The 144,179-nt window shown below is 42.0% G+C and overlaps 1 protein-coding gene across 1 annotated transcript; it reads right to left on the minus strand.

Annotated features, from left to right (window-relative positions):
- Positions 1 to 11,717: 11,717 nt before the first annotated feature.
- On the minus strand, positions 11,718 to 64,874 carry LOC127432694 (glutamate receptor ionotropic, NMDA 3A-like). Its single transcript, XM_051684046.1, has 9 exons — positions 64,167 to 64,874; positions 57,883 to 58,484; positions 52,359 to 53,409; positions 52,086 to 52,231; positions 42,406 to 42,521; positions 42,135 to 42,286; positions 15,979 to 16,143; positions 15,782 to 15,852; positions 11,718 to 12,552 (listed from the first exon to the last, which is right to left on the minus strand). Exons 1-9 carry the CDS (start codon positions 64,872 to 64,874, stop codon positions 12,216 to 12,218), a joined length of 3,348 nt encoding a protein of 1,115 aa, XP_051540006.1. The 3' UTR covers positions 11,718 to 12,215.
- Between the last annotated feature and the right edge of the window lie 79,305 nt (positions 64,875 to 144,179).

The following is a 144,179-nucleotide window of genomic DNA, read 5'->3' on the forward strand; positions in this document are numbered from 1 at the left end:
GGTCTACCGCCGCGAACCAATCTTGATGCCGGACGCTAGCTAGTATGTGTCTTTGCGTCAGCATCTTGAACGGGAGTCTGTGTAAGGCCCGGTGCAGTACTCGCAGGTCCAAGATTGGCCGCAACCCACCGCCTTTTTTCGGTACAATGAAGTAGGGGCTGTAAAACCCCTTCTTCATCTCAGCTGGAGGGACAGGTTCCATCGCGTCCTTCCGTAGGAGGGTAGCGATCTCCACGCAAGGTAGCAGCGTTTCCGTCTTTCACCAAGGTGAAATGGACACCGCTGGACCTGGGCGGATGCCCGGCGAAGTGAATCGCGCAGCCGAGTCGGACGGTCCGGACCAGCCCTCGTGATGGACTGGAAAGCGCAAGCCATGCGTCCAAGTTCCGCGCAAGGGGGACCAAAGGGACAACGTCATCGGATGTTCCAGCAGGTGGGGCCTCGCGGCGGGGCGGAGCTCGAGGTGCCACACCACATCGTGGCCGTGCTGAGTCCGAGGACATCGAAGCACTTACCTGGCTCCTTGTGACCACCCCCGGAACAGCCTGGGATGGGGGAGGAAGAGATCTGTCCTCGTGACCCGTGGAGACTGTCACATCGGGGGCGGATTTGTGCCACAGCTGGGCGCTCAGGGCGGGAGACCGCCGCTGGAGCGCCAACCTGCCAAATGGAGTGGTGGACGGTGGTCGTGATGCCAGCCATACACACCGGATATGTGACCCAGGGAACAAGGAAACCACTCTTGCTGAGCTCTTGAGTACTGCAGCCACTTGAGCATGCAGCGCAATTAAATGCAAAAGGTAACAAAAAGATGAAGATCTGCTTACCAGCTCCAGAGCAGCGGGTTTCGTTGTCCCTGGGTCGCCCGTCTCAGGGGCGCTTCGAAGACATCCGTGGGTTCTTCGGTGCCAGCTGTTTGGTCGGCTTCCTGCGGTGGCTCCACGCCGGGGCCGGGCCAGAAGGGCGGATGAGTAGATGGGGTGCGGGATCTTGAGCCGCGCCGGGGCAGGATATGCCGGCCAGCATCCATCTACTGCTCTACCATCGAGAACTGCTCGGCAAAGTCCTCGACAGTGTCGCTGAGTAGGCCCGCCTGGTAAATGGGGGCAGCAAGGAATCGTGTCCTGTCGGCCTCACCCATCTCAACCAGGTTCAGCCAAAGGTGGTGCTCCTGGACCACTAGTGTGGCCATCGTCCGCCCGAGAGACCGCGCCGTGACCTCCGTCGCATGGAGAGCGAGGTCGGTCGCCGAGCGCAGTTCCTGCATCAATCCCGGGGCGGAACTACCCTCGTGCAGTTCCTTTAGCGCCTTGGCGGACTTGCAGGAGAGCCATGGCGTGCAGGGCGGAGACGGCTTGTCCAGTGGCACAGTAGGCTTCGACCGTCAGAGATGACGTAAACCTACAGGCCTTGGATGGGGGCTTTGGGCACCCGCGCCAAGTGGCGGCGCTCTGCGGGCATAAGTGCACCGCAAGCGCCTTTATCAACTGGGGGATTGCTGAATAACCCTCGGCCGCCCCACCATCGAGGGTAGCGAGAGCGGGGAAGCTGAAAAGATCGGGACCGGGCAGTAAAAAGTGCCTCCCGCGACCTTGACAGCTCTTCATGCACTTCCAGGAAGAAAGGAACGGGGCGGAGTGTGGCTTTGAGCGACGCCGCGAGCCCAGGAACCAATCACCGAGCCGCGAGGGTTCAGGGAAGAGCGGTGAAATCCACTCTAACCGACGCTCGCGGCTGTCCGGGAAAGCATGTCGTCATCTCCACGTCAGCCTGTGACTGGGCGATCGACCCCGAAGGGAGGAGCCCAGCTGAGGCTTCCGACTGGACGAGCCTGCTTTCCGATGCTGCGCTCGAGAGCTCATCACTTTCGCGGGCTCCAAATAAGAGGTCGAACTCGCAGTGAGACGAGCCGGCGGACTCACCCGGAAGCCCGCTCGGGGCAGACGAGCGTGCTGGGGAATGGGAGGTCCGCGGGGGGATACCCGGCGGAGGCGGTCCCATTGGGGTCCCCAAATTGCCCCCAGTGCTAGCCGCGCTGGCCTCAAACCCGTGGGTAAAAGGACCGAGGTGGGAGCATCTGGGGTGGCTCGCTTTCTTACGAAGGCGAGCTGCGACCGCAACGTTGCCATGGACATATTCTTGCAATGAGAACGTGACCATCCACGAACGCTGTCTCCGCGTGAGCAGTGCCCAGACACGAAAGACAGTGATCGTGACCGTTAGAAGGCGAGAGATAACGAGCACAACCATGATTAACACACAATCGGAAAAGCGTCTTTAAAAAGACGTTCCGTGTGTGCGCTCTTTTAGAGAAATATATACTCTTTTAGAGGGGAAAAATGCTCTTTCAGAAAATATACTCTCTAGTTTTCTGCCAAAGCGCCCAGGGGCGTTCTCTGCAGTGCACCAGTGCAGAGGAGGGAGAAGCCGCTGAAATGCGCCGTCAGATCCAGCAGGTGAATGAACAGTAGTATTCAGCTCAGCGAGCATGACCGTTCGGCTCCGAAGAGAAAATCTGAATGAGTGGTTGCATACCAGCTCCTTTTATACCCGTATGTTCGGGGGAGTGGCATGCAAATACCACTCGCCAATTTTCATTGGCCTTTTATCAAAGACTAGAGGTGTCTCGGGCTCCCAAGAGTGACCCCTAGTGTCACTACATCGACACAACGTCGAGTGAGTGACAGATAGGGAAACACATTTGCACATGGAACTACTTTCTTACACCATGGATCAGAATCTGCCGTTGCTGGTTCAAAACAAATGATGTGTCCATAAACTCAGCAAAAAAAGAAACGTCCTCTCACTTTCAACTGCTTTTATTTTCAGCAAACTTAACATGTGTAAATGTTTTTATGAACATAAAAAGATTCAACAACTAAGACAAGTTTCACAGACATTTGACTAACAGAAATGGAATAATGTGTCCCTGAACAAAGGGCCTTAATGGCCACCAGCTGCATTAAGTAATGCAGTGCATCTCCCCCTCATGGACTTCACCAGATTTGTTAGTTCTTGCTGTGAGATGTTACCCCATTCTTCCACCAAGGCACTAGCAAGTTCCCAGACATTTCTGGGGGGAATGGCCCTAGCCCTCACCCTCCGATCCAACAGGTCCCAGATGTGCTCAAAGGGATTGAGATTGGGGCTCTTCGCTAGCCATGGCAGAACACTGACATTCCTGTCTTGCAGGAAATCATGCACAGAACGAGCAGTATGGCTGGTGGCATTGTCATGCTGGAGGGTCATGTCAGGATGAGCCTGCAGGAAGGGTACCACATGAGGGAGGAGGATATCTTCCCTGTAACGCACAACATTGAGATTGCCTGCAATGACAACAAGCTCAGTCCGATGATGTTGTGACACACTGCCCCAGACCATGACGGACCTCCACCTCCAAATCGATCCCACTCCAGAGTACAGGCCTCAGTGTAACGCTCATTCCTTCGATGATAAAAGCGAGTTCGACCATCACCCCTGGTGAGACAAATCCGTGACTCTTCAGTGAAGGGCATTTTTTGCCAGTCCTGTCTGGTCCAGCGAAGGTGGGTTTGTGCCCATGGGCGACGTTGTTGCCGGTGATGCCTTACAACAGGACAATCTTAGCACTGATGGAGGGATTGTGCATTCCTGGTGTAACTCGGGCAGTTGTTGTTGCCATCCTGTACCTGTCCTGCAGGTGTGATATCCGAATGTACCAATCCTGTGCAGGTGTTGTTACTCATGGTCTGCCACTGCGAGGATATCAGCTGTCCTTCCTGTCTCCCTGTAGCACTGTCTTAGGCGTCTCACAGTACAGACATTGCAATTTATTCCCTGGTCACATCTGCAGTCCTCATGCCTCCGTGCAGCATGCCTAAGGCACGTTCACGCAGATGAACAGGGACCCTGGGCATCTTTCTTTTGGTGTTTTTCAGAGTCAGTTGAAAGGTCTTTTTAGTGTCCTAAGTTTCTATAACTGTGACCTTAATTGCCTACCATCTGTAAGCTGTTAGTGTCTCAACGACCGTTCCACAAGTGCATGTTCATTAATTGTTTATGGTTCATTGAACAAGCATGTAAAACATTGTTTAAACCCTTTACAATAAAGATCTGTAAAGTTATTTGGATTTTTTCAAAATTATCTTAAAATACAGTGTCCTGAAAAAGGGACGTTTCTTTTTTGCTTTGTTGCATATATATAAAACAGTATCCCCTGCTGAAATGTGTTATTTAGAACTGGTTTCATTAACAACCAGTAAAGCCCTACAACAATACTATTTATTAATATATATATATAGACGTGACTCTCGTGGAGAGTATGTCACGCGAGACTTCCGGCCAGGGAATATGACCGCGAATGGGTGGCGTCTACCAGTTACCGCGTATATCCGCTTGTACGATAGCTTAGGGACAAAGCTGGGCTTTAGCATTTAAGCTATCTATGAGCCAAAATGTGTGCCAGAATGTTTGTGAGGGGTCGCGTGCCTGCGTGTGTGTGTGTGTGTGTGTGTGGTTAGTACGAGATTATCAAGTGACAGCCCTGAAGCTGATTTCGCGATAGCAGGAGAGAAAACAGCTGTGCTCATCACTCAGAGACGCGGTTTTACGAGCGGGGCTCGTAAAAGTCCTGCGTTATTTGACTCTAATGGATGAACTCAGTTTCTGTCTCACCCGCGATGGCGAAATTGCACAATCCAATTTGGTTGGACCACAATACAGCAAAACAAATTTGTGATAATTAATACCCTGAGTATTAATAATGAGCGGACATGGTGATCCGTAAACTGTACAAGCAAAAACCTTGAAACACAAGAATAACACACTATAATATTCTATCTCTGCCCAGACGTAACCTCTTACTTGAATCGCATGAGGACACAGGTAGAATGTGTTTTCCTCCGTCCTTTAACTTTGACCCGGTTCCTTGAGGCTCGGGTGATGACAGGAGGCCGTTTCCTCGCTCTGTCGGCAGGCGGTACTGCTGTTGATTCTCGGCGGGCTGGCGGAGAACTCCGAAATGTCGACTTGATTGAAGATGGAAGAGAAATCTTTAATCTCTTCACTTCTGTAGGCAAATGGATGAAGATGCGAATTGTTCAGCGGTCTCCTTCGGATCCGTTAGAGTGTTTGGTTGAACACAGAGTAATCTCAACTCGTCCAGCGAGATGGAGATTGTATGGCTACAGTTTCAATTCGGACATTACTTCCTTATGCCACGAGGTTGCACCTGAGAGCAGCAAAAAGCTGCGTCTATATTCGGTGAACTAAGTCGCTGGAAGTGAATTCTGGAAGCATTTCAGAATTATTTGAACTCCTGATAATGTCATGTTTGAGGGACGTTCTGTTGTGTACCTCATCCAATAGGAGTTGAGAGATTGATCCTTTAGTGAGCAAGGCTTCATGGATTTGTAGTCTATTTTGGACTCCCTTTGTTTGATTTTGGTGCGATTTTTATCAGTATAATTTACGACATGGAATGTGTGGGGGCTGAGTTAGGTTTTACGACTGTTAGGCCTGCCTTTGTCTTCTGTCTGAATACATGAGGCCCAACACTGTCATCATTTAAAAATGATTAAACATTTCTTTGCTTTACATCAACCTGTTATTATACAAACTGCATTGTCATTAGATTTCTACATTTTTTGAGCCAAATCTCAAAATTGTCCTATGGTGTGACTGTCTCAAGCAAGGTTCAATAAATTCTAACTTTTATAAATTAAAAAGAAAAGCAAAAAAATGTTGATAAATACCACTGGCATAATTTTACAAGTGTCTATTTTAGTAAATGGCAATTAGTTTTTTTTCATCCATATATTTCTAAAAGCACAGGAAGTTGATACATTTTGTCACTGAAAACCACATCCTCTGGTGTGACACCATAATCCTCATTTTAAATCGGGCAATTCCACGGACAACTTTATTTAGTTTCTATAACCCCATTCAAGGTCATGTTTCTGAAGCCCCCTGTTAAGGCTAGGACATGTGCACATGGTAAGTTTTTGTCTCTAAATTGTTCAAATATTTAACTTGTTTCAAAGCTCTAAAAGTGTTTACATTTTGTTGTCCTTTGGTGTGACACCCCTAAATTATATATATATATATATATATATATATATATATATATATATATATATATATATATATATATATTTTTTTTTTTTTTATTTATTTTTTTTTACTAAAAACTATGTTAAACTGCATAATTATGGAAAATTGTGCAAATGTGCTAACTGCTAATGACATGTTAGCTAAGAATAGCAAGGTCATTAACTCACACAAAAGGCTGAAACATCCTTTGGTATGACAGAAAATGTTCTCTGGTGTGACACCACCTCATCTGTCACACCAGAGGACAAACATGTCACACAAGAGTACAAGGTCTATTAAAGAAGCATTTTAAATAATTAAATAAAATGTAACAAATTTTTTTTTTGTTTTTGTTTTTTTTGGACCATTTTCAGTGTTTTAATTGCAATAATTCAACTACTTTCTGCTGTTTTTGCAGAACATTTGTACTGTTATAGTGATGATATGATGTATGATGATACTGCTATTCAGTGTCATGAAAATAAATAGTTATAAAAGTTAATTAACAGAGGTTCGGGAGTAGCATGCCAATTTTAATCTGACAAATCACAGCCCGCAAGCAGGAGTATATAAGCCGCAGTTTACCTGCTTCCCATGAGAGATTTTCTTGGAATCCCGCCTCCTACCCATCTCCACCTATTTTCAAATATTCACTATTCATCTAAGGGTACGTTTACATGACAACGATATACTAAAAATGGAAAAGTTTTTCCTTTGCATTTTTGAAAAGTTTCGCGTACAGATGACAACATTGTCAAAACGATCCCCGTTCACACGGATCCGCGAAAACGACTAAAAATGCTGTATTATGCATGCCAGGCCAGTAGTTAGTGATGCCACTTTGTAAAGAAACACTACGCGCCTGCACACATAAGCATTCTTCCACAGAGTGGTGAATACAAACAATGAAGATGCCGATCGCTGGTCATAGTAGTGATGCAGTAAATCTACAATTTGCTGGAGAAGCATCAATAAACTCAAAATCTTGAGCAGCACAAACACAGTCCTTTGTCCGCCATTGTAGTTTTGAATGTCTCGCGCATTGTTTTGAAGTACTCGCGCACATGCCTATAGACTGAACACGTAATATGCGTGCGCATGACGTCCTCGTTTTCACAAATTTGCGTTTTGTATATTTACACGGAGACGGTAACGGCATCGTTTTCAAAAACGTGCACTTTGAAACCCATTTTCAAAAGTTTGCGTTTTCAGGCCCCAAAACGCCGTTGTCGTGTAAACGAACAGCCAAAACACATAAAAAGTTTTCCGTTTTTACTTGAAAACGTTGTTGTGTACACGGCCCCCAAGTAAGTAAAATCTGGGGAGGATTGTTGTAATCAGGACTCAAGTCGAGTCTCGAGCTCTGAGCCCTCCAATATCGGACAGCAGCCCAAATATGCTTTACTCTATTGAAGATTACATTTACATGCAAACTACTGAAGTATAAAATGTGGTCCTTCATTTTTGGATTCTTTCATTTTTGGACAGAAAGAATTGAGGGAGAAAAATTATTGGGAGAGAGAGAACACGAAAGTATAGAGAGAAAATTAACAGGGATCCACGCAGAAGGGAGGAGATCCTAAGAGAACGATGAAGAAAGTAAATAGTTTAAATGTTGCTTTGAAAAATCCAACAATTATATTAAAAAATTTCAATCATCTTTCATTCAGTTAAATAAAAATGCTTGAATGTAATACATCTTATTTCTCTTTAATCCAACAACTACCATTTCCGTCCTTTAGTGTGACATAATGTCCTATGGTGTGACACACATAAAAGAACCAAAAATTTATTTTTTAACTCAAAATATGTTTAAAAAAACTGTTGAATATTGCATTAGGGTAGATATAATCATCACTCATCTTAAACTGGTATAATTTTCAACATTTTTGAAAGGATGACAGCAAAATTAGGGGGGGGTGTTATTCATAATTTCATAATAAATAAAAAAACACCATATGAAAATAAGCGTCTAACAATGAAAATAAATCTCTCTCATGCTCTTTGTATATTACCTAACTTTTTTTATTCTTCATTTTTGTTATGTCATACCATAGGACACATTTACAGTGCAGTTCAGTGAAAATGTTCAAAAAACAGTGAAAGAATTGACAAAGTTAGTGACCCCTTATATTTTCTTAAATATCAGACTTTACACTACATAAATGGATGTATTTTTATTTTATTTTTCAAAAATTGTGCTTTACAAAAAAATAGTTTTTTACTGCATATTTGTCAACTACCCATATATACAGTATATATATATATATATATTAGGGATGTGCTGAATGACAAATTTCACTGACATTTAAACAAAAATTTTGGAGTCGACTAGTCTAAAAAGAAAGCAACCTTTAGAAAACAGTAAAAAAAAAAATTGTGTTTATGCAACCCATTTAAAATACTTCATCTATTCCAAATTTTCAGCTGAAAAGGTGCATTTATCTGCAACGTGCTCACCTTGCATTATCATCATTGTACATTAAATATAGAACACACGTTCACTTTTTGGGAATCCATGTTTATTTATTGAAAACAATTGAATGAATAGTGCAGGACCAATAGCGCAACCCTAATAGCCTGTTCTAAAAGTTAAAGTTACTTAACATATTAAAACATTCAGGACATTGTTGAAAATAATTAACAGACAGGCTAAGCCAAATTTACGAGAGAAAACAAATGCTCTGAAAAACTGCATGTATTTCACGACGTGCAGTCATGCATTAGCCATTGATCTAATATGACAGCTGTTAAAGAATGTTAACCCAAACGTTACGATGTAAGAAAAAAAAAGAAAGAAAAAAAAAAGCTATAGGATAGAAAAAAATAGGCCTGTGATGTAGCCTGCAATAAACCTAATGTATTCTAAACATGATGTGCACACAGAATAAAAGATAGTTACGCGTGTTAAGCAGTCGGCACCTCGTTGAAAATAGCCTACTTAATCAGCAGATTAAAAAAATGACATTCCTTGCCTAAAACAGCCATTTTCTAGGTTACATACTCAAAAGCATAAATTTTTTTATGAGCAAAATTAACACGTTGACATGGTCCGGTAAAAGTCGGGACTGCACTTGAAAAAGCCCACTCGGTGGGAAAATAACTTGCAAGCACACACAGATTTAAAGAAGACTCAAATGTGAAAACATCTGACTTTCAAACCAACGTTTCGGAAATCCGCTTCCTGCACCATCACCAAAGTGATTTCACAGCTACTTTGCAGAGTTTTTTTGTCTAGCGAAAGGACATTTTCCTGCGAGTGCCACGAGTGAGAGAGGGAAGAAGCATGCACAGCCTATGGTAAAATGAAATGTTGTATCTGCTTCAGATATCCTCTTTTTTAAATAATATTTGTTTTAATAATTATATTTAAAATGTGTAAAATTAATATGACAGTAATTTAAGTGCAGCCTCTGTAAAAATATAAAGCCAAACGTAAATGTGTAAAAATGTTGAACAGTTTAATGAGGAAAAATATTAACTGTCTAGCAATTTCAGTGTCGACTAGCAGCATCAGAATCAGAATGATGATGAATTTTTTGGTGAAAGGAGAAACAAGTGCCCACTGAACATTACAGTGAGACAGAATATAAAACAAGGTAATAGTGTAAATAGACATATAAATAATAGGACATATAACAGAATGTCGTATGTACATGTGCAAGTGGTAATGTATGTGCAAGGTAGGGGTATGTAAAGTTATTGAATTAAATATGTGAATTTTCATATGTACATGAGATATGTATTTACATTACTGCACTATGGGGGAGTCCTAAGACAGTTTAATTGTTCATGAGGAAAATGGCCTGAGGGTAAAAACTGTTCTTGTGCCTGGAGGGTAAAAACTGTTCTTGTGCCTGGATGTCCTGGAGCTCAGTGCTCTGTAGCGCCGGCCAGAGGGCAACAGTTCAAAGAGGGAGTGGGCAGGGTGTGTGGGGTCCAGAGTGATTCTACCTGCACGTTTCCTCACTCTGGAGACGTACTGGTCTTGCAGGGTGGGCAGGGGGGCACCAATAATCCTCTCAGCAGTCCTGACTGTCCTTTGTAGTTTCCTTCTGTCTGATTTGGTGGCTAAACCAAACCAAACAGTTATAGATGTACACAAGACAGACTCAATGATGGCTGAGTAGAACTGTGTCAGCAGCTTCTGTGGCAGGTTGAATTTCCTCAGCTGGCAAAGGAAGTACAACCTCTGCTGAGCCTTCTATGTGGGTGTCCCACTTCAAGTACTGAGAGATGGTAGAGCCCAGGAACCTGAATGACTCCACTGCTGCCACAGTGCTGTTCAGGATGGTGAGGGGGTGGAGTGCGGGCGGGATTTCTCCTCAAGTCCACCATCTACATTGTTTTGAGCATGTTCAGCTCAAGGTTGTTGTGACCACACCAGACAGCCAGCTGATCAACCTCCCATCTGTATGCAGATTTGTCACCATCGTGGATGAGGCAGATGACTGTGGGGTCGTCTGCAAACTTCAGGAGCTTGGCGGTGGGGTTTTTGCTGAGCAGTCATTCCTGTACAGGGAGAAGAGCAGTGGAGAGAGAATGCATCCCTGAGGAGCACCAGTGCTAATAGTGAGGGTCCTGGACGTGAGTTTCCCCAGTCTCACTAGCTGCTGCCTATCTGTCAGAAAGCTGGTGATCCATCGACCGATTGGGGTGGGCACAGAGAGCTGGGTCAGTTTGGTTGAGAGAAGATCAGGCATGATGGTATTGAAGGCTGAACTGAATTCCACAAATAGGATCCTTGCATAAGTCCCAGGTCTGTGGAGGTGTTGCAGGATATAATGCAGTCCCATATTGACAGCATCATCCACAGACATTTTTGCTCAGTAAGCAAACTGAAGGGGGTCCAGCAGGGGTTCAGTGATGTCCTTCAGGTAGGCCAAAACCAGTCTCACAAACGACTTCATGACCACAGATGTGAGAGCGACAGGTCTGTAGTCATAAGTCCTGTGATTTTGTGTTTTTTGGGGACCGGAATGATGGTGGAACGTTTGAAGCAGCAGGGAACTTCACAATGCTCCAGTGATCTGTTAAAGATCTGTGTGAAGTTGGGGGCCAGTTGGTCAGCATAGACTTTCAGAAAGGCAGGTGAAACACCATCTTGGCCTGAAGCTTTCCTAGTCTTTTGTTTCCGAAAGACCCGGCACACATCCTCCTCACAGATTATAAGTGCAGATTGAGTAGCAGGAGGGGGGTTCCAGGAGGTGTTAGTGTGTGCGTGAAGTGAAGTGTAGATCAGAGCAGGGGAGGGGAGGGGTATGAGACTGGGATTTTCAAACCTGCAGTAAAAGACATTCAGTTCATCAGCTATTAGTTGACTCTCTATAGAGCGAGGAGGAGGTGCCTTGTACTTGGTGATTCTTTTTAGGCCTTTCTACACAGATGCAGGATCGTTGGCTGAAAACTGGTTTTTCATATATATATATATATATATATATATATATATATATATATTATGCACATACTGTATATTTGGGCTGTCAATCACTTAAAATTTTAAATTGAATGAATTACATGGTATGCCGATTAAGTAATCAAATTAATTAATACTGTATATATAAGATTATTGTGAAACATTCAAATTAATTTAAAACAATTTGAAAGAAATTAAGCTCAAACAAATATATCTCAAAGTCTTTATTAATTGTTAGAAACAAACAAACCCACTCAAGGTGAACAGCATGTGTTCAAGTTGAAGACTTTCTTGTTACAACCCAAGAGAAGACAGTATGTCTTTCTTCCTAAAAAAAATGCTCTCAGCTCTGTGTATCAATATGCAGGAAACACTATCATACAGCACTCTTTGACACCTTAAATAAATGTCACTTTGACACATAAAATATCTCCCCTTGAGGCATTAACACACTGTCTTTCACGTCACCCCATAAAAACAGGGTATACACGAGTTAAACTTCTGGAATACAGAAATAAACACTGCTTACATCCAACTTCATTTTCCCCTCTGTCCTTTTTCAAGTTCAGTTTGATGAGGAATCAAAATCAAAATAAAAAAGGACTTCAAAAATGTTCAGAGAAAGTCATGTTCCCTTCGGAACTGCAATTAAAGGCTTGGACCTACTGGTTGATTATTTCAAACACAGCAACCCAAAAATACCAGCTATAGAAAGATTTCTTTTTAAACTTTAGGGCTCGGTTGGAGTCTTTGTCTTCTGATACTGCTCCAGCTCTTTTTTTTTCTTCATGGCGAGCTGTAGTTGTTTTTTGATGAGCTGGATCTGTGTTTCCAGGTCTGTCAGTTCCTGTACTATGGGGTTTTGAGCCAGACCCAGCAGATCTGCTTTCCCATTGGACATGGTCTGTAGAGGGAGTGGTCTCTTCTCCTGTGGGGGCAGGAGGTCTTTGCACTGTAAACATTCCAGATCATTCTGTTGCCCCTCTTGATTGGACATTTCCCGTCGATTGCAATTGGACATTCCCAAAGAGTTCAATGATGTTTGTTGATTGTTTCCAACACTGCAGCTTAATTGGGACAAGGAAGTTTGGACACTTTTAGTATGTAAACATTAATATTCAAATTATGCCATCTGATTGCTAATTATCTATCAAAATTGGTATTACATAGTAAAATAAATACAGTTTTTCTTACATATTTATGCTTTGGAAAACCCAACTTGGAAATTCCAAAGAGTTTGATCAAGACTATCTAATCTACCTAAGTACATCTAGTCATACTGTATCTAATTTGGAGCCATATCACCCTGTATCTCAAGACTGGTTGCCTACTGAAGCTAAGCAGGGCTGAGCCTGGTCAGTACCTGGATGGAAGACCTCCTGGGGAAACTAAGGTTGCTGCTGGAAGAGGTACATTTACATTTTTCATTTATGCAATTGGCAGATGCTTTTATCCAAAGCGACTTACAGTGCACTTATTACAGGGACAATTCCCCTGGAGCAACCTGGAGTTAAGTGCCTTGCTCAAGGACACAGTGGTGGTGGCTGTGGGGATCGAACCAGTTATGTGCTTTAGCCCACTAAGCCATCACCACTCCTATTGCAGGTATTAGGGAGTCCAGCAGGGGGTGCTCACCCTGCGGACTGTGTAGGCCCTAATGCCCCAGTATAGTGATGGGGACACTATACTGTAAAAAGGCACCGTCCTTTGGATGAGATGTTAAACCGAGGTCCTGACTCTCTGTGGTCATTAAAAATCCCAGGGCACTTCTCGAAAAGAGTAGGGGTGTAACCCCTGTGTCCTGGCCAAATTCCCTCCATTGGCCCTTATCAATCATGGCTTCCTAATAATCCCCATCCATTAATTGGCTCTATCACTCCACTCTCCCCTCTCCACCAATAGCTAGTGTGTGGTGAGCGTTCTAGCACACTATGGCTGCCGTCGCATCATCCAGGTGGATGCTGCACACTGGTGGTGGTTGAGGAGAGTCCCCTGTTCACTGTGTAAAATGCTTTGAGTGTAGTGTCAGAAAAGCGCTATATAAATGTAACGTTCATTCATTCATTCATTCATTCATAATTATCTAGTACAAAAGCAATGGCTTTTAGGCTGATTAGGTCAGAGGCAAAATCAGTTACCGGGCCAGTCTTGAAAACAGTGCAGATTGTGCCTGAAAAAATTAAGGAAAAAGTTGTGTATTACTAGTATTATAATTTATTGTTCATTTGAAAAGGTAATTGGTACCACTTTACAATAAGGTTTATTTGTTACCTTGTAAATTGTTACCAGGTTACTACTAAACTTTCAAGAATTGGTATTTTCCCACCACAGGTCCAAAGCACCATGACTGACATAAGGGGACGCATCGCTACCAATATTTAGATTAGTTGTGAACAAATATGGTTGTACCAATTCTCATTTAATTCCCAACAAATATGGGTTTATGAAATACTGATTCTTCACCCCCAATCCTAACTATGATGTTACAGCCTTACAAAATACCAGTAGTTAGTAAATATTACTAACCATTAAGCGCTATATTGTTTCAAACCGTCATAGTAAGTTTGGAATTGATATAATTAGATAGATAATAATAGATAACTGAGTATATCTTGGTAGTATTACCCGGTTTTAGTGTGCCTTGTAATAAATCACACATTATGATTGCAAAACATTGTTATAAAATAACATTTCTCATTCAGTGTCTAGTAACGGCCATAAAGGGTTAGTTCACCCAAAAATGAAAATTCTTTCATCATTTACTCACCCTCATACCATCCCAGGTGTGTATGGCTTTCTTTCTTCAGCAGAACACATTTGAAGAAAAATAGAAAAATATCTCAGCTCAGTAGGTCTTTAAAATGCAAGTGGGTGGTGATCAGACTTTTGAAGCTCCTAAAAGAACAGACAGTCATCATAAACATCATACATATGACTCTAGCAGTTAAATTAATGTCTTCTAAAGTGACACGATCGCTTTTGATGTGGAAAAGATAAATATTTAAGTACTTAACTATAAAACATTGCTTGCGGTCAGCAACAGTATGCGCGTGTGACGTAATCGCGTTGGCATGTTCACACGAGAAATGTAAGCGCAGCGTAGTTCTAGCGGGAAGACAAGCAGCTGTACATCATCGCACCATTAGCAAGGTAACTCCTAGCCAATCACATGTAAGCCATTGCTTTTTAAGTCTGCTCACATTCTATCACATTGCTGTCAGTTGTGCTAACACGGCAACCTCCACCACCCCACCACCATCAGTCAAGTCCCATCCTGCACAGGGGTAGGCTCCTCGCCCCTGCCTCCTATCTCCGGCAGGATATGACGGTTCCGAGTACAACATCTTCGGACTGCCAGATGGGGCTTATGCCAAAGAGAGACATTATATTTCTGTTCTATATTCATCAAATAAATGTCATCTTAAATTTCACTCAAGTCTGAAAGTCATCCTGATAGAACTGATGCACATGTGACACACCCGGAAGAGCAGCACTGTTTACAACTGAGTAGGAGGAACTCTTTACAGAAACTTCGCTAGTTTTGGTTTAGATCTGTATTTATATGTATCTGCTTGTTTACTCACAATGGTGCATTTGTGTGCTTATCCTGGATGTCTCAACCAAGAGGAAACGTAACAATACGTCCGTAACATGCCAATGCAAATACGTCACACGAGAGACCACGTGAACTCAGCGCTCTCTTATACTGATGCTGACCGGAAGCGATGGTTTATAGTTAAAAAGTACTTAAATATATATATATTTTTCATATCAAAAGCGATCGTAACACTTAGAAGATATTAATTTAACCGCTGGAGTCGTATGGATGAAGCTTATGCTGACTGTCTGTGATTTTTGAAGCTTCAAATGTCTGATCCCCCTCCATTTGGATTTTAAGGACCTACTGAGCCGAGATATTTTTCCTATTTGTCTTCAAATGTGTTCTGGTGGAGAAAGAATGTAATTCATAAATGGGATGGCATGAGGGTGAGTAAATGATGAGAGAATTTTTATGTTTGGGTGAACTATCCCTTAGTAAATATCATGGGATCACACCACACTATTTACAGTGTTCCTGTGCTTTGTGCACAAGTGGAAAATGTCACAACATAATGGGGTTGAATATAAAAATTTTTTTAATCAAATGATGTTTCTAAGTTCAGTATCCTGTTAATCATATCAGTATAAACTTGTGGTGGACACACACGCACATCACTCAAATGACAGTTTTCTTTGAATGATCTAACTTTAGTACTTTAATTTACTTCAGTGTGAATGCTTGTGAGAGCAGTTTACCTTTTCTCTGGCTCTGCGACAGTCTTTAATTTGTCTTCTTTGAATATTGGGTTAAGTGCTCGATGTAATCTCTAAAAGAACAAATCAAATTCAGTGTTATGTAAGAAAATTAGCATACAGTATGCTATAATATGTCACCCAGATTAAATGTGATTATGGTTAATAAAATTAGTACAGAACACTTCGAATCTACTCACTTGACTGGTGTGAAGCCAGTATGTATGGTGTGACGAGTACTGCATCCTGGGTATCACCCAGCGATGGACGATAAGTTCACCTAGTATAGTGAGTAGAGACAGGGTGACTCCAATGCATAGCATGACAAATAAACCTGAAAAGTGCTTTATCCCCATCTGTAGTGTCTGAAATAAACAACACAAAGTTTAGGTTAGAAAAGGGATAAGAAAACAGCACACTAAAACAGAGAGCTTTTAAAAACCCAATATAGTGTAAAACTGGAGTTACCTATCTGTCACTCACTCAACGTTGTGTCGATGTAGTGACACTAGGGGTCACTCTTGGGAGCCCGAAACACCTCTGGTCTTTGATAAAAGGCCAATGAAAATTTGCATACCACTCCCCCTGACATACGGATATAAAAAGAGCGGGTATGCAACCGCTCATTCAGATTTTCTCTTCAGAGCCAAATAGTCGATGTTCACTGAGCTGAATTCCAGGACTGTTCATTCACCTCTGCTGGATCTGACGGCGCATTTCAGCGGCTTCTCCCTCCTCTGCACTGATGCACTGTAGAGAACGCCCCTGGGTGCTTCGGCAGAAAAAAAAGAGTATATTTCTCTAAAACAGTGGCACACACGGAACGTCTTTTTAAAGACGCGTCTTTTTAAAGATGCCTTTCCATTTGTGTGTTATTCCTGTTTGCGGTCATTATCTCTCGCCTTCTGATGGTCACGATCACTGTCTTTCGTGTCTGGGTGTGACCCATGCGGAGACAGTGTTCGTGGATGGATCATGTACTCATTGCGAGAACATGACCATAGCAACGTTGCGGTCGTGGCTTGCCTTCGTAAGAAAGCAAGCCACCCCAGCGGCTCCCCGCCTCTACCTACGGGTATGAGGCCAGCACGGCTAGCACTGGGGGCGATTTGGGGACCCCAATGGGACCAACTCCACCGGAGAGCGGGCTTGTCCAGTCGGACGCGGAAGCCTCAGCTGGGCTCCCCCCCTCGGGTACAGTCACCCAGTCACAGGCTGACGCGGAAATGACGGACATGCTTTCCCGGGCATCCGTGAGCATCAGGCTAGAGTGGAACTCTTTGCTCTCCCCCGAACCCTCGCGGCTCGATGATTGGTTCCTGGGCTCACGGCGCCACTCACAGCCACGCCCCGCCCCAGTTCCTTTCTTCCTGGAAGTGCACAAGGAGCTGACAAGGTCGTGGGAGGCACCATTTACTGCCTGGTCCCAATCTTTCAGCTCCCCCGCCCTCACTACCCTCGATGGTGGGGCGGCCAAGGGCTATTTGGCGATTCCCCCGGTGGATAAGGCGCTCGCGGTGCACCTATGCCCGCAGAGCACCGCCATCTGGCGCGGGGACCCAAAGCTCCCTTCCAAGGCCTGTAGGTTTACGTTGTCCCTGACGGCAAAAGCCTACAGTGCCGTTGGACAAGCCGCCTCTGCCCTGCACACCATGGCTCTCCTGCAGGTCCACCAAGCCAAGGCGCTAAAGGAACTGCACAAGACAATATCGCAATTGATGTAGGAGCTGCGCTCGGCGACCGACCTCGCTCTCCGGGTGACGAAGGTCATGGCATGGTCTCTCGGGTGGGTGATGTCCACCTTGGTGGTCCAGGAGCGCCACCTTTGTCTCAACCTGGTCGAGATGGGAGAGGCCGACAAGGCACGGTTCCTTGATGCCCCCATTTCCCAGGTTGGCCTGTTCGGCAACACCGTCAAGGACTTTGCCCAACAGTTCTCGGCAGTGAAGCAGCAGACGGAGGCTATCCAGCACATCCTGCCCCGGCGTGGCTCAAGATCCCACACCCCGCCTGCTCGTCGCCAAGGGCGTCCACCTGCGGTGACTGCACCGGCTCCGCCGCAGCCCACCCCTGCGGCCCGGCCCCGGCGTGGAGCCCACAGCAGGAAGCAGACGCCACCCATCTCACGGCCGGCCGCCAAGAACCCGCGAAAGGCTTCAAAGTGCCCCTGAGACGGATGACCCAGGGACGACGAAACTCACTGCTTTAGAGCTGGTAAGCAGACCACTCCATCAACCGGTGGATGGCCAGGAGGAGAATCTTTTGTTGCCTTTTAATTTAATTTCGCCGCATGCCCAAGTGGCTGCAGTACCCAAGAGTTCAGCAAAAGAGCAGTTTCCTTGTTCCCTGAGTCACAAACCTGGTGTGCACGGCCGTCATCATGACCACTGTCCACCATTCCATTTTGGCAGGTTTGGCGCTCGAGCAGTGGTCTCCCCGCCCCTGCGCGCCCAGCTGTGGCACAAATCCGCCCCTGATGTGACAGTCTCCACGGGTCACGAGGACAGGCCTCTTCCTCCCCCGTCCTAGGCTGTTCCAGGGGTGGTCACAAGGAGCCAGGTAAGTGCTTCGATGTCCCTGAACTCAACACGGCCACAAAATGGCGTGGCACCTCAGGCTCCGCCCCTCTGCGAGGCCCCACCCACTGGTACGTCCGACGAGATCGTCCCCTTGGTCCCCCTCGCCCGGAGCTTGGACGTGTGGCTTGCGCTTTCCAACCCGTCGCGATGGCTGATCCGGACCGTCTGACTCGGCTACGCGATTCAGTTTGCCAGGTGTCCGCCCAGGTTCAGCGGCATCCACTTCACCTCAGTGAAGTTCGAGAACCTACCTTGCACGTGGAGATCGCTACCCTCCTATGGAAGGATGCGATAGAGCCTGTCCCTCCTGCTGAGATGAAGAAGGGGTTTTACAGCCCCTACTTCATTGTACCGAAAAAAGGCAGTGGGTTGCAGCTAATCTTGGACCTGAGAGTACTGAACCGGGCTTTACACAGACTCCTGTTCAAGATGCTGACGCAAAAACGTATTCTAGCGAGCGTCCGGCATCAAGATTGGTTTGCGACGGTAGACCTAAAGGACGCGTACTTCCTCGTCTCGATTCTACCTTGACACAGACCCTTCCTGTTGTTTGTATTCGAGGGTCAGGCGTATCAGTACTAGGTCCTCCCTTTCGGCCTGTCCTTGTCCCCTCGTGTCTTCACGAAGGTCGCAGAGGCAGCCCTTGCCCCGCTAAGGGAGGTGGGCATTCAAATTTCAACTATCTCGACAATTGGCTAATCCTAGCTCACTCTTGGGATGTGTTGTGTGCACACAGGGACCTGATGCGCTCGCACCTCAGCCGACTAGGGCTTCGGGTCCACTGGCTCATTGACGCCATAACAATGGCATATCACACCCAGGACATGCCGCCTCCGGCAGGGCTACGAGCCCATTCTACCAGGGGTGTAATGGCCTCCTGGGACTTGACCAGTGGCGCCTCTCTAACAGACATTTGCAGAGCAGCAGGCTGGGCAACACCCAACACCTTTGCGAGGTTCTACATTCTCCGGGTGGAACCGGTTTCGTCCCGTGTAGTGGCAGGCACAAGCAGGTAAGTCCGGGACAGCTGGCCAGGTGTATTGCTTGCGCATAGCGCCTTTAACCTCCCCTGAGCTGAAGACGTGCGCTGTTGACTCCCAGTAGTGTTCACAAAACTGTGTTCCCTGGATGATTTCCTCCGAGCCCTGTGGCAGACGAGTTCGTCGAGAAACTCGCTGCTGGCTCAGTACATGTGCTAACTAAGCCCTGTACTGTGGTAGGTGCTCCACATGTGTTGGTTCCCCATAGGTAACCCCATGCGACGTACATCTTCTGCTAATTTGTTTCCCTGTTGGTAAACTGCGTCTTCCTTGCACAGTCACCATGTTTGTAGAAACTCCTCCCCCGTAGGGTAGGACCTACCATGGGACTTCTCCACATGACATACTTTCGGCAAGACCATGTGACGTATTTCCACTCAAAATACCCCCCCCCCCCCCCCGAGTGGGGTGTGGTCTCTGTGGTGTCTTCCCCTTGGGAGGGACACCCCCCCCCGATGTAGACCTGGTGGCCCCAGTCAGTTAATTCCTTTTTTTGGGGGGAGAGAAAAAAAAAAAAGGAGGATAAGAGGCCACGACATAGCCTGTCTCTATCTTTTGGGCTGTCGACTTGTCCCCAAAGGGCCGTTCGACACTCATAACAGCGTTGGGGGTGGTTACGTGTCGGCCTGGTGCGCTGGCTATGAGGCACACAGTGGTCTGCCCATCACACACAGCCAGTTCACGTAACACAGTTCAGCCAGTTGTGGCATTTCGTATAGGGACCCCTAATGTCACTACATCAACACAACATCGAGTGAGTGACATATAGGGAACGTCCTGGTTACTTGTGTAACCTCCGTTACCTGATGGAGGGAACGAGACGTTGTGTCCCTCCTGCCACAATGCTGAACTACCCGCTGAAATGGCCGGGACCTTGTCTCGGCTCCTCAGCATAAAACCTGAATGAGTGGTTGCATACCAGCTCCTTTTATACCCGTATGTCCGGGGGAGTGGTATGCAAATACCACTCTCCAATTTTCATTGGCCTTTTACCAAAGACCAGAGATGTTTCGGGCTCCCAAGAGTGACCCCTAGTGTCACTACATCGACACAACGTCTTGTTCCCTCCATCAGGGAATGGAGGTTACGCAAGTAACCAGGACGTTTTGTGGCTTTCAGTCCATATCTGTTTTACTTATTTATGTCATCTATATGCAGGGGCAGACTAGGACTAAAAAGTGGCCATCGACTTTCTGGCCCAGAGTGACCCACTATACCCAGCCCGCAACAAACTGCACCATAACAAACCAGCTCATTGATTTCATTTTCTGGCTCAATTTCCAATTTTTGTGTTGAACCATGGGCTGAAGGAAAGGACACACAAAATTATCATTACCATCTGAGTTTTTGTGTCTGAATTCCAGAGGTGAATAGTAACAAAGTACAAATACTTCGTTACTGTACATAAGTACAGTTTTTAAATATTTGTAATTTACTTGAGTATAAATGGTTCTTTGGACTTTTACTTCACTACATTTTGAAGAGAAAATTAATATGTTTACTCCGCTAAATTTCTCCAGACCCTTTTGCTACTTTTGCGACTGAACACCGCAGAAAAGTTGTACATGCAAAAATGCATGTAGACCGGCAATAGTGATGACTGATTCGTGAAAGAATAATTTGAGTTGAATCTTTTAAATTTGATTCCTTTCAACCGATCAAAAAGATTAAAAAAAAAATCTGAATTATTCGTTTTGTGAATCACGAACCTGTATCAAAATCAGAAGTAAAGCGCACATCAGATAACGTGTTTTGCCAACTTAGCAAATTTGCAGACTCCTTTAGTGACTTAAAAAAAAAAAAAAAAGCACCTAGAGACAAATCTAGCGACTTTTTGGACAAACCTTAGCTACTTTCCATAGAAGAGAGTCGCCAGTACTGCCCCACGAGCGCGAGGGCTTGATTTTCCGCCACAGGCACACCTCTCTCTGCGTCTACTCTGTTCAGTGAGTGGCAGAGAGGAGTAGCACTTTCAGTTGACCGCACAGCAGCTGACATAGACGTGAATGAGCTGCTCATGTGCAAACAGTGTTGCCAAGGACTAATCACTAATCTTTATTGTTTGCTCCTCCTTTGTTTTAATTTAAACAATTTAATTGACCATTTAATTAGATTTTTATTCTTCTCACGTGCTTATCATTGACTTATCACTCACTTGTTCATTACCGTTTATGAACTCTCTGAATTCAGATAATTTATTTAGACAAGTCTGTATGTTTGTATGGTTTTATCCTGAGTGACAGCACACCACCTGGCCTGTATACGTACGTTGTGATGTCAATGTCATTGTCCAAATATTGATTGCCTACTTTTAAATCTTAAAAAAATAAATAAATAAATAAAAAAATAAAATCTTTGTATCTGGAGGATTAAAAGGTTTATCCACTAGGGGCAGAATAGGCCTAATCATCACTGACTGAATACGGAACATCCTTCTTGTGGTTTGTTACCCAGACGGAGGCTGTGCACTGTGTGGAAAAATAAGACGTTCTATTGCTTCTAACTTTCTCTCTGTGTGATCATTTTACATGTAAATATAGCTGAAATCACAGAAAAGCTGTTGCCTTTAACTTGCGTATGGTGATTTTGTCAGATGATGTCACAGTTATAAAATCAGGATTTTAGCAGTGCAGAGCAGCAGCTTGGAAAAGGCTTAGAAGTGACTGCTGGTTAACATGTAGTCTTAATGGGCCGTGTTTCAGTCACTATTTCACACTCGTTTCGTTGTCTGACAACAGAAAAAGAAAAATATGTAAATGAGAATAGCTTTATTGGGAATTAAAATACAGTATGTGAGCACAGAGAGTAGGAGAGAAGCAAACAGATGTAAAGGGCTGACACTAGGCAAATCAGTCTCCCACCTTTCCAGGAAACCTGTTCATATAAAAGTCAATCAAACAGTTTTACCTTTTACATTAAACCAAGGTGCAATGTGTGTGAATAATTACCAGCGCTCATGAAAATGTCTAACAATATTTATTTTATAAATTAGGTTGTTCTGGGTGGTTGCTAAAGTGTTCTCTTTGCTTTTTAGCACATTAATACTACAGTATGTTTTTACTAGGGTGTTCTGGATGGTTGCTGGGGCATGCTATGCAGTTGTCAAGGTGATCTGCTGTGTGTTTTAGAGCGTTGCTACAGTGTGCGGATGCCAGGTTGTTGCTATGCTGTTGCCAGGGTGTTCTTTGTGGTTGCTGGGTGGTTGCTTATTGGCCCAAATGAAAAGAGCCCAGTCTCTGAAGGAGGGAGCTGAGTCAAATTTAGTGACCAGAACGATGTCGTAATTATTTTTTTTATTTTTTTTTATTTTTTTTTATTATTATATGTCTAATCCACATAAGTTTAATACATAGCCAGTATAAACACTATTTCAGTTATGTTGTTATTTAAACTATGTTCAAGTCATCCTGGGAAGTTTGTACTTACAAGTTTAGAAGTTGTAATTTCGATGTAATGAGCGTTCAGGTGATTTAAGTTGGACAGAATGGTGTAGCGTCTGGACCAATCAGACACACAATTATTCATTATTTAATGAATAATCCAACAGACGTCTCAAGACCGTAACAAGCAAAGGTCCAAGTAGGCCCAAGCAGACTTCGAGATGTCTGCTCTCCCACTAATCATTATCAGCTCTTACTCCCCCTTTGCTGACACTGGTCCAGCAACTAGTGGACCTTAGAGACATTCCAGGTGGGGTAAGGTAGCCACATGCAAAAGCAAAGGAATGTGGAGAAAAAATTCACTCCCTCATAGGAAAGACACATAAAGCCCATAAAACAGACTTTTCTTCATTAATGTATAGACAAACTGTTCTATAAATGAACATGCATATCCTCAGGACATTGTGTATATGATTATTACTGTCTCGTATAGTGTCTTTTGTATTGTATACCGTTTTGTCAAATCAGATCAAATCACTTTATTGTCACACAGCCATATACACAAGTGCAATGGTGTGTGAAATTCTTGGGTGCAGTTCCGATCAACATAGCAGTCGTGACAGTGATGAGACCTATACCAATTTACAATAACATCAAATTAACACAACACAATTTAAACATCTGTTATACACATAATTACACTCAACAATATACAAATAATAACATACACTGTACAGTATACAATACGCTGTTTTTTTTTTTACTATATAGATACACATTATTCAATAAAAATAAAAATAAAAATATATATAAAAAAGTGTATATATATATATATATATATATATATATATAGAATGTACAGTATTGTACTGTATTGACATTCAGGCTGTCGGTTGATAGTCAGTTGTTAAGAGAGAACATAATATAATAATAATAATATAATTTATGACAGTCCGGTGTGAGATATAAGAGTAAGGGTAATAAAGTGCAGTGCTGATGTATTTTGATCGTGGGAGATCAAGAGTTCAGAAGTCTGATTGCTTGGGGAAAGAAGCTATCATGGAGTCGGCTGGTGCGGGTCCTGATGCTGCGATACCGCCTACCTGATGGTAGCAGTAAGAACAGCCCATGGCTCGGGTGGCTGGAGTCTCTGATGATCCTCCGAGCTTTTTTCACGCACCACCTTGTATATATTTCCTGGAGGGAGGGAAGCTCACCTCCGATGATGTGTCTGGCAGTTCGTGCATGCTTTATGACAGAACCACAAGATAATGCAAAATTAATGGTATCGTGCTTCCTATCAAATTAATCCTTGTGTGATGCCCTAAACATTGGTGTATAGCACTGCCTTATAGCGTGCATTGTATGCTTGTTATATTAATCAGAGCATAAAGGGGCACAAACTGCTAGCTTACTAGTCATGCAAATGAGTCAGCTTCCGAACAAAGGAACTTTTCCCGCTGGAAAATTGCACCTTTCTCATTGGTCAAGCCAAACTCGAGAGGAGTGACCTCCCTCAGGAGTTAAAGGGCTCTGTCGGAGTGACCTCCCTCTCTCTCTCTCTCTCTCTCTCTCTTCCCTCTTCTCTTTGTCCCTTCTGCTCATGGTTGCTGCTCTCGTGGGACCGGAAACACCCGGTCGCAGGCCAGCAGGCCTTAACACATCAAGCCATGTGTAACTTCCTCGACCATAACGGAGTCAAACTAACACCGCAAGTTCATCATCATTTCTTCATTCAACACGGAAGAAACTAATTGCAACTTCAACACCATCGACTCAAGGACTTGTTTACATATAAATTCGCTACAATGGGCCCATTTTGCAATTTTCATCTTTTTCACTTTCTGAAAAAGCAGAAAGATTTTTCAGCACCAGTGCAAATGACATGTACATGTATTCACATACACACTTCATATTAGGTATGTCTTATTTGATCATTCTTGTGTGGCCACTTAAACTGATGGGAAATGTTATACTGTAAGCCTGTCACCTCATATAAACTAGCTAAATAAGTCTTATTTGCTGTCAAGCTTTATTCTTCATCAATAGGACAACAGATACATTAAATCTAAACTGTACAGTCACCAATTTGCTAGATTCTTGCCATGCTTCTTAAATTGACATGCCCTCATCTTAGAAAATTGGCACTCATGTCCACTAATCTCAAAATATGATCATTCTGACCTGACTTGAATGCTTCTTTAAAGGGATAGTTCACTCAAAAATTTAAATTCTCTCATAATTTTCTCACCCTCATCTCATCCCAGATATGTCTGCAGAACACACAAATAATTATTATTATTTATTTATTTATTATTATTATTATTATTTTTTTTTTTAGAAGAATATCTCTGTTCTGTAGGTCCTTTCAATGTAAGTGAATGGTGGCCAGACATTTGAAGCTCTGAAAAGCAAATTAAGGGTGCATAAAAGTAATCCATTAGACTCCAGTAGTTTAATGAATGTCTTCTGAAGCAATCCAGTTGGTTTTGTGTGAGAACAGACCAAATATAACTCCTTTTTGACTCCTTTTTCACCACCAGTCAAATGAGTTGCCATGGGTTTAATTAGCTGTTCTGTTATTTATGCAATTTACTTGTAGTTTTGATACATTTAAAATCAGTTACTTTAATACTTTTACTTATGTAGTTTTCTCATGAGCTACTTTAACTTTTACTTGAGTCTGTTTTCATGAAGGTATCTTTACATTTACTTAAGTATGGCGAATGGATACTTTATACAACAATGACGAATTCCTTCCCTAGCTTATCTTTGACAAAACGTAACAAGCTCTATGCTTTACCAAGCGCTGTTCTAACATCCTTTATACAAAGTAAACCTTGACAACTCATATAGACACAAAGTGATATTTTCCATTAATTATTTTCTGCATTTCTGCCGAGCATCTTTAAAGGAAACACCCCGGCGTTGCTTAAATCTTAAATGCAGTTATATTTAACGTGTTATAGCTTTATTAAAGTTCAAATAATACGGAACCAGATCATGTAAATAACTACAAACTCCGAAACTGCCATTTCTCTGTGTGGTCAGCGCCTCTTCTATGAGTTGCGCGAATGTCCCGATCTAAGGGGGAGAGACTGAAACTGCACCTGGCTGAGGCACACTCTGTCGCGGGGATGCTCATCCCTTGAGCGTGCACACTTAATGCAGCTAGATTATAACGTGATGGCTTGCGACTTATTGAATCATAATATGTGTCACTGTGCATTTCTTATCGTGAAGAAAATTGGCAATACACAGCTTTATCAATAAGAGAGAGTTTATTTTTTTGAGAGTTAAAGATGGATTGAAGTGAACAGAAAGGTGAGAACAAGTTTTTGATTTGTTTTCGTTTTGGCTTGTTTTCCAATTTAAATATCTAAAACTACTTTAAAAAACTTACATTTTCTTTAGCAGCTATACTGCAGCTGAATTTTTTTTTTTTTATCTGAGAATGTTGAATATATATATATATATATATATATATATATATATATATATATATATATATATATATATATATATATAATGCATTCACCTGAGAAGCTGCATATAAGATATTTAGACTTGCTTTTATAGAATAGATCTTGAATATAAGTATATTTTGTCTTTACTGCACTCGCAGAAGTATAACCAAGTGAAAAAATACACTTATATACAAAATACACTTATATTTAAGATACATTCTCTTAAAGCAAGTCTAAATATCTTATATGTTGCTTCTCAAGTAAATGTATCTTGTTTTAAGGATTTTTAGACAATTTTAAATGGAAAACAAGACAAAAACACTTACTGAATTAAACTTAATAAAAAGTATTTTTTTCCTTTAATTCAGTGAATATCATTTAGAGGTATTTTTAAAGTATTACTTTTATTGTTAGTAAGCACGTTTACTACAACCTTTTAAGTTGGGGCACAAGCTGAATAATCAGTTAATAGCTAATGATTAATCATTGCAATAATCACAGAATATCTGAATAATCATTCTAATTATCGTTAGGTTAATCGAATATCAAAATAATCGTTAGTTGCAGCCCTAGTTGTGTGCATGAAGCACACATAGTTACAGTTTATATGACAATTAATCATCATATTTGTGAAAGACCTAAAACAAATTTTTCGTCAAAGCCCTAAAACAGGCAAGTAATCGCCATAATAGCAATTGTTTATTTGATAATTAATAATCAGCCAAATTTCATAATCGTAACAGCCCTAATTTTCATAATTAGGTTCCAACCTTGTGAATTGTTCAATAAAAATGTGTATGAAATTTCAAATTTAAAAAAGCTAAAATGTGATTAAAATGATAAGGCAAAATATAAAATAAAACATACAATATTGCATACTACAATATATTGTGTGAAGTCATGTATATAAAGAAGCCCCCTTTCTTGATTTGCTTAACCCTGTGATGGCCATGGTTGTAATATTACAATTATTTTGAGCTATCCTAAAAAAAAACATCTTTAAGTTTTTGTTTTTTTCAGACCACATTTAAATAATCAATGGGTCATGTTGGTCCGCCTCTGAATCCTATTGACCATTAAAATGTATAAAGGTGCCGGACCATCTGACCTGAAGCTCACTCAACCTGCAAACTTTCTCGGAGCAACATAACCAGTTTTGATTGGATTGAATAGCTCGATTCAAGATTAAAGTAAGTAAAATGCCTTAAATATTTTTTTAGTGATATTTCAATGTGTACAACATGTAGATATTTAGCTACTGTGAAATTTGTTTTTAAAAAAATATTTTGAGCTTATTATATTTGTGTTGCTATTTTACAACACTGGTTGAGTCAGGTAGCATTTTTTCATGGGTGGGGGGCACATTGCACTTCTCACATGTGCCCAAATGGAAAACTAATACTAATGGAGATATAATGTCTTTGGTTCCCTATCTGTCACTCACTCGACGTTGTGTCGATGTAGTGACACTAGGGTCACTCTTGGGAGCCCGAGACACCTCTGGTCTTTGATAAAAGGCCAATAAAAATTGGCGAGTGGTATTTGCATGCCACTCCCCCAGACATACGGGTATAAAAGGAGCTGGCGTGCAACCACTCATTCAGATTTTCTCTTCGGAGCCGAACGGTCGATGTTTACTGAGCTGACTGTTCATTCACCTCTGCTGGATCTGACGGCGCATTTCAGCGGCTTCTCCCTCCTCTGCACTGGTGCACTGCAGAGAACGCCCCTGGGCGCTTCGGCAGAAAAAGAGAGTATATTTTCCTAAAAGAGTATATTTCTCTAAAAGAGCGGCACACACGGAACGTCGTTTTAAAGACGCATCTTTTTAAAGATGCCTTTCCGTTTGTGTGTTATTCCTGGTTGTGGTCGTTACCTCTCAACTTCAGATGGTCACGATCGCTGTCTTTCTTGTCTGGGCGCGACCCACATGGAGACAGCATTTGTGGATGGTTCATGTTCTCACTGCGAGAACATGACCATGGCAATGTTGCGGTCGCGGCTTGCTTTCATAAGAAAGCAAGCCACCCTAGCGGCTCCCCGCCTCGGTCCTTCTACCTAGGGGTATGAGGCCAGCGCGGCTTATTCCTGGTTGTGGTCGTTACCTCTCAACTTCAGACGGTCACGATCGCTCTCTTTCTTGTCTGGGCACGACCCACATGGAGACAGCATTCGTGGATGGTCATGTTCTCACTGCGAGAACATGACCATGGCAATGTTGCGGTCGCGGCTTGCTTTCATAAGAAAGCAAGCCACCCCAGTGGCTCCCCGCCTCGGTCCTTCTACCTACGGGTATGAGGCCAGCGCGGCTAGCACTGGGGGCGATTTGGGGACCCTAATGGGACCACCTCCGCCAGGTATACCCCCGCGGACCTCCCATTCCCCAGCACGCTCGTCTGCCCCGATCCAGCTTCCGGATGAGTCCAACGGCTCGTCTCACAGCGAGTTCGGCCTCTTGTTCGGAGCCCGCAAAGCTGATGAGCTCTCGAGCACAGCATTGGAGAGCGGGTTTGTCCAGTCGGATGCAGAAGCCTCAGCTGGGCTCCCCCCTCTGGGGACGATTGCCCAGTCACAGGCTGATGCGGAAATGACGGACATGCTTTCCCGGGCAGCTGCAAGCGTCGGGCTAGAGTGGAACCCTCCACATTCCCCCGAACCCTCGCGGCTCGTTGATTTGTTCCTGGGCTCGCGGCACCGCTCAAAGCAGCCACGCCCCGCTCCAGTGCCTTTCTTCCCGGAAGTGCACTAGGAGCTTACAAAATCGTGGGAGGCACCTTTTACTGCCCGGTCCCGATTTCTCAGTTTCCCCGCCCTCAATACCCTCGATGGCAGGGCAGCCAGGGGCTATATGGCGATTCCCCCGATGGATAAGGCGCTCGCGGTGCACCTATGCCTGCAGAGCGCCGCCACCTGGCGCGGACGCCCAAAGCTCCCGTCCAAGCCCTGTAGGTTTACGTCATCCCTGACGGCCAAAGCCTACAGTGCTGCTGGACAAGCCACCTCTGCCCTGCACGCCATGGCTCTCCTGCAGGTCCACCAACCCAAGGCGCGAACTGCACGAGGGTAGTTCCGTTCCAGATCTGATGCAGGAACTGCGCTTGGCGACCGACCTCGCTCTCCGGGCGATGAAGGTCATGGCGCAGTTTCTCAGGTGGGCAATGTCCACATTAGTGGTCCAGGAGTGCCACCTTTGGCTCAACCTGATCGAGATGGATGAGGCCGACAAGACACGGTTCCTTGCTGCCCATATCTCCCAGGCTGGCCTATTCGGTAACACCATCGAGGACTTTGCCCAGCAGTTCTCGACGGTGAAGCAGCAGATGAAGGCTATCCGGCATATCCTGCCCCAGCGCGGCTCAAGATCCCATACCCCGTCTGCTCGTTGCCAAGGGAATCCCCCTGCGGTGACTGCACCGGCATGGAGACTACCGCAGGAAGCAGACACCACCTGTCTCACGGCCGGCCGCCAAGAAAACACGAAAGGCTTCAAAGAGCCCCTGAGACAGGTGACCCAGGGTCGATGAAACCCACTGCTTTGGAGCTGGTAGGAAGACCACTCCATCCCCAGGTGGAGGGCCGGGGGAGAATCTTTTGTTGCCTTTTCATTTGATTTTGCCACATGCCCAAGTGGCTGCGGTACCCAACAGTTCAGCAAAAGAGTGGTTTCCTCCTTCCCTGGGTCACATACCTGGTGTGCACGGCCATCATCACAACCACCATCCACCTTTTTACCCTTGCAGGATTGGCGCTCCAGCGGTGGTCTCCCTGCCCCTGCGCACCCAGCTGTGGCACAGGTCCGCCCCCGATGTGACAGCGAATACAGACCTCTTCCACCCCCATCCCAGGCTGTTCCAGGGGTGGTCACAAGGAGCCAGGTAAGTGCTTTGATGTCCCTAGACTCAGCACGGCCATGACATGGTGTGGCACCTCAAGCTCTGCCCCACCACGAGGCCCCACCTGCCGGTACGTCCGACGAGGTTGTCCCTTTGGTCCCCCTCGTGCGGAACTTGGATGCGTGGCTTGCACTTTCCAATCCGTCGCGATGGCTGATCCGGACCGTCTGACTCGGCTACGCAACTCAGTTCACCAGGCGTCCGCCCAGGTTCAGCGGAATCCACTTCACCTTGGTGAAGGACGAAAACACTGCTTCCTTGTGTGTGGAGATCGCCACCCTCCTACAGAAGGGTGCGATAGAACCTGTCCCTCTGGCCGAGATGAAGAAGGGGTTTTACAGCCCCTACTTCATCGTACCATAAAAAGGTGGTGGGTTGCAATCAATTTTGGACCTGCGAGTACTGAACCGGGCTTTACACAGACTCCCGTTCAAGATGCTGACGCAAAAATGCATTCTGGCGAGCGTCCGTCATCAAGATTAGTTCCCGGCGGTAGACCTGAAGGACGCGTACTTTCACGTCTCGATTCAACCTCGACACATACCTTTCCTCCGGTTTGCATTCGAGGGTCGGGCGTATCAGTACAAGGTCCTCCCTTTCGGTCTTTCCTTGTCCCCTCGCGTCTTCACAAAGGTCGTAGAGGCAGCTCTTGCCCCGTTAAGGGAGGTGAGCATTCACATTCTCAACTATCTCGACGATTGGCTAATCCTAACTCACACAGGGACTTAGTGCTCTCGCACCTCAGCGGATTAGGGCTTCGGGTCAACTGGGAAAAGAGCAAGCTCCTCCCGGTTCAGAGCATCTCTTTTCTCAGTTTGGAGTTGGATTCAGTCTCATTGACAGCGCGCCTCACGAACGAGCGCGCACAGTTGGTGCTGACCTGTTTGAAGGCATTCAAACATAAAGCAGTGGCATCCTCTGCGGTGGCCACCCCACTCGGGTTGATGCATATGAGACTGCTTAAGCACTGGCTTCAGACTCGAGTCCCGAGATGGGCATGGTGCTGCGGGACACATCGCGTGGTCATCACGCCGGTCTGTCACCGCCTCTTCAGCCCTTGGACCAACCTCACGTTTCTACGGGCAGGCGTTCCCCTAGAGCAGGTCTCCAGGCACGTTGTGGTCATGACAGACGCCTCCAAAATGGGCTGGGGTGCTGTTTGCAATGGGCACGCAGCCGCCGGCTTATGGACGGGCCTGCGGCTACGTTGGCACATCAACTGCCTCGAGTTGCTGGCAATTCTGCTCAGCCTGCGGAGGTTCCTGCCATTGATCCAGGGCAAGCACATGTTAGTTCAGACAGACAACACGGCAATAGTAGCATATGTCAACCGCCAAGGCGGTCTTCACTCTCATTGTATGTCACAACTCGCCCGCCGTCTCCTCCTCTGGAGTCAGCAGCACCTCAAGTCACTGCGAGCCACTCACATCCCGGGCGACCTCAACACTTCAGTGGACACGCTGTCACGGCAGGTTACCCTTAAGGGAGAGTGGAGACTCCACCCTCAGGTGGTCCAGCTGATCTGGAGTCGATTTGGACAGGCACATGTAGACATGTTCATCTCCCAAGAATCTTCCCACTGCCCGCTCTGGTACGCCCTGACCGAGGCACCTCTTGGCATAGACATGCTGGCACACAGCTGGCCCCCTGGCCTGCGCAAATATGCGTTTCCCCCAGTGAGCCTACTTGCACAGACTCTGTGCAAGGTCAGGGAGGACGAGGAGCAGGTCGTCCTGGTAGCACCCTACTGGCCCACCCAGACGTGGTTCTCGGACCTCACGCTCCTCGCGACAGCCCCCCCAGCGAATTCCCCTCAGGAAGGACCTTCTTTCTCAGGGACGGGGCACTATCTGGCACCCGCGACCAGACTTCTGGAATCTCCATGTCTGTCCCCTGGATGGGACGTGGAAGGTAGACACGATCACTCAGGCTAGGGCCCCCTCTGCGAGGCGCCTGTATGCCTTTAAGTGGCGTTTGTTCACTAAGTGGTGTTCTTCCCAACAGGAAGACCCCAGAGATGCGCAGTCGGATCGGTGCTTTCCTTCCTGCAGGAGAGGTTGGAAGGGCGGCTGTCCCCTTCCACCTTGAAGGTGTACATTGCTGCTATAGCAGCACACCACGACACAGTGGACGGTAAGTCCTTAGGGAAGCACGACCTGATCATCAGGTTCCTGAGAGGCGCCAAGAGGCTGAACCCCTCCAGACCACGCCTCGTTCCCTCGTGGGACCTCTCTGTAGTTCCTCAGGGTCTACAGAGAGCGCCCTTTGAGCCTTTGCAGTCAGCTGAGCTTAAGGCACTCTCCTTGAAGACTGCTCTCCTGTCTGCGCTCACTTCCATAAAGAGGGTAGGAGACCTGCAAGCGTTCTCTGTCAGCAAAACATGCCTGGAGTTTGGTCCAGGCTACTCTCACATGATTTTGAGACCACAACCAGGCTATGTGCCCAAGGTTCCCACGACCCCTTTTAGGGTCCAGGTGGTGAACCTGCGAGCGCTGCCCCAGGAGGAGGCAGACCCAGCCCTGTCGTTGCTGTGTCCGGTGTGTGCTTTACGCATCTATTTGGATCGCACACAGAGCTTTAGGATCTCTGAGCAGCTCTTTGTCTGCTTTTGTGCACAGCGGAAAAGAAGCGCTGTCTCCAAGCAGAGGATCGCCCACTGGCTCATTGACGCAATAGCTATGGCATATCACGCCCAGGACGTGCCGTCCCCGGTAGGGCTATGAGCCCATTCTACCAGGGGTGTAGCGGCCTCTTGGGCCCTGGCCAGGGGTGCCTCTCTAACAGACGGAGCAGCGGGCTGGGCAACACCCAACACTTTTGCAAGGTTCTACAACCTCCAGGTGGAATCGGTTTCGTCCCAGGTAGTGGCACACAATACAAGCGGATAAGCCCAGGATAGCCGGCCGGGTGTATTGCTTGCACTTAGCGCCTTTCACCTCCTCTGAGCTGAAGACGTGCGCCATTAATTCCCAGTAGTGTACACAAACTATGTTCCCTGGTTGACTTCCTCCGAGCCCTGTCGCAGTTGAATTTTCGGAGAGACTCGCTGCCAGCCCAGTACACGTGCTAACTAAGAGCCCTGTTCTGGGTAGGTGCTCCGCATGTGGCGGTTCCCTGTAAGGTAACCCAATACGATGTATATCTTCTGCTAATTCATTTCCCTGTTGGCAAACTGCATCTTCCTTGGGAAGAGCCCCGTCTGCCACAGTCTCCATGTTTGTAGTAACTCCTCCCCCGTTGGGTAGGATCTACCATGAGACTTCTCCACACCGACATAGTTCGGCAAGACCATGTGACGTATTTTCCACTTAAATATCCCCCCTCTCTCTGGGTGAGGTGTGGTCTCCACGGTGTCCTCCCCTTGTGAGGGACACCCCCTGACTAGACCTGGTCGGCCCAGTCGGATATTCCCCCTTTTTTAGGGAGTGGAAAAAAAGAAGGGGAAAGGAGGCCACGACTGGGCTAGCCTGTCTCTATCTTTTGGGTAGTCGACTTGTCCCCAAAGGGCCGTTCGACACTCATAACTATGTTGGGGGAGGTTACGTGTCGGCCTGGTGCGCTGGCTATGAGGCACACAGTTGTCTGCCTGTCACACACCGCCAGTTCACGTAACACAGTTCAGCCAGTTGCAACATTTCATATAGGGAACCCTAGTGTCACTACATCGATACAACGTCGAGTGAGTGACAGATAGGGAACATCATGGTTACTTGTGAAACCTCCATTCCCTGATGGAGGGATCGAGACGTTGTGTCCCTCCTGCCACAACGCTGAACTACCCGCTGAAATGACCGGACCTTGTCTCGGCTCCTCAGCATAAAACCTGAATGAGTGGTTGCACGCTAGCTCCTTTTATTCCCGTATGTCTGGGGGAGTGGCATGCAAATACCACTCGCCAATTTTTATTGGCCTTTTATCAAAGACCAGAGGTGTCTCGGGCTCCCAAGAGTGACCCCTAGTGTCACTACATCGACACAACGTCTCGTTCCCTCCATCAGGGAACGGAGGTTACACAAGTAACCATGACGTTATTCACTATAACTAAGTTCCAAATGTGTTTTCTTTGTTAACATTTTGAATTTAGACCTGAATTGAATAAATTACTACATTCTAGTTGTAAAAATTACATTGAACTGGCCCTGGGCTTTGATTGTTAGGCAGAAACAATTGGGCAGAAACAGGTTCTGGATGTTTTTGAATGTTTTAGAGGATAGTTGTTGCATAAATCTGGGGCTTGTGAGAATGTGTGTTTTCTTTGTTAAAATTGAGTTTAGTCCAGAATTGAATCAGTTAGTAAATAATTTCTGGTTGCAGTATTTTAAATTGTATCTTGTCAGTAACAAAAATACATTGAACTGGCCCTGGGCTTTGTTTGTTAATCAGAAACAGTTGGGCAGAAACAGGTTCTGGAATGATTGAGGTGATGGCTCCTGCATTGGAATGAATGATTTAGGTGATGGTTGTTGCATTGTCCTGGGACAGGTGGGAATATTCTAAATGGTTCTGATGGTTGTTGCATTGGAATTAATGATCTGGAATGATTTAGGAGTGAATAATGCAATATTTTGTGAATATTGTGTGAATAGTTTTTAAATAATTACTACTTTTCCAATTTCGGAATACCACCAGCAAGGAAAGGACCTGTGTATAGTGGTGCAGGATGTTCTTGCTATCATCCAAAATGGAGAGAGTGACCTTGAGTTGAATTCAGATGACAGTGATGCAAGTGATAGAGAAACAGATAAAGATGTCGGTGAAGTGGACAAAGAAAACCAACAACCCACTGAACCCACTGACTGCCCAGATGATGATTATGAGGACATTGAGCTACAACCAAAGAAACCGACCATGCCCCGTGACTGGTATCTCTGGCTGAAAAGGGATTTTGTCAGTCCCAATACTAATTTTTCTGGTCCATAAACAAAGAGTTGTTTGTCAGCAACTTGATAGTGCCAGAGACAGAAATGACAGACAAACTGTGGAAAAAAAGATCTTGGCTCGACTCATTCAGAGAGAATTGTCTGCAGGTTGTACCAGAAGAACACAACTCTGTGGATGAGATGATGATCCCTTTCAAGGGGAAATTCAGCAGCATAAAGCAGTATCTGCAAGGAAAGCCATACACGTGGGGTCTCAAATTATGTGTGAGAAGTGGAGTCTCTGGCATGGTCTGTGATTTTGAGGTGTACCAAGGCAGTGTCAATAGACATCGAGCCAAATCTGAACTTGGATTGTCAGGGGATGTTGTGATGACGCTTGCTTCTACGCTTCCAGAAGGGCAGAACTACAAAATCTATGCAGACAGCTATTTCACCTGCATCCAATTGGTAATTCATCTCCTTCGTTGTGGAATTCATTACTTGGAAACAGCCAGACAGGTATGCCTACCCAACTGTAACCTTGCAGATGAGAAGAGCTTGAAGAAGAGTGGGAGAGGAAGCTTTGACTTCAGAGTCGAGGGGAACCACAACATATGTGCTGTCAAATGGTTTGACAACAGGGCGGTGACACTTGTGTCATCCTTTGCTGGTCCAGAACCTGTGCAGAAAAGTAAATGCTGGGACAAAGCCACCAAAACCTACATTGAAGTTGAGAGGCTTTGCATTGTGGGAACTTACAACAAATTCATGGGAGGTATGGATTTATTGGATTAATTTGCTACCAAATATAAATTCCGCATAAAATCGAAACAGTGGTACCTGTACATCTTCTGGCACACCATTATTTTCGCTGTGATCAACGCCTGGCTCCTCTACAAGCGAGACTGCAAAGTGCTCAAGATTTTGCCAAAAGAGATGCTGAACAGTAGACAGTTTCAGGCAGAACTCGCAGATTCTCTTATCCTGGTGAGAATGCATTTCTGCTATTTACTGTTTGTAATATGTTTAATATTTCACTGTTTATAACATATCTGACTTGTATCTTAATGTATTTTTGACATCTTAATTGATTCTGTTCTAATACAAATCAGGTGAACACAACTCCAATTAAACCAAAGAGAGGGTGACCATCTTCAGCCGGAGGCAGCAGAGTAACACAGATGGTGACATCAAGGAACCATTTGAATGCTCACAAGAGACTGTCCTCAGATGGGAGTGAACCAAACACCACAAGGTGGACGTGCACAGGGACATGGTTGCACATTTACCAGTGAAGACAACAAGAGGACGCTGCAGACTCTGCAAAACTAGCTACACCAATACTCTATGCCGCAAGTGCAATGTTCATCTTTGTTTTTCGGAGGACAAGAACTGTCTTTAGGACTACCATACCTGAACTTTGGGACTAAGTCTAAGTTCAGTTTTGTAAAAACATTTTTTCCTGTTTTCCTATATTTTATTAATAAATAACAATTCATAAAAAATATGACTGTTGTGTGATTATTATTCATGATATATACAGTTATGGGGCTACATAAGCAATTAGCTGTGCAAACGAACACTTAGTTGTTCTGTATATTTGTTCAGACAATGCAAGTACAAATACAGGATTTCTGCTGCCCTTCCTGACCACTGTTGTAATATTACAACGTGTCATTAAAAAATTACTAAAATGTAACAACTTTTAAAAACCTTTTTTTCTGCATCAGAGGCCTCCTTCAAAAACATCTGAAAGGTAAAATTTTTTTTGCTCATTTATTTTAAAATTCGGCCTTCACAGGGTTAATATCTTTCTCAGTTGCACTACGCTTACATGTCATCAAAAGTCTGGCGAATTCTTTCTCCAACATGACCGTAGAGGGTTGAGTCTTTATAATTGCGTAGCAGCAGGCCGGCCCACATTGTCCAGCGGCCCACCGGAAAAGCTCCCAGTGCTCACGATGGCTAGTCTGCCCCTCTCTATAGGCCTATGCTCATTCTAAAGTATTTTGAAGATACAGATTGAAGGGTGAATTTGGGTCACAGCCAAAAAAAATATTGTCTTATATCTTCTAGATGATTTGACAAAGCAAAATTCTTTTGATAATTTTTTGTCATGAGGGTCTCTAAATGATACATGCAAAATGTACAAGTTGGACCAATGGTCTAGGAGGAGTTTGAATATCTAATATCTAGTAAATAGGGTACTGAGTAATGAAAATACTTTACCCCTGACAGATCTGTTCTTTTAAAACTGGCAATTTTGGTCATTTTCTCCACTTTTCCAAAGTGCTTGTGTACAAGCTTATTAATTTCATGCCCTAACCCAAACCCCATGTCTAAACCTAACCATAGTGTAGACTCTGTAAGGATGATTTAAAATGTAAAGAGTATGTTGTGTATGATGGAAGAAAGTAATTGTCATGTTTTAGAAGAAGATGAGGGAGAGTCACCTGATTGGCTTTTGTAAAAGTTGTACAAAGTCATTTAGCCAAATCATAAGAATTTGTACAATTTCTCTGTGAGAGTTTGTTGCATTTTTGTTAGTACAAACACGGCTCCTTTCAATGTAAATTATAGACTTATTATAGATTGTGCCTTATTCACAAAAGTCAGCGCTATTTACTTGGTGCAGTTAATGCTGTGCTATTACCACCTGTGGAAAATAGGCAGTAAACAAAAAATAATAATTTTAATTGAAATTTGTGTAATTTTTCTATTGGTCATAGCAGCAGCAATTCATCAAATGAAGACTGAATGATGGAGAAGAGTGTTATAACTGGGCATATATCCAGGCATTTAACACCCCATCCATTTGAGCACACTTTCAGCATTTTAAAGAGCTCATTCAGATGTCTGGACTGTAGTTTTGGAGCGTCGCTGTACAGTCCCAGTTAAGTATGCCAGATTGTTGTAGTCTGCTGCATCCTCCACAACCTAGCACTCAGAACTGACCCGCAAGATTTGGAATTACATTGTGCAAACTATGTTCAGCACAGATGTTTCTGCCTTTTTTGTGTAGTTACCAGATTAGCTAAATTCCTTCAGTGAAATAGGTGCTAAATTTTTTTTACAGTGTGAGCAAATAAACAATTTTACCAGTGGGTACAGTTCATTCTTAATTAATTCCCTCCTCAGTCTTTCTCTTCTTGGAAATTTCAAAGTTTGGATGGCCAGAAATTTCCTTCAGCTCAATTCCAACAAAACAGAGGTACTGATTATTGGACCAAAAACCTCTAAAATATTAGCCGCTACAATATAATTTGACTCTCAATGGATGTACTGTTACATCGTCTTCTACAGCGAAGAAGGTGTTATATTTGATACCAATCTATCCTTTAAAAATCTAATTTCCAGTGTTTGTAGAACAGCATTCTTCCACCTCCAAAATATTGCTAAGTTACGACACATGCTCTCTGTTGCTAATGCCGAAAAACTAATTCATGCGTTCATCAGCCACGGCCCGTGCAATTTAAGTCTAGGCCTTCAGTGCAATTCATGCCATTAAGAAAAAAAACACAGTTTCTCAATGAATAAGACACCGTATGCCTATCATACATTACGTGGCAGTCAAATAATAATACCAATTGAAATTTTAAAAACACGTCCATGCACTAAAGCCAGAACCAAGGAGGTCTAAAACCAAGAAAAAGCTCTCTAATAATATTTGTGAATTAAATTTTGCTTGCAATAAATTTTGATTTGTCAAGGTACACGGTTACTTTCCAAAACTTAATCTGACACTGAATGCTCAAGCAGCCTAATTTACACTTAGAAAACTCCTGATGTTGCTATAACAATGCAAAAAGCACTTAACAATTTGCTTGAAGTGAAAATCAGTCCTCCTTTCCTGTTTAATTAATCAATCGCACGATCATGCAGAACATTTCAGGTTTGGAAATCCATAAGGATCTCTTTCTCAGCGGCAATACCAGCAGTGATGACAGCCGACTCGTCAGCAAGATCTCACGCTCTTCGCATGATTGCATCACTCAAGGCCAGCTAGAAGGCCTGGACTGGGACATATCCTTAAGACCACACTCACAAGAACAAATAAATCAATCTGATTGGCTGATGAATCTGACAATCTGACTTTAGATGCCTATTCACTTACACTGTTGAGGGATTCTGCAGAAATTCTGAAGGCCTGAAGGGGTAGAGCTCAGACTCACGCGGCATGGCTTCGGGCATGGCTTCGGGCATGCAATTTGTGAAACAGTTGTCACACTTTGCTTGTAAGCATCGAGGAATAAATTCTGATTGGATAAATGTTTATAGTTTTTTGCTATTCGTTTGTAGATTAATTAGGAGTGGAAAGCGATTGAAAATACATACACTATATTGTCAAAAGTATTCGCTCACCCATCCAAATAATTGAATTCAGGTGTTCCAATCACTTCCATGGCCACAGGTATATAAAATGAAGCACCTAGGCATGCAGACTGCTTCTACAAACATTTGTGAAAGAATGGGCCGCTCTCAGGAGCTCAGTGAATTCCAGCGTGGTAATGTGATAGGATGCTACCTGTGCAACAAGTCCAGTCGTGAAATTTCCTCGCTACTAAATATTCCACAGTCAACTGTCAGTGGTATTACAACAAAGTGGAAGTGATTGGGAATGACAGCAACTCATCCACGAAGTGGTAGACCACGTAAAATGACAGAGCGGGGTCAGCGGATGCTGAGGCGCATAGTGCGCAGAGGTCGCCAACTTTCTGCAGAGTCAATCGCTACAGACCTCCAAAGTTCATGTGGCCTTCAGATTAGCTCAAGAACAGTGAATAGAGAGCTTCATGGAATGGGTTTCCATGGCCGAGCAGCTGCATCCAAGCCATACATCACCAAGTGCAATGCAAAGCGTCGGATGCAGTGGTGTAAAGCACGCCGCCACTGGACTCTAGAGCAGTGGAGACGCGTTCTCTGGAGTGACGAATCACGTTTCTCCATCTGGCAATCTGATGGACGAGTCTGGGTTTGGCAGTTGCCAGGAGAACGGTACTTGTCTGACTGCATTGTGCCAACTGTGAAGTTTTGGTGGCTGGGCTTGGCCCCTTAGTTCCAGTGAAAGAAACTCTGAATGCTTCAGCATACCAAGAGATTTTGGACAATTCCATGCTCCCAACATTGTGGGAACAGTTTGGGGATGGCCCCTTCCTGTTCCAACATGACTGCGCACTAGTGCACAACGCAAGGTCCATAAAGACATGGATGAGCGAGTTTGGTGTGGAAGAACTTGACTGGCCTGCACAGAGTCCTGACCTCAACCCAATAGAGCACCTTTGGGATGAATTAGAGTGAAGACTGCGAGCCAGGCCTTCTCGTCCAACATCAGTGTCTGACCTCACAAATGCGCTTCTGGAAGAATGGTCAAAAATTCCCATAAACACACTCCTAAACCTTGTGGAAAGCCTTCCCAGAAGAGTTGAAGCTGTTATAGCTGCAAAGGGTGGGCCGACGTCATATTAAACCCTATGGATTAAGAATGGGATGTCACTTAAGTTCATATGCGTCTAAAGGCAGATGAGCGAATACTTTTGGCAATATAGTGTATGCAAAAAGGTCAATGAGAATGAAAGGATGAAAAAATATTTATTTATTAGGCTCGTTACACCAGCAGAGAAGGCTTTTCTGGGCCTGAGAAATCACCACTGGTGTTCATGACCTCAAGACTAGATTATTGTAATGCTTTACCGGGAGGATCTCCTGCAAGTTCAGTAAATAAACTTCAATTGGTTCAAAATACAGCAGCCAGAGTGCTGTCTAGAACCAAAAAATATGATCATATTAGCCCCATTTTATCGTTGTTACATTGGCTACCTAATTAAATTAAAGTTAAATTTTGAATTAATAAAACTACATACAAAGCTTTAAATGGTATTATATTCCATCAAGTTCATTACGATCGCAAAATTCTGGCCTGTTAATAGTTCCTAGAATATCAAAATGCACAAAAGTGGGTAGATCCTTTTCCTATTTGACCCCTAAACTGTTTGGGATGCAGACACATTCAGTTTAAGTCTAGACTTAAGACTCATCTATTCAGCCAGGCATACATCTAATTTATCCATCAGCTCACAATCAGGCTGCTTTAGTAAGGGATGTTAGGTGGTTCGAGGGATCGAGCCCCATTCATTTAAATTGCCATTGGACCCATATGTAAGTTAGGTCTGCCGGAACCAGAAACATTTATCATAATCTATAACTCTGCAATAAACTGAATGTCATCTACACTAATATTATTCTATTTGTTTCCCTGTCTCAACCTTGGGATTCATTTCCCGAGGTTACCAGAGTCTGCCATATCCAGCTCTGGTCCTGCTTGGTGTCTGACTCCACTGCTACATGTTACTGAGCGATGACAACTAAATGCAGCTAAATGGACTTCAAGGACATTAGTCATTAATCTTATAGTTCATACAAAATCTTTGTTTAAACACTGGCCCTTAACAGTTACTTAGTTTACTAATTTTAAACCATGACTTGCACTGCACATAAATAACTAATATTGGCATTATATTCATGCTGTGTAGCCAGTGGGGAACTAGCCCCCAGAGTGAGTCTGGTTTCTCCCAAGGTTATTTTCACCAGTAACCAACATCTTATGGAGTTTTGTGTTCCTTCCTCGGCTTGCTCACTGGGGTTCTAAATACAATTATTATTTAATTATTTATTTGTATACACAATGTACAATCATATTTAATCAAACTACACAATGGTGACTCCACGACTTTATAGATATTACGGTTTCATTTTCTGTTAATGCATGATTTTCTGTAAAGCTGCTTTGAAATGATATGTGTTGTGAAAAGCGCTATACAAATAAAAATTATGACTTGAAATTTGACCAAAAATATTGGTGAAGTTTACATTTTTGTTCAAGAAAATGCCCTATAGAATAAGAATGTTCCTCCCCCTATTTTCACCTGCTTCTGACTGGCAATAGCAAGTAGCAAATCATGGTTTTCTGGGCTGTAACATACAGTACATCCTAAAGGATATTGGCTATTGCCAACTCCCTGTGTCAAGAGGAAATATGTGAACAAAGGACAGAAATGGCATTAGTCAAACCATTTCATTGGGGTCTTTAACAGTTTTACTGAGCAAACGGATCAGATTTGGATTTTAAAACATGGCTTACCTCAGTGACAGCAAAGCTTCTTTTACTGCAGGGCACCACCTTGTACCACTTATCATGTAGCATGTCCATAAATCCATCAGATTTGTACTGACTGACCAACTCAGAGATATTTGGAGTCAGATGAGAGTTCTGTTTAAGCCCAATACCATAGCCTATGGACAGAAGGGAAACAATCTAAAATTATTAACAGAGTATGTGCATAGTAGTTCATTCATTCAATAACACAGGAAAACAAAAACAATAAGTGGGTAAGAAGCAACAATTTACTTGCCTTCAATTGCAAAAGGCTTCCCCACCGTCAGCATCTTGCAGTCTGCATCAATAGACACTTCATAGTCTAAGAGAGCTTTGTCCATTATAAAAGCATCAAGCTTTTGTGGATCATCCCTGAAATAGCATGAGGCACTTTGCTATTATATGATGGCACACATTTTCTGCATTCAGAAGATTTTTTTATGGGGATGCATTATCATGAAGTAACAATCTGATCTTTTGACATAAAAATCTCTGAATCAGTTGAAATGCTCCAATGTCTCCAAGTCCTCCAAGCCCACTTAATCTGTACAAGCAAATATCCTCAATATGTGCTCAATTGTTATGAAAATGTCACAATGCAACACATCTTAATGGTCCTAATCATTATATTACGATTTTGGGGTGAAACCTGGACATTTCTTTTTAAGATTCACCTACACACACACTCAAGAAGGGAAAAAAAAAGTGGCATACACAAGCCCCAAGACCACATATATTACCTGCAGTCACATCCTTGTTTATCCTGTGCATTCAAAAAGTGTGTTATCTTGCAAAAATACATGCCAGATTTATTTGAGAGGAGAGACCTGGCCGACCATCATAGGAAAATATTGCAAATTTCATCAGCCGCTACTGAAATCTATTTATTCTGCCCTGCTTCAAGGAATTATACACTGGTGATATTTTTGGAGTGGTCTGATTTGAGGACTACATCAAATCTTGGAGGTTCTGGAAACTCAAAAAGGAGAGTTCCAGGTTTTTCATACAGGATATGGAAGAAGGCAAATCCATTCTAAATGTTCTTGTGGATGGCTTGTCACACACTCAAGTGATGTTGTCCAGAAACTCTTGGCATTCACTTACAGTTGCTTGTGTCATTCTTACTATGAAGAACATGTTCATGCCCCCTTTAAATATGTCTTAATGTAAAGGATAAAACTTAAAAACTTAAAAGGTGGACTCAGTAATTTTTCCCCATTAAAAAAGTTTCACTCCTAAAGAAATGAATTGTAATTTTGAAACATATTTATAAAATCATGAGCACTCACATGATATGAGGACTCTAGTCATATCAGTAACCTTATAAAAGCTGTTTTATTCTACATGGGGCAGGGGTGCCCTCATGGGGGCTGCCATTTTAGAATCACATAACCAGTTGGATACTACTAGTCTCAGTAACTGTCTTGTTATTGGACACTTTCAATCTTAGATTAAATTAGTAATGGCTGATTGTGAATTTCTACAATGGCATCTGTAACTGAAAACTATTGATTTTGAATGATGCTGCATCCACATCACTAGGTCTCACTATAAGTCCAAGATGACACAAATGAGTTTTGCCCTGGTACAGTGCAATAACTTGAAATGAAAAACTGGCAAAAAAAACAAAAAAAAGTAAATAAAAAATAACAAATCCAGGTGTTTCTTCATTTTTGATTTGTATTTGTTTCTATTCGCTGACATATTTTTTGGGAGTGAAATCAACAGCACAAACATAAGTAACTATTAGCATTGGGTTTCATGAATTGTGTGATGTCTTGTGGTGTTAGCTGGGTTGATACACTCTAAAACATTCCATCCTGTTTGATAAAATTACAGCAATTAGTAGAGGTCGACAAACATATCGGTTTTACCAATTAATCAAAAGTTGCTGTTTGGAACTAAACTGTTTATCTGCAAAAATCAACACTGATATTTACAGGTAATTTTGTTTGTCTGTTTCGTTGCTTGTTTGTTGTTTTATTTATCTGTGTTCGTCCGTGTCATGTGCTGAAAGATTCTACAGTTAATACTCCTTGGTACAGTACAATAAGTGCTCAGAAGAGGTTTTGTTGATATGTAATACAAGTTATTATATTATAATTAATTATAATTTCATGTTAATGTAAAAGTCTGTTTTTACATAATACTGGATTACTGGACAACTATGTCAAGTGATCAGTGATGATCAACTATAGAGGAATGATGATCTACAGTTGATGAATTACTACTCTTAGAGTATTTATTAGCCTATTTGGCAATGTTTACTTTCTATTGTTTATATTATAAAGCCGGTGTCACACTAGCAGAGTTTTCCAGCAATTTTCAGGTGTGAGCTTCATTTACATAATTGCCAATCACAATCTCTGTGAGACACGGAGCACACATTAGCCCTTGACTGTCAGGACTCCCTGCTGAGTGAATGGTTTCAGCAATGGGAAAAAAGGATCCAACTTGACAGAAAATAAATTGTTCTGTCGCCGGGGCAGGCTCTTGTATTCTTTTCAAGTTTTTACTGAAGAATTGACAAGGCTTCAAACTGATTTGAACTTTTTCATCTGTGATCGCAGTCTGCATATCATCACAAATGCTGATTGTAGTCCATAGTGATTCTGTCACCAAGCGTTTTTACACTTAAAATGACTAATGAAATCAGAAAGCGGAGGCACAACAGTCTGTTTTTAATAAAAAGTAGTTTCGTTACTCACTGAAAGCTGCAAATGGACATCCATGTTCTACGGCAAGCCTCGAGGGGATAAATACACAAAATCACACACTTTCACAAGGTAAACTTACACCATGAATCACATCCTAAATCACTCTATTACAATTGTTTATGCTCACATGGTACTCCTGTTGTTATTTCAGCGAGCTCCACGTGACATGGGTTATGTCCCTATCTTCTGATTGGCATCGTCAGCAGGTGGGTGTGTGTTTAAGACCAAGCCTATACAATCTAGAGGGGGTCCAATAGAATCCATGTAAAATCTTAAGTTGCATAAGGTGCACCCTTGCATCTCTAGATGTAGACTTGAAATTTTTTAGAATCCACACTCCCTCCTCCAATACCAAGTTTAAATCTTTCTCCCATAATCTCTAGAGGGAAGCCGAAGCTCCGTCCCCAAGACTCTGAATTAGCAGAGAGTAATACACTGATGCCTCATGACTTTTTCCAAAAGCAGTAATCACCACTCCCAGAGTATCTTCTGCTTTAGGGGGGCATATGCTACTCCCAAAAATAGTACAGTGCAGGTGGTGCAGCTGTAAATACCTAAAGAACTGAGACCTGGGAATCCCAAAATGTTGAACCATATTTTCAAAGGATCTCAACACTCCACTCTCATACAGGTCACAGAGCATATTAACCTCCCTCACAATCCACTCTGACCATCAGAAAGGGGACTTATTAATACATAAATTTGGGTTCAGCCATATGCTCGAGGCAACATTTATATGGACTTTTGTCCATACCAAGTGCAAATGCGAGATAACAGGGTGTAGCTTAACTTCACCGGTTAGTTTAATAGAAAGGCTTTGCAATAGCAAAATAGGGGCAAGAACATTCTATTCAGTACAAAACTAGGGAAGGGCTCTCTCAGGTGGAAGCGACCAATGAGCTGTAAGATTGTTCAAAAATTATCTGCATCACTTCCGGGAAAGTCAAAGAACTCTGCGAGAACAAATGTCATAAAACTCTCACACAGAGGAGCATCTCCACCTGAGAAAACACACCCCACTGATTGGGGACCATAAAACGCAAATCACACTCACATCTGCTCTCTCTCTCTCTCTCTCTCTCACCTTAGGTCACTTTAAGGACACTAAAAACTAAGTTATGACTTATCCTGTTCTGTAATGTAAAGGTTTTCTGATCATACATGTTTGGTATCATTCAAGAGGTCTCAGTGCAACTGGTAAAACAGTCTCATTCCCTTTCAGCAAAGTCAAATCACAAGTAAGATTTAAGAACCTAATAAAATACAGTATTCTATCCAGGGCATGCCCCTCCCAAGTCTCACACAGAGACCAGATGCTGTATGCAGATTAGGTGTATTCTTTGTAAACATCAAACAACCTACTCAAAGGTTGACTACAACTCCCTAAATTGTTAACCAAATCCTAAATAACATCAAACACACACATCTGAAATAACAATGGAATTGTTTGGTACTTAAGGAAGGATGGCAGAGAAGCTCGGAGAATCTGTAAATCAGATCTCCCATACTTCATCGTTTGCATGTAGTTTTTTTCTCTACCAGGTATTTCTTATTATTGATAAATGTTTGAAGGAATCTTTAAACCAGATCTCCCATGCTTCGTCGTTTGCATGTAGTTTTTTCACTACCAGGTAATTGCAATTTGTATTTCTTATGTTTGGTAAATGTTTGAATAGAATACAACTTTAATTATATTATTATGCTTGGTTCACTGATAGCTTTGAGTTTGATTTATTATTTTAATTGGATTGTTTGAATATATTACTATTACCTGGTAAATAAATTATTATTATGATTCATTCTGAAGGACTGTTTTCTAGTATATTTCTTGTTAACTACAAATCTATGGTCAGAGTTGGCTTAATTAAGCTACTTCAGAAGTAACCCATTAGTTAAGTATGTAAGAGGCTAAACGGTAAACCGAGAATCTATTATAGAACTTAGCCAAATAAGACTAAACGGATAAAGCCGAGAACCTATAAGGACTTACTTACTAATATCTGAAACTGATGAATTTGTAGTTAAAGGACCTGTGTCTGACCAGCACAAGACCCAAATAACATTGAAATAACAAATGCAGTCTAGAAGAGAGAATTACTAAAATTCAGAGCATAGATACATCAACGAGGTTTTTCATAATTGGAGTCAGATGAAATAAAGAAAATAATTAATGATAAGATTAATAAAAAACATGGAACTCAAATCAAATAATCAAAGTATTATTTAATGTTGCACACAATAAGACAGAACACACAGGAGACCTTCAGCCACGCCATTGGATACCATCCTTGGACCAGTGGGTGACTTCCCCCTTACAGAGCAAAATGTCTGAGACTGAATGCTAATAATAAAACAAAATCTTGGGAAGGCCTAGCCCAACTTTGTCAATCGGCCTAGGCAATTTACTAAAATGTAATGTTACCATTCCAAATGAAGGACTTTGCTATGCAATCAAATTGCTTGAAATAAGAGAGAGGGACATCTATAGGGAGATACAGTAGCAGGTAATTGAATTCTGGAATACAATTAATTTTAATAACATTAACCTTCCCAATCATAGATAAATGTAATGAAGCCCACCTGCCCACAATGATCGAAACCTTTTTATTAAAGGGTCAAAATTAACTTTAAAATCACACAAATTTGCTGGAAATAAAATACCCAAATACCTTAATGTCCTGTTTGGGCCACTGGAAGGCACCCGGCTGAAAAGCTGTTACCGGGCAGTACGCTATCAGAGCCAAAGCTTCGGATTTAGACCAATTCACTCTGTATCCTGAGAACTTAGAAAAGGAATTGATAATTCTGTGGAGGCAAGGCATAGATCTAGTAGGGTCGGAGACAAATAATAAAATATCATCTGCGTAAAGCAAAAGCATATGCGCCACGCCACCCGCCACTACCCCTGGAAAATCATCCTCCTTTCTTATCACGGCTGCTAATGTTTCCAGGGCAAGACAGAACATTAAGGGGAAAGTGGGCAACCCTGTCATATGCCCCTATCCAGAGTAAAATAATCTAATAACCTAATAATCTAAAATAATAAAAGTATTCCCGAACTTGTACATTACCAAAATCTTAAAAAGATAATCCCATTCTATCATATCAAACGCCTTTTTGGCATCAAGTGAGATTGCAGCGACCGAAGTCTGATCATTCGCCACTGAACACATGATATTGATGAAATGCCTAATGTTATCAGAAGAGTTACGGCCCCGAATAAACCCCACCTGATCTATATGTATAAGAGATGTCATAACTTTACTTAGTCGGTTAGCCAACATTTTTGACAATATTTTAACGTCTAGCTGGATCAGGGAAATTGGATGGTAACTCTTACAGTCACTTGGATCTTTGTCCTTTTTAAGAATCAGACTGATCCGGGCTTGTGTCATGGTTGGTGGAAGCTTTCCATTCTTCAATGATTCTGTATAAATGTCTAGCAGGAGTCAGTTCTGTAGCATAAGATCTAAAAAACTAAGCGGGAAAGCCATCTGGCCCCGGAGCCTTGCCTGTAGGCAAGGCCTTAATTACCTCGCCAAGCTCCTCCAAGGTTATCTCAGAATCAAGAAATCTTTTTTGCTCAGTCATCAGTTTAGGAAGTTCTAATGATTCCCCAAAGTTTCTAATATCCTCTTCAGTAGACAAAGATGTGGAACTATAGAGATCAAGATAAAATCCTTTAAAAGCATTATTAATATCAATGGCTGAGGTAAATATTTCACCAACAGCAGATTTTCACTGAGGGAATGGTAGAAAAAGACTCTCTCTGTTTTATATATCTAGCTATAAGTTTTCCTGCCTTGTCCCCCGACTTAAAGTATGACTGTCTTGCCCTGAATAGCCAAAACTCCTACCTTCTGTGACAAAATAGTATTATACCTGTATTTCAATCGGGTCAATTCTCTGAGGCCATTAGATGACATTCAACACTTCAGCTCTGCCTCAGCACTTTTAATATTCACTTCCAATTTCACGAGTTCTTGTGCTTTGGATTTTTTTGGTGAATGAGGCATACTGTATTATCCGGCCCCTAAGAACCACCTTAAGTGCCTCCCAAGCCACGCCCACAGAGGATACTGAGGACCAGTTGGTCTGTATATAGACATTGATTTCAGTCTTTAGCATTTGTTGGAATTCAGGATTTTGCAAAAGGGATACATTAAAACTCCAACTATATGATTTATTTTTCTCTGTATGTGGCAACACCTCTAAACACACCAGGGCATGATCTGAGACTAAAATGTTTCCAATTGAGCAATCAACAATAGATGAAATGAGGGACTTAGATATATAAAAAATCTATTCTTGAGTAAATCTTATGGACTGATGAAAACAATTTATATTCCCTACCTGATGGGTTCAAAAGTCTCCAAATATCTGTAAGACCAAGATTTTTACACATCCTGTGAAGCGTCAATGTTGATCTAGGTGGCTTGCACACTTTTGCATCACTATGATCAAGGAATGAGTCCATCAAAAGATTAAAGTCTCCTCCCAATATTATATCATGAGGGGTGCCAGCGGCTTGCAACATCCCTTCAAGATCTATAAAAAAACCCTGATCATCCATGTTAGGTGCATAAATATTAGCCAAAATAAGACTTTGCCCCTGAATTTCAGCTAAAACAATAATGACTTTTCTTTACACTGTTAGAGACATTTTAATTGTAGATGCTTACTTATCTGAGTAATGACTCCCTTGCTCTTACTCGAGCTAGCACTATAAAAAAATGCCCACCCCATATCTTCCCACATTTTTCCGCTTCCTGCGGAGAAAGGTGCATTTCTTGAAGAAACACTATATCATATTTCTACACTTAAAAAGATAAAAAACCTTACTTCTTTTTATGGGGTGCCCCAACCCATTCACATTCCACATGGAGAGAGACAATCCACTCATATTAACATTTGACATTTTGACATATAATAAAAAATAGATAGTGTGTCAAAAACAAGATTATAAAGACCACATTCCAACATTGGTGTGACCATTAAAACCTGAACATCCACCGGAACAAAACAAACAGAAAAAAGAAAAACGTGCGCATTAACCCCTCGAACGACAGCGCCAACTGGCATCCATCCCTCCAAACTCAAACAGTCCATGTACACCTACGAGGACCCCCGCAACAACTTTGCTGTCGGATTGCTCAAGTCCAGTGTTTCTATACAAATTTTGTGAGACTTTTGTGAGAATTACACAGCAAAAGATAATCTATAAAACAAACTCCAGCCAATAGGCAGAACAAACTCAAAGAGTGTGTAGATTCATCCACAGAACTGTCCCAAAGGTGTGCCACTCTGCAAAATAAACTCCGGCCACTAGGCAGAGCCAGCACAAAAACAAAAAAAAAAACATTCATTTTCCTCAGTCAAGAAAATGTTCAGTGAGCCGGTCAATTCAGCTGCAACATGAGTACCACAAAATGACTTACTCCATTGACTTTATGAAGGACATCGCTTGCTGTGGGCATGTGAATGTTTTACGGCCCTCCTTAGCATCTATTCTCAATTTGGCTGGGAATATCAGAGCAAAAGTGACCTTCCATTGATATAAAAGTTTCTTACATTCCTTGAATCGATCACGTTTCTCTCTGGGAACAAGCAAATGCTGTGGTTTTCCCAAGAAAGCTTTCTTTTACTCCTCGTCTCATGTAACACAACATCTTTATTGAATGATCTCAGAAATTTGGCCAGAATTGATCGGGGCCTGTCTCCCTCCACGGATCTCCGTGTCGGAAACCTGTGAGCTCACTCAATTTCCAACTTGTGGCCTGTTATGTCGAGCAGATTCGGAAGGAGCCCATCCAGGAATTTCATCATATCCTGACCCTCTTCGGCCTCAGGAATTCCATCAATATGGACGTTATTCTGCCAGCTACGGTTCTCCATGTCTGCTCCCAGACACACACCAAATCCTCCTTGGTTGCTAGCGGATTAGCAGATAATTCCCTCTCCGTTGACTCCAGATAACTGATCCATTTCTTGACATCCCCCACTCTTGTAACCATCTCAGAGAACTTCGCCTCCATGGCAGTGATCGATCAACGTATCACAGCGAGATCCTTCAAGTAAGCAACGACCTTCGTCACCATTGCCGACATGCCCAGCATCTCTTGCCGCATTTCACTTCCCCGTCTAAATCGGCTCCCTGGCTCACGGCCCTCTTGGGGGTATCAGCTTGAGCACGTAAGTGTCTTTTAATGTCTCCAGAGCCCTAGGATTTTGAATTCTTTGACATATTGTCCATGGATTGCTACTTTTAGCGCTTTATCTCTTCTTTGCCAAATTAAACTTGGCACGGAGCCCCTTGCACTTTTGGCGACAAGTTGTCTTATCTTACTTCGTAAAAAAACAACATCTCTTACCATGCATTTGTCGTGGCCATGCTGTCTTTGTGGAGTGTGTTAAATTATATAAAAAAAAGTGTAGGCTAGTACTTCACAATCTCTTACAGACAGGCTTCTAAGTTATAATTTTTTAACAATAGTAACTTAGGTAGCTACTGCTCATCTGGCAGGCAGGATTGTAAATAAAAACCTTAATGTACAAACCACACCCACGATTAGTTTTAGCCAATTGTCAGCGCTCTGCAACCAGACGAGATCTCCTAGGTCAATCATTTCAGAGATGTACATAAAGGAGAAATATATATATATATATATATATATATATATATATATATATATATATACAGTATATATTATATATATATATAAAAAAAAACCTTGGTGTAACAAAAACATCACTGCATTTCATCATTATTTTTAGGTGAACTAAAAGAAGCCTATTCGGCCAGTAAGAATAAATTATAATCGATAATCTAGCTGCGAGGCAATCGTGTGTGTTCCGCAACTGCTGTTGGGTCCTTGAATAACATACGAGTGAGTAAAGGCAGCCAGTGGAGTTTCAGAGGGCCCCCTAGGTTAAGGTGGTGCCCTGCATAGGGAGTTGGTGCTTTATGCAGACTGCGGAATATGCGTATAGGGAGCAGCGGACCTACCTTTCTGTAAGATAACTGTCAATCCCTCACAGAGCAATGGCTGACAACCAGCCAAACACCATACCAACAATTTTATATATTGGTATTCTTGTACAGTGAAAGCATTTGAACTTGGAATGAAGGCAAGAATTTGAAGGACAAAGTAGAGGACATCCAGTAAATTAGTGCTGCTTCTATGATCAATGCTACTTTGCAATAATGATTATGACTTACATAAGGTGATCAATCCCATCAGGGGTTGTAGGGACATTATATCGTCTCATGTATTCATGCATCTCCGGAAAGCTTTTTTTCACATAATCCTCGGCGCTGCTCTCCCGGACAGTCCCAAAGCGGAAACCTTGTGATGGGTGGTGGAGCTTAAAGAGCAAGAGGACCATTATAGTCAACCAGTAGGTATATTTTCAGCCTCTAACCAGTCACAAAATACACATCTTCCAGTCATTTTGAAATTATTTGAAATTGATAAATGCAAGTTGCTCTTACCTTGGGATCATGTATACCTGAGAGTTGCTCGTAGGTTTTTTCACCAACCATTACAGCAGCCAGATTAGCAGTGTATGTCGACAAGCAAAACAAACAGAATATGGCCCAGAGGTTCATGAGGAATCTGCTAGTCCAACACTTTGGGGGCTTAATGGCGGCAGTCCGACCAAACAAGATTGCGTAGCAAACGTTTAGAGCAGAGGAGAAAGAGAAGACTCTGTCTCTATTCCTTCCCCTTGGGGTCATCCCGAAAGGGCTTTTCCACTCATACAGGGTTATAAACAAGGCTGTGACATGCAAAGACACAAATATTCCAAGCCACATACTCCAGTGTAGGGGCCACATGAAGGCGCCAATAGGTGCAGCCGTATCCTTAGTCCTGACCAAGATTCCCAGACTTGTTGAGAAGAAGGGGCTGGTGAAGTCGATGACTTGACTGCGTGCTGAGTTGATGCTAAAGGAAGTGACGGCAAGGTGCGCTGCTCCGCTCATTAGATCTCCAACAAGGCCTGTCCAGCGCTCATTCTTGTAAGCACCATATTTTCCATCGCCTACAATGTAGAGGTCAAAATTAAACCCCATGTCCTCTGCCAGCTTCTCTAGAAGATCAATGCAATAACCATAGCAGCATTTTTTTAACTCTAAGGGCACTGTATCATTGGCACCTTGCATACCATGAAAAAGACTTTCCAACAAGGCTGTATCATTTGTTAAGGGGTCAAGGCACAACTGACCAGCCGGGCACAAACCGTCCTCATCGACATCTCGAGTGAAGACAAACGGGTGTTCAACCAGAGTGACAACACGTAAGTGTAGACGTGAGGAATGCCACCAGTCCACCCCTGACTGAGACTGTCTCTTATTCGGCCAAACGCCATAATCCATGACCACTTTGCCTTGCTTCCAGCTGCCAAGACGCATCCACATTGGTTTGCCTATTGGGTCATGTTGTAGATTCCAAATGAAGTGATAGCTTTCAGAGGTAATGGTAGATTCCTCTTGAATATTGATGTAGCCACTCAGGCCATCAAATGACGTGTTGGCCATAAATCTAAGAATCAACAGAAAAACCTTTTTTTGTTTGTTTTATTTAGATAATCCATTATCCATAAATATAACATAATAAACAACAACAACATAATCAAAATTGACCCCATTTACTTTAAATTATAAGTAGCTTGTAGCTTGGGAAGCTACCATTTCAATAGCTTCAACAACAGATTATTTTGCACTGAATATTTGTCTCACATGGAAATGTGTCACATTACAGACATTAAAGGGTTAGAGTTCACCCAAAAAAATTAAAATTCTCTCATTATTTACTCACCCATATGCCATCTAATATGTGTATGACTTTCTTTCTTCTGCAGAACACAAACAAATATTTTTAGAAGAATATCTCAACTCTGTTGGTCCATACAATGAAAGCGAATGGTGGCCAGAACTCTGAAGGTCCAAATATCATAAAAAAGGCATCATAAAAGTAATCCATACGACTCCAGTTATTAAATCAGTATCTTCTTTTCACTGTACATCTTGACAGCAGTCTCCTTGGTGATCATGATTTCAATCTCGATTCCACTTCCTATAGCGCCATCTAGCACTCTGCGAATGAGTCAAGAGCAAGGAAGTGTAATTGTGCTTGAAATCACGATTGTGAAAAAGGAGTTACAGTGGATATAAAAAAGTCTACACACCCCTGTTAAAACAGCAGGTTTTTGTGATGTAAAAAACAAAGATAAATCATTTCAGAATTTTTGCACCTTTAATGTAACAATTACAACCTATGCAATGCCACTGAAAACCAAAGTGACACATTTCAGAGAAAAGAAAAAGAAATAGAATAACCTAACTGCATAAGTGTGCACATCCCTGAACTAATACTGAGTTGAAGCACCCTTCCCTTTGATTTTATTACAGCACTCAGTCTGTTTGGATAAGAGCCTATTAGCTTGGCACATCTTGACTTGGGAATATTTTCTCACTCTTCTTTGCAAAAACATTCCAGATCTGTAATATTGCGAGGGTATCTCCTGTGTAAGGCCCTTTTCAGGTCCCCCCACAGATTTTCTATAGGATTCAGGTCTGGGCTCTGAATGGGCCATTCCAAAACATTAATAATTGTTTTGCTGGAGCCATTCTTTTGTTGATTTGGATGTGTGCTTTGGATCATTGTCATGCTGAAAGGTGAAAGATCTCTTCATTTTCAGCTTTCTAGCAGACACCAGAAGTTTCTGTGCCAAAACTGACTGGTACGTGGCGCTATTCATGATTCCCTCCACCTTCACTAAAGCCCCAGTTCCAGCTGAAGAAAAGCAGCCCCAAAGCATGATGCTGCCACCACCATGCTTCACCGTGGGTATGGTGTTCTTTTGCTGATGTGCTGTATTGTTTTTGCACCAAACATACCTTTTACAATACCGTAACACATTTTTCCACATGGTTTTGGGAGACTGGATTTAGGTTTTTGCAAAGTTTTGCAAAGGAAAAAACATCCATCAGGCTTGGATGTTTTTTCTTCAGAAAAGGCTTGCATCTTGCCACCCTGCCCCATAGCCCAGACAGATGAAGAATACAGGAGATAGTTTTCACATGTAGGGAGCAATCAGTACTTGCCAGAACGAGCTGCAGCTCCTTTAATGTTGCTGTGGGCCTCTTGACAGCCTCCCTGACCAGTTTTCTCTTTGTCTTCTTATCAGTTTTGGAGGGATGTCCTGTTCTTGATAATGTCACTGTTGTGCCATACTTTCTCAACTTGTTGATGACTGTCTTAACTGTGTTTCATGGTATATATAATGCCTTGGAATTGTTTTTGTAGCCCTTACCTGGCCGACAATGAGATCCTGTTGATGCTTTGTAAGGTCTTTGAAGCACATGGCTCTTGTAGTAGCATGCAACCAAGAAGATGTCAGAAAAATCCTACAAGGACAGCTGAGATTTATTTGGAGTTAATCAGAGTCACTTCAGGTGAAGACATGTGTGTACTATTTCACATGAGCTTGATTATTGGTTGATTCTGAACACAGCAACTTACCCAGTTATAAAAGGGTGTGCACACTTATGCAGTTAAGTTATTTTTTTTCTCTCTGAAATCTGTCACTTTGGTTCTCAGTGGCATTGCATAGATTGTCATTTTTACAGTAAAGGTGCAAAAAGTCTGATATGATTTATCTTTGTTTCATTTTTTACATCACAAAAACCTGCTGTTGTAACAGGGGTGTGTAGACTTTTTATATCCACTGTATATTTTGGTCTTTTCTCACCCAAAACCAACTGGATCACTTTAGAAGACAATGAATAAACCACTGGAGTCTTATGGATTACCTTTATGCTAACTTTATCTCTTTTTTGGAGCTTCAAAGGCCTGGCCACCATACATTTGCTTTGTGAGGACCTACAGAGCTGAAATATTCTTCTAAATATCTTTATTTGTTTTCTGCAGAAGAAAGAAAGTCATCTGGGATAGCATGAGAGTGTATAAATGATAAGAGTATTTTCATTTTGGATGAACTATCCCTTTAAATGTGTTGCTTCAACTTCCCAATGATAAACCATTGCCTGATGGGTAAGGTGTACTGCTTAGCTACTGCAGAAAACTACAAAATCTAGGAAATGTTATTACTCAGCTTTGTACTTGTCTTTCTCTGATTCTTTTTTCTCTCTTTTTTTTTTTCTTAGTGAAAGTGCAGTGTTGAAGGAAACGGTAACCCTGTTAAATCAATAATGATAGGAGTGCTGAGCATGTGAAATTTAAGCCCTGTAGCAGTTTGGTTTGTAAGTTTCCTGACAGTATATTTTTGGAGAAATCGCTTTTGATATGCTGTTTCTCTGAACACGTATGACAAAAGGCTAGTGTCATGTCTTACTGCTTTTCACAGTGGCGATTGCAGCCCTCTCTCTGCTCAACAATGTTCTCAAACAACTGCTTATTTTTTTTCTTAACACTTTTCAGAAAGAGCTTCTTTCAGCATAACTCTGCACCAGGGGTGCTCACACTCCTGTGGCCTGAGATCTACTTTTTCATAATGCTATTATAAAAATATCCCATGCACAATTTAAATATACATTGTAGTCACTGTTGTCACAATACTGAAATTTCAGCAGTCAGTACCAATACTTATTTGTTAAAAATAGTAGGTCTAATGAAATGTAACAAAACTACATAATTACAAATGTTCAAAACATAGGATGACAGGGGAAGAGTCATTTATATTCATGAGGAAATCGATACCTGATTAGTCGATTTGGTAATATTTATCAGGAAAGCGCTACCTGTTTGGTTAGAGAAACTATAATTGAAACCCTAACCGTCCCCTAAACCTAACTTTAACCAGTCAGGTAGAGCTTTCCTCATAAATATAAACGAGTCTTCCCTTGCCATCCCACATGTTGAAAATCCGTGCGCCAGGGAGTCGAAATGAGTAAGTAAAATGTGATGTTTAAGATTCTCATTATTTGTGTAGTTTCTCCAGATCCTTTCTAATAAGTGAGCCTACAAGCTTAGCTTAAAATAGCATAACGCAGCACTCCCATAGACATTCTATGGCGGTGCACTGGCGAGGACACAAGAGGCCATTCTTTTTTAATCTTCAACATGTTTTACACTAAACAATCCTTTTGAAATGTACTATGTTTGACGTTTACAACGATTATTTATGTTTTATAAGAGAAGTCACTGACTATTTTGCGACAGGTTAGTGCCCTTTACGGCTCTCCCCATTCATTTGTATGGTATCCGCAAATGGTGAATAACTGTCGTAACATGCTAGTTGGCCGTTATGCTCTCTCCTATGATAAAACCGCGGAGGTTGTTTTGTCAGTAATTACAATTATCTCTACTCCTTTTCTCTTTTGACCCGTTAACAAGATCGACCAGTGGTTGTCAGGTGTGATGTGACAAGTTTCCTGCAACAAGCAATTTGTCTGTCCACACTGAATACAAAATGGCAGCGCAAAAAGACACAATCAGACTAAACTGTTTAATCTAAAGTTATGAGAAGCAGGAATTTGGACCAGTGAGAGTTCACAGTGGGTGCACAGGACTATCTAGCGCAATACACCAGAAACTGAAACCAAGCAATCAACAAAATGTCCATTTTGTTTGTAGTGCAAAACACTACATTTGTTACATTTGTGTATTGTGAATGCAGCAATGTACTTATTCACAGTAGAGCTATCTTTAATTTTTGACAGGAATTACAACAAGGCTGTGAGGGAAAGACTTACAGTATCTTCAATGGCACTGTTGTTTAAAATGTTTTGGATTGCTCCGCTGACGAAACATTAAAAAAAAAAAAAAAAAAAATTACTTCTTCTATGAAATTTATATTTACATCCCAAATTAAACCTTACTAAATGTAAGAAAGAAAAGAGTGCTTAGGTAAGAAAAATAGAAAAAATGGATATATCCTCTAAAAGCAAGTCTTAGTTTATTGGTTGATGAAAAATCATATAATATATGATTTTTAAATATTTTACTGGAAACAAGATAAAATACTAATTAAAATAGTATTTTTTTTACTACCTGGACAGAAAGGTTCCTGATGTGAGATTTTTTGTCTCAATTTCCAGACAGTTTGTGATGCCAGGGATCAGTGCCAGCTCTGTAGACACAGTGGCAGCCGATCCCACCGCCCGTGCCACAAGCTCCAGTGCATCCTGGACAAAGTGATCCAGTGAGGGCACACCCCTATGACCATGTGCAAGAAGACCCATCGGTAGCCCATCTGTCCGCAATTCCACCACGTTTTGAGAGTCACCTATAATCCAATGGTAATCAGGTAGAATAAGACCAAACTTTGCAACAGTAGCAAAGATCCTCCTAATATCTATGATGTCACATCCAAAGGTCACTATTGTAGATGTTACATCCTTGAAGGACTCCAGTTGACCTTGCAGAGAAGTTTGAAAGTCACTTTTGGAGCTGCTGTTGGTTGATATCTTGAGAACTGTACCCAGATGAAATTTGGAGTTGTTGTGGAGCAAGAATACAAAGTCTGAAATGTTCATCTGTTGACACAAGACCAGACTTACATCATACCAGTTGTTCATGGACAACAGGGAGAAGATGAGATCCTTTTGAGGAGTTTGAGGATTCTGCATGGCCATCTGGAAATGGAGGGAGTTCTGTTGGGAAGGAAAAAAGGAGGAAATCATTACAGAGTGATTAGTGTATCTTCCTGTCTGCCAAACAGAGGCAAGGCTTTAAGTCCAAAAGATATTTATCAGAATGATTTGGCAGGCTATCTCTTTCTGTATTTACACATTCAAGTTTTGAACCAGATCTCCTCTGGGGAACAAACAGGATGTTCCACCTTTTTCCAAGTGTGTAGTTCTTTTTCTCCAGAAAACAATGAATTTAATAAAGCTTCCAGTTCAGTCCAAAGTTTAGACACACTTTACTAAATTCATGTTTCTTATGTTCTTATTTATTTATTAATTTTTTATCTAAAGGCTTATGCTTAAATGCTTGAAATTAGTTTTGTAGACAAATATGTGCCCAAATAGAATTTTTTTTTTTTTTTTTTTCAAATGGATGAGTTTCCAGATAGAGAAAGAAAAGAAGTGTGTCCAGAAGTCACGGAAACTTCCTCAATACTGTTTAACAAGCATCATGAGGATAATAGTAATAATAAAGAATGAGTAGCTGTGTTCAGACTTTTTACTGGTAGTGTACATAGAAATGCATCAATTTCAAAATATTTAAAAAGGTTGGGTATTCTGAAAATAGACAAAACAGGCCAGACTTGAGATAAACAGATATGTTTATACATTTACTTAGCATCTTAACTGGCTTTGATGTAATTTTATTTGGCTGCTTGATGTTACTCACTTTGTCCAAAGACAAAAATGCATGCAATAATCCATAATGATTTGCCTCTTTTTAACATATTTGCTAACACAGATTAGTGGGCTAGACATCTAATGCAATTGTTTGCTTTTCTAAGGACTCTGGTGATCAGCATTAGCATAAGTGTTGACGTCTGGAGTTGAAGTGTCTTGCAACAACACTCTGTGTCCAGATCACATTTCACCCCAAGTAATTTTTTTTAGAATTACACCACTTCTTGTTGCTCCCAAAAATTAGGCTTTACTTTATTTAGTTGAACATGATCAGCATGTGCTTTGATTCTGAAAGAAACCACTGCATAACATTTATTTGCCTAATTGCATGTTCTGAATGTAGCCTTCTGTGATGTGCTAAATACCTTTTTAACAACTATTCATACTGTATTTACTACATATAAGTGCATGGTTCATCCAGATGTTACTGCATTTACCAGCTTATCCAATTTCTATGCAGATGATGCACCTACTATCAAAGTTTTCCTAATTTCCACATTCTGATTTGCGGGGATTAAACTAATCAGTGTTTTTATTTATTTATGTAGGCTACTGTATACTAGTTATGATTTCTATGCTGATCAATTCATCACAAGAAAAAAAATTAAAATAAAAATAACCACTTATTTTCGCTTATTTTTTGTTGAGGCAAGTCGCTTATTTTGGACTTGTTTTTCCAGACCAGTTTCTCTTGCAAGGTCAGACAATACAACAACTGGTATTTCACCCATCCTTAACACAGAGTACTGGGATTTTAAAAAGAGTTGGTTGGTAACCATTATTTTATTTCATTATAGGTTACCATTTGGAAAGGAGGCCATGGAACGCTGGAACCGGAACAAAAAAATACTGTTTCTGCTCAGAGCTAACAAACTTTTTTAATCCCTGTTAAGCACATTTACCCCCCAATTTCTAATTATTGTAATGTGTTGGGATGCTTTTTTCCCTTTTTTTCTATTTTCATTAGATTCTCTTTACATTAGTTTAATTTTTTTACATTACATTTTTTTACTTTGTTGTAATACTATTATTTTTATATATATATAAATATTTAAAATCAGCATACATTAGTGGAAGGACAAGAAATAGTACCACAATGTTTACATATTTTACACCTTACATAATATATCATTATATTATTATCATGGTTTAGCTTATACGGTAATGAGAACCGTATTTTTTATTTTGTTGCACTACGGTGATTAGATTGTGGTTGGGGTATTGCTTAATTTTTCATGAGAATAATGTCACATTAATGGCCCTAAACTAGGCTTCATGTTCTTTATGAAAATATACTTTCTCATTTCTTTCTTTTTTATTTTGGGGTGAAATTTCGACTTGACATATTCATGAGATTCACCACTGTAGCACTCATTCCCAGTGATGAAAATTAACAATACCCATGGATTCTAATCTTGAGTTACATAAATTGTCTTTCTCAACTCTTGAATGTCAGATATTGAGAGAACTTTAATAATAATAAAATAAAATAAATAAATAAACGGTCTGATATTCATAAACATGTATTACTAAGTCTGTCAATACGATATTCTGATGATATAATAACTATTAATAACCTCACTTTTACCTGACCCCCCCCATAAAAAAATACAAGCCCCTGGGGCTGCTTTTAAGTGATGGCAGAAAACAGGCTAATCATAACTGATTAAGGAAAAGCTTTCCAGAGATTTACTTCAACATCTCTAAACAAAGACTTAGTTTCAGAAGGAATTGTCATGAAATCTAATAGACCTAACCAGCAGGAGACCAATAAGCACCACTAACGAGTTAAGCAGACACTTAGAGTTTCCTTCTATGTTATTTCCTGTGGAAGTCCCTGTTATTAAATGATTTGTAAGCTGGCATAGAGCCAGTGAGTACTGCTGTGTCATATGAAAGCACTTGAGGGTGAAAAAAGTATTGTGCATTTGCAGCAGCTTTTAAGATGAATGGTTAAAGATGGGTGATTTGATCCGCCCCAATTCTCACAGCCCTGTGAAGAGTATTTTAATGGACTTCATGTTTGTCTTGCTTACATCACAACCTTGAATCCTTTAAGTATCGACTGAATACATATTCAGAATGGTAAATTATGAAGAATGAAGGTGATAAAATAATATTGTTGTTAGGTGTTATTTTAAATGTAGATCTTTTGAGATGATATAATTTTGTCATGTAGATTTTACCTTCTTCATAGTATAGGTAATTATGTAGTATTAGATGTAGTATACGCACATCTAAAATAATGCAGATGCACAGCTACAAGTTGACATTCATAAAAATAAGTAGAGACGCTGACACACTGCTAAATGTTCCAGTTTACTGACAACATCTTCGTCAGGTCAAACACAAATTATATAGTATTCTCATGAAATCTGTCAAAACATGTCCATTTCACCCCAAATCAAAAGACATAATTATTATTATTATTAATATTATTATTTGCATGAAGACAACAAAGAATATTAAAGCCTATTAAGATTTTTTGAATTGTGACATTATTTTAATGACAATTAAGCAAAAATTCTCCCCCAAACTTATCATTATCGCAATGTGTCTTGACGTTGTTTTATTTTTGAGTCTAGTTTGTAATTCCTATAATTTCCATTATTCTTAATGGTGATTCACATAAGATTCTCTTTGTTGTGTGTATTATATTAAAACAATACTGTAATATAATGTATTTTTATTTAAATCAGCATAAAATAAAGGCAGAATGACAAATACTACAACAGTGTATAAATACTATTAGTCTATATAGTCCTAAAAAATAGACTTTATTTTCTTTAAGCACAAAATAATGTATTATTTGATTCTGATTTTTGGGGTGAAATATGACCAGGACATATTCTAGACAGCTTTTCTAAGATTCATCCTTTTAGTGAAAATGATAACTGATTACTCATACTTTTTAGAATGTAATTATATGATTTCTTCAACAGTACAAAAAATATGATTTAATATATGTGCTGCTTTATGACAGCTTTAGGGGACATTACGTTTTGTGGCGTTACTGATTACAATAATTTAAATACACTTTAGCTCAAATCTCAAGAGCCCTTTTAATGTGGAATCTCATGTTTTTTGCAATAAGCTGACAATAGTTTTACCTATGGGCACTTTAGCTGCTGATGTTTTTGTAAATGGCCAATTACTTGATCATTGAGAATGCAATCAACACTTAACACATTTTTTCATGTTTGAAATTCTTGATTTATATTAAAATATTCATGTCGATTTTTGTTTACTCATTTAGCAAATGCTTGCTGATGGTTTTAGAGTTCTCGATACATGAATGGAACTTTAAAGAGATTCTTCACCATGGAATGAAAAAATAACATCTTTATTTCCTCACTCTCACGTCGTTCAAAACCCATATAATTTGCTTTTTCTTTCTCTTATCTTTCTTCATATGGTTTTGTAATGACGTGAAGAAAAAAAAGAACATTTTCATTTTTGGGTGAAATATTCCTTTAAAAAGTGAATGGACCCAGAAACATTTGGGTTATATGACAGGCTTTGTGTTTATCTATCATCTGTGTTCAGCAGTCAGCACTGAGCAGAACCGTGAACAGGGACTATCTCATGATCTGATCAACAAGGTTCATTAACAACCCACAATACCCAAACTGACATATTGCTTTTTGGGTAGACAATAGTAAGTGATTTTGTTGTGAAAGAGAAATCTAAAGGGATAATGCTAACATGATGCATGTAAACAAAGACTTGACCAGATGATGGTGCTAACTTCTTAAGATCAGGCAGCAGATGACTTGCCCTTCAGAGTGTTTAATAAAATGTCTTTAAAACCTTGTTTTAGACAGACATGGAATTCCATATGCTCTATTTTAATTGCCCTATTTTATGTATTTGCATTACTTTAATGACAGCAGTCCAACTCAGACGGTCATCAAAAAACCTTATGTGCACTCCAGGTTCAGATAGGGATATGGAAGGTGGACATTTGATACCAGTTATTGAAACACCACATAGAATTTCTTTTTCTTTCTTTTTTTTTTTTTTTATTATTTTTTTTTTTTTTTTTTTTTTTAGCAACTGTACTGCTAAACCCAAATGTACTGATTGATGAGATATGAGACAAAAAATCTCCCTCAACTTTTCTCTATAACTATATATTATTAAACAATAAACTATGACTATTATTAAACTATTATTAAATAATATATACATATATTATCTTTAAAAAAATATTACTACTGTGTCCTGACTGCAAGAAGATGATAATTTAATAAATCCCTGAATATAGGCCTACATCTTTTATAAGGTTTCACAGCTGTGTGATTTACTATGTTAATTTGACTGAATTCATTCTTATTGAAGCTATTGCTGGAATTCTAGATTTATTCAGTGATGTATAATACATATTTCACATGATAGTGCGGTTATTTTATTTTGTATCTGACAGTATTGACACATTTCGATTGATACTCAAGGTAACAAAACACAAATTTTGTGAGCACAACAAGCTTTTGCACCAAAACATAGGTGAATACATCAGTGCTATGAATCAGTGAATGGCATCAGGCATTTATATTGTGCTACTCTGTGGTGTATACAGAATTGTTTTTCAAAAAAACCTCTTTACTGTTAAATAAACTATTTGACCATTCGTGTTTTCTTCCAATATATCCAAATGTTTCAACATGTGTCCACTAATGTTACTTGTATATAGTGCAGTGTACAAACATTGCTGCATTTATTCACATTTCTATCCAGTTTTTTTTTTTTTTTTTTTTTTTTTCAGTAATATACTGCAATTGACTCACACACTGGGTTCATGCCATGCGCCCAGTTCTAAAGCAGATCGTGAAATAATCATACGGGAGCTGTCCGTGGTGCTGAAGACGAACCATGCTGCATATTTCCAAAATAACGCATAGGCTACTAAAGCAATAAATAAATAAATAAATAAATAAAATAATTAATTTAGGAAAATATACACACCTGACTCTGGCGTTTGAATTCATTATGGACAACGCTTATAACTGGAATATGAAGCGTTGACGAAATAAATTCCAACTTTATCAATTCATCTCTGTTTTGCGGGAAAGCAATGATAGCTGAAACTCCTTGGACAATCACAGTGTGGCAAACACTTTGCAGGAACGAAACAGGATCCGCACAGGCAGGAGTAGATGATGAGGAAAACGAGAAAGCAGGTAATTCTCCAAGTCCTGCTTCCACAGCCATTACTATCTCCATGGTCAGGTTATACGGTAAAAGCCCCATCACTCGATTGAGGGTCTCTGTAGCGAGTATAACGGAGTCTCTAGGTAGGAACACAGCCTCCGTATCCACTTGTTTGAGTACTGTTTTACTTTTGGAGGCCCTGTGAGGGTCATTCACTGAGCTTTTAGTCCTAATACCCATCCAGTCATGTTCAGGTCCACTTTGTATAGTCAAATCCCACTCTTCATCCCTGCCTGCATCCCAGTCCAGGTCTCTCCCCACGAAGGAACTCTGCTTGAATACTCGCGGTTGAAGGTGCAGAGCCCCTATTCGCACCGTATGTCCGATCCTTTTCAGAATCTGACATGGTTGTGGATGCGACAGAGATGCTGGAGCGAAAAGGATTATCATCAAAACGCTTGGCGCAAGGTAGGAGATCCACACCAATCTGCCCAGCGCACCCCAATTCCAAGAGCTCGTCATTACTCCAAACAACCCTCGGATGAGCTCTGGAAACGATTGGATCCACGTCCACCTGTGCGCCCGGTGGTCCCTGCACAGAGCTGGATAGATGATGGATCACCGGTAAATCTCCTAGACGCAGCAAATTTGCGCTCCTCTCCAACGGGCTTCTGGGGGATTGCCAGAAGTGCACATGCCCAACGCGGCTCAAAACAGTCGGTGCTCATCTCAAAAGCTTTTATGGACACAATATTCCCAGTATGAAATAATCAAGTTTTAAATCAATCGTGTTTTACGCGCTCTCCAGGTGTAAATGGAGTCAATAATACGCGAAGTGACTGTAAAATCCAAAAAAGCGCTTTTGTTCTTCGGATTAATGTAAGAGAACTCCAAGCATCTGAAGATAATATTGTAGTTAGATTTTTCATATTTTCTTAATTTTTAGATGTAAATCTGCATTCCAACCTCTTTTGATCGCGAAATATCGATTGAGATAAAAATGGAGATCATTTACGCGCAAACTGGATAAAAAAAAGATAAACGAACGGTTAAATAGTGTTTGAAACATTCCCGTTTAAACAAGTTGCGCAGTGAAATTGTTGCGGTAAACTCCAACACCGGCTCTGGAATGGTCCAGATTATTGCACCGGCTGCGCTTCATGCGTTTAACTCATTCACTGCCGCACTGACACTTCTGCTGCGAAAGACAGACATCAGTCATAGATTCTGTATAAGCACAGTTAGAGGGACGTAATAAAAAAATAAAAATAATAAAAAAAAAAAAAAAATTAAAAAAAAAATCATCCATAATTTACTGATAAATGAGCGTCTCGCTATGGAATCGTATTGAACTCTGTCGCCTGTGTCGGAATCTTCACAAAGGTTCCAGCAGTTCCAGTTTTGACCAGTGGACAGAGGATTTATAAAGAACTGTTTGTTTCTAAAGCACAACATGTATAAAAAAAAAAAAAAAAAAAAAAAGGTGTGCTTTCAGTACATTTATGTATCCTTCAGTGTCTAAATGTAAAAAAATAAAAAAATAAAAAAAATAAAAATAAAAAAAGCAATTGTACACTTTACCAACAAATACCTAGGAATATGAATGCAATTGCCATGTATTTGTTGGTAGTATGGTAAATTGGGGTTCAAGCACACATAAATTGTTTTACGTTTGGATAAACATTCATATGTACAATACCAAAATATTGACAGCGTCTAAAAAATAAATAAATACAATTCTCAACCCACATATCCCATCTTAAATTTCCACCCATCTGGGGGGTGCATACCTCAGGGTTTTGGTGACCTGTGACCTCATTAAAGGGATCATGAAATGAGGAATAAAATTTTCCTTGATCTTTTGACATATAAGTGGTCATTGCACTATAAAAAAAAAAAAAAAAATAAATAAAATAAAAAAATAAGTTTCAGAACTGAAAACTTCTCCCTTTATAGAAAAATAGCTTTTGAAGGGATCCTGGACTGTTTTTGCACCCATCTGTGCTATTATATTTAATTGTTGGTCTTTTGTAAGCATGCATTTGATGGATGTCTTTGATCGTTTTGATGCGTTTCTGGCGATGTGCGGCACATTTTAAGAGCAGTACAAGTGCAACTTTTAAAAAACTTTTAAAAAAGACCAGCTTTGGCCTGTTGAAGCACCCATCCTCATCATGGAATGTATTACGTTTGCATATTCAGAACATTTCAGCATGGACTGTATGTTTACCAGGACGATTGCTTATGATCCAATCACAATATGATTCAAGCTTTGCAAAGGAACTGTTATTTGCAAAGGAACTGTTATTGAAAGATGCGGCAGTTAAACACCACCAGACCTGTAAGTAAACAATTTTATTCAAGAATTTTTCAAATGTCATGACTGTTTAATAGTTGCTGTGCTTGAGTGAACATTTTGATACATTCAGATGAAATGTGTTGGGTATACTGTACATTATGTGTTAACCCTGAAATTTAGTTTTATAAATTATAATGTGAAGCTTCTTCATTTTCTTCAGACAGAGTTTTAAATATAGCTGTATCTGAGGGGCTGCACGAAGTTAGCCAATAAGAACAGTAGGTGTTTACATTGAAGTCTTAAAGGGCCAGATAGCTTAAAATAGAGCGTTTCAGACAGAGGGCCAGAGACAGGGTGGAAAATTATCATATAGTTTCATTATCACAAAGTTTCTCCATCATGGACTGATAAATTTGATATTTTGCTTTTGTGTGTCTGTTAACACATGGAAAAATGTGCAGTATGTGTTCACTTTATGTTCAAATACCTATTTAAACTATGAGATCATCCCATGGTTTCGATATCCTTCATCTGGCCTACATGACAAGGACACCATACACATTTGATTTATTTCAAAGGCAGGGCCGATCATGGTCCCAGGAGACCCTTTGGGCACATGTGTTTATTTTCCCTGTCCATCTCAAACAAAATTATAATATTTACAAATATCATACATGAGTTGATTGCTCTAAATATCATTCAATATATATTTAAATGACTGTTGAATCAAAAGCAGCTTATGAGGACATAGAGATGCTGGCATAAATAATATGTTTGTAAAACTTGTAAGACTCGGAAAACTGTGTTTGTTTGTGGGCTAGGTTACGAAGCAACAGTCATTTATGTCATCGTTTGCTTCTCAAGTAATTTTTGTTGATGAAAATCCAAATTTCCAGTCTAAAATTGTCATTCAGTGAGATAGTAATAAAATAAAACTAGAGTCAGGTTGATTTCTACAAATCACTATCTGTTATAGATCACAAAACAAGTGTGGAATGAGTGGACAACATCTCAGTAATTCCCCTAGCATGAAATCTGCCATACAGAGGACATTAAACTCAATGTAGTCCTTCATCATGAGAGAGGTGGGCTTTCAACTGTGACAATTTAATTCTTCATTGACAACCCCCTGTTTAAATCTCATGTGCTCATTCCCCACCTATCAGACCTAATTATAAGAGCTGACCCAAGCACCAGGCATGACTGGTTGCATTATCAACTTCTAACATTCTGGTGATGCTTTATATGGAATATAACAAAATACCATTGTGACCTGTCTATACACTATAGCAGTTGTCCTCAACTGGGTGATTGCAGGTCTGTTCTGACAGAGTCACAGACAGCAGGGAAAAAAACATGCGAAAAGCATGTAACAAAATGCAAGTAAGAATATAACATGGTGTTCTTGAGCTTATTTGTTTTGCTTTCCTATCAGCTTTAAAAGTAAGAAGAAAACACTTCCATTTTGATTTAATGTTGAGGCAGACGTGATAATAGTGAAACAAGATAACAAATGACATGACAGAACTGATAACAAGATACAAGACTAAAACCATCAAAACACACGAATAAATAAACATGATGAGACATGAGGGTCACATGACAGGACGATGTGGCAGTGCGCGTCACTGTTTCCACCTGCATATTGCGGCACCGTTTCTCGGCCGGCCCACCGGGAAAAGTCACAGTTCTCCTGATGGCCAGTCCGCCTCTGCTCACGAGGGTCACATTTGTTGTTACTAAGGATTAGGGTTAGACATAAGGGGTAGGGTTAGGTTTAGGAGTAGGGGTAAGTGTAGGGTTTCAGTGGGGCTCCAAATAAACATATTAAATACAGTGTGTGAACGTTGCACGCGACTCTCGCAAGACTTTAGACATGTAGATGGTTACATTCTATACAAGACAACAAACTAGGCTTGACATATCAAAATAAAAGACATGAAATAAAACTTAAACATACAAAAACACACATTGACATAACAAACGGCTGTGAAATGTCATGCGTTCAATCAAATTCTACAGTATTTTGCCACAAATGTATCTGTCACTTGGTATAAACCAGACAAATTAGCCATATGCCAACATGGACAGGTTACGTGGCATGCCCTCATCCTCAAAAACCATGATCAAAACTATGAAAGGTAAACGAAACTACATTGTAAATTTTTTTTTTTGTTGATTCAACAAAACAATTATATTTAGGGCCTTTTTGTGTGTGTGTGTGTTTTTTTTTTTTTTTTACTGACTTAGTTTTTCTCTCAAATTAAAAAGTAGTCTGAACTGATTGAATGTAACTGAGAAAACCGGGTGTAGTTACAACAACTTCATGTTAGTTGACTGAATTTTAAGGCCTGCCACTGTAAAGGTAGTGTTCAGTGAATCTATTTTTAACAGTCAAGCACACCCTGCAAGTTTTGCACTGCAGGATGGTCTCTTTTTGAAAGACACAGACTACACACAAAATAGTATGAGATTTAGACACATAGATATCAACACTTGACACACAAACCTCAGTAATGGTGATAATCAACAAATATCACTAAAAGAAGTAAAAGATGAGCTCTTAATATCACCACACAGTTATCAATCAACAGTAATGACAAAAAAAAACAACAGCAGCACAACAATAAATAAATAAACAAATAAATCTACAACACTAACCTCATTATTAATTCATGCTGCAGTGCATGCTGGGAGCTGGCAAATATTTGTTTGCTCACAAATCTTTATTAAGCAAGTTAAGATGACAAATACACTTGTTGATTCAACTAAAGTACATGTTGATAGAATCCCAACTTACAAGGTTAAGTTGAATTTAGTTGTGTCAACTCAAAACAGCACCTTGATATAACTAGATGTCAGTTTTTTTTGGGCCTTATCTAACTCACTGGAAGGTCACGACGTGGTTAAGTGTTCGCGGCGAGGCATGCAACAGCTTGCCTGTGTCCACTCTTCTGTGCCTCGTGACATGGTTCAGCACCTGCAGCATTTCCTATAGGAACCCCTAGTGTCACTACATCAACACAACGTCGAGTGAGTGACAGACAGGGAACGTCTTGGTTATTGATGTAACCTCTGTTCCCTGATGGAGGGAACGAGATGTTGTGTCCCTCCTGACACGGCACTGAACCGGCATATGGCCGGGACTCTCTATCGGCTCCTCAGCATAAATCTGAATGAGCGATGCATGCCATCTCCTTTTATACCTGTATGTCCGGGGCAGAGAGCGGCATGAGTGTACAACCCTGACTACATTAAATACGGGTTCACTCACAAAAAGGATAAACATGGTTTGTGTCAACAATGTGTTTTGTGCTGTGAATTATTGGTTGTCAATAACATGAATACTTTGAAATTCAAGAGACATTTAGAAACCAAAATTGTTAACTTTTCTTATTCAGCCTGTCAAGTGAATAATTTTGCATAATGTTGGGCCTATGCAGTCAATGTCAGTGTTTGATTTTATGTATACTGTATATACTAATAATATATATATTATTTGATATTAACCAGACCAGCACAGGTGCACTCTGTTTGTGTTTATTCCCTGTGAAATCAAAAATCCTTTTCCATGCTGTGTCCTTTCAGTTTCTCCAAGGTCTTTTCTTCAAACATTTATCATGCTTTTTTCTACACTTTTCATAAAAGACAACTGAAAGAATGACTGATCAGATGGCACTTTTGTTTAGCTTTTCAGAAATGTCCACAAAATATGTTAATAGACACTGTAGATTGAGTGAATTCCTATTCAGATTATTATTTAAATGGAATCAGATTAGTATACATTCAATATTAAAAGTCCATTTCAAAGCCAGTTCATCTGTATGCCTTTAATACATTTATATAGATTAATTTATCTTGCGAGATTTTTTTCGGGTTGAATGTATATTCTTTATTTATCCTACCGTTCTCAAGCAATAGCATCTGATTCTTGACATGAAAAAGTTTGTCTTCTCCTCTTTTCAGTTCATACTTAGAACTCGAAATTGATGGTATTATGTCAATTCTCAATGAGAACACAGACATGAACTTCTCTGTTGCAGACAGATATCCACTAGAGAACTTCAGTTGAGTCAAATGCTATGATGGAAAACATGTTGTAGATCATTTGACCACAGGATAACTGCTACGCAACAATGATATTCTCTGGCCTAAAATTTTACTATTTGCTGAAACTAAAATATTGAACTGAATTTAATATTTTATTCACATTTGTAAGTGGGATCAACAGATAAGGATAAACATCCTCATTTACTGTACTGGTGTAACCTGACTTCCATGATAATTATAGTAATAATAACAATACAGTTAATCTGTAATGTGCTTACACCCAACATGCTACAAGATGTGAGAGTAACAGAACAGAGCAAAAAAAAATAAATAAATAAATAAATAAATATATATATATACACATTACCGGTCAAAAATTTTGAAAAGCTTGACCAAAATGTTTCTCATGATCTTAAAAATCTTTTGATCTGAAGACGTATGCTTAAATGTTTGAAATTAGTTTTGTAGACAAAAATATAATTGTACCACAGTATTCGTTTATTTCATTATAAATCTAAAATTTAATTAAAAAAAAAAAAAATTTTGGAAATTGATGACTTGGACCAAATAATAAAGAAAAGCAGCCAATAAGTGCCCAGCATATAGATCGCAACTCCTTCAATACTTTTTAAAAAGTATCCCAGGATGATACCTCAAGAAGTTGGTTGAAAAAAGTACATTTCTGAAAATTCTAGGCAAAGGGTGAGTACTTTGAAGATGCTAAAATATAACACAGTTTTGATTTATTTTGGATTTTGTTTAGTCACAACATAATTCCCATAGTTCCATTTATGTTATTCCATAGTTTTAATGACCTTACTATTATTCTAAAATGTGAAAAAAATTTTAAGTATATAATATATATAAGGTAGTGTATATAGATATTAGAAGGATGAACAACATACCATAGAAACTCCAAATAATTACATTTGCTTTTTCATTTCAATAAATTCAGCATTCTAATATTAAAGGGATAGTTTAGCCAAAAAATGAAAATTCAGGCAAAGGATACGTTTGAAGAGCAGAGAACAGTATGACCTTTCTGTCGAATCCTTCTCATTACAAATGTGTAAAATATTCATGAACACTCAGTTTTCAGGGATTGTGCGAGTTGTAATGCCTTCTCCTGATTGGTCAACTTTAGGTAGATTGACAAATCGTCTTGTTCAACCGCACACACCTCACAAATTCAAGCCGAAAGTACGCAAATTTTTTTAGATATGTTGAAACGTTATCGGGAGGTTTTAAGCTGCTTGTATGCCACTCGGCTCCTCGTAATTCCTCTCACATGATGCAGTTCTTCCAGTTCACTTTTGGTAAGTGAAACCAAAACCTCCAAAACATTGCGGTCTACTGTACTTTCAGCCTGATCTCATTAATATACATAGCTATTTGTACATTAATATTTGAAACATTTAAACGTACATGTTTGTACTTTTGGATAGACACTAAAACTTACAATATGGATGTATGAAAGCATCTAAAACATAAATGTTTTAATATTGGCAAATCTACTACACATTATTTTAATACACAAATCAATTATAAATATATTTGTACATTTTTACTGTTTTATATTTTAGATCCCTTAACCCCACCCCAACTTCTAAACATAACCACTTTTCAACAATATAAAAACATGTAACAAGTAGATTACAGTACAGTAGCAATAATTTTTTTATACAATATATTCATTTATACTGTACGTATATTTTACAGCCGCTAATCCAACACCTACTCCTAAACCTAACCATAACCATTTATTAAGCACATAAAACATGTAACAGGCAGATACATTTAATCACAAAAATGTATTAAAAAATGGCAAAATTCAGTACAAAAGTAGTCCAAAGGGCGATGCGCTGCATCCAATGTACTCCCTGATGGCATACAATAGAATTGTGTGAGGCGGAGAGTAGATTTTAAATTATTAAAAGCTGTAATTCTTCTCCTGATGCACTCCGTAACGGTGCTGTCATATCTCAATCAATATATACATCGCAGAATATGGCATGTCGCAAACGGTCACGAGACATTTGAGAGCCAATGACTGTGTCTCGTTTCGATGGCTGCACACTAGCTTGGACGCGTCCTTTGAAGGCTGCATTATACCGAACGTCCTCCTTTAAACAAGCTTAGTTTAAATGAGACGGCCTTTGTAGGACAAATGGAAACAGTAAGAAGGGAACAAAATCCCTTTGGAAGGGAATGTATGAGGTAAATTTTAGGAGAGGTATAATGATGAAGAGAGAAAAGAAAATAGATTTTACAGGTGTACATTTAGTCTATAATACTTTATTTTAATGATATATTACTATAACTATACATATTATATACTCTGTCTGCAACCATCTACTGAGGTACTTCAACTTGGGAATTAACATTACTTGTGTTTGAATAGCATATTTTCGGGGCAAATTGGCATCATTTTTTATTTTAATTTTTTTCAGACAAATGATGTTCATTTCCATTGAAGCAAAGAATTGTGCGTTGTGAGTGTTCACGAAGGATATCATGCATCCTCCAAATTCCTGTGAAAGAAGGTCACATTCGAAGGCTGCATTCGGAGTGTCCTACTTGCTTTTCTGAAATGAGACAGCCTTGATGACATATGCGGCTGACAAATGCGACCTCCGGAGGATGCAGCCTTCGAAACAAGACACAGCTAATGAGCATTCGACATCACTGCCGTAAAACCACTGGTCATAATGTTTTATAGGTGGCAATTTTTGAATATTGAAAATGAAACCAACCAACGGGGGTTGACGTTAAGGTGGGTGCGATGGCGCTGTGGTGGATGAAGTCAGAGATCGTTAAATAAAAGGCTTGAATTTATGTCTGTTCTTCACAGAAAGCAGTCTGAAGATTTGGATTATAGCTAACAAATTTATGGATTAATTTTATTATTGTTTTATGGTGCTTTTTGTGGTTTATTTAGTTTTTTGGCATATTCTGAAAACGTCTTGGTTACTGATGTAACCTCTGTTCCCTAATGGAGGTAACGAGACGTTGTGTCGATGTAGTGACACTAGGGGTTCTATCTTGAGAGCCCCAATCACCTTTGCTTAAAATAGAAAAGGCCAGTGAAAATTGGCGAGTGGAATTTGCATGCCACTCTCCGTCCCGGACATACGGGTATAAAAGGAGATGGCATGCATCGCTCATTCAGATTTATGCTGAGGAGCCGATAGAGAGTCCCGGCCATGTCAGCGGCCGGTTCAGTGCCGCGTCAGGAAGGACACAACATCTTGTTCCCTCCATCAGGGAACAGAGGTTACATCAATAACCAAGATGTTCCCTGTCTGTCACTCACTCGATGTTGTGTTGATGTAGTGACACTAGGAGTTCCTATAGGAAATGCTGCAGGCGCTGAACCATGTCACGAGGCACGGAAGAGTGGACACAGGCAAGCTGCTGCGTGCCTCGCAGCGAGTGCTCAACCACGTCGTGACCTTCCAGTGAGTTAGGTAAGGCGTCTCCCTAGTCCCGTTAAGGGGGGAGGAGGCACTTACCCAAGTAGGCTACTGGCGGTGCCTTTCTTAATTTGCTGTTAAGCAATCACCCGCTGTGCACTTTCTAGAATAGCACTGGGAAGTGCTCTTCCCTCTCCAGGAAGGAGAGCACTACGGAGACCACATCCTGCCGGAGGGAGGTTAATATGTGGAGCATACCTCACATGAACTTACCGACGGGTACACATATGGAATGATACCACAGGAGGACCCTATCTACAGAGAGGGTACGCAGCACAGAGAAAGTTCTGACACAGGTTTCACCTAAGGGGGAAACCGAACAGTGGAAACTCATCATACGGGATTACCAAGGGGGAATCACCATGCATGGAGCACTGAGAAAAGGGGAATATCACGGGTACTGGGCCTGGTGGTGTTACTCCTCCGCCAAGTTCATCACCGAACAGTGCTAAAGAATTAAAGAGGTGTCCGGAGTTCACTAGTATGGGGAACTGTTGTGGACAAAAAAGTGCACATTATCACCTTTGAAAAAAGGGGAAAGGCGCAATGCAAGTGGTACACCCAACCGGCTGCCTGGTCTACCTGCTGTTACCGCGTAACACTCGAAACTGGGTCTATGCGTAGGTTATAAATCCTCGCAAAGGTATTGGGTGTAGCCCAACCCGCAGCTCTGCATATATCCGCTAGAGAGGCCCCCCTTGCCAGTGCCCAGGAGTCCCGAAAAGGAGTGGTGGGAACCTTGGGCATGTAACCGGGCCGGGGTCTCAAGATCACGTGAGAGTGTGCTGGCCCGAACTCCAGGCATTCGCTGGTAACAGAGAGCAACTGCAGGTCCCCCACCCTCTTGATGGAAGTGAGCACCACCAGGAGGGCTGTCTTCAGGGACAGAGTGCTGAGCTCAGCCTGCTCCAGAGGCTCAAAGGGGGCTCTTTGTAGGGCAGGTAGGACCACAGAGAGATCCCAAGGGGGGATCAGGTGCGGTCTAGGAGGATTCAACCTCCTCATGCCTTTGAGGAACCTGCTGATCAGGTCGTGCTGTCGTGAGGGTCTCCTGTCCAGTGTATCATGGTGAGCTGCTATGGCAGCCATGTACACTTTCAGGATAGAGGGAGGCAGCCGTCTCTCCAGCCCTTCCTGAAGAAAAGACAGCACAGACCAGACAGCGCATCTCTGTGGGTCTTCCCCACGGGAAGAACACCAGTTTGTGAAAAGACACCACTTCAAGGCATACAGCCGCCTCGTAGAGGGGGCCCTGGCCTGAGTGATCGTGTCTACCACCGCTGGTGGAAGACCTGCTAGGTCCAGGAGCCAGACGTGGAGATTCCAGAGGTCTGGCCACAGGTGAACAATACTTGTTGCTCGTCCTCCCTGACTTTGCATAGAGTCTGTGCAATGAGGCTCACATGAGGAAACACATACTTGCGTGGCCCCCGAGGCCAGCTGTGTGCCAAGGCATCCGTGCCGAGGGGGGCCTTGGACAGGGAGTACTACGGGGGCAGTGAGAGGAGTCTTGGGAGGCGAACAGGTCTACCTGTGCCTCCCTGAATCTCTCCCAAATCAGCTGGACTACATGGGGGTGGAGTCTCCACTCCCCGTGGACATTACCTGCCATGAGAGCGTGTATGCTGCATGGTTGAGGACACCCAGAAGGTGAGTGGCTCGCAGAGACTTCAAGGTCTGCTAGCTCCAAAGGAGGAGGCGGTGGGCAAGTTGTGACGTGATGCAAGCGTACGGCGCCTTGGTGGCTTATGTACGCTACGGTCACTGTGTTGTTGGTTCAGACCAACACATGCTTGCCCTGAATCAATGGCCGAAGCCTCCTCAGGGCAAGCAATACCGCCAGCAACTCCAAGCAGTTGATGTGCCATTGGAGTCGGGGCCCCGTCCAGAGCCCCGACAGTGCCTGCCCGTTGTACACGGCGCCCCAGCCCGAGTTCGAGGCGTCCATCGTGACCATGATGCACCTTGAGACCTGCTCTAGGGGAACACCTGCCCGTAGAAATGCAAGGTCTGACCAAGGGCTGAAAGTCTGACGGCACTGTGACATGATGGTCACACACTGAGTGCTGTGGTGCCATGCCCACCTCAGGACTCGAGTCTGTAGCCAGTGCTGAAGTGGTCTCATATGCATCAACCCGAGGGGGAGAACCACCGCTGAGGATTCCATATGCCCCAGGAGCCTCTGAAATTATTTCACTGGTGCCGCTACCTTCTGCCTGAAGGTCTTCAAGACGTGCCCTGAGAGTGACCGAGTCCAACTCCATACCGAGAAAAGAGATGCTCTGCACAGGGGAGAGCTTGCTGTTCTCCCAGTTGACCTGAAGCCCAAGTCGGTCGAGGTGCTGAAGCACAAGGTCCCTGTGCGCACACAACAGATCTCACGAGTAAGCTAGGATTAGCCAGTCGTCGAGATAACTGAAAATGCGTATGCCCTTCTTCCTCAGTAGGGCCAGGGCAGCCTCTGCAACCTTGGTAAAGATGCAAGGAGACAAGGACAGACCGAAGGGGAGGACCTTGTACTGGTATGCTCTTCCCTCAAAAGCAAACTAAAGAAAGGGTCTGTGTCAAGGAAGGATTGATACATGAAAGTACGCATCCATCAGGTTGATGGCCGCGAACCAATCCTGATGTCGTACCAGCACCAGGTTGCGTTTCTGCGTTAACATCCTGAATGGACACCTGTGTAAGGCCTTGTTTAGGGCATGCAGGTCCAAGATTGGGCGTGACCCTCCCCCTCTCGTGGGCACGATAAAATAAGGGCTGTAGAAGCCCTTGCGCAACTTGGTTATGGGGACGGGATCTAAAGCTCCTTTCGCCCTTTCCCTGCACCATAGTGGAGAGGATGCCACTGAACCATGGCAGGCATCTGGTGAACTGTATCGTGTAGCCGATGGAAATCATCCTGATGAGCCACCGCAAGGGGTTGGGGAGAGCTAACCAGGCCTCCAGCCTCTGCGACAGCGGCACCAGGGGGACAACTGGACTTACCGTGCCCGGGAAGGGTGGTTCGTGGCAAGGCAGAGCAGGCACCCCACCTGGAAGACAGCCCAGGGGGGACGTGCTGCTCGGCAAGCCCGCAACGGTGGCTGGTGACTGGGGTGGGTGAGCGGCCCCAGAGATTAGCACACTTACCTGTTCGCCGGCTGTCTCTCGATGGAGAACGAGGGAACGGGAGGTACACGCGTTTGCATGATTGACCAGAAATACTTCCAGTGCCTGGCCGTTGTGAGTGCGCTGGCCCAGGGAATGAAGAAACTACTCTTTTGTTGATCATGTGGGTGCCAAGGCCCAGAGGACACTCGGCTATGTAATACTCACCACGCGCTGGCCCCGGGGCGATGGTGGGGCTGGAGAGATGCCTCATCCCTGGGCGGCCCATGTTAGGACCGCCTCGAAGCCCGTCTGATGGGCAGGTGGAGCCGACTTCCCGCGGGAGGATCTTTTTCTCTGAGGCTGGCGTGTGGGCTCTGATGGTACAGGAGCCGGGGCCGGCACCGCAGGGGAACGGATCTGGCGAGAAGCAGATGGGGTGCGGAACCTCGGTGGCCTGAAGGCTTCCAGGTCGCTCGCTGCAGGATGTGTTTAATCACCTTGTCAAGAACTGATGGGCAAAATCCTTGACGGTGTCACCAAAAAGCCCCCCTTGGGAGATGGCCGCATCAAGAAAGCAGACTTTCTTGGCGTCATGCATCTCTGCAAGGTTGAGCCACAGGTGCCACTCTTGGAACACAAGAGTGGACATCGTCTGGCCCAGGGCGTGCATCGTGACCTTCGTCGCACGTAAGGCAAGGTCAGTTGCAGTGCGCAGTTCCTGCATCAGCCCTGGGTCGGTCCTAACCTTGTGCAGATCTTTCAGCGCCTTGGCCTGGTGGACTGCAGGATGGCCATGGCATGCAGGGCGGAAGCGGCCTTACCCGCGGCCTTGTAAGCCATTGTCATTAAAGAGGAAGAGAACTTAAAGGTCTTGGAAGGGAGCCTTGGTCGGTCGTGCCAGGTGGCTGCGCCCTGCGGGCATAAATGCACCACTATGGCGCGCTCAACATGGGGAAGCCCGACAAATCCCTTAGCCGCTCCACCGTCAAGGGTAGTCAGAGTGGACGAGCCCATGAAGCGTGTACTATTGAGGAACCTGTTGATCAGGTCGCGCTGTCGTGAGGGTCTCCTGTCCAGTGTATCGTGGTGAGCTGCTATGGCAGCCACGTACACTTTCAGGGTAGAGGGAGACTAGAGGGTGAACTACTTTTGTGTCCCATGGCAAACAAACATAAAATTAAATGCTTAATAAATGAAAACGATCACAGAGGTTTTATTCATTTTAAAGTTTAGTCTTGGTTAAAGTGACATAATACTTTAAAATGTTGTATAGGGCAGCAGAAATCACACAGAACTGAATGAAACCATTAAAATGTCATATTCAGTGTTGGGAAGTAACGGAATACATGTAACGGGAATACGTATTTAAAATACAAAATATAAGTAAATGTATTCCACTACAGTTACAATTTAAATCATTGGTACTTAGAATACAGTTACATTCAAAACGTATTTTGCATTTTATTGTCATTTGTTTCATTTAATATTTAGTCCTTTCAGATAGAAAACATTTAAACATATAAATGATGCGATCCAAAGTGCATTTGAACAGCAGTGAAACACTTTCTTATGATGTGTTACATTCATACGAGCAGACAGAGAAGTAAGTTTGGAGCACAAGAAATAGAAATAAACCTTGTGTAAATTGTCAGCTTTATGCTAAGCTAAAATGCTATTTCTAGCCATTTACATGCACATGTTACCAGGCACGATCATATTTTTGAATCAAGAAAATTCACGTTGGATCATAATTTCTTTTTTTCTAGTAAGACCTTTGATATTAGGGCAAAAATTATATTTTTGATAATAATTTTTGTATTGTTTTCCTGTAAAAATACCTAAAAATCCTTAAAACAAGATCAATTTGATTTATCTTGTTTTAGAAACAACACTGCATAAGATATTTAGGTTTTTTAGAAAATGTATTTTTAACATGTGTATTTTGTCTTACTGTACTGGCAGAGTTTTTATAATCAAAACAAGTGAAAAAATCTACCAGTGCTGAAGAAGTAATCCAAAGTATTTAGAATATGTTTCTGACCTTGAATAATCTAATGGAATACGTTACAAATTACATTTTATAGCATGTATTCTGTATTCTGTAGTGGAATACTTTTCAAAAGTAACCCTCCCAACCCTGGTCATATTATAATGTCAGCTTCATTAAATAAATGTGATGGCATTTAATGTTTGCATCAGCTCCAGAGGTGTTTACCTTTCCTTGTGGTGCGACCAGAAGCCCGTTGTAGAAGCTCGTAGGAGACCCAGGTTCGCATCTTGCATTGAAACCAGGAAATGATCACATTCACATAATTAGTGATGAGCGAAATTCGGAGGTTGCATTTACCCCTTTAACATTAAATTTTTACTCCACTGATGGTTAGGTTTAGGTTTGGGTTCGGTGGTACAGTTTATAAAATATGTATTCATCTTTACAGTATTGCATCCTGTGCTGAACCAACTTGTTTTTGGCACCCCCCTGCGGACATTTCAGTTGGAACATGGAGCTCACACATGCCCCAACAACACTTACCAGTTTGACCACTGGGGGAAGTGTTTTGAATTTCGGTACACTAAAATTGGTAAACAAATATCGGCACAGACCGATGTTAGGTAAAGCAGTGTTTCCCAACATTTTTTCTGCCACGGCACACTTTTTACGACTAAATAATTTTACGGCACACCACTATCCCACATAGGCTAACCATCGTCAATATTTTTCCTTTTCAAGAACTTGTCCATGTTTTCTGTCTGTCTTATTAGCATGTTTACTTGTAATGTTTGAAATTCGGCTATGCAAAAAAATAAAAACATTTAAAAAATTTAAAAAATAAAAGTCACATAGGTAGGCTACGCTGTGTAAGGTCACAGGTGGCAAGAGTGCTAAATGGGTAATGAAAAACAACAGATTTGCTTCTTTTCTAATTTGTAGATTAGAAAAGATTTTTTTTTTTTTAAATAATAAGCTAAAAGCACCAATTCCAGCTATTTTAGTGATTCAAGTTTATTCAAGTTTACAATTGTGCAGAATTAGCTGCACAATAAGGAGTAATTTGGTGAGGCTTGCTTCTGTTTCACAAATTTGTTCAATTTTATTAACTGATTAGTTCAGTGACCCCTTCTGGAAATGTCACTAGGTGGTGACAAATGAGTGTCTTATGTGCTATGAGTGAGTCAGTGAATCATTTTGAGTTGTTCATGACAGAAATCTACCAAGAGACTTTATAGTGTTTAAGCATTAAAAGAACAAAGCAGATCTATATTCTTCCTTCAGTCTGAGCATTATTTTTCATCCAAAAAGACAACAAAAATAGTCTAATTATAGTGAGTTTCAATAACATCCTTACCTTCTCCATTACTAAAACTTGCATGGCTACAAATCCACTGACTTCAGTATAAGAATTATAAACACAAAGCAGATCTACGGTATAATTTTCCTACAGTAGCCCATTTAAACTGCTGAGCATGGCTTTTACCAGAAAAGACCACAATAATAGACAAATAATAATAAGTTTCAATAATGTTCTTCCATCATTGTAAAGTGCATTTCACATGAGTTGAGTCGAGGCGTCAATGCCCCATTCAACGCCAGCGTCATGTGCCACATTGCCCTCCACATGACAAGAGTTGCAGAAAGCGTCACAGAGGGGCGATTTTACGAGTTTGCCATGTAAAAAAGTGGGAGGTGTGCACAATAAACATTGAAAACATGTATTTGGAAGAGAGAAAAAAAGCTTGCAGTTGCTTTGATAGCAGAAAGTAATAAAAGGACTCGTTTATGTTTAGGTCTAAGCATTTTCTTGGTAAATTTAAATTAGTTCAATAACTGGGGTCTCTGATATCCGTAAACGATAAGGTAATATTTAATTAAAATAAATTATGAGACATTCGATGTCTCTTCACAAATTAGGACTTTTTTTTAAATATTTCTTGTTGCTTAGTACTCTCAAAGACATTATTGGTGAAGCAAAAATGTGTGTGTGAAAAACACTTTATGAAGTGACGCCACTTTACACCAGACTTCAATGTATTCTGCCACGGCACAGTGGTTGGGAAACACTGAGGTAAAGATAAGTCTACCTACTGTTTCCTATTTCACGTTGATATTAGTCTGGACATGAATCAATATATCGTGAGCACAATTTTGGCTCTAGCAAGGGTTTTGATCCACTAAGCATTGGGACACTGATGACTCAATACTTGCTAAATAATTATGAGGCTGCACATGTAGAAAACAAAGCTGTAATTTATCAACAACAACAACAAAAACCGATATTTTTCTGGTATCATTTGTTTATTGTCCATCCTCATTATAGTTGTTAAAAAGTGCTGTGCCGTTATGGCCACACACACACACATACACTGCAAATATTTAGGAGTGAAAACCGCATTTCAATTCAGGAGTGAGACATGTCACTTTGCATAACATGCATTTGCTACTTGAATGCAGTCATACTGCTTTCAACCTATAATTCCTTTACCTTGGTAATTGGACATATTTCACACAAAATTATATGCACTCACGTACCAAAATAGTAGGTTTAGGTGATGGATCAAACCACTTATTGCAGGTGATAATTGTTAGAGTGTTTGATTTGTGGAAGCAAAGGTCTGTCGCCATTAAAATCACAGGCAGCGTGCTGTGATAATTTTAGCCTGCACTGTATTGTTCAAGTAGAACACTGGTTGATGTTGCCCCATACCACCTCAAAATTAAATATTGCAGCTATAAGGCAAAAACTCTTCTGTTTACCATTGTTAACACATCACCATGTTGCCCAAGCAAGGACATTCTAGCTTCTGATCAGTAGTCCTACCAGATGTTTAGATTTTAAATGTGGCTCATCTCGAGAAAATAGTGGATTTTGTCAGACAAGCCTGACAGCCTAATCTACTGCTAGGTCAGCCTGAGCTTGGAAGTCAGATTTTCAGGATAGCCGACCTACACAGCCGATCAACATTTAATTTAATCCAGTTTTGTAAACTGGTTCAATAGATTCATTGTAAAGATACTGTAAGACTCAAATTAATGCTTAGTTTATGATTTGGACATTGCTACTTCTCTCATAAATATGCTGAGGAGAACATGGGTGGATGTCAAGATCATCAGTGAATAATTAATGAAATACTGGTCTGTTTCTCACACAAAGCTACTGCATGGCTTCAGAAGACTTGTAATAAAACACACAAGTTGTACAGACGACTTTTATGATAATTTTATAGTTTTAAATTTTATTGCATGGAAAAGAGTGGCCATTTTAATGTTTTGTGTTCCACCGAAAAAAGAAAGTCATCCAGGTTAGACATGAAGTGAGGGTGAGTCAATGATGAGAGAATCTTCATTTTGGGGTGAACGGTTCCTTTAATGATGTTGAAGTATTTGTTTGGCTACAGTGTGTTGCAAATGAAATGCAATCACAGGTCATGAGAACACAGAATTATCAGGCCAATAATCGTCAGAGCATATCAAATTATCTCCCTCTCAACATAACAATGTCTTTCCTCTCAGAAGTGTCTCCCAAAGGCAGACAACAAGCCTCTGACATCCTTTGACAATGCTTCTGTCATGTTAGACAGGCTAACAAGAACTGGAGGTCTTTTGGGAATAAGTGAGTTCTCTGCATGACAATAGCTGCGTTATAGTTAAAGAAGCATATCTGCAAAAAAACACGGATATGTCGACCACATCAAGCTAGACTCTCACACTTAACACAACAAACACAAAGAACAACCCAGCTGTCTTCTATTGTTCATGTGCACATGTTAATTTATCATTTTAATTATGAGTAATATGTTGATTATGTGCTAGCTGATATGTGAAGTATGTAGATAAATTATTTGGACTTTTAAGCTATACTATCAAATGTATACGTTTGTGTGCATTGGATAAAGAATATCACAACAAGTTGCATTCATTAAAAAAAAAAAGAAAAATGCTCAAGCACACTTTTCAAGCAAAACATAAAAAAATACATTTGTTTGGTTTTAAATGATAAATGATAACATTTGCACTGTTCAAATTGAATACACATATTTGAACACTTTCTGGTTGTCAAATGTTAGTAGAACATGTTAATGTGATGAACAACAGGACACCTGTGTGAACCTGAGGTGACCTTAAGTCACATTTACATTAAATATCAATGTTTTTAAAAGGATTTTGTTTGTAATTATTTTTAATCTTTAATGTGTATGTATACTGTATGTGTGTAAGGAAACAATCCAGCAAACTTTAAAGTACCGGAGTTGTTAGAAAAAGATTTAAAAAACACTCTTTTTATTTTTATTTGTACATTTATGTTTTTTTATTTTTATTTATTTTTTTATTATTATTATTTTGGTAACACTTTACATCAATGTTCCATTTGTTAAGGGTTTAAAAAGGTGGTTCATTAATGACTAATAGGTAATTTACAAATTCAATATACATTGCTGAAATGCAGTTATAACAACATGCATAAAAAGGGTGACTTTCATGCACAAATTGTGAGCCATTTTACCTCACATGTTATAAACACTTATTCAACATTAATAAACTATGAAAATGTGTCTTTATGTAAAGTGGACACACATGAAGTATTTATTAAGGAGTTGCCAGCATTAGAAATTACACGACAGTTGCCCTTTTTATTCATGTTGTTATAACTCCCCTTTATAAACCCGTAACAAAGGGTAAAATAATTTAAAGTCTTACTCACATTTTTTCATAATAGCACCAGAAACATCATGAGTTTTAATGCACAACCTCAGAGTTGTGTCAGTGTCCCAGTGTTTAATGGATCAATGCCCTGACTAGTGGCTGAATTTGCATTTACATTCACAATGTACTGATTCACAACATAATCACATAGGGAGCGTGATGAGACACAGCACTTGACACAAGTTGGTTAAAAGTCATTGCATTTTTGTGCAATTTTAAGTGTGCAGTTATGTGCTGTTGAATTTATTGAAAGATGTGTTTGATTGTACACAAATCATTGTCATTTGAAGGTCACTGCAACTAATAAAAAGCATAAGAGGTGCAGCAAAATAAAATAAAAATAAAAAAGTTTAAAGAAGTGAGGTCTGAACGTCTACCCGAGACACTCAAAGTTCTATTTTCTTTTGCAAAAAACTGCAACTTGGGCTGAAACTCCACAGAATTTGTTGGCGGAGCTACTGGATAATATCAAGCATAATTTGCAGTAGGGGAGACCAGGGCTTGTAGTTACTTTTCACTCTAGTAAATATTTCTTTGGGTAGGTGATTTTAAGTGAATTTCTAAGAGAATAACCCTTCGAGGGAAATTATGGTGCACTAGCAGCAAAACATTTAACACTGTACATACACATGGCATACACTATATGTAAATAAAAATGTGTGATTTTTTGAAGGAATGCAATATACAAACACAATATACATAGTACACACAATAAACATAGTGTACATTACAACTACAGGAGTAAAATTTCTGTTCCCTATCTGTCACTCACTCGACGTTGTGTCGATGTAGTGACACTAGGGGTCACTCTTGGGAGCCCAAGACACCTCTGGTCTTTGATAAAAGGCCAATGAAAATTGGCGAGTGGTTTTTGCATACCACTCCCCCGGACATACGGGTATAAAAGGAGCTGGTATGCAACCACTCATTCAGATTTTCTCTTCGGAGCTGAACGGTCACGCTCACTGAGCTGAATTCCCATGACTCAGTGGCTTCTGCCCCCTCTGCACTGGTGCACTGCAGAGAACACCCCTGGGTGCTTCGGCAGAAATAAAAGAGTCTAAAAAAGTAAAAAGCATATTTCTCTAAAAGAGTATATAACTCTAAAAGAGCGGCACACACAGAACGTGTTTTTAAAGACGCATCTTTTTAAAGATGCCTTTCCGTTTGTGTTATTCCTGGTTGCGCTCGTTATCTCTCGCCTTCTGATGGTCACGATCACTGTCTTTCATGTCTGGGCACTGCTCACACGGAGACAGCGTTCGTGGATGGTTCATGTACTCATTGCGAGAACATGTCCATGGCAACAATGCGGTTGTGGCTTATCTTCGTAAGAAAGCAAGCCACCCCATAGGCTTCCCCCAGCGCAGCTAGAACTGGGGGTGATTTGGGGACCCCAATGGGACCACCTCCGCCAGGTATCCCCCCACGGACCTCCCATTCCCCAGCACGCTCATCTGCCCCGATCGGGCTTCTGGATGAGTCCGCCAGCTCGTCTCACGGCGAGTTCGACCTCTTATTCGGAGCCCACGAAGGTGATGAGCCTCAGCTGGGCTCCTCCCTTCAGGTGCAGTCGCCCAGTCACAGGCTGATGCGGAGATGATGACATGCTTTCCCGGGCAGCCGAGAGCGTCAGGCTAGAGTGGAACCCTCCACTCTCCACTGAACCCTCGCGGCTCGATGACTGGTTCCTGGGCTCGCGGCACCGCTCACAGCCACGCCCCCATCCCTTTCTTCCCAGAAGTGCATGAAGAGCTGACAAGGTCGTAGGAGGCACTTTTTACTGCCCGATCCAGATCTTTCAGCTTCCCCGCCCTCACTTCCCTCGATGGTGGGGTGGCCAAGGGCTATTCCCCCAGTGGATAAGGCGCTTGCGGTGCACCTATGCCCGCAGAGCGCCACCACCTGGCATGGGCGCCCAAAGCTCCCTTCCAAGGCCTGTAGGTTTATGTCGTCTCTGACGGTCAAGGTCTACGGTGCCGCTGAACAAGCCGCATCCGCTCTGCATGCCATGGCTCTCCTGCAAGTCCACCAAGCCAAGGCGCTAAAGAAACTGCACAAGGGTAGTTCCGCCCCGGGATTGATGCAGGAGTTGCGCTCAGCGACCGACCTCGCTCTCCGGGCGACGGTCACGGCGCGGTCTCTCGGGTGGGTAATGTCCACCTTGGTGGTCCAGGAGCACCACCTTTGTCTCAACCTGGTCAAGATGGGAGAGGCCGACAAGGCACGGTTCCTTGCTGCCCTATTTCCCAAGTTGGCCAGTCCGGCTACACTGAGGACTTTGCCCAGCAGTTCTCAGCGGTGAAGCAGCAGACGGAGGTTATCCAGCACATCCTGCCCCGGTGCAGCTCAAGATCCCGCACCCTGTCTGCTCGTTGCCAAGGGCGTCCCCCTGCGGCCCAGCCCCAGCATGAAGCTCACCACAGGAAGCAGACACCACCCATCTTGCGGCCGCCAAGAAAGGCTTCGAAATGCCTCTGAGAGGGGCAACCCGGGGACAACGAAACCCACTGCTCTGGAGCTGGTAAGCATGCCACTCCATCCCCCGGTGGAGGGCCGGGAGGAGAATCTTTTGTTATCTTTGCATTTAATTGCGCTGTATGCCCAAGTGGCTGTGGTACCCAAGAGTTCAGCAAGAGCGGTTTCCTTGTTCCCTGGATCACATACCCGGTGTGCACGGCCGTCATCATGACCACCATCCACCACTCCATTTTGGCAGGTTTGGCGCTCCAGCGGCGGTCTCCCCACCCCTGAGCGCCCAGCTGTGGCACAAATCCGCCCCCGATGTGACAGTCTCCATGGGTCATGGGGACAGGCCTCTTCCCCCCATCCCAGGCTGTTCTGGGGGTGGTCACAAGGAGCCAGGTAAGTACTTCGATGTCCCTGAACTCAGCATGGCCACGATACGGTGTGGAACCTCAGGCTCCACCCCACCACGAGGCCCCACCCACCAGTACGTCTGAAGAGATTGTCCCTCCGGCCGAGATGAAGAAGGTTTGGAGTTGGACTCAGTCTCGTTGAAAGCGTGCCTCACGAATGAGCGCAGGAATGACCGAGGCATATCTAGGTATAGACACACTGGCACACAGCTGGCCCCCTGGACTTCGCAAATATGCGTTTCCCCCAGTGAGCCTACTTGCACAGACCCTGTGCAAGGTCAGGGAGAATGAGGAGCAGGTCATCCTGGTAGCACCCTACTGGCCCACCCAGACGTGGTTCTCAGACCTCACGCTCCTCGCGACAGCCCCACCCAGTGGACGGTAAGTCCTTAGGGAAGCACGACCTGATCATCAGGTTCCTGAGAGGTACCTGGAGGCTGGAGACCGCACCTCGTTCCCTCTGTAGTTCTTCAAGGTCTACAGAGAGCCCCCTTTGAGCACTTGCAGTCAGCTGAGCTTAAGGCACTCTCTTTGAAGACTGCCCTCCTGACTGCGCTCACTTCCATCAAGAGGGTAGGAGACCTGCAAGCGTTCTCTGTCAGCGAAACGTGCCTGGAGTTCACCTGGAATGTGCCCAAGTTTCCCACGACCCCTTTTAGGGACCAGGTGGTGAACCTCCAAGCGCTGCCCCAGGAGGAGGCAGACTCAGCCCTGACGTTGCTGTGTCCGGTGCATGCTTTATGCATCTATTTGGATCACACATAGCGCTTTAGAGTCTCTGAGCAGCTCTTTGTCTGCTTTGGTGGACAGCGGAAAGGAAGCACTGTCTCCAAGCAGAGGATTGCCCACTGGCTCATTGATGCCATAACTATGGCATATGGTATGGTAGTGCTTTGGACCCATTCTACCAGGGGTGTAGCGGCCTCCTGGGCCTTGAGCAGGGGTGCCTCTCTAACAGACATTTGCAGAAAAGCGGGCTGGGCAACACCCAACACCTTTGCAAGGTTCTACAATCTCCGGGTGGAACCGGTTTCATCCCATGTAGTGGCACGTACAAGCAGATAAGTCTGGGACAGCCGGCCGGGTGTATCGCTTGCGCATAGCGCCTTTCACCTCCCCTGAGCTGAAGACGTGCGCCGTTAACTCCCAGTAGTGTTCACAAACTGTGTTCCCTGGTTGATTTCCTCCGAGTCCTGTGGCAGACGAGTTTGCGGAGAGACTCGCTGCCAGCCCAGTACACATGCTAACTAAAGCCCTGTACTGGGGTAGGTGCTCCGCATGTGGCGGTTCCCCGTAGGTAACCCCATGCGACATATATCTTCCACTAATTCGTTTCCCTGTTGGCAAACTGCGTCTTCCTTGGGCAGAGGCCCCTGTGCCCCAGTCACCATGCTTTTAGTAACTCCTCCCCCGTTGGGTAGGACCTACCATGGGACTTCCCCACATGCATACTTCTGACAAGACCATGTGACGTATTTCCACTTAAATACACCCCCCCCCCCTTTGGGCGGGGTGTGGTCTCCACAAAGATGAGCTGTATGAGCTGTTTGAGCTTTGGATCAATACAGTGTGTCCTGCATTCATCAATGAGCCTATAAAGAGGGGTGAACTCCACGCTGATCCATGCTGCTTCCGACGCAGTGACACTGCTTCCACTCTGCTTGAGTTTGTGTCTGTAGCCTGCTAGCCTGTTTAGCATTTTTTATTTAGCTAATCTCCACATTTATTCCTTTATCTTTGCTACCCTACATCAGTTTTTTGCTTTTTCTACATTCATCGTGATTTATACTGCATGCATCCATTTTAACCTCTGTGTTTTTTACACGGACTATTGCATCAAACTCAAATTCAGAAATCAAACTCAGGAACCACAACATCTGTACAACAAACAACTGTGTTAAGTCATGGCACCAAAACACGTTATTGCTGCTTGCACTGCATGTCACATGTTTACTATAGCTTCATCTGTCAGCAGTGAGGGATTTACATGTGATAATTGCAAGGAATTTGTTAGGCTGACGGAGAAGATTAATGAGTTAGAGACACACATCCAAACACTAGCTGAGGTCAGCGAGCAAGAGAAGCCGGTAGATATTGTTCGGATGTGGGTAGTACAGTGAGCCATGTACACACTTCGGTTCTGGCTGTAGAGACCCCACAGCAGGGAAACTGGGTAACGTCTATGTGGCATTCCTGCAAAACAAAGCAACAGCTCTCTCCCGTTCATGTTAGGACTACCAACAGGTTCTTGCCACTAAGTGACGCACCCACTGAGAATTCTGTTGAAAGTGAGCTGTTTATAGGAGATTCTATTTTAAAGAACATGAAAATAGAGACTCCAGATGCCCTTATTGAATGTTTGCCTGGTGCCAGAATGCCTGACATCAGATCAAATTTAAAAGTGCTGGCTAATGCAAAACATAGATTTTCTAAGATTGTTATTCACGTCAGCACTAACAATCTTTGACTTCCCCAGTTGGAGATCACTATAAATAATGTTAAAGAGGTTTGTGAACATGCAAATACCACGTCAGACACTGTAATATGTTCTGGCCCCCTTCCTGCTCATTGCAGTTACGAGATTTATAGTAGATTATTGTTACTGAATGGCTGGATGTCTGGGTGGTGTCCAGAGGATAGCATAGGAATTATAGGCAATTGGACAAGTTTATGGAGGTAGACCTGACCTGCTGAAGAGCAACAGACTCCATCCAGGGATGGTGCCACTCTCATTTGAGGTAATTTGGCTCATAGTTTTAATAGTGTTATTGTTTGACTCACAGGGACCCAGGTCAGGAAGCAGGCATACTTGCTTAACCAACCATCTGTTAGCTGCCTTGAGACATCACACAGTTCACAAAAACTACAACACATAGAGACCGTGTCACCTAGTCACATATCATATAATGTTGCTCGAACAACCAAACACAAAACCCTAAAATTCAGAAAAAAAACCTTGATTGATGTCAAACAAGAAAATGACCAAAACAATAGAACATACAAATCTAATAAAATTGGGCTACTATACATTAGATCTCTTTCATCTAAACACTAATTGTAAATTTAATTATTACAGACCTTAGTTTGAATGTGCTCTGTTTGACAGAAACCTGTCTTCAACCAGATGAATATATTAGTTAAATTGAGTCTACTTCCCCAGGTTATTGTTATAAACATGAGCCATGCTCTTAAGAGAGCAGCTTGGAAAATGGAACACAAGTGGAAGAGTACAAAATTATAGGTGTTTTGCGGTGCACGGCAGGATAGTGTCTCTAGCTACAGACAGGCTCTAAAAGAAGCCAGGTCTGCACATTTTAGTAAACTCATAGAAAATAACCACAGCAATCCTAGATGCTCATTCAGTATCATTGCTAAATTGACAAAGAATAATGACTGAACCAGACATTCCCTCGCAGCACAGTAGTAATGACTTTATTAATTTCTTTACTAATAAAATTGAAACCTTTAGAAACAAAATTGGAATTATGCAACCGTCTGCCACAGCACCCAGTGTCTCTCAATATTCCCTATGAGTAATTTCAGTCATTCACTGTCAAAGGTCAGGAAGAGCAAACAAATGTATTAAGTACATTAAAGCGTCAAAAGCAACAACATGTATGCTAACCCGATACCTACTAAACTTCTGAAAGAGTTGTTTCCTGTTATATCAAAACCTCTTCTTAATATTATTAACTCCTCACTATCATTTGGGCATGTCCCCAGAAACTTTAAACTGGCAGTAATCAAACCACTTATGAAGAAACCACAGCTTGATCCTGCATAGTTAGCTAATTACAGACTGATCTCAAATCTCCCATTTATGTCAAAACTACTATAAAAGGTAGTGTCCTCCCAACTATGTTAATTTTTACAGAGAAATGGTATATGTGCAGAATCAGTCAGGATTTAGGCCCCATCATAGTACTGAGACTGCACTTATTAGAGTTACAAATTACTTGCTCTTCTCTCTCATTTGATCGTGGCTGCATTTCTCTCCTAGTGCTTTTAGATCTTAGTGCTGCCTTCGACACCATAGATCATGACATTCTCTTGGATAGGCTTGAAAATTATGTTGGCATTTGTGGATAGGCATTATCTTGGTTTAGGTCCTTTTTTATCTGACCTTTACCACTTTGTCTGTGTAAATGGGGGAAGTGTCAGATTAAACTAAATTGAAATACAGAATGCCACAGGGCTCAGTTTTAGGGCCTCTTATTTTCTCCTTATATATGCTTCCCCTGGGAGACATTATCAGGAACCATGAAATTAGTTTTTACTGTTATGCAAACGATACCCAACTTTATATTTCCTCGAAACCTGACAAAATTTCCCAATTCTCCAATTTAGCAAAACATATCAATGATATCAGGGATTGGATGGCTAGAAATTTCCTTCTACTTAATTCTGACGAAACAGGGGTTTTAATTATTGGACTAAAAACCTTTTAAAAATAAGACACTAGTCTAGAATTTCACTCATTATGGTTGAACTGTTATGTCATCTTCTACTGTAAAGAACTTGGGTATTATATTTGATAGAAATCTGTCCTTTAAAATCACATTTCCAATGCTTCAAGAACAGCATTCTTCCACCTCAGAAATATTGCTAAATTACGATATATGCTTTCTGTTTCTGATGCCAAAAATACTAATTCATGTGTTCATAACCTCAAGACAAGATTATTGTAATGCATTACTGGGTGGCAATGCATACAACTCATATACTCATACAGCTGGTAGCAGCTTGAGTGCTTGCTAGAACCAAGAAATATGATCACATCAGCCCAATTATACCATTGCTACATTGGCTACCTGTTAAGTTTCTTATTAACTTCAAAATCCTTTTAATTACTTACAAAGCTTTGAATGGTCTAGCTCCTCAGTATTTTAACAACTTTCTACCATGCTATAATCCATTACGTTCATTACGATCACAAAATTACGGCCTGTTAATAATATCTAGAATATCAAAATCCACAAAAGTAGGTAGATCCTTTTGAGAAAGTTTCCTATTTGGCTCCTAAACTATGGCGTAATCACTGGCACGTCAGCAATGGCGAGAGAGAAAAGTAGACTATTTTATTTATATAAATTCCGCACCTGCACTGACCAGGACAATAAAAAAATGGCACTCCATGTCAAAAAAGTTGCCGACCCCTGGTCTAGACTAAAGACTTATCTGTTCAGCCAGGCATACACCTAATTTATCAACTTATAGTTGTGCTGCATTAGTCAGGTCTGCCAGAACCAGAAAAACTTCTTATATTTTATAACTCTAATATTTTATATTATTCTATTTGTTTTCCTGTCTCATCCTCGGGATACATATCCTGAGGTTGCCAGATCCAGCTCTGGTCCAGCCCGATGTCCACTCCCACTGCTATGGGTCGCTGAATGATAACTACAGCCTGTACCAAGCAGACAGCGAGGGGCACTTCAATCATCTGGACTTAATGACTTGTGGCAGCAGGCACAAACAACTTTCTGTAGCATTTTCTTCTCTAAAATCTTGGCTACTGGGCAAATAAAGCAACTGAACATTTCCAATATTTTTTGCCAAGAAAAATAAATAAAAAAATCCTATTGTTAATTTAATGCCCTAATTGCGGGTTAAATTGGCATACTGGGAACCTGCTGTTTATTGACCCACACCCCTTCATGACATGCTTGCTGAAATGAGGAGCACATTCAGCAGTAGGCTGATCCTGACTCTGTGCAACTGGGAGCTTGCAGAATGCCATTTGTGCCTACTGCCATAAGACTGTACAATTCATCCATCATGTGCAGTGGCACCACTAACTTTTGTAAACTTGGATCATCTTTTTTTTTTTTTTTTCCATACAATGAAATTGAATGGTGTCTGAGATTAACATTCTGCTTATAATTTTATTTTGTGTTCCATGGAAGAAAGTTACACTTGGGTTTGGATATTCATATTCACTTTTTACAGTACACTTTTTTCATTGTCAAACCTGCCTCATACCCCAATCTAACCCTTAATTTTCATCTCTCCAGAGTATCAAATTTAAAGTATCTGTATATACTTCTGAGTGCAGTTCAATTTTGTTTTTATCTTTTTATTTTTGATCTGTTTGTCCTTCAGACTCCAGATATTTTTTTTTATTTAGACATATGAACAAGAAAAGTCAAAACACACTCAGTGGATAAAAAGGTTTGTACAGTTTTGATGGAGGAAAACAGAAACAATATATGAAAAGGCAAAGTTTATTTTTCTTCTTCACCACTATATATATATATATATATATATATATATATATATATATATATATATATATATATTTTTTTTTTAAGTAGACAGCCTGTGTCATAGATTTGTCAACATCAGAATCAGATATATCAAAAGGTACTTTTCTTGCTTGGTAAAACAAAATTGTTGCCATTAAACAAGAAACTAAATCTTGATTGAAGGTTTAAAACTATGTAGCATCAGAATGATCTCCCGAAAAATCAATGTTTTGTCTGCTAAAATCTTTGTATGCTTTCCAAACACCCAAAGCTGGAACTACAGTTGCAACATTCTGCGCAAGCACAAGAACTTTCTTCTTTGAATGGACTTGAAGTGACAGGCATAGCGCATGGGAATTTCTGAAACATTTTAGTAGAAGGTACATAAATATCTCCTAACTCTAACCCAAACCTTATCCCTATCCATAACAGTGCTGGGACCAAAACAGTTTTCTTTCACTTCTTTGCTAATCTAGTATCTGAGATGTGAGGTCAAGTGCATAGTGCAGACAATTTTCAGGGCATGAACATTCACAGCATGGTGCCGCTTGTCTTGAATTTGGCACATTCAGTTTAGAATATGGATGGAGAAACAATCAGAATTAAAACGCTACTTGCTGAGTGATCGTGTTTGTTGCATATGAGTAACATGCATAAAGTAAAATAATTTTGGTGTGAAGACAAGTAAAACATTTTCAGTCCATTTTTACACAAATTGTAGTGTTGACTGCCTTCGTCAAGCTACTATTGGCAGCGCAAGGGCTAGGCTAATGGGGATTAAGACAAGAATGTTTTCAGTAAATACTTGAATGTTTTTATCATCATGTAGTGATGTCAAAAGTACCGGTGCTTCGTAACTAGTTGATACTAAAATATAAATGTATTTTTATATTAAGTAATATATGTACAAATTAATGACACCGGTCATTCTATAGAATCAATAACACCAAATACAAACTCAATTCAGTACCCACGCACTGTCTTGTTGGCGTCTGCTGTGTATGTGCACGCATGCAAGAGGACTGCCCTTGACTCACGAGTGCGGCTACGTGTGAACAGTCAGTCTTGGTGAGATACAAGATACTGTGTTGAGCGCTTCCATCCGGATGCAATAAGTACCAAATATTTAGATTTCTAAACCTGAAAACAAAGAGTAGGGCTAATATACAGATGTGCTTGAAAAATGAGCTAATTTTAGGTCATGAGCCAAGACGTTTGCGTTTTTGCCTAACTTTTTTATAAGACACAATAACAAGAACCTAGCAAACTTTGGCAAAAAAGTAAAAACATTTCTCATCAAAAGCACCTATTTCAGCCTATTTACAGCCTGCTATCTTTCTAAACTAACTTAAAGCACTTAAAGAATCAATAAAATATTATAACACTGGCAATTCCACTTTCTGCCCGTTTAGCAGCTTGGCAGCAGTTACAGACTGTATCGAATTGGGTAATTTGAACAATAAAGCATGGTTACTGTATGTAATTAAATTCAGACGGGCTCCGCCGATGTTCAAAGGGGTAATTCCTACAGTGGTTTCTGTTCAGGAAGCCCCGTTCTTTTAATTCAGGACGTTCACTCTCTCTTGCAGAAAAGAGCAATAGAAGAGATTCCCCCTTCTCATAGAGAATGTAGTTTTTACAGCTGTTATTTCCTTGTCAAAATGTTGATTCAGAATGCTTCCGCAAAAACAAATAATGTCACAAGTGTAGCCGGGGGACTGGTTTGTGATAGTTGATTTGAAGGATGCTTATTTTTACATTCAGATTGCACTGAAGCACAGGCGATTCCTCAGATTGGCTTTTGGGGGTAAAGCATACCAGTTTCACGTCCTTCCATTCAGGCTTGCTTTGGCAGCACAAACATTCATGAAATGCATGGATCTAGCCTTGATGCCTTTGAGGGTTCAAGGCATCCGCATTTTGAATGATCTCGATGACTGGTTGGTGTTTGCTCACTCAGAGAGTTTGGCTGCCCAGCATCGAGATGCCATTCTCAGCCATTTAAACAATTTAGGGCTGTGAGTCAACCTAGACAAGAGTGTCCTGTTGCCAAGACAACAGACTCTCTTTCTAGGTGTGGAACTGGACTCGCTGGAGATGCAGGCGCATCTGTCTCCAGCTTGCATTCAGTCATTACGACAGTGTCTAGCAATATTCAGAGTGAGATGTGTTCTCCCTGTGAGAACTTTTCACGGGCTGTTGGGGCTTATGATCGCAGCATCTGCTGTCATTCCCCTGTGCACGTTGTATGCAAGAACTTTCCAGTGCTGAATGAGATCCGTAAAGGGACTTTAACCACTGAGACGTGTGTTGTCCCTTCAAAGTGATGGTTGGATGTTGCCATGCTCTGTTTCCATGGAAATGGACCCACTTTCTGATGTTGGGTGTTCCGTTGGGACAGGTGTGTCACTGCAAAGTGATAATGACAGATGCCTCCTCCGTGGATTGGGGCACAGTGTATGAAGGTCATCCAGCCTATGGAAAATGGACTGGCCAGCAGCTAGATTGGAACATAAATTGCCTGGAGATGTTGGTGGTGATGTTTGCATTGAGATTTTTCCTTCCGGACATTCAGGACAGTCATGTCCTCATCCGGTCGGACAACAGGATGGTGGTGTCTTACATCAACTGTCAGGGAGCGGTGCCCTCTCGTGCCATGCTGAGGCTGGCACATCACACTCTTCTGTGGGCGCAGGAAAATCTACTGTCTCTACGAACTGTACATGTCCCAGGCCATTTGAATATGGGGGTGGATCTCATGTCCAGACAGGGTTTGATACCCGGAGAATGGGTATTACAACCTCAGATTGTGGAACAGATCTCTAGTAGGTTTGGCAGTGCGGACGTGCGGACGTGGACCTGTTTGCCTTGAGCGAGACAACACACTGTCACTATTGGCCACCTTACTTATGGTTTTTGACTCTGGTCTCTCTCCTGGAAGGGATGCTTTGGGAGATCCCAGTCAGGACGGACATGTTGTCCCAGGCGCGGGGCAGCATTTGGCACCCCCGGCTGGACTTACAGGGGTTATGGGTTTGGCCCCTCAATGGGGCGCTCTGATGAATGATGGTTTATCCCCACTGTGGTTGATACCATTCTGAATGCTAGAGCCCCATCAATGAGAAGGCTATATACAGTATATATATAAATGCCATATTTTGCCTCCTGTTGTCCAGTGGGAAATGAAGATCCAGTTCACTGCCCTATTGGTTCAGTGCTGGAGTTCTTACAGGAGCTCCCCTGCAATGCTTAAAGTCTATGTTGCTGCTATAGCAACTGAATACATTCTTGTGAATGGGGTTTCTATTGATAGACATTCTCTTGTCTTTCGTTTCGGAGTGCGCAGGCTTAGACATTTTCATGTCCCTTTATGGGATTTATCTGTGGTGCTCTCAGGTGCTCCTTTTGAGCCCTTAGCCCTTTTTGACTCTTAAAATTGCCCTGCTTTTGGCATTGGCTCTGTTTAAGAGGGTTTGTGATTTGCATGCCCTGTCGATCAATCCATTGTGTATGGATTTTGCACCAGGGTTATCAAAGTTTGTGTTGAGACCTCGTTTAGGATATTTGTCTAAAGTTATCTCTACATATTTTTGCTTGCAGACTATTAATTTGCGGTCTTTCTCTCCTCCTCCATTTGAGACGGATGAGAGTGAAGGTTGCATATGCTGTGCACTTTTAGGGCTCTGCGGGTTTTTGTTGACTGCACAAGCCAGTGGCATAAGTCAGAGCAGATGTTTGTATGTTTTGGTAGCTGCAACAGAAGTTTTTCGGTCTCTAAGCAGAGGCTTGTCTCATTGGCTTTTTGATGCAATTTCGAGTACTTATGAGGCGCACGATTTGCCTTCACCTGTGGGTATTCAGGCTCATTCTAGAGGAGCGTGGCACCCTCATGGGCTTTGGCTAGAGGTGCATCATTGGAGGACATTTGTAGGGTGGCAGAGTGGTCCTCTCCGCATACTTTTGTCATATTTTATAGCGTAGAGTTCCTACGAAATGGCACGTCTCGGTTACGTACATAACCTTGGTTCTCTTAGTGGGAACAAAATGCTGTGTAGCTGGCATACTCTCTAGTAGCTGCATAGGCACATGCCTCCTGCAGAAAATCTGAGGGATGCCGCTATGGGCTGATGCTTATAAGGAGCCCATTACTTAGCTCCTTATGGAAGTCACTTAAATGATATCAGCCAATTAATTGGTGTGATTGTGTAAGGGCTTCAGACCATGTGACCACTGACATGATCCCTATTGCGCCATCACACAGCATCTTGTTCCCACTCAGGGAACCAAGGTTACGTATGTAACTGAGACGTTTTAGCCACCAAGTGGTGACAAAAGACCATTTCTATGTGTTATGAGCCAGTAAAGTTTGACGTGCATTGAGTCAGCGCATGTCAGTTAGCGAGTGGTTTTCTTTGAAGTCATTGTCATTGTCTCTCACTCCATGATCACTCGATTACTACTCCTTCATTACAGCTGGGAAATGCAGTTAAACTAATTGCTTCAGCATTAAGGCTTACACAGCTGAGAGACACAACAGACGGAGTAATAAAAAACATACTCAGGGTGCTTACCTTTTACAGGAGTTTCTGCTTTGTGAGAAGATATAAATATTCAACATGGCATAGGAGAGAACAGTTTCTATAGTGAATGACTCTTGAACCGGCTATACAAAGTACTCAGTGGAGACCCCTGCTTAGATGGCTATTTTTACATCGAGAAAATAGAGTGTATTTGACCAGAATTGCCATTATCTTCAGCAAGCTGAGTAACACTACACTACAGTTTGGGAGTTGCGACAGACCCAGTCTATCGCACAAGGTCAATCTCTCTCTCTCTCTCTCTCTCTCTCTCTCTCTCTCTCTTTCTCAAACACACACACACACATACACAGACATCCTTGTTTCTCCAGTGACATGTTAGGAACAGCCCAAGCCATCATTACTAGTTCTAAAGTTACATTTTTAATTAGTAACGGAGGCTTGTGCACATCTTTTAAACTAGCAATGGCAGATCCTGATCCGTGGAGTAAGAAAGTAGTTCCATGCACAAATGCATTTTCTTGTGACAGTCCTTAGTTTTTCCAATTTTTTATTTATTTACTTATTCTTTGAACTGTTGTATAAAAGCAATATCACACTTGCAATCATGCTGTATGGCCCTAAATCAGCATGGCTGTGATTGCCTTCGGCCAAATTACAGCTGCACAGATGTCGGGCCATACAGCACTCTTGCTCGTGTGATATTGGTTATATATATATATATATATATAATTGAAACCAATATGTCCTTATGTATGTATGCATGTACTGTATGTATGTATGTATATATGAGAGCTTCAGACTATATTTTGCATCCCATTTGTGGAAATTTCAACAAATAACAGTCAATCAAACAAACTGAGACAACAGCAAATATGTGAAACAAACAAAATTAAACAGAGGTAGAGGTCAGAGGTAGCTGAAGTTTATGTATGTATGTATATATGTACGTACATATGTATGTATTTTTTATGTATTTATTCCCTTGCTTTTTAGATGTTATTTCAAGGCAGTATAATTCATATACATTTTTAAAATTGTGTTTTAGAAAACTCTAAATATATTTATAGATGACCTTGTGAATAATAACCTGGAATGGAATTGCTAATCAACAGTGATCTACCCTCAGGAACATCTGTCCAGAGCTCTTTAGCATTCCACACCAGAGCCAATGACTGGAGACAGGCAGAGACATGGAAGAGATTATACACACAGTTAATAGGAAAAACAAATCTATGGTCTGCAGGTGTCACAAGCTGACACACACACCACCCAACATCATGCACTGACACACATACACACTGACATAAAACAACAGTTAGATTGCATTCCTAAACAAACTACAGACACTTCCACAGATTTATTTCTGTCATAAAAAACAGATAAGAATTAATAAGATTCAAAAAGAAATAACAAGATTTTCTCCTAAAAGGCACTTGATGTTATTTACTGTACAAAGTACCTTGCCTGTCATTCAAAGATAACAAACTGGCCATTCCTACTATGCAGTACATTTTTATGCCCATTAATATCTCTCTTAGAATACTGAACAAAGTACTACACTCACTTTCCATCCTGTTAGTCTTTTGTGATGTCCATTTACAGTAAATTATGAAAGCCAGTTCCTTGACAATATCCTTCAGAAAGTGATATCATTTTTGGTTGGAAAACGTCCTGGTTACTTGCGTAACCTCCATTCCCTGATGGAGGGAATGAGACGTTGTATCGATGTAGTGACACTAGGGGTCACTCTTGGGAGCCTGAGACACCTCTGGTCTTTGATAAAAGGCCAATGAAAATTGGTGAGTGGTATTTGCATGCCACTCCCCCGGACATACGGGTATAAAAGGAGCTTGTATGCAACCACTCATTCAGGTTTTATGCTGAGGAGCCGAAACAAGGTCCGGCCATTTCAGTGGGTAGTTCAGCGTTGTGGCAGGAGGGACACAACGTCTCGTTCCCTCCATCAGGGAACGGAGGTTACACAAGTAATCAGGACGTTCCCTATCGGTCACTCACTCGACGTTGTGTCGATGTAGTGACACTAGGGGTCCCCATAAAAAACGCTGCAACTGGCTGAACTGTGTTACGTTAACTGGCGGTGTGTGACGGGCAGACAACTGTGTGCCTCATAGCCATCAGGTCTAGTCGAGGAGTGTCCCTCCCAAGGGAAGGACACCGTGGAGACCACACCTCGCCCAAAGAGAGGGGGGGATATTTAAGTGGAAAATACATCACATGGTCTTGCCGACCGTGTGGAGAAGTCTCATGGTAGATCCTACCCAATGGGGGAGGAGTTACTACAAACATGGAGACTGTGGCAGAGGGGTCTTTGCCCAAGGAAGACGCAGTTTGCCAACAGGGAAACAAATTAGTGGAAGATATATATATCGCATGGGGTTTCCTTACAGGGAACCACCACATGCGGAGCACCTACCCCAGAACAGGGCTCTTAGTTAGCACGCGTACTGGGCCAGCAGTGAGTCTCTCTGAAAACTCGACTGCCACAGGGCTCGGAGGAAGTCAACCAGGGAACATAGTTTGTGAACACTACTGGGAATTAATGGCGCACATCTTCAGCTCAGAGGAGGTGAAAGGCACTAAGTGCAAGTGATACACCCGGCCAGCTATCCCGGGCTTATCCGCTTGTATTGTGTGCCACTACCTGGGACGAAACCGGTTCCATCCAGAGGTTGTAGAACCTTGCAACGGTGTTGGGTGTTGCCCAGCCCGTTGCTCTGCAAATGTCTGTTAGAGAGCACCCCTTGCCAGGGCCCAGGAGGCTGCTACACCCCTGGTAGAATGGGCTCGTAGCCCTACTGGGGGCAGCCCGTCCTGGGCGTGATATGCCATAGCTATGGAGTCAATGAGCCAGTGGGCGATCCTCTGCTTGGAGACAGCGCTTCCTTTCCGCTGTGAACCAAAGCAGACAAAAAGCTGCTCAGAGATCCTAAAGCTCGTGCGTGCATGCGATCTAAATAGATGTGTAAAGCGTGCACCAGACACAGCAACGACAGGGCTGGGTCTGCCTCCTCCTGGGACAGCGCTCGCAGGTTCACCACCTGGTCCCTAAAAGGGGTCGTAGGAACCTTGGGCACATAGCCTGGTTGGGGTCTCAAGATCACGTGAGAGTAGCCCGGACCGAACTCCAGGCACGTTTCGCTGACAGAGAATGCTTGCAGGTCTCCTACCCTCTTGATGGAAGTGAGCGCAGTCAGGAGGGCAGTCTTCAAGGAGAGTGCCTTAAGCTCAGCTGACTGCAAAGGCTCAAAGGGGGCTCTCTGTAGACCCTGAAGAACTACAGAGAGGTCCCATGAGGTAACGAGTCGCAGTCTGGAGGGGTTCAGCCTCCTGGCACTTCTCAGGAACCTGATGATCAGGTCATGCTTCCCTAAGAACGTACCGTCCACTGTGTCGTGGTGTGCTTCTATAGCAGCAATGTACACCTTCAAGGTGGAAGGGGACAGCCACCCTTCCAACTTCTCCTGCAGGAAGGAAAGCACCGATCGGACTGCGCATCTCTGGGGGTCTTCCCGTCGGGAAGAACACCACTTAGTGAACAGATGCGACTTGAAGGCATACAGGCACCTCATAGAGGGGGCCCTAGCCTGAGTGATTGTGTCTACCACCGTGGGTGGTAGACCGCTTAGGTCTTCCGCGTTCCATCCAGGGGCCAGACATGGAGATTCCAGAGGTCTGGTCATGGGTGCCAGATGGTGCCCCGTCCCTGAGAAAGAAGGTCCTTCTTCAGGAGAATTCACCAGGGGGGGCTGTCACGAGGAGTGTGAGGTCCGAGAACCACGTCTGGGTGGGCCAGTAGGGTGCTACCAGGATGACCTGCTCCTCGTCCTCCCTGACCTTGCACAGAGTCTGTGCAAGTAGGCTCACTGGGGGAAACGCACATTTCCGTAGGGCAGGAGGCCAGCTGTGTGCCAGCGTGTCTATGCCGAGAGGTGCCTCGGTCAGGGCATACCAGAGCAGGCAGTGGGAGGATTCTTGGGAGGCGAACAAGTCTACCTGTGCCTGTCCGAATCGACTCCAAATCAGTTGGACCACCTGAGGGTGGAGTCTCCACTCTCCTCTGAGGATAACCTGCTGTGACAGCCCGTCTGCTGCAGTGTTGAGGTCGCCCGGGATATGAATGGCTCGCAGCGACTTGAAGTGCTGCTGACTCCAGAGGAGATGTCGGGCGAGTTGTGACATACAACGAAAGTGCAGACCGCCTTGGCAGTTGACATATGCTACCATTGCAGTGTTGTCTGTCCGAACGAACACGTGCTTGCCCTGGATCAACAGCCAGAACCTCCACAGGGTGAGCAGAATTGCCAACAACTCGAGGCAGTTGATGTGCCAATGCAGCCACGGGCCAATCCATAAGCCATGAGACCACGACGCGCCTGGAGACCTGATCTAGGGGAACACCTGCCTGAAGAAATGAGAGGTCGGTCCAAGGGCTGAAGAGGCGGTGACAGACCGGCGTGATGGCCACGCGATGTGTCCCGCAGCACCATGCCCATCTCGGAACTTGAGTCTGAAGCCAGTGCTGAAGCGGTCTCATATGCATCAACCCGAGCGGGGTGGCCACCGCTGAGGATGCCATATGCCCCAGGAGCATCTGAATGTGGAGTGGTGGTGGCGTAGTGGACTAAAGCACTGAACAGGTAAGAAGAAGGTTGTTGGTTCAATCCCCACAGCCACTACCATTGTGTCCTTGAGCAAGGCACTTAACTCCAGGTTGCTCCAGGGGGATTGTCCCTGTAATAAGGGCACTGTAAGTTGCTTTAGATAAAAGCATCTGCCAAACGCACAAATGTAAATGTAAATTAAAGAGTTTCAGTGGAACTGCTGTTTTCTGTTTGAACGCCTTCAAACAGGTCAGCACCGACTGTGCACGCTCGTTCATGAGGTGCACTGACAATAAGACTGAGTCCAACTCCAAACCAAGAAAAGAGATGCTCTGAACCGGGAGGAGCTTGCTCTTTTCCCAGTTGACCCGAAGCCCTAATCGGCTGAGGTGCGAGAGCACCAAGTCCCTGTGTGCACACAACATGTCCCGAGAGTGAGCTAGGATTAGCCAATCGTCGAGATAGTTGAAAATGTGAATGCCCACTTCCCTTAATGGGGCAAGAGCTGCCTCTGCGACCTTCGTGAAGACGCGAGGGGACAAGGACAGACCAAAAGGGAGGACCTTATACTGATACGCCTGACCCTCAAATGCAAACCGCAGGAAGGGTCTGTGTCGAGGTAGAATCGAGACATGAAAGTATGCATCCTTCAGGTCTACCGCCATGAACCAATCTTGATGCCGGACGCTCATCAGAATGCGGTTTTGCATCAGCATTTTGAACGGGAGGCTGTGTAAAGCCCTGTTCAGTACTCGCAGGTCCAAGATTGGCTGCAACCCACTGCATTTTTTCGGTACGATGAAGTAGGGGCTGTAAAACCCCTTCTTCATCTTAGCCAGAGGGACAGGTTCTATCGCACCTTTCCGTAGGAGGGTGGCGATCTCCGCATGCAAGGTAGCAGCGTTTTTGTCCTTCATCAAGGTGAAGTGGATACCGCTGAACCTGGGCAGATGCCTGACGAACTGAATCGTGTAGCCGAGTAGTATGGTCTGGACCAGCCATCACAACGGATTGGAAAGCGCAAGCCACGCATCCAAGTTCCGCGCGAGGGAGACCAAAGCAACAACATCGTTGGACGTACCGGCAGGTGGGGCCCCATGGCGTGTCGGAGCTCAAGGTGCCACACCATGTTGTGGCCGTGCTGAGTCTAGGGACATCGAAGCACTTACCTGGCTCCTTGTGACCACCCCCGGAACAGCCTGGGACAGGAAAGGAAGAGGCCTATCCTTGCAACCCGTGGAGACTGTCACAGCTGGGCGCGCAGGGGCGGGGAGACCGCCGCTGGAGCGCCAATCCTGCAAGGGAAAAAAGGTGGATGGTGGTCATGATGACGACCCATGTATGTGACCCAGGGAAGGAGGAAACCGCTCTTTTGCTGAACTGTTGGGTACCGCAGCCACTTGGGAATGCGCCGAAATCAAATGAAAAGGCAACGAAAGATTCTCCATCCGGCCCTTCACCGGGGGATGGAGTGGTCTTACTACCAGCTCCAATACAGTGGGTTTCGTCGACCCTGGGTCGCCCGTCTCAGGGGCGCTTTGATGACCTTCGTGGGTTCTTGGCAGCTGGCCGTGAGACGGGTGGTGTCTGCTTCCTGCTGTGGGCTCCATGCCGGGGCCGGGCCGAAGGGGCGGGCTGCGGCGGAGCCAGTGCAGTCACCGCAGGGGGACTCCCTTGACGACGAGCAGACGGGGTGTGGGATCTTGAGCCACGCTGGGACAGGATATGCCACATAGCCTCCGTCTGCTGCTTCACCGTCGAGAACTGCTGGACAAAGTCCTCAACGGTGTCGCCGAATAGGCCAGCCTGGGAGATGGGGGCAACAAGGAACCATGTCTTGTCGGCCTCACCCATCTCAACCAGGTTGAGCCAAAGGTGGCACTCCTGGACCACTAATGTGGACATCGTCTGCCCGTGAGTCCGCGCCATGACCTTCGTCGCTCGGAGAGCAAGGTCGGTCGCCGAGTGCAGTTCCTGCATCAGATATGGGGCGGAACTACCCTCGTGCAGTTCTTTTAGTGCCTTGGCTTGGTGGACCTGCAGGAGAGCCATGGCGTGCAGGGCAGAGGCGGCTTGTACAGCTGTAGGCTTTGGCCATCAGGGACGACATGAACCTACAGGGCTTGGACAGGACCTTTGGGCGTCCGCGTCAGGTGGCGGCGCTCTGCGGGCATAGGTGCACTGTGAGTGCCTTATCCACCAGGGAATTGCCGTATAGCCCCTGGCCACCCCACCATCGAGGGTAGTGAGGGCGGGGGAACTAAGAAATCGGGACCGGGCAGTGAACGCTTTCTTATGAAAGCAAGCCATGACTGCAACGTTGCCATGGTCATGTTCTCGCAGCGAGTACATGAACCATCCACGAACGCTGCCTCCATGTGGGTCGCGCCCAGACACAAAAGACAGTGATCGTGACCATCTGAAGTTGAGAGGTAACGACCGCAACCAGGAATAACACACAATCGGAAAGGCATCTTTAAAAAGACGCATGTTTAAAAAGACGTTCCGTGTGTGCCGCTCTTTTTTAGAGAAATATACTCTTTCAGGAAAATATACTCTCTTTTTTCTGCCGAAGCGCCCAGGGGCGTTCTCTGCAGTGCACCAGTGCAGAGGAGGGAGAAGCCGCTGAAATGCGCCGTCAGATCCAGCAGAGGTGAATGAACAGTCGTGAAAATTCAGCTCAGTGAGCATGACCTTTCAGCTTCGAAGAGAAAATCTGAATGAGTGGTTGCATACCAGCTCCTTTTATACCCGTATGTCTGGGGGAGTGGCATGCAAATACCACTCGCCAATTTTCATTGGCCTTTTATCAAAGACCAGAGGTGTCTCGGGCTCCCGAGTGACCCCTAGTGTCACTACATTGACACAATGTCGAGTGAGTGACAGATAGGTAACAAGAGCACAAACTTCAGTATTAGCAATGGATTTTATTTATTCTGTGATGTTTTGTGTTATTAGTTGGTTAGTCTCATTCTAAAACATTCCAACCGGTTTAATTTCATTACAGAAATCGGTTTGGTAATATCAACATAACATATTTCAAAAGATAGTTATTATAGTTTTTTTTTTCTTTTTAAAACATGTCATAGTAATTTGTAATGAAGCATAGAAGCCTCTAAATCATATAGGGTTTTATGTCTGAACAACTTTAGAGACCTACAAATGTTTACAAATTCTTTGGGGTTTAAAGAATCGGACACATCAGAAAATGAGTAAAACGCTAATATTACACCATAACACTGATTGTGTTTCACTTTGTTGAGGTAAGATGAAAATTAAATCAGCCATAGGAAGAGTGCAACGAGGTAACACTTTACACTATGCAGCGCTACTCAACACGCGATCTTTTACGGCCCGTGTTTGATATCATCATCAGAAATATATTTATCATCAGTCTATCAAATCTGTATGAATTGTGGGGTGTCCATTTTCATGAGGATTTACGCTAGATTTTGACATTGCTGAATCACACCTGAGGGAATTAAACTGCAAGAGGATGTTACAAATAAACAAATAAAACAACAAATAATATCTGAGCATGGCTGATGAGAGTTATGAGAGTGGCGGTCGGTCTACGCGCGCATTCATACACAGTACATGTGCGCTTATGCGCGCTCGCAATCTCACTTGAGTTACTAGCCACGAATCTGCCCAATCTCTTGACTAGCTCAACAGATGTATGTACTCGTCATGACAACAGTATTTACAGAAAAAAAAAAAAAAAAATTCGCCCGAAGTGACGGCGTTTAGACGCCTTCGCGCAAATGCTTTTTAGTGATCTAATTCGGCGCAAAAACCGGTGCAAATTTTGTCAAACATTTTTATGATTATATATATATATATATATATATATATATATATACATATAATGTATATTATATTGTACACTGTTTCAGAGGATAAAAAATGTCTTGAAAAAAAAAATTGCATTGAAATCAAGAGTCTCCACAGTCTGTGCATGTGACATAATAGGTCTAAATTAGGTCTAAAGATAGATCTAAATTTACATGACACATAATACAGTATATAGTTTTATTGGCCTTCTTTGATAAGCATAATTATAATAGCAACAGAAAGATATGTTCTTATTGAACAGATTTGCTTAGAACACATATGTGAGTTATGTGACCCTGCAGTTTAAAACTTAAATAGGCCAAAATAAATAATTCAAATATGGTTAACAAAGGAGATCAGAGTGAGAGTGTGCAATGAGCGATTCACTCTCTCTCTCTTCCTCCTCCTCTTCTTCCTCCCTCCAATGGATGATTCAAATAGTCCTAGTCTATTTACATGGCAGTCACAAATGCATAATGCATAAGGGCAGTAAGGCTACAAGTGCACAGTAGGGCTGGGCGATATGCAAGAAATATATTCATGATATTTTTATAAAAAAAATATATATATATGTATTGAAACAAGACAAACTTAAACCAAAGATATTTCTAAATTCAAGTACACTTCAAATGAAAAGAAAAAGCAAATTTGTCAAACATTTTTATGATTATATATATATATATATATATATATATATATATATATATTCAGGTGCATCTCAATAAATTAGAATGTCATGGAAAAGTTCATTTATTTCAGTAATTCAACACAAATTGTGAAACTCGTGTATTAAATAAATTCAGTGCACACAGACTGAAGTAGTTTAAGTCTTTGGTTCTTTTAATTGTGATGATTTTGCTCACATTTAACAAAAACCCACCAATTCACTATCTCAGAAAATTAGAATACATCATAAGACCAATAAAAAAAACATTTTTAGTGAATTGTTGGCCTTCTGGAAAGTATGTTCATTTACTGTATATGTACTCAATACTTGGTAGGGGCTCCTTTTGCTTTAATGACTGCCTCAATTCGGCGTGGCATGGAGGTGATCAGTTTGTGGCACTGCTGAGGTGGTATGGAAGCCCAGGTTTCTTTGACAGTGGCCTTCAGCTCATCTGCATTTTTTGGTCTCTTGTTTCTCATTTTCCTCTTGCCAATACCCCATAGATTCTCTATGGGGTTCAGGTCTGGTGAGTTTGCTGGCCAGTCAAGCACACCAACACCATGGTCATTTAACCAACTTTTGGTGCTTTTGGCAGTGTGGGCAGGTGCCAAATCCTGCTGGAAAATGAAATCAGCATCTTTCAGCAGAAGGAAGCATGAAGTGCTCCAAAATTTCTTGGTAAACGAGTACAGTGACTTTGGTTTTCAAAAAACACAATGGACCAACACCAGCAGATGACATTGCACCCCAAATCATCACAGACTGTGGAAACTTAACACTGGACTTCAAGCAACTTGGGCTATGAGCTTCTCCACCCTTCCTCCAGACTCTAGGACCTTGGTTTCCAAATGAAATACAAAACTTGCTCTCATCTGAAAAGAGGACTTTGGACCACTGGGCAACAGTCCAGTTCTTCTTCTCCTTAGCCCAGGTAAGACGCCTCTGACGTTGTCTGTGGTTCAGGAGTGGCTTAACAAGAGGAATACGACAACTGTAGCCAAATTCCTTGAGACGTCTGTGTGTGGTGGCTCTTGATGCCTTGACCCCAGCCTCAGTCCATTCCTTGTGAAGTTCACCCAAATTCTTGAATCGATTTTGCTTGACAATTCTCATAAGGCTGCGGTTCTCTCGGTTGGTTGTGCATCTTTTTCTTCCACACTTTTTCCTTCCACTCAACTTTCTGTTAACATGCTTGGATACAGCACTCTGTGAACAGCCAGCTTCTTTGGCAATGAATGTTTGTGGCTTACCCTCCTTGTGAAGGGTGTCAATGATTGTCTTCTGGACAACTGTCAGATCAGCAGTCTTCCCCATGATTGTGTAGCCTAGTGAACCAAACTGAGAGACCATTTTGAGGCTCAGGAAACCTTTGCAGGTGTTTTGAGTTGATTAGCTGATTGGCATGTCACCATATTCTAATTTTTTTAGATAGTGAATTGGTGGGTTTTTGTTAAATGTGAGCCAAAATCATCCCAATTAAAAGAACCAAAGACTTAAACTACTTCAGTCTGTGTGCACTGAATTTATTTAATACACAAGTTTCACAATTTAAGTTGAATTACTGAAGTAAATGAACTTTTCCACGACATTCTAATTTATTGAGATGCACCTGTATATATATATATATATATATATATATATATATATATATATATATATATATATATATATATTTACTCACCTTCATGCCATCCCAAATGTGTATAACTTTCCTCTGCTGAAAACAAATCATGATTATTTCGAGAGAAAAATAAATAAATAAAAATAAATCTCAGCTCTGTGGATGAGAGACAGATCAATATTTAAGTTATTGGATTTTTTACTATAAATATCCCCTTTCATTTTCAGATTTGAAAGTGAAACTAAAAAGTTGCCACATGTGACTACAGATGTGAAAGTGGAAATTTATAGTAAAAAGGACTTAAATATTGATCTGTTTCTCGCCAACATCTATCATATCACTTTTAAAGACATATATTTTACCACTGGAGTCTTATGGATAACTTTTTTGCTGCCTTTATGTGATTTTTGGAGCTTCAAAGTTCTGGTCTCGATTCACTTGCATTGTTTGGACCAACAGAGCTGAGATTTTCTTCTAAAAAGCTTCATTTGTTTTCTGCAGAAGAAAGAAAGTCATCTGGATGGCAAAAGTGTGAGTAAATAATGAGAGTATTTTAATTTTGGGGTCAACTATCCCTTTTAGTAATTATTTTAAACATAAGGGGTGTCACAGTTCGATTTTCTGATATAGATCAGTTCTGTTGTCACTGTCATTGTCAACTAACACACACAGGAGTATTCAACATCACATACACCGGAGATGTCTTCATAAACAAGAGCGATATAGGCTATCCAAAATTAACACCAAAAGTCCTTCAGTGTTCATTGTTTCATCTGCTGCTAAGCATGCCCATTGGAGAAGCTTTGTGGCTGAAGGCATTACCCACAATCCCTTGTGCTTGAATTTATTTAAGTGTGTTTGGTCAAAGTGTGCAAATTTATGAGTATATGTAAATTATTTGTAAATAATCTGTTTTGAATTAATATTCAAAGAAGATGTTTTAGCTCTATGTATGTATGGTGATGGGGGGCGTGGCAGAGTGATGTCTGTAGAGAGTGAGGCCGAGAGGGTGAGTGCAGTAAGGGTTGGCACCTATGGGAAATCACCTCTAACAGCTTTTTTGTGTTTGCAGTGAGAGTGGAGAGTGATTTAAAGGCTGATCCTGACAGCCAGAGGGGAGAGAGAGACGAGCAGTGCAGCTAACATTTGAGTTGAAGCTTTTGAGTGAGAGAAAATAAAAATACCTTTTGAGTTTGATTCCCCGTCTCCCGCTTCCTCCTTGAGAGAGTTAAAAACTTTTTCCACAGTATGTTTCAAATTATGTTTTGCTGTAAAAAGTTGTGTTTTGTTTAATGTCACCATAAGGGTGATTAGTGTTCACTTTAATGAAGTTTATTCAGTTCTTAAATTGACTTAACTTCTTAAAGAATGTTTAAGAAGTTCTTTAAGAAGTTAAGTTAACTTAAGTTGGACTAACTATTTGGTACCTTGATGGGGCTGACACATGATCAAATGTAGAAACATAGATCTACCTAACAAAAAAAATTTTTATACTGTATATATTATTTTCAAGAATATTGGAAAGTATGGGCAACTGTGCTTTAAAATGCAACTTTATAATAATTTATATTTTTGAGTTTGCTGAACTTATTGTATTGAGTTCATGGAACTTACAATCCAACTTGAATTGTTAAATTGGTACAACTAATTTGCCAAATGTTGAGATAACTCAAAATTCCTTTAATAGAAACTGCTGCAATGGTATAAATGTACATGAGTAAGGATTTTTAAGGTTCAATATGTATTTCAATATCCCAAATTGTGGCTTCAATCTGGCAATTTGCAACTGTCAGTTACACTCACACAAGGAATCCCTAGCAACAGCAGAGTTTCCATATAATGTGTTCTAAGATTTCGAGAATAAAGTCATAATATTTTGAGAATAATTTCAAAATTATGAGATTACAGTCGTAATATTTTGAGAATAAAGTCAAAATTAAGAGAATAAAGTCATAGCACTATGATATGGAAGTCATAATATTTTGAGAATAAAGCCAAAATTACCAGAAACAGCATGTCACTATCACAATGAGTCATTGTCACGATAGAACGCAGAGCCAGCAGCTTTATCAATGCAAGAAATGGATGTGAATGATTTGGTTAAATCATACTTTAGTTTAAGATTTAGCAACAAAGAAATCCTTTGTCATATTTTGGCACATCAGCACAAAGTTATTATTGGGATCTGGACACTGCAGCGGTTATGTAGAAATTGAATTTAGAAATTTAGAAAGAACCAGAGAGACGTTCACACAGTCCTGCTCGGAGAGGCTGATGCTTGGGCTGGGTTTCCTAAAGCTCTATGTTGAACATTAGTAGCACTTAAATTGTACTTACTACAGCATGTTTCTCAAAAGCATCGTTATCTAAGTAGCACATAAAAACACCTGTAAATTAAGCGCAACTATACATTTTGTTCTGCCATCTTTCAGAGTTTATCAGATATAAAGGGACATTTAATAAATTATATTAATATATTTTGATAATTGAAAAGCATTGTACACTGTTTCAGAGGATAAAAAAAGTGCATTGAAATCAATAGACAGTCTCCACAGTCTGTGCATGTAACAGGTCGAAATTAGGTCTAAAGACAGATCTACATTTACATGACACATAATACAGTATATAGTTTTATTGGCCTTCTTTGATAAGCATAATTATAATAGCAACAGAAAGATATGTTCTTATTGAACAGATTTGCTTAGAACACATATGTGGGTTATGTGACCCTGCAGTTTAAAACTTAAATAGGCCAAAATAAATAATTCAAATATGGTTAACGAAGGAGATAAGAGTGAGAGTGTGCAATGAGCGATTCACTCTCTCTCTTCCTCCTCCTCTTCTTCCTCCCTCCAATGGATGATTCAAATAGTCCTAGTCTATTTACATGGCAGTCACAAATGCATACTGCATAAGGGCAGTAAGGCTACAAGCGCACAGTAGGGCTGGGCGATATGCAAGAAATATATTCATGATATATTTATAAACAAATATCCCGATATCTAGTTACATCATCAACCCCCCGCAGAGGGATCGGTGAATTCTTCCTTTATTGATTTTGCTTTAAAATAAAAAAAATAAATTAATTAATTATGTATTGAAACAAGACAAACTTAAACCAAAGATATTTCTAAATTCAAGTACACTTCAAATGAAAAGAAAAAACACCCTTTGCCGTCACGCATGTATCCATCTCCAACAGGTGGAAAATTACTAATACAAATTAAGATCTAAAGACAATTATAAATGTCAACATAATAATAATAACAACAACAACAACAACAACAATAATAATGATAATTAAATTATAAATATATTTTAAGTTCAAGTTGAACTTAACTTCTGCTATATAAAGTGAACCTGCTGCTTCACGTGTGTTCCATGAGACATTTTCCTGCTGCACACCTCTGAACAAACAGCGCATCACAGACGTGCATCGATGGATTTTCTGTAGTCTGTTCTTCAAAATATAATAAAGTGTGTTTCTTCAAGCGTGTGTCTCCAGCCTTCTGATGTCTTCATTTTAATCCTGCTCTTTGTACATCTGTTCAGTTTCCAGCCAAAAAAACAAAACATCAGGCTACGTGGGAGCCCCTTATGATGCAAATCGCATACATTCATGTTAGATTATTTGTGTCACTTTCATTAATCTCTATGAAGTTGAGAATTAATACATTTGAAATCCCATTCCCTATTTGTCACTCACTCGAAGTTGTGTCGATGTAGTGACACTAGGGGTCACTCTTGGGAGCCCGAGACACCTCTGCTCTTTGATAAAAGGCCAATGAAAATTGGCGAGTGGTATTTGCATGCCACTCCCCCGGACATACGGGTATAAAAGGAGCTGGTATGCAACCACTCATTCAGATTTTCTTTTCGGAGCCGAACGGTCATGCTCATTGAGCTGAATTCTTACTGTTCATTCACCTCTGCTGGATCTGACGGTGCATTTCAGCGGCTTCTCCCTCCTCTGCACTGGTGCACTGCAGAGAACGCCCCTGGGTGCTTCGGCAGAAAAAAGATAGTATATTTTCTGAAAGAGTATATTTGTCTAAAAGAGCGGCACACACGGAACATCTTTATAAAGACGTGTCTTTTTAAAGATGCCTTTCCGATTGTGTGTTATTCCTGGTTGCGGTCGTTACCTCTCAACTTCAGACAGTCATGATCGCTGTCTTTCGTGTCTGGGTGCGACCCACATGGAGGCAGCATTCGTGGATGGTTCATGTTCTCACTGCGAGGACATGACCATGGTAACATTGCGATCGCGGCTTGCTTTCGTAAGAAGAAAGCTCCCCCCTTCGGGGACGATTGCCCAGTCACAGGCTGATGCAGAGATGACGGACATGCTTTCCCGGGCAGCCGCGAGCGTCGGGTTAGAGTGGAACCCTCCGCTCTCCTCTGAACCCTCGCGACTCGATGATTGGTTCCTGGGCTCGAGGCACCGCTCAAAGCAGCCATGCCCCGCTCCAGTGCCTTTCTTCCCGGAAGTGCACGAGGAGCTGATGAAATCGTGGGAGGAAACTTTTTCTGCCCGGTCCCGATTTCTCAGTTCCCCCGCCCTCACTACCCTCGATGGCGGGGTAGCCAGGGGCTATACGGCGATTCCCCCGGTGGATAAGGCGCTCGCGGTGCACCTATGCCCGCAGGGTGCCGCCACCTGGTGCGGACGTCCAAGCCCTGTAGGTTCACGTCATCCCTGATGGCTAAAGCCTACAGCGCTGCTGGACAAGCCACCTCTGCCCTGCACGCCATGGCTCTCCTGCAGGTCCACCAAGCCAAGGCACTAGAAGAACTGCACAAGGGTAGTTCCGCCCCAGATCTGATGCAGGAACTGCGCTCAGCGACCGACCTTGCTCTCCAAGCGACGAAGGTCACGGCGCGTTCTCTCGGGCAGACGATGTCCACATTAGTGGACATGGAGCCCACCGCAGGAAGCAGACGCCACCCGTCTCACAGTCGGCCGCTAAGAACCCACGAAGGTCGTCAAAGCGCCCCTGAGACGGGCGACCCAGGGTCAAAGAAACCCACACAGCTGGAGCTGGTAGGAAGACCACTCCATCCCCCAGTGGAGGGCCAGGTGGAGAATCTTTTGTTGCCTTTTTGTTTAATTTCGCAATTAACAAACCCAACAGTTCAGCAAAAGAGCAGTTTCCTCCTTCCCTGGGTCATATACCCAGTGTGCACTGTCGTCATCATGACTATCGTCCATGGGTTTTTCCTTGCAGGATTGGCGCTCCAGCGGCGGCCCAACTCCGCCCCCGATGTGACAGTCTCCATGGCTCACGAGGACAGGCCTCTTCCTCCCCCATCCCAGGCTGTTCCGGGGGTGGTCACAAGGCACCTCAAGCTCCGCCCCCCCCACGAGGCACCACCTGCCGGTACATCTGACGATGTTGTCCCTTTGGTCCCCCTCACACGGAACTTGGATGCGTGGCTTGCGCTTTCCAATCCGTCACGATGGCTGGTCCGGACCGTCTGACTCGGCAACGCGATTCAGTTCGCCAGGCATCCGCCCAGGTTCAGTGGTATCCACTTCACCTTGGTGAAGGACGAAAACGCTGCTACCTTGTGCATGGAGATCGCTACCCTCCTACGGAAGGGTGCGATAGAACCTGTCCCTCTGGCAGAGATGAAGAAGGGGTTTTACAGCCCCTACTTCATCGTACCGAAAAAAGCGGTGTGTTGCGGCCAATCTTGGACCTGCAAGTACTGAACCAGGCTTTACACAGACTCCTGTTCAAAGGAGATGGGGCAGCTAGGAACCGTGTCTTGTCGGCCTCACCCATCTCGACCAGGTTGAGCCAAAGTTGGTGCTCCTGGACCACTAAGGTGGACATCGTCTGCCTGAGAGACCGCGCCGTGACCTTCGTCGCTTGGAGAGCGAGGTCAGTTGCCAAGTGCAGTTCCTGCATCAGATCTGGGGTGGAACTACCCTTGTGCAGTTCTTTTAGTGCCTTGGCTTGGTGGACCTGCAGGAGAGCCATGGCGTGCAGGGCAGAGGCGGCTTGTCCAGCAGCACTTCAAGTTGCTGCGAGCCACTCACATCCCCGGCGGCCTCAACACTACAGCGGACGCGCTGTCACAGCAGGTTACCCTCAGGGGAGAGTGGAAACTCCACCCTCATGTGGTCCAGCTGATTTGGAGTCAATTCGGACAGGCACAGGTGGACCTGTTCGCCTCCCAAGAATCCTCCCACTGCCTGCTCTGGTACGCCCTGACCAAGGCACCCCTCAGCATAGATGTGCTGGCACACAGCTGGCCTCCTGGCCTGTGCAAATATGCGTTTCCCCCAGTGAGCCTACTTGCACATACTCTGTGCAAGGTCAGGGAGGATGAGGAGCAGGTCGTCCTGGTAGCACACTACTGGCCCACCCAGACATGGTTCTCGGACCTCACGCTCCTTGCGACAGACCCCCCGGTGAATTCCCCTGAGGAAGGACCTTCTTTCTCAGGGACGGGGCACCATCTGGCACCCATGACCAGTCCTCTGGAATCTCCATGTCTGGCACCTGGATGGGATGCGGAAGACCTAAGAGTTCTATCACCCGCGGTGGTAGACATGATCACTCAGGCTAGGGCCCCCTCTACGAGGTGCCAGTATGCTTTAAGTGGCGTCTGTTCGCTAAGTGGTGTTCTTCCTGACGGGAAGACCCCCAGAGATGCGCAGTCGGATCAGTGCTTTCCTTCCTGCAGGAGAGGTTGGAAGGGCAGCTGTCCCCTTCCACCTTGAAGGTGTACATTGCTGCTATAGCAACACACCACGACATAGTCGACGGTAAGTCCTTTGGGAAGCACGACCTGATCATCAGGTTCCTGAGAGGCGCCAGGAGGCTGAATTCCTCCAGACCGCACCTTGTTCCCTCATGGGACCTCTCTGTAGTTCTTCAGGGTCTACAGAGAGCCTCCTTTGAGCCTTTGCAGTCAGCTGAGCTGAAGGCACTCTCTTTGCAGACTGCCCTCCTGACTGCGCTCACTTCCATCAAGAGGGTAGGAGACCTGCAAGCATTCTCTGTCAGTGAAATGTGCCTGGAGTTCGGTCTGGGCTACTCTCACGTGATCCTGAGACCCCGACCGGGCTATGTGCCCAAGGTTCCCACGACCCCTTTTAGGGACCAGGTGGTGAACCTGTGAGCGCTGCCCAAGGAGGAGGCAGACCCAGCCCTGTTGTTGCTGTGTCTGGTGCGCGCTTTATGCATCTATTTGGATCACACGCAGAGCTTTAGGATCTCTGAGCAGCTCTTTGTCTGCTTTGGTGCACAGAGGAAAAAAGCGCTGTCTCCAAGCAGAGGATCGCCCACTGGCTCATTGACGCCATAGCTAAGGCATATCATGCCCAGGACGTGCCGCCCCCGGTAGGGCTACGAGCCCATTCTACCAGGGGTGTAGCGGCCTCATGGGCCCTGGCCAGGGGTGCCTCTCTAACAGACATTTGCAGAGCAGCAGGCTGGGCAACACCCAACACCTTTGCAAGGTTCTACAACCTCCGGGTGGAACTGGTTTCATCCCAGGTAGTGGCACACAATACAAGCGGATAAGCCCGGGATAGACGGCTGGGTGTATCACTTGCACATAGTGCCTTTCACCTCCTCTGTGCTGAAGACATGCTCTATTAATTCCCAGTAGTGTTCACAAACTATGTTCCCTGGTTGACTTCCTCCGAGCCCTGTGGCAGTCGAGTTTTCGGAGAGACTCACTGCCAGCCCAGTACACGTGCTAACTAAGAGCCCTGTTCTGGGGTAGGTGCTCCGCATATGGTGGTTCCCTGTAAGGTAATCCTATGCGATATATATATCTTCCACTAATTCGCTTCCCTGTTGGCAAACTGCGTCCTCCTTGGGCAGAGACCCTCTGCCACAGTCTCCATGTTTGTAGTAACACCTCGCCCGTTGGGTAGGATCTACCATGAGACTCTCCACATGGTCAGAAAGACCATGTGACGTATTTTTTCCACTTAAATATCCCCCCTCTCTTTGGGTGAGGTGTGGTCTCTGCAGTGTCCTCCCCTTGGGAGGGACACCCCCCGACTAGACCTGGTGGCCCAGTCGGATAATCCCTCTTCTTTTTTAGGGAGTGGAAAAAAAGAAGGGGAAAAGAGGCCACGACTGGGTTAGCCTGTCTCTATCTTTTGGGTAGTCGACTTGTCCCCAAAGGGCCGTTCGACACTCATAACTATGTTGGGGGAGGTTATGCGTTGGCCTGGTGTGCTGGTTACGAGGCACACAGTGGTCTGCCCGTCACACACCGCCAGTTCACGTAACACAGTTCAGCCAGTTGTGGTGTTTCGTATAGGGACCCTTAGTGTCACTACATTGACACAGCGTCGAGTGAGTGACAGATAGGGAACATCATGGTTACTTGTGAAACCCCCATTCCCTGATGGAGGGATCGAGACGTTGTGTCCCTCCTGCCACAACGCTGAACTACCCGCTGAAATGGCCGGACCTTGTCTCGGCTCCTCAGCATAAAACCTGAATGAGTGGTTGCACGCTAGCTCCTTTTATACCCGTATGTCTGGGGGAGTGGCATGCAAATACCACTCGCCAATTTTTATTGGCCTTTTATCAAAGACCAGAGGTGTCTCGGGCTCCCAAGAGTGACCCCTAGTGTCACTACATCGACACAACGTCTCGTTCCCTCCATCAGGGAACGGAGGTTACGCAAGTAACCAGGACGTTTTACTAAAGCCATCATTATTTCTGTTATTAAAATCTGTAATAGTTAATACATATCGGCGCCTCAACAAGGTAGCAAACAACTCTTGGACATATTTTCTCTTGACCAAAGTTTCAGCACATTTGGACCGGACAGCTCCCGTAATGAAGCACTTACGTTCTACTTTATAACAAATGATCTACGTGCTGGTTACCAGGGTAGTTCCATGGTACTGAATAATTGATACTGTCATGGTACTCCAAGGTACTTTAAAATATACCATGGTTTATATATATAATGACAATGTCTGAACACAATAACAGGCAACTGTAAAATTATATATAGAATTTTGAATTTGGGTGAACTAACCTTTAATGTTGGAGATGCATTAATCAAGAGGGTTGCAGTGGAATAAAACAAGCGAATTTTGTGAAACGTACTTTTTTTAATACTGTAATCTGTTGTCATTTATCTTTGAAAAACGTTGAAAAAAGGTGCTCAAACAACTTAAGAGGAGGTGCAACTAAAAATGTAAATGCCATACTTTCAAAGAAAGAGGTGCAACACTCACTCTTTAAGCAAAATTAGAGCTACAACTTTATTTGATTAAAAATATATGACATTTCGGCCACCCTCAATACCACAATCAATTTCTTGATTCATTCCCCTTGGAAACAATGTATACAAGTGGAATATCCAAAAGGTTTACCTAGATTTATGATGTACAGGTGCATCTCAATAAATTAGAATGTCGTGGAAAAGTTCATTTATTTCAGTAATTCAACTCAAATTGTGAAACTCATGTATTAAATAAATTCAATGCACACAGACTGAAGTAGTTTAAGTCTTTGGTTCTTTTAATTGTGATGATTTTGGCTCACATTTAACAAAAACCTCAAAATCTCAAAAAATTAGAATATGGTGACATGCCAATCAGCTAATCAACTCAAAACACCTGCAAAGATTTCCTGAGCCTTCAAAATGGTCTCTCAGTTTGGTTCACTAGGCTACACAGTCATGGGGAAGACTGCTGATCTGACAGTTGTCCAGAAGACAATCATTGACACCCTTCACAAGGAGGGTAAGCCACAAACATTCATTGCCAAAGAAGCTGGCTGTTCACAGAGTGCTGTATCCAAGCATGTTAACAGAAAGTTGAGTGGAAGGAAAAAGTGTGGAAGAAAAAGATGCACAACCAACCGAGAGAACCGCAGCCTTATGAGGATTGTCAAGCAAAATCAATTCAAGAATTTGGGTGAACTTCACAAGGAATGGCCTGAGGCTGGGGTCAAGGCATCAAGAGCCACCACACACAGACGTGTCAAGGAATTTGGCTACAGTTGTCGTATTCCTCTTGTTAAGCCACTCCTGAACCACAGACAACATCAGAGGCGTCTTACCTTGGCTAAGGAGAAGAAGAACTGGACTGTTGCCCAGTGGTCCAAAGTCCTGTTTTCAGATGAGAGCAAGTTTTGTATTTCATTTGGAAACCAAGGTCCTAGAGTCTGGAGGAAGGGTGGAGAAGCTCATAGCCCAAGTTGCTTGAAGTCCAGTGTTAAGTTTCCACAGTCTGTGATGATTTGGGGTGCAATGTCATCTGCTGGTGTTGGTCCATTGTGTTTTTTGAAAACCAAAGTCACTGCACCTGTTTACCAAGAAATTTTGGAGCACTTCATGCTTCCTTCTGCTGACCAGCTTTTTAAAGATGCTGATTTCATTTTCCAGCAGGATTTGGCACCTGCCCACACTGCCCACACTGCCAAAAGCACCAAAAGTTGGTTAAATGACCATGGTGTCGGTGTGCTTGACTGGCCAGCAAACTCACCAGACCTGAACCCCACAGAGAATCTATTGGGTATTGTCAAGAGGAAAATGAGAAACAAGAGACCAAAAAATGCAGATGAGCTGAAGGCCACTGTCAAAGAAACCTGGGCTTCCATACCACCTCAGCAGTGCCACAAACTGATCACCTCCATGCAACACCAAATTGAGGCAGTAATTAAAGCAAAAGGAGCCCCTACCAAGTATTGAGTACATATACAGTAAATGAACATACTTTCCAGAAGGCCAACAATTCACTAAAAATGTTTTTTTTATTGGTCTTATGATGTATTCTAATTTGAGATAGTGAATTGGTGGGTTTTTGTTAAATGTGAGCCAAAATCATCACAATTAAAAGAACCAAAGACTTAAACTACTTCAGTCTGTGTGCACTGAATTTATTTAACACACGAGTTTCACAATTTGAGTTGAATTACTGAAATAAATGAACTTTTCCACGACATTCTAATTTATTGAGATGCACCTGTATATCAATATCACCACCCCGACCATGAACATTACAGGTTAAAGTCAAGTCATTTTTATTAGCGCTTTTCACAACACACATCTTTTCAGAGCAGCTTTACAGAAAATCATGCATTAACAGAAAATGAAACTGTAATATCTATAAAGTCTTAGAGTCACATTGTGTACTTTGATTAAATATGATTGTAAATTTTGTATACAAATAATTAATTAAATAATAATTTAATTTAGAACCCTATTGAGCAAGCCGATGGTGACTGTGGCAAGGAACACAAAACTCCATAAGATGTTGGTTAGTGGAGAAAAATAACCTTGGGAGAAACCAGGCTCACTGTGGGGGCAAGTTCCCCTCTGGCTAACAGCAGTGCTGTAGTACTCGAGATCTTGTCTTGGTCTCGAGACCACTTTTTGAAGGTCTCAGTCTCGTCTTGAAATCAACCGCATTTTTACCCGGTCTTGTCTCTGTCTCAGACAAAGAGAACTCTGGATTTTATTTCAAGACCAGTCAAGACCACAAATGCGGGGATATCACTAAATTGCCTGTGCATTGTCTGATTTATTTGTTAACATCATTACTGTGATTGGATGTAAAACTTCCTGCTTCAAATGCAAGTAATAACTTTTAATTTTTGTTACTGTTAACAGCTGTCACCCCTCTCCACCCCCTTTCACATGCACTTCAAGAAAGTGAATGTGGGAGAAGAAACTGTGGCTGTCTAAGAGATGTCAGCCAAATCTTCTGTAATACAATTTGGCTACCTAAACCAGTGTTTTCCAACCACACTAAATAAATACATTTTTTTCCTGATATTTTAGTGAAGGCATAGAGATGGTAGAAGAGTTTTAAAGTTGCCAATTCAGTATATTTTCCATTACAAAGTATTTTATGCAATCAGTTTAAATATTTTGTCCATCATAACATTATTGTTCTAACAAACTCTAGTCTGCTGTCAAATGCAACTCCTCACATGCCCACAAAATGATGCTTCATCATCACACTTATAGTAAAAACATTCAGTCAGTGAACTGAATGAATGAATAGAATACATCAGGTGTATTGTTTTATTCACAGACTAAAAGCTGTTTATTTGTGCACAGCAGAGTTACAGATGTTATGAACAGATGTGGCTTACTTGTCACGTTTCTCTCATAAAACATAAAAAGAATATGAGAAACTGTTACATATGAATACTAAAAGCAAATTGTCCTGTTTTAAACAAGTCCAAAAACACCATGATTCGATGTGTAGATTCTGAGGTACTGTAATCTTCAAAGAGCATGTTTGACATCTGAACCAGTGAATGGAGGCCGGGCGGCTGCTCCCGGGTCCTAGTGCCTGCAGAATCCAAATTATGTTCACTTAAGTGGGGGGTTTTTTTCTCTCTATCAACAACACAATTTTGACTTATAGTCAGGTGCGACTTTATTTCTGGAAAATAAAGTAAATAAATAAATAAATAAATAAAAAATGTATTTGCTGTGCCACTGCAAGAACAAATATACAAATTGGAAAATACACAAATCTGTTGGTTTTTCACAACCCGATCTCATGAAAAGTCATACATAATTTACGAGTTGGCTATTTCGTATGGTCTTGTACAATGCTGTTTGCATAAACTCGTACAAATTCATCACGTGCAAATTCCCGGATGACGAATGCGGAAGTAAGCGCGAGTTCCGCGCACGAGGCGTTTAGGACATACTTATTAATATTATGCCCTTACCAAAACCCCTTATCTAAACTTAACCAATCAGTAAAGTGTGTAAACATGATAGGAAGCTGTTGTGTGTGACAGAAGCAAGTAATTGTCTCGTATTAGATGGAAACAATGTCCAGCAACGTCACTGGCTGTAGTGTAAGTCTTAGTAATTCAAATGAGTGCAGTCTCACGATATCATACGAATTAGCCAAATTTAGAAAAGTCATACGAATCCTGACGATTTCACCATGAGAGTGTGTTGGTTTTTCATTATCCAGTTAGCACTCTTAGCAACTGTGACCTCATTATTCAGCGTTCCTATATTACTTGCATTTTTTGCATAGCCGAATTTCAAACATTATGTGTTCATGCTACTAAGACAGACATAAAACATGGACAAGTTCTTGAAAAGGAAAACAATCTACGATTGTTATGTGGGATAGTGGTGTGCCATGGGATTTTTTAATCGTAAAAAGTGTCGTGGAAGAAAAAAGGTTGGGAAACACTGACCTAAATGACAAAGAGTTCATCCACAAAAAAAGCGTCCAAAAGAAAACACACAGCAGTATGTAAATTCTGCAATGCAATGCTTACCGAGATGGCTGGGGCTATGTCAAACTTTTATCGGCACTTAGAAAGGAAGCATAAAGAAAGATAATCTAAGTGTAAGTGATGCTACCAAAGCTAGCTAGTTAATGTTTGCAATCCTCTTGCTGCATTCCATTCAACTCGGAAAGTTACTACACTGTTAAAAAAAGACAGAGAAAAGTAAAGACTTAAGTATTTAATAATTGTTTGATATATTCTGTACTTGATGGTTTCTAGGGGAAGAGTCATCCAGAAAACCTGATGCGATGCTTGCATAAAATGTTATTGTTTTAGGTGGATGGTAAAACTTGGAAAAGGAGTGTTGAATAAATATGGTTAAGTTGATTTCAGCTCCTTAGTGTTTGTTCGTATTTGTTTGCTCATAGAAAACAAAGGAAAATTCACACACATACAATATCAATAAAAGAGGTGAATGAACAGGAATCTTAATTTGTTTTCTGTGGGTGTTTTTATGGGAATGTGGATCTTTCAGATCAATTTGAGGAGTGTCTATGGTTTGCATGTTCCACATTTTATCGTAAGTGTGTCATGCAGTGTGGGACTCACACTGGTCTGGTCTTGGTCTTGACTCGGTCTCAACCCCTTGAAGTCTTGGTCTTGTCTTGGTCTCGATACACTCTGGTCTTCGCCTTGACTTGGTCTTTATTTAGGTGGTCTTGGCTACAACACTGACTAACAGCATGAATATAATGCCAATATTACTTATTTATGTGCAGTGCAAGTAATGGTTTAAAATTAGTAAACTAAGTAAGTGTTAAGGGCCAGTGTTTAAAAAAAGATTTTGTATGAACTGTAAGATTAATGACTAATGTATTTGGAGTCCATCCTGGATTAACTACATAGATGCATTGTCCTTTGTTAGTTGGCTGATGAAGGCTTTAGTTGGAAATTAATTGATAGTCTATCTATTCCATTTCAGGAGTGTAGTCCATCATTACATGATGGTGATGTAGGCAGAGATGAGTGAAGTGCATTGCAGTTCAACCAGCTGGTCATTTCGGTGAGGTCTATCCTAAGTCCAAGATTTAGGCAGTGGCATATGAAGTATCCCATGTCTTATGGTTGGAGCTGGCATCAGTTCATCCTCTGAAGTCCATCGTAATAGACTGAAGTGATGTCTGGCTGACACCGGCTGCATTTAGTCGTCATCACTCAGAGACACGTAGCAGTGGACTCTGACACCGAGCAGGAACAAAGCTGGATCTGACCAGTTCTGGTGACCTCAGGATAGGAATCCCGAGGTTGAGACAGGGATACAAATAGAATAATATTAGCATAGATGCCATTCAATTTTTTGCAGTGTTATAGATCATGATAAATGTTTCTGTTTCCGGCAGACCTAACTAAAGCAGCCTATTTATGAGTTGATGGATAAATTAGGTGTATGCCTGGCTAAATAGATGAGTCTTTAGTCTACACAAACTCAGTGAGTGTGTCTGCGTCCTGAGGATAGCAAGGAGTTAATAATATTAAGAAGAGGTTCTGGTATTGGATCTAACATACATATTGTGGCTTTTGATGTTTCGATAAGTTTTGTTAGCTCTTCATGACCTATGACAGCAAAGGATTCAAGCTGCTCATAAGGAAAATTGAGACACTGTTTTCTGAGGTACTGTGACAGATGACTGCATAATTTAAATTTTATTTCTAATTATTTCAATTTTATCAGTAAAGAAATTCATGAAGTCATTATTACTGTGCTGTGACGGAATATCTGGTTCAATCGAGGCTTTTTTCCTAACCAATTTAGCCACAGTACTGAATAAACACCTATGATTGTTGTGATTATTTTCTAAGAATTTGCTAAAATATGCTGACCAGGAAGCTTTTAGTGCTTGTCTGTAGCAACAGACACTATCCTTCCATGCACCGCGAAATTCCTCTAATTTTGTATTATTCCACTTGTGCTCCATTTTCCAAGCTGCTCTCTTGAGAGCTTGAGTGTTATCATTTTATCATGGTGTGGGGCTTTCTTCTTTAATTTTCTTTAATCAAATTGGGGAGACACTATCAAGAGTGCTAGAGAAGACATTGTATTTAACATTTCTGTAATTACATCAAGTTCTTCTAGACTTTGTGGCTTACTGAGTATATGAGATAGATCTGGAAGATTATTAGTGAAGCTATCTTTAGTGGTCAAAAAATAGTTCTACTTGAATGATAGCATGGTGTAGATTGAGTAACACTAGCTGATCGCAGCATACAGGAGACGAGGTAATGATCTGAGATGTCATAGCTCTGCAGCAGAATTTCTATTGTATCAACATCAACTCCATATGACAGAATTAAATCTTGCGTATGATTATGGTGATGAGTTGTTCCTGTCACATTTTGACAAGAGACTTAAAAATATCAATAAATGTGTGTCATTTTCATTATCTATGTGAAAGCTCTATCCACAGTAACTAATAGATCTAATAGAAAATTTGCAAATTCACCAAGAAAATCATAATATGGTCCAGGTGATCTATATACTGTAGCAAGGGCAAAAGATGAAGGAAGTTTTTTATTTGTATCTGATGGTGTCACATTAAGCATTATTAGTTCAAAAGACTTAAACTTATGTCCTGTCCTCTTAGTAACACCAAAACTTCACTGTAAATTGTAGCAACACCTCCTCCTCGACTCTTCAGATGAGGCTCATGTTTATAACAATAACATGGGGGAGTAGATTAATTTGACCCTCTGGGGTCTCAGGGTGTTTTGGGCCCTGGAGACGTTTTGACATGCCTTGACATTTGTGCTTTTTTCAGTTGCTTAAAAACATATTAATGGCTAAAGTCTGATAACACTGTATTCAGCACAAACTGGGCTACAATAATATGTGAACAACATGTATGTACATGTTTGTATTTTTGAGAAAATATCGTTTATGCGTGGTTTTTGAAAAAACTAAAATTGTAAGTCACTGAAATAAGGCCATATAACACATACTAAACATTTGTTCACAAGACTTTTGAGAACTGGATCTTGTAGCCTAGAGTTTTTGCTACAAAAATGATGCGAAACCATCCTGATCACTCATTCATACAAAACAATATAGTCATTTAACTTTTGTAAGACACTTTTAGTGTTAGAAAGGCCATATGCGAGGAGGCATAGACGATCATGAATATTGATGTGATTCACACCTGAGGAGACAAAGACCCCTCACCTGAGAGAGAATGAATGTGAGGAGACTTAATGATTGAATAAATTATCTGACTATACATTTTCTTTACATAAAGACTTTACTTAAAATCTTTAGACCTACATTATCGTTTAAAGGTTTATAGATCTGTAAGATTTTTTACTGTTAAAAAGAAGTCTCTTCTGCCCACCAAGGCTGCATTTATTTGATCCAAAATACAGCAAAAACAGTGATATTGTGAAATATTTTTACAATTTAAAATAACTGTTTTCTATTTGAATATATTGTAAAATGCAATTTATTCCTGTGATCAAAGCTGAAATTTCAGCATCATTACTGCAGTCTTCAGTGTCACATGATCCTTCAGAAATCATTCTAATATGCTGATTTTCTAATATGGGCATATTTACAGCACATTTTACACATTTACACCTGATCAGATATTTGCAAGCACAAGCTTCATTGATGATAATGAGGCAGCATAAACACTAGTTAAAATATAATCTAAACATTCATATTATTTTTATATCATATTACATATCATATTTATATCATACAGCATACAATTTAAATACCTGCTTTAGCTGAAACAACATTTAAATGTAACTAAAACTTGCCTATTGGGACATATTTCAAATTGCAATACTCTGATTCCTGGCTGGCAAGTCTGGAAATAGTCCAGCTAGTAAAATATGTACATGTTTATATAAAATAGCATGTCAACTAATGTAAGAAAAACTAAATGACTTACTCATCTGGAATTGTATCCTCGGCTGGATCAAATCGCTCTTCAAAATGTAAACATTCCTCGTCGGAGTCCCGCTGTTCTTCTGAGGAAAATGTGAACTCTTCGTAACCATCCAGGACCATCTGTAGAGCTTCCTCACCTGTGTAGCATGCCATCTTCCAAACGCGCAGGAAAGTGAATGAATCTGATGATGAACTTGATGTTTTTAAGGCATTGTTGGGGGCGTTTACCATTTGCACTGATCGCCTCAGCACATTACCGTATGAATAGCGCGCTCTGCTGGTGGGTGTGATCTCATTAGCGATAATGAGCTGAGCCAGGAGAAACTGTACATCGCTTTGTTTCATACAGATTACATTGCAGGAGAATATTTGTTTTAAATTTGAATTGTTTTATTTAAAAGTAGACATTTTAAGCTTTCTTTAGAGATATGTTTCATGTTTGTGTGATAAGTATTCGCGGAGTTTTACTTCATTTTTGTGACGTGTTTCAGAAGGATGCTCGCGGAGACAGAGATGGCTGAAAGCGCACCCTGTTTATTTTCTTTATTTTACAAAAGCACAAAGTTTCGTTGTTATTGTGAGTGTACACAAATAAAAGACCCTTTATAGTTTATTTTAAGTTGTTTCTGCTGTTATGTGGAAAAAATCCAGCAGGACACATCGGCACGTCCGTCGTCCCCAGAGGGTTAAACTAATATATTAATCCGGTTTAATCCAGGTTTCAGTCAAACAGAGCACATCCAAACTATGATTGGTAATAATTTCATTTACAATTAGTGCTTTGATTAAAAGAGATGTAATGTTTAGTAGCCCTACCTTTATATTATGTTTATCTTAAATTTTTTTGTCATTTTCCATTTTTACCTTAATCAATTTTTTTTATATATAAATAATTTAGTGAGAGTTTTGTGTTTGGTAGTTCCGGGAACAGACACAGTCTCTGTATGATATCTAGGTGATACAGTCTCTATGTGTTGTAGTTTATATGACCTGTGTGACATCTCAAGACAGCTCGCAGATGTTCGGATTAGCCAGTTTGTCTGCTTCCTGACCTGGGCCCCAGTTAGTCAAATACTATCACTATTAAGTCTATGAGCCAAATTACTAGAGAGAAGAGAAGCACCTTCCCTGGAGGGATGGAGTCCGTCTCTCTTTAGCAGGTCAGGTCTACCCCAAAAACTCTTCCAATTGTCTATAAATCCTATACTATTATCCAGACACCAGCCAGCACTTGCAAATTTGATCTCATGTCAGACGTCCGAGCCCCCGAAATGCATTTATCAATAGAGGATGGAGTCTCTGTTTCCACGTTCCTTACAAACATAATCTCCAATAACCAGGGCACTTTCAACATGATTCTCAGTGGGTGCATCACTGAGTGGGGAGAATCAATTGGAAACCCTAACGGGAATGGGAGAGTGGGTGCCGCTTTGCTGAGTGAGTATGCCGCCGAGACGTCACCTAAACACCCTGCTGCAGGGGCTCTACAGCTGGAACCAATGTGTGTGTGTTGCTCGCTGTACTACCCGCATCCGAAATAGTATCTACAAGCATCTCTTTCTTACTGACCTCCACCAGCGCTCGGATGCGTGTCTCTAACTCATTAATCTTCTCCATCAGCCTGAATAATTCCATACATTTATCACATGTCTTGATTAATGCATTCTTCACAAAGACGAATCTGCCCTCACTGCTGACGGAAGAACATGTAGTAAACATGACTTACCGCAATTGTTTGTTGTTGTTAGTTAATCCCGAGTGGCAAGGGTTTGAGATCGATGTGAATCCCTCACGTAATTGTTTGTTGTTATGATTGTTCTTGATAAGCAGTGCTTTGAGATTGATGCAATAATCTGTGTAACACAGAGGAGAAAACGAGTGCGCACGGTAAATTGCACGCAGTTTAATCGCCATAAAAATAGAAAGTGGATGCATGCAGAAAAATGCACGGCAATACCAAAATAGAAGAACTCACAAATAGAATGTGCACAATCTTTAAAATGTTGTGCTACAGGGTTACTTACATCTCCACGGCTTATAGCACTACGGTGTTCACATATTCTGGTTCTTAATTCCCAGGAAGTTTCTCCTATGTAAGTAATCCACAGAGGCAGAGAATAGCATAAATTACATTGCATGAATTACAATTAATAGTACTTCTTATACACGTTATAGCTATAGTTGGCTTGATAGAGCTGAAGAGAAATTAAAAGATGTACATAGGGAACGGCTGCTTGACACCTCAAGATCAAATAGACTTCCTATAAAGAGTCCTCCAGTTCAATTTATCACTACTTATACTCCCCAAAGCCCTGAACTTTGTAGTATAATACATAAACATGGAGCATTGTGCTGCTGGAAAAAACAATCCTCAGAGTTGGGGAACATTGTCAGAGCACAAGGAAGCAAGTTCACTTCCAGGATAACATGGCTTGATATGTGGCTTGACTCATGCATCGTTCACAAAGACGAATCTTTGCTGAAGCACCCCCAGATCATTGGCAAAGAGCAAAAGAGGCCCCCAGCAAAGAGGTTTGTAGGCCTCTTCAGGTCTCCGTCTAACCGTTAGAAAACCAGGTGGAGGATCAGTGATGATCTGAGGTTGCTTCAGCAAGGCTGGAATTGGGCAGATTCGTCTTTGTGAAGGATGCATGAATCAAGCCATGTACAAGATTATCCTGGAAGAAAACTTGTTTCCTTCTGCTCTGGCAATGTTCCCCCTACTCTGAGGATTATTTTTTCCAGCAGGAATATGCTCCATGCCACACAGCCAGGTCAATCAAGGTGTGGATGGAGGACCACAGGATCAAGACCCTGTCATGGCCAGCCCAATTTCCAGACCTGAACCCCATTGAAAACCTCTGGAATGTGATCAAGAGGAAGATGGATGGCCACAAGCCATCAAACAAAGCCGAGTTGCTTGAATTTTTGCGCCAGGAGTGGCATAAAATCACCCAACAGCAATGTGAAAGACTGGTAGAGAGCATGCCAAGGCGCATGAAAGCTGTGATTGAAAATCAGGGTTATTCCACCAAATATTGATTTCTGAACTCTTCCTAAGTTAAAACATTAGTATTGTGTTGTTTAAAAATGAATATGAACTTGTTTTCTTTGCATTATTCGAGGTCTGAAAACACTGCATCTTTTTTGATATTTTGACCAGTTGTCATTTTCTGCAAATAAATGCTATAATGACAATATATTATTTGGAATTTGGGAGAAAAGTTGTCAATGTTGGGCCTCATGTAAAGGCAGGCCTAACACAGTCATAAAAACCTAACTCAAGCCCCCACATACCAAGTCGTAAATCTTACTAATAAAAATCGCGCCAAAATCAAACAAAAGGAAGTCCAAAACAGACTACAAATCCCATGAAGCCTTGCTCACTAAAGGAACGAACTCTCAACTCCTATTGGATGAGGCACACAACAGAACGTCCCTCAAACCATGACATCATCAGGAGTAGAAATACCTCTGAAATGCTTCCGGGATTTGCTTCCAACAACTTTGTTCGCCGTGTATAGACGTAGCTCATCGCTGCTCTCAGGTGCAACCTCGTGGCACAAGGAAGTAACGTCCGACTTGAAACTGTGGCCATACAATCTCCATCTCGCTGGACGAGTTGAGATTACTCTGTGTTCAACCGAACACTCTAACGGATCTGAAGGAGACCGCCGAGCAATCCACATCTTCATCCGTTTGCCTGCATAAGTGAAGAGATTAAAGATTTCTCTTCCATCTTCAATCAAGTTGACATTTCTGGTTTCTCCGCCAGCCCGCCGAGAATCAGCAGCCGTACCACCAGCCGACAGAGCGAGGAAATGGCCTCTCGTCATCACCCGAGCCTCGAGGAACCGAGTCGGAGTTAAAGGACGGAGGAACATTCTACCTGTGTCCTCATGCGATTCATGTAAGAGGTTTACGTCTGGGCAGAGATAGAATATTATAGTGTGTTATTCTTGTGTTTCAAGGTTTTTGCTTATACAGTTTACAGACCACCAGATCCGATCATTATTAATACTCAGGGTATTAATTATCACGAATTTGTTTTGCTGTATTGTGGTCCAACCAAATTGGACTGTTGTGCATTTTCGCCATTGTGGGTGAGACCGGCAAACTGAGTTTATCCATTAAAGAGTCAAAGAACGCGGGTCTTTTACGAGCCATCCACCGCGTCTCTGAGCGATAAACTAACAGCTGCTTTTTCTCCCACGATCACGAAATCGGCTTTAGGGCCATCACTTTATTCTCTCTCTCTCTCGTACTAACCACACACACACACACACACACACACACACACACACACACCTTATGTGTTATAGGATTATTTTAGTTTCCATATCTAATCATATCACTTTTAGTGATAGTTTAGTTTGTAGTTGTATGTCGGAAGTTTATTGACTGCATTGTATTAATTATTAATTGATATTACTGCATAAATAAACTTTATTATATTACAAAGAGAAGTGTTTTGGTTTGTTTTGCATACACATGTGTCATGCTGACGGGATGTCAGTGCTCGGATTCAAGCCTTCATTCATTGTTTTTTTTCCGAAAATCTATATTCTTCAGATGTCGATTTTCCTAAGAAAACAATCTAATATTGAGACTGTTTTACTATCTGGTTGTTAGTCCCTGATTCCAGGGTGGTGCCCCGTCAATGTTAATCCTTATTAATATTCTGTTGATTTTTGATAATTGATAATTATCTTTGATGATTGTTGAATTTGAATGATCAATCAGCTAGTGTTAATTTTAATTAATGTTTATCAATGTTAACAATTAACAATTATCTTTGATAATTGTTGATTTAAAGGATTAAAAAAAAGCTAACATTGATTCTCATCAATGTTCTATTGATTTTAATAATTAATAATTATCTTTGATAATTATTAGTTATTGCTAATAAACAAACCCGCTCCTAAACGTAGCGCGCTACATTTACTGGAGCCCCATTTGAGGTTTTAATGAGTTAGATTCAATTAATTAATTTAAATATTAATTAATAACTAAAGAAATAATTATTAATTATTTCTGATAGTAACACTGATCTAAACAACCAGTAAAGCCCTACATCAGTAGTTTACAGAAAAAACACATATCTATAAATAGTAAATCCAGAGAAACTGATAATTTTGCAGTGGTCTCTTAATTTTTCCCAGAGCTTTTCTAGTTAAATTTAGCTTAAATATAGCTTTGAAACAACTTGCCATTATTTGTTAAATCTTTTGTTGTGAATTAATTTAAGGAAGTTGCATTATCTCATACATTTATGGATATCTAACAAAGGTTTTTCAGCTAAGTTGACTTAAAATGACTAAAGTTAAATGTACTTAAAAAGTGTTATGCAAAAATGCTACGTATATGTTTTAAGTAAATCCAACTCATCTTTTTTTTTTTTTTTTTTCAGTGTAGACACAAAACAGGGAGAAATAATCCAGTTGCTGGCTGGTGGATGGGCAGAGAGTTTGCCCAGAACAGAACCATACCACCAACAACAACAGATTGCTTACATTGTCTATAAGTTCTAAAATATTCATTCAAGCATTCAAGTCAAGTATTCATTTGACGTAAATGGTCCTGATTGAAATACATTTACCTTGAAAGAAAGAAAGAAATTACTCAACATTATTTTGGTCATACTGCCCACCCCAAAATACATTAAATATACTTGTGAAACATTACACCATGTAATGTCCCAGAACTGTTCTAAGGTAAAGCTAAATTATTTGTGACAAATGCCACTTTACTTTTAATATTCTTTTTTCTCTGAAGCACAGCTGTAGCCCTATTGTTAATTGCCCTGCAGGGATTAATGAAGTTATAAACCTAAACTTTTAGCCAATAAATTTGTCATTTTACATTTGCCCTTAGAGTAAAAAAAAAAAAAGGTCTGTGGAGATATCAGTGGAGCCATTTAACATTTGAAATCTATTTCAGCTTAGAGAAAGTCATCTGCTGCCTTTTTTCAACTCCTTTCCCAATGTAGTGAGGCAGAAAGAATCATTTTTTCCACAATGCCTCTTTCTGGAACTGTTCAAATTAGCGATTCTTACAATAGCTGAGTTCCAATCCATGTACTGTATTTTTATGCAAATTTTGGGATTTTACATAAAAAAGCTGGATGGAGACACCAGGATGCAAATAAAATCTCAAAAATGCGCATAAAAAAAAAAAAAAAAAAAACTTTAGTTGCCTGAGGTAAAAAAATATATATATATTTTTTTCAATAAGAAGATGTGTATAAACCATGATGGAAACACATTTACAGAATAAATTCTTACATGTGTATCAAATAAGTCATGCATCTCAAGTCAAATTATACTTTATTCAAATTAGCATGTCTGGGGGGTAAGATGGCATATGAGAAGTGGACACATTCACTGACTCTCCCGCTTCATTCAGGATTTAATCACTTATTTGATCAGACACATTTGCAATTTCCTCATTTCTGGCAATGCAATGTAAAATAATACGTCATTAGAAACTTTCTGTCCTGAATCTTTTAGGAAAATGCCGAAACCCATGAAGAAAGCTGACAAAAAGGATCTACCTGCGGACTCGATGGGCAAAGAGCCGAACACGGGCAACAATGCCGGGTATCTTGATCCAGCGTTGTCGGGGCACTTCAGGAAATTACTGAGAGAATCACTAAGGTGATCGACGGTAAGATGGGGCCACTTGCACAAACCATTCAAGTCCATTCGCAACAGCTTGAACAAGCAACAGGCAGACTCAATGAAGCCGAGAGTAGAATAGTGGCCGTGGAATCATCTGCTGACATGGCGGATGCACGCATTGATGCACGCATTCCTGCGACAAGTTTCTTTGCTCACCGAACACCTGGAGGATCTTGAAAAACGAGGCCGCAGAAAACATCCACGCATCATAAGCCTACCGGAAAACACAGAAGGTATCGTCTCTTCAACAGTTAAATATCATTCTATCAGATTTTTTAATTTTTCTGCAGCTGTCCATCAAAAAAGGAGGGAGTTCTACTCGGCACTACAAAGGTTACAGCAGATGGGGGCCCAGTATGTCATGCGATATCCAGCTAAACTTCGGGTGACCATCGGTAAAGTTACCAAAGTCTGAGAATCACCAGAGGAGGTGTTGGCCTTCATTAACTCAACCGATGAAACTTGTAAAGAAAATGCCAAGGTGAGCTGAAGTGAACCAGATTTGGTTGTTTTGGGTAGGCCTGAATAACCTTATGGACCGCTCTATCCCAAACCTACTTATGTCATGTTACATTGTACACATCTGGTAGGCTAACAAGATTAGTGTTATTGGGTTTTTTTATTTTTATGATCTGATCATGCATAATGTTGAACTGAGATGAGCGTTGTGGGTTGCGTTAACGTTGTCATCTAAGTTATTCAGTGGGTGTGTTTGTGAAGTAGCGTGATTTTTTTCCCCCTTAAAATCTGCACTGTTGTGCAATTTAGGCTCATATCTGTGTTAAAGCACACCTTGTTTAATTCCACATCATTCCCTTTAATATGGGGGAGGGGACCATTTCTTTTTCTTTTGTGTGCTGCAGTAGATGTTATGTAAAATGTCAGGGGAAGAGCAGTTCCACTTTTCTGTATTTTAATCAGTATAATTTTTTACACTGAGTAATAAATTGAGAATATGTACTTGGAATGTTAGGGGTTTGCATGGGCCACTTAAATTAAGGAAAGTTATGGTTTTTGAAAGAAAGGGTTGATGTCGCTCTCTTACAAGAGACGCATTTAGATGATGACAGGCATCTTTAGTCAAACCATAACTGGATCAGCCAAACCTTTTTCTTCTTTTTCAACTAGAAGCAGTGGGGTGGCTATTCACATTAATAAGAATAGACTGATCTGGTAGATATGTTTATATTAGGGGGTTCCTTTACAGGGAAGACATTTCTTTACTAAATGTGTATTTTCCACCAAATTTCTCCCCAGAGTTTCTCATCTCAACCCTTACTAAATTTTCTGATTTTGGCTCAGAAAGGTGCATAATTGGAGGGGATTTTAATTCTCTGATGCACCCTCAGATGGATAGATGGCCTGTTAGAAATTCCACTAATACAAAACAGTCAAAGGCATTGGTAGCATTTGTGAAGAACTGAACTATTTGGATGTCTGGCGAGTATTTAATCCTTCACAAAAAGATTGTACTTTTTATTCTACCCCTCATAACTAGAATAGACCAGTGGCAGGCCGCGCATTTAAAGTCTAGGCCTTCAGTGTGATTCATGCCATTAAAAAACACAGTTTCACAATGAATAAGACGCATGAAAGCCAGAACTTGAAATGACACTTAATGCTCAAGCAAGCCTAATTTTACCTGCAGCATGACTGTTTTGTGAAATGAACGTCTCCCAAACAGACATTCAAAAATCATAATTTTTCATATGAATCTACCAAGGAGGTCTATAATACCTGGAAAAATCTATCTAATAATATTTGCAATTTAACTGTTGCTTGCAATGAATTTCGTTTCATCAGGGTACACGGTTATGCTGCATTCCATTCAAGTTGGATGTGGGATATTTCTACTTGATATCTCCGATCTCTGACCATAAATGTATTCCATTCCCTGATATTCGAAACTGCAACTGTTTGACTCTCATTAGAGATATCTCCTAGCAACCCAACTGATAAACAATGCTACAGCGCTAGCATTTGTGGTTCAGCTGTACGATTATCAGAAGAGATTATAATGTTTTAAACACCTGTTTCTGCAGTCATTTGTTAAACAAGCTTTAATATCATGTAATGTGGAAACAAACTCATTTATCGATATTACTTAATAAAGTGAATGTTTATCATTTACATTGTATAGCTCCCTGAGTGTTGAAATATTTGTGTGACATCATGCACCTGCATCTCGGCGAAATCGTTGAGAATTTCTGTACGAGCCTACAAGTTGTAATTCTGAGTTCAAGATGCATTCCATTGCACTTTTCCTAGTAAGAAGTTGTAAAATCCAACTTTCCGAGTTGAATGGAACGCAGCACTACTTTTCAAAACACTGAATGCTCAAGCAGCCTAATTTACACTTAGAAAACTCCTGATATTGCTATAACAATGAAGCATTTACAAAAAGCACTTACCAATTTACTTGAAGTGAAAATCAGTCCTCCTTTCCTGTTTAATAAATTAAGCAATCGCACGGTCATGCAGAACATCTCGTGTTTTTTAAATCCATAAGGATCTTTTCTCAGCGGTAATACCAGCAGTGATGGGAGCCGACTGGTCAGACAGCTTGTTCTTATGCTTTTAGCTTTTGAATTATGTACATCACTTAAAGCATGATTGCGTCACACAAGGCCAGCTAGAAGGCCTTGACCAGGACATATCCTAAAGATCACACCCACCAAGAACAAATGAATCGATCTGATTGGCTGATGAATCTGACAATCTGACTTTAGTTGCCCATTCATTTGCACTGTTGAGGGATTCTGAAGAAATTCTGAAGGCCTGACAGGGTGGAGCTCAGCCTCACGTGCTGCTTCGGGCATGCGATTTGTGAAACAGTTGTCACACTTTGCTTGTAAGCATCAAGGAATACATTCTGACTGGAATGTTTGTAGATTAATTAAGAGTGGAAAGCGATTAAAAATACATAGGCAAAAAGGTGATTGAGAAAGAGTTAAAAACATTTCTTTCAATCAACTCCAAAGATACAACTGACCCTTTAGGAAACCTGTAAAGCATATAATAGGGGACTGATCATTTAATATTCATCCAGCAAAAGATGCAGACAAATGGCAAGACAGAAGCAACTTGAAATAGATCTTGATAATGCAAAAAAAGAGTTTTCTTCTATGTCAGATTCTGCAATCCTCAATAAAATATTTAATTTTAGGAGATCTCTGTATCTCCTATTAACACAAAGTGCTAAAACAAATTTCCTATTCTCTAAACAGAAATTATATGAGCATGGTAACAGACCCAGTGAATATCTTGCTTAACTGACTAAAGTTAGGGCAAAACAGCAATTTATCACTTCTATTATTGACACATCTAGAGCATGATACTTTGAGAACCCCTCGATTAATGAAGTGTTTAGAAAATTTTATTTTGACCTTTATAAAGCTGAACAATCTACTCACTCTATTGAACTAATGTACACCTTTTTCAAAAGTCTTTCTCTGAAAACTCTCCCACAAGCCCTCAAGGCTTTTTTTTAGAATCTAAAATTTTAGATTCTCCAATCAGCAGAGAAGAAGCCATACAAGCTCTTGACAGTCTCCAGTCTGGTAAAGCACCAGGCATTAGTTCTGAAGTATACAAGGAATTTTGACATGTCCTACTGGACCCCCTTCTGGAGATGTTAAATCATTCTTTTGTAATAGGTGTGCTACCTGCGTCTCTTAGAGAGGCTCATATTTCATTGATTTTAAAGAAAGGGAAGGACACGGAGGACTGTGGGCCATACAGGCCTATAGCTTTATTCAACTCAGATTTAAAGTTGCTGTCCAAAATAGTTGCACTAAGATTGGAGCAAGTTTTGCTGTATTTAATCAGTGAGGACCAAACCGGCTTTATAAATTGAATTGCCCTATCTACATTATGCTCTACAGAATTTTGGTTTTGGGGATAAATTTATGAGATGGGTTCAGATACTTTATAATAAACCTTCTTTTTCAGTCTTCACTAATGGCCTGAGATCACAGAGTTTTTTTTTGTTTTGTTTTTGTTTTTCTGGGGAGGGGCACAAGACAGGGTTGCCCTCTCTCTCCGCTACTGTTTGCTCTCGCAATTGAGCCTTTAGCGGAAATGATAAGATGTGACCCAATAATCAGAGGAGTGGCAATAAATGGCAGACAACACAAGATTACTCTTTAAGCAGATGATGTTTTGCTTTTTTTGTCTGATCCAAATACATCAGTATCACAGCTGGTTGAGGTGATTAAGCCTTTCAAGATATTTTCAGGTTATATGATAAATTGTACTAAATCTGTTGCTTTTCCCTTAGGCAATCTAATTTCAGAAACACAGATGCTGTCTTCTCTCCCTTTTAAATGTTCTGCATCAGGCTTTACTTATTTAGGGCTTCATATAACCCCTACATTCCAACTTATGTTTAAACATAATTTTGTTCCTCTTTTGGAGAAAATTTGTAGTGATTTGCAGAGGTGGAATCCTCTGTCGTGGATGGGGAGAATTGCATCAATTATGAATATTTTGCCTTGCTTGTTGTATCCTTTGATGATGCTACCAATTTTGTTTTCAGGCATAGTTATAAAGGAACTTAACGGCTGGCTGTCTGGTTTCATATGGAGTAAAAGGAAATGTTGATAATGACCAAATTACAGCTTTCCAGTCATAAGGGTGGTCTTGATGTTCAAAATGTAAGGTGGTATCAAATTGTGTGTCGGCTCTGCTTTGCTGCAGAATGGTTAAAAGATTATCCCATCTCCATTTGGCTTGATTTTGAAGCCTCACAATCTCAATGCCCTCTTCAAAATCTGTTACTTATTAATAATTCTTCTAAAACAAAAAGTCTTTATGATAGTCCAGTGATACAGAATACCTTTAAGGCTTGGTCGCAATCTCATAAATTGGATGGCAGGTTACGTTTTACATCAGCCCTCACAACAATACAAAACAATCCTGATTTCCCACAGGAGTAACTGATAATGGTTTAAATGGATGGAGTACTTTAGGTATTGTAAGACTAAAAGATTTGTTTGAGAGCTCTACACTTATGTCTTTTGAACAGCTCTCTGCTAGATTCAACCTGCCTAGACAGATTTTTTCCAGGTACTTGCAGCTCAGAATTTATTATTAAAAAAAAAAAAAAAACTTTGTTCACTGATGTCTGTGTATCTGATTTAGAGAAAGTAATGTTTGAAGACTCGATGCCCAAAAAAAAAAAAAAAAGTATAAATAACATGTCTCTATGCTACATTAAGCCCTGTCTCCTCAGGAGACACAGAAAATCTTCAGAAGATGTGGGGAAATGACCTGACAGTTAATATCTCGGATGAGGACAGGGAATCAATTTGGAATCATGCTAAAAAAATATCTGTGTGCAATAGGGCACAAGCACTTCAGTTTAAAATAATACATCACCTACATATTACCCCTTATATTAGAAACAAAATGGATTCAGGACTCTCCCCCTTATCGGTACTTATATTCATTGTTTTTGGTCATGTCACAAGATTCAGATGTATTGAAGTAAAATTGTACATCACATTGGGAATATTTTGGACTCAGATTTAGATCTTGATGCAGTCTCACTTGTTTTGGGCCTTCTGAATGAGAGAATTTTGAATAAATATCACAGGAGACTTTTTCATATCTTAACCTTTGCAGCAAGAAAAAACATCTTGATGTCTTGGATTGAACAGAAGACCCCTTCAATTAAAAAGTGGTATAGGCTTGTGTGTCACGATTCACTGTTGCTTGCTTTGTGTTTCTCCCCTGTCATCTGTTCCTCCCAGACTACACTTCCCATAATTCCCTGCCCTCATCACTGCCAGCTGTCTTCAATTGTCCTCACCTGTGTTTCATTAACTCATTATCCCTTGTGTATATAATGCCCTGATTTCTGTTCAGTCCTTGTGAGTTATGTTTATGTATGTGATTCCCTAGTTCATGTTCCAATTTAGTTCTTGTTTGTTTACGTTTTTGACCTTACTTCCTAGTTACCAGTTTTACCCTGTTTTGTATTTTGATTTATTCTTTTATCATTAAATTCTTGCTGCACTTAGATCCAGCTCTCGTGACCTCCTTTCAGACGTTACATCGTGAAAGAGCTTATCCCAGTGAAATTTTTGACGAACACCTTACATACTGTGCTCTGACCCCAGCTTAGCTGGGATATGCGGAAAAAATAATAATTTCACAGTATATGTTCAAAATGTATAATGTGTGACAAAAAAATAAAGACTTCTTCTAAAATAAAGTTCCCTATCTGTCATTCACTCGACGTTGTGTCGATATAGTGACACTAGGGGTCACTCTTGGGAGCCCGAGACACCTCTGGTCTTTGATAAAAGGCCAATGAAAATTGGCGAGTGGTATTTGCATGCCACTCCCCCAGACATACGGGTTTAAAAGAGCTGGTGTGCAACCACTCATTCAGATTTTCTCTTTGGAGCCGAACGGTCGATGTTTACTGAGCTGACTGTTCATTCACCTCTGCTGGATCTGACGGCACATTTCAGCGGCTTCTCCCTCTTCTGCACTGGTGCACTGCAGAGAACGCCCCTGGGCGCTTCGGCAGAAAAAAGAGAGTATATTTTTCTAAAAGAGTGGCACACATGGAACGTCTTTTTAAAGATGCATCTTTTTAAAGATGCCTTTCCGTTTGTGTGTTATTCTTGGTTGCAGTCGTTACCTCTCAACTTCAGGTGGTCACGATCGCTGTCTTTCATGTCTTTCAGCATTCGTGGATGGTTCATGTACTCACTGCGAGAACATGACCATGGCAACGTTGCGGTCGCGGCTTGCTTTCATAAGAAAGCAAGCCACCCCAGCGGCTCCCTGCCTCGGTCCTTCTAGCTACGGGTATGAGGCCAGCACGGCTAGCACTGGGGGCGATTTGGGGACCCCAATGGGACCGCTTCCGCCGGGTATCCCCCCGCGGACCTTCCATTCCCCAGCACACTCGTCTGCCCCAATCAGGCTTACAGATGAGTCCGCTGGCTCGTCTCACGATGAGTTCGACCTCTTGTTGGGAGCCCACGAAGCTGGTGAGCTCTCGAGCGCAGCATCAGAGAGCGGGCTTGTCCAGTCGGACGCAGAAGCATCAACTGGGCTCCCCCCTTTGGGGACGATTGCCCAGTCACAGGCTGATGCGGAAATGACAGACATGCTTTCCCGGGTGGCCGCGAGCGTCGGGCTAGGGTGGAACCCTCCGCTCTCCCCCGAACCCTCGCGGCTTGATGATTGGTTCCTGGAGAGTTTGGAGAGTTTTTCACGGCGCTGCTCAAAGCAGCCACGCCCCGCTCAAGTGCCTTTCTTCCCGGAAGTGCATGAGGAGCTGACAAAATCGTGGGAGGAGATTTTACTGCCCGGTCCCGATTTCTCAGTTCCCCCGCCCTCACTACCTTCGATGGCGGGGCTTCCAGGGGCTATACGGCGATTCCCCCGGTGGATAAGGTGCTCGCGGTGCACCTATACCTGCAGAGCGCCGCCACCTGACACGGACACCCAAAGCTCCCATCCAAGCCCTGTAGGTTCACGTCGTCCCTGATGGCCAAAGCCTACAGTGCTGCTGGACAAGCCATGCCATGGCTCTCCTGCAGGTCCACCAGGCCAAGGCGCTAAAAGAACTGCACGAGGGTAGTTCCGCCCCAGATCTGATGCAGGAACTGCACTCGGCAGTGGTCTATGAGGTGCCTGTATGCCTTCAAGTGGCATCTGTTCACTAAGTGGTGTTCTTCCCGACGGGAAGACCCCCAGAGATGCGCAGTCCGATCGGTGCTTTCCTTCCTGCAGGAGAAGTTGGAAGGGTGGCTGTCCCCTTCCACCTTGAAGGTGTACATTGCTGCTACAGAAGCACACCACGACACAGTGGACGGTAAGTTCTTAGGGAAGCACGACCTGATCATCAGGTTCCTGAGAGGTGTCAGGAGGCTGAACCCCTCCAGACCGCGCCTCGTTCCCTCAAGGTACCTCTCTGTAGTTCTTCAGGGTCTACATAGAGCCCCCTTTGAGACTTTGCAGTCAACTGAGCTTAAGGCACTCTCCTTGAAGATTGCCCTCCTGACTGCGCTCACCTCCATCAGAAGGGTAGGAGACCTGCAAGCGTTCTCTGTCAGCGAAACGTGCCTGGAGTTCGGTCCAGGCTACTCTCACGTGATCCTGAGACCCCGACCGGGCTATGTGCCCAAGGTTCCCACGACCCCTTTTAGGGACCAGGTGGTGAACCTGTGAGCGCTGCCCCAGGAGGAGGCAGACCCAGCCCTGTCGTTGCTGTGTCCGGTGCGCACTTTACACATCTATTTGGATCACACACAGAGCTTTAGGATCTCTGAGCAGCTCTTTGTCTGCTTTGGTGCACAGTGGAAAGGAAGTGCTGTCTCCAAGCAGAGGATCGCCCACTAGCTCATTGACGTCATAGCTATGGCATATCACGCCCAGGACGTGCCGCCCCCGGTAGGGCTACGAGCCCATTCTACCAGGGATGTAGCAGCCTCCTGGGCCCTGGCCAGGGGTGCCTCTCTAACAGACATTTGCAGAGCAGTGGGCTAGGCAACACCCAACACCTTTGCGAGGTTCTACAACCTTCGGGTGGAACCGGTTTCGTCCCGGGTAGTGGCACGCAATACAAGCGGATAAGCCCGGGATAGCCGGCTGGATGTATCACTTGCACATACCTCTGAGCTGAGGACGTGCACCATTAACTCCCAGTAGTGTTCACAAACTATGTTCCCTGGTTGACTTCCTCCGAGCCCTGTGGCAGTCAAGTTTTTGGAGAGACTCGCTGCCGGCCCAGTACACGTGCTAACTAAAAGCCCTGTACTTGGGTAGGTGCTCCGCATGTGGTGGTTCCCTGTGGGCAACCCCATGCGGTGTATATCTTCCGCTAATTAGTTTCCCTGTTGGCAAACTGCGTCTTCCTTGGGCAGAGGCCCCTCTGCCACAGTCTCCATGTTTGTAGTAACTCCTCCCCTGTTGGGTAGGACCTACCATGAGACTTCTCCACGTGACATACTTCCGACATAGGCACTCGATGTGACATATTTTCCACTTAAATATCCCCCCTTCTCTGGGTGAGATGTAGTCTCCGCGGTGTCCTCCCCTTGGGAGGGACACCCCCCGACTAGACATGGTCAGCCCAGTCGGATATTCCCCCTTTTTTAGGGAGTGGAAAAAAATAAGGCGAAAAGAGGCCACGACTGGGCTAGCCTGTCACTGTCTTTTGGGTAGTCAACTTGTCCTCAAAGGGCTGTTCGACACTCATAACTATATTGGGGGAGGTTACGTGTCGGCCTGGTGTGCTGGCTACGAGGCACACAGTGGTCTGCCTGTCACACACCGCCAGTTCACATAACACAGTTCAGCCAGTTGCGGCGTTTTGTATAGGGACCACTAGTGTCACTACATCGACACAACGTCTTGTTCCCTCCGTCAGGGAACGGAGGTTACACAAGTAACCATGACGGCTTCTTCTTCCACGGACACATTCAAACAGATATGGACACCTTATCTGGTCTATGTTGATTGCTGTATGGTTAATATGTTACAGTATCCTTGAGAGCTGTGATGGTCTTCAGGAAGCATAAGATGTACATGTTAGTGAACTTCTCTGCTTGTATGTTGTCCTTGGGGTATGTTACTTTTCTCCCTTCATTGGCTATAGTTGCTTGCAGTGATTTATATTTCATTGTTGGTGTTGAGCTCTTACTTTTACTCTAGCTTTTACATATTTTATTTCAAGTGTAACTACTCTGTAAAATCTCAATAAAATATTATTTACAAAAATTGCATGTCTGACAAAATAAAAGAGTATTTAAGCATCATAAGCATTTTCCTTACAGATGACAACAAAGCATATCTCTCATTTTGTGAACTGCTCTGCATGACCATATAAAGTAACAACAATATTAGCCTTAAAATAAGTTTCAATTATGTCCCTTTGTCATTGTAATATAATCAGTCACTTTTACCCATAAATAAACTTTACAGATATTACCAAACTAAACAAATGACATGCCTCCTCCTCTCCTTCAGTCAGTCAACAGATCATGATCCTCACTTGTTAACGTACAAGATGACTGATTCATTCTGTTCAGGCTCAAATGACAGAGAAGGTTCAGAGAAAGGCATATTTGTTCAGTGGGTCAAACCAATGATAGGTTTCTTCACAGCCTTCACAATAGCACTCCAATGCTGTTGGCTTTGCAGTGACATGGACATAAAAAAATAAAATTAAAATATATAAATAAATCCATTGGCAGTGAAAGTAACAGAAGCTAAATAAAATGTTTATAATTAGAACTGTAAAATATTTTGTATCAAAATGTTACATCAGTGTTCCATTACAAGTGTTCTTGGTGAGAGAAATATCATTTATTAACTGAAAGTGTGATTAAAACTTGCATAATATTAAGCATAAAATATGAAGATGATGCTATAGTAGCAATCTAGTAGCATCTAGCCAATTTTTTTATAAAACATTTTTTATTACAACAACATGGCCCACGACATTTGTTTTTGTATCTGGCCCACAATAAACATGGTTTGGACAACTTTAACTTAAATAATACAAATTGTTTCTTTTTTTGAATGGGTATATACATTAAAAGTGAACAAATAAACATGAATTGATCATTTAAAAAGTTGTGCATTAACTAATTCTTAAATTATTGAAGATAAAGATGTAAACAGGATACTAGTAGATAATGAATGAAGCAGACACAAAGTTTTTACCTGCAGAGCCGAGCTCTGATTTTCTTTATGTCGTACTGGAATTTCTGAGGATGATAAAACAGTACATGAGACAGGCAAAGAACAGCTACGGAGGCTGAAGAGGCACATGCAATTAAGATGTCAAACTGACAATTCATTACATCTCCTCTCTTTTAGCAAGACATTCCCATGGTAAATACATTGCATTCAAGCATTCTACAATATAATTGTGGAGCGGGACGTGGTTGTGTGTCTGTCACTGGGGAGAGAGGAAGTGGTAAGGGCCATCACCTGGTTATTGTTGATATTAAACACCTGTGTCTCATTTCAGTGACGATGGAGACGGGCTTTAAAAGGCTGCTGGAGCGACAGACTGGCAGAGAGAATGTTGGTGCCACACATGCACACCCTGAGCCACACTGTGAAGCCAAAACTCTGGCAGAAGCCTTTGAACTTCTCTGAAGATTATTGTGGACCGTTATCTGTTCGAAGAGTGGTTGAGATACCGTGTCTGCTGAACTGAGCCTTTAGAGCTTCTGTGAAAGTGTGGCTGTGCAAGTCTTTTAACATACATAATAATTGTACATAATAATTACCTTCAAACTAAAAAAGGTCTGATGCAACCTCTTGTTATGGTAGATCTGGTGTCTCTGATGGTTTAAGCGGTTGCCGTGGTAACCTGTTTTGAAAAGCAGCACACTTCCTGCAATTCCTCACCATTTTGTATTTTATTTTATTTCGGCACTCATGCCCAGCCAGTACAGGACCTCACGAGCTCGCTGCTTGCTCTTCACAATCCGTAAGTGAGACTGATGTAACAGCTTCAGCATATGCTTTCACATGGTAGGAGTTATCGCAATGTGCAGACCTTTGTAAACTTTGCCATCCGACACAACAAGCTGGCTTCTTGAGTACCAGTATGGTTGAACTGAAATTGATACCTCACGCCTGTGGTCTGGCCAACCTTGTTGAATTGTCTGTTGGAGACAACTGAGCTCGTCTTTTGTGCGGTTTTGCAACTCTGAGTATTTCTGCTCACTGACTGTAATGGAGTTCAGAATTGAGACACACTCTTGGCCTTTCACTTCTGGCTTATACTCTGCAAGCTGTGCTCTTGACAGTGTGTCAGGTAGCTCCATGTCCTTTCCTTTCCTATACCTCAGTGTCAGATCATACCTCTGGAGATGGAAACGCATTTTCTGGATGTGCGTGGGAGTCAACAGCAATGGCTTCTTGAAGATATCTTCCAGCGGTTTGTGGTCAGACGAGAATGCAACCAGATAACTGTCTTGCAAGAGGAC

This window comes from Myxocyprinus asiaticus, chromosome 42, assembly GCF_019703515.2.
Source record: "Myxocyprinus asiaticus isolate MX2 ecotype Aquarium Trade chromosome 42, UBuf_Myxa_2, whole genome shotgun sequence".
NCBI classification, from domain to species: Eukaryota; Metazoa; Chordata; class Actinopteri; order Cypriniformes; family Catostomidae; genus Myxocyprinus; species Myxocyprinus asiaticus.

What these genes read in the sequence shown, in the direction of transcription:
- LOC127432694 (XM_051684046.1), bottom strand. Translation starts at nt 64,874, where the DNA reads ATGACGAGCTCTTGGAATTGGGGTGCGCTGGGCAGATTGGTGTGGATC. An exon ending in TCAGGAACCTTTCTGTCCAG is followed by an intron (nt 53,410 to 57,882) that starts GTAGTAAAAAAA and finishes GTTGATTCTTAG; the next exon opens with ATTTATGGCCAACACGTCAT. An exon ending in GAAGCCTTTTGCAATTGAAG is followed by an intron (nt 42,287 to 42,405) that starts GCAAGTAAATTG and finishes TTCTGTCCATAG; the next exon opens with GCTATGGTATTGGGCTTAAA.